We start from the raw sequence: 144,179 nt of genomic DNA on the forward strand, positions 1-144,179 counted from the left end.
GATTATGTCTACACCCTCAAAGTTAGGCCTTCTGGGTAGCAGAGGATGGGTGTGAGGGCCTATTCTAAGGACCTGTGCTAATTGCTCCAAGGTTATCTGGTCAGCTCACTATTAGGATTCCTAAGCAGAATTCCATTAGGATTCCTAATATTATATGGGCTTTTTTCATAACATATTGGGCTAAGAACAACTGCCTCTGGGGCACACAGCATTATTTCTCGACAGATTGCTTTAACTTTGTCCAGCCATGCATAGCACTAGACCTGTTAACCTGAGTGAGATTCAGTTAAGCAAGAGACAAGTAGTTTTGAGTCTTGAAGCAAGAAGAAAATAAATTCTAGTGTGTGTGGAGGAAATTTTGGCAAAGAAATTGGCTGGAAATTAAATATAAAGGGATACAAAATAAATAATATAATAAGCAGCAGTAGTGATATTTTGAAGCATTGGAATGAAAATAAGTATCCCAGAATGAGGAGAAAGAAGGCGGAGTAAATGAATGAGATACTTAATGAGTGGTTTAAGTAGTAGTACTTGTTAGAGGAGGTGACCAACAAGATGCATCATTTGCACCATTGGAAATATGCATACTTGGACTGCATTTCTACTTTATTTTGGGTAATGGAAAGTTTGTGGGCTGAATTTTCTTCAAACTACAAAACTTGCAGATACCAATCGATGTTTGAAAAATATTAATTTAAATCATATGTTACCTGAATGAATATAGACTGAATAGTTGGAAACCAGTGCCCTTTTAAGAACTGCACTGTTGCCAGAATATGAGATTCAGCCATCTGAGAGAAAAGAGCCAATTCTATTGGCCCTGGGTGATTTTGGAATTGCTTCACATCAACAAATCGAACTTGGCTATACATAAAAGGAAATCATTGAATCAGTTTTTATGTACTGATATGTCACAACTGTTACTAATCAATTACAGTTGAATTATATGGTTTATCATGCACATTAATTAAATTTGGAGCCTGGGGTGATCATACCATAAAAACAAATACTTGCTCTAACCCTTACCGGCCCAGACTCACCTGATGATCTGCTGTCAAGTGGAGAAGGACCCAGCAATTGGAAGCCATAAGCAACCAAGCCATAATTACCACAAATAAATTAGGGGAACACATGTTTTCCCAAAAATTGGATGGTCTTATCCTCTCCCTAATTATTTCAAATGACAATGGTATTATAAGTTTAGCTTTTATTACTGAGCATGACTCGTTTTACCACAGCATAATTATACGATACGTGGAAATGGTATAAGGATAATTTGTATGGTTATATAGAGTGTGAAGCCTTGATTTTGAATTCTCTTGTTTTGTTTCCCCATCATTGAGGTGCTTTTCATTCAAAATCCAATAAATTTTAGCATTCTCATTTCCTAAACTGAGTATTTTCCATCAATTCACTCCAATTTTTTCAAGTCCCAACAAAAGGAAGATGAATTCAGTAGTATTTTTTAGTTAGTTTTTATTGGAAGTGACCAACAGCTAAGATGATTTTTGCTATTAGGGATAGATAGGAAATGAAGGGTGGAGAGAAACCTGGTGTCAGCATTAGCCTACTCTTGTTGACAGGTACTGAGGGGTCTGCGGTTTAACTCCCCATCCAACGGATGTCATACTCACTCAAAGTGCTCTCCACAAATCACCTCAAGTAGGGATCGGGATACCACTGAAAAATATTTGTTGTCTCAAGGATTTGAACCCAGGCCCTCTTGTGGGAAGCCAGTATGTTAGCTACCACACCATCCCGATCCCCCAAGATGAATGCATTTGGCACTGCAGGAGATGGGATTGTTTACTAACAAGAGAAATCAAAGGGTGAAGGAAGATGGAGAGGAAGTAAAAAGGATCACTATGATAGATTGCATCAAGACTGAACAAAAATAGATGGATATAAGGAGCCTGATTGAAACTTGGATGAACAGAGGAACAGAACATGGACAGACCTGCCCAAGAGTGAGTAAAACTAACAATGATTAATGATGATAATGAGGAACTACATTTTCATTCCACAGAAAAAACTACAGTAACATGTTTTTTCTGAATATCAATTTCCAACAGTGATAACTTGGGAACATTTTCAGATACATACTTATGATAATAATCAACCAATTATTCTAAAGCAGTATTTTTATTTATCAATAAATTGGCTTTGAAATTTTAGCATGAATTTTTTGTTGGTGATTAGTTCAACATGTATACTTAATGTACTACTTTGAAAATTTTTGTACATTTAAAAACATAAAGGTACATCTGATCACGTATGCACAAAGTATTATACTATTGTTAACTGCAGGCTGCAACATGCTACATTTATTTTTTCCCATTAACTACAGCTTAGATGTCTCTTGAAAATCTTTTCCAATGTATCAGTATATTGCCAAGTTTTCTGTGTATGATTTGCATTTACCTACATGTTCAAGAACATAACCTATTGATCATCAAACATCTCATTGTTTTCAATGAAAACATGAATATTTATCTCTCAAATGTTCTCCTTACCAATGACGCAAAAGAACTGAGCTTAAAAATTGATAGTTCCAAATTCATCCGGACCATGAACAAAAATGGTGATCAATTACAGACTTTAAAACAAATACATGACTTTCAATGTCAGGGCAAAAACAAAAAAAATGTAAGTTAACTTGTCAGCATTCACATCATCAATGCGTTCAAATATTCATACAATGTATACCCCAACAAAATAATGATAATTATTATTTTATTGGTCAATAGGTAGGCATAAAATTGACCTTGTCAAACAGAAAATATTGAACATATGACACATCATCACATCAGATATTTAATACATAAGTGCATCGGGTGTAAAACACAAAACAGCACGTAAGACATAAAACACATCAGAAAATCATATCTGTTTTCCTATGAATAAGAATATCATTCACTGAGGACAAAGCATTAGAGGCTAGCCATGATTACAAGGTTTTTTTTTAAATTTGACAGTTATAATTTTTCCAGCAGTCTGTGGCATTTGATTAAATATTTATCATAATAAACACATTCATTTTAATACCATTATATATTTTTTATATTTATATTAGTACAAAAATTAGAATAGAAGGAATACCTGAAATACTGATGCCAAATGCTCAAAATCTGAGCTATACAAGGATGAGCTATGTTGAGGGATTTCTCTATTTGAGCTCTTCTACAAAGAAATGTTGGTCTCCAACGTTTAAACATTTCTGTAACCTCTCTTCTATGCTCGGAATCAAAAACCTGTTCAAAGTTTATTCCAATTATCCAAGAATTTTCTTAGCTAAGAAAAAAAGCCATGAAATATACATACAATGAAACCTGCTTAAAGTAGAATCAAAGGGACCAGGTAGAATTCATGGTATAATGAAGTTCTCCATCTCAGATAGTTCATTACAATGGAATGGACTTTTTCAAGCTAATAAAAATGCAAAAAAATTAACTCCATTGATATTCAAAAGATTTTTCTTTAAAAATCCGAGTCTATGAAGTGAAAAAAATATTTGCCAAGGGGAAGATATTGGCATTGTTATAAGCACTTTATCCCTGTGTCTTTCAGGTCTTACAAAGTGGCTTACTGGAGAAAAAGGTGACCAACATAAATTGAGATACTATTATTTCTGGCTTTGACAGGTTTCTGCATAATGCAGCAGATTCCATCTTTGAGAGGTTTCACTTCCTTGAAAAATGTGGTACAATCATTATAATGCATGAAGTAATTCCCTATTCCTCTTGTTAAGAGGAATGGTTGCAGTACAATAGTTAAGTAGGATGTAAATTGGATAGGTATTGAATCAATTTACAAATACATAGCATTCACCAGTCAAAAACCACAATCACAGTAAGCAAAAAGCAAAATTAACAAATATATGCATCAGTGACAAATGATCAAACAATGCTATAAGCCTTTTTTTAGCATATGAATGCATAAAAAATTTATACCAGAGTGCATATACTGAATATTTAAATAACTGAATACAAGTTGAAAAAACTATGGGAAATGCTGCAAAAGGAAAATTAGTGGAGCTATCCCCTGATTAACATATAAATGGGAGAACTTTTGAGGCAAAAATCATATCCTATGACCAGAGTGGATGCCTCCATCAAAAGTGGCATTTCCTGCAGTTACTTTGAATTTGTCTAATCGTGAGTCAAACATGTTTTGTGTTTAAACATCGTCTTTAACCTCTTGGATTTTGACAAAATGCACATGGCTATGAATACTTTTCGAAATTTAATGTTCCTTAATTTTTTTAAATACCCCAAACCCAGATTTCAGCAAAGGTCTTGCACCTGGGTTTCCACCAACATTCTCACCCCAGTTTTCTCGTGAATTTTCATCCTCCTTTCACACCATTCCTTAGGAGTAGGGAGGAAGTGGGTGGGGGGGACAGGGAAAAATGTTCACCCCACTCTCTCCCTACGGAGGAGAATGATGTGTAACATATTGAAATCAAGGTCATTCACTGGGTAACAAAGTGGCATTCATGAAAGGGTTGGGGAATTACATGAGAAGGTCCAGAAATACCCAACCTAACCTAGAGATGGTGGTAGTTGCCTGAAAAATATCACTGCATTACAAAGTATGCCATCTATAAAGCATATGTTTCAAGTTTGAAGACACCACGTTGTTTATTAACTCTTTGGCAGCCATCAACAATGAACGTTTTCACGTTCGCTCTTGATGGCTGCCATGGTTTGATTGGTCATCGTTATGTGATACAACACTTTTATTTTAAAGGCCTCAGCCTAACCAATATAAATGCTGAACTGGATTCTACTCTGGGTGAGTCTGCTCCTTCGTTTACAACAGTTAAATATTGGATAGCAGTGTTTAAGCGATAGCAGAGTATGAGCTGTCAAGACAAGCAACGCATTGGTTGACCATATGAGGTGATGACTCTAGAAACAGTGAAGAAAATCCACAAAGTGATACTGGATGATTGTCGACTGAAAGTGTGCGAGCTAGCAGACATAGTAGGCATTTCAAAAAGTGTGGTACATCGCATATTAACTAAAAAAATTTGGACAGCTTGGAGAAAGCTGTGTGCAAGATGGATGCCAGGTTTGCTCACACTTGAGCAAAACCAGGGTCATGAAGATGCTTCAATTGAGTGTTTAGGAAAGTTTCACAGCAACAAAGCAGAATTTTTGCACCATTTCATAACCATGAATTAAACATGGGCCCATTCCTTCACACCCGAGACAAAAGAACAATCAAAACAATGGATTCAAAAGGGAGAACCAGCTCTAACAAAGGCAAAGACTGTTTCATCTGCAGGCAAGGTCATGGCGTTGGTTTTTTGGGATGCACGTGGGATAATTTTCATTGACTCTCTTGAAAAATGAAAAACTATCAATGGTGAGTATTACGCAAACCCATTACAACGTTTTGAGTGAAGAAATCAAGCAAAAGTGGCTGCATTTAGGTAAGAAGAAAGTGTTGTTTCACCAAGACAATGCACCAGCTCTCAAATCCATTAATGCAATGGCCAAAATTCATGAATTAAAGTTTCACTTGCTACCTCATGCACCCTTACTTGCCAGATTTAAGCCCCTTGGGTTATTTTCTGTTCGCAAACTTGAAAAAACGGCTCGGTGTTCAGACACTTTCCAGATGTGAAGAAGTGATGTCAGCAGTTAATGGCTATTTTGAGGAGCAAGAGAGTTCTTATTATAAAAAGGGTATCAAACTTGTTGAACATCGCTGGGAAAAGTGTATAGAGCTGAAAGGAGATTATATGGAAAAATAAATAAATTTTTTTCCAAAATTTTTGTGTTTTCTTGGTTGGTCGGGTACTCCGATCCGATTAGCCTCTTATCATGTGGGAAGAGGAAAGTGGAAAAAGCTTCGGGTGTTTGGTACCAACTTTTTAATTTCACACTCTATAAACCATATCATTCCATTTTTACTTGAACTTAACTGCTCAATTGGGTTAGCCATGTGAAATTAAAAGTTGTAAGAATAGAAATTACCTCAATTTTAAGAAATGTACATTCCCATTTGCCTCATAATGACATGATAAGTCACAAATAAATAAGACCCCTGTTATCAATTGTCTCACTTGAAGAGAAATCCATATATTTGTTGATGTTATATTGAAGAACTTTTAGCCATTTTTCCACCTAAAGACATTCCTTAAACTCTGAAGCTTAATTCATCAGCTATTTTCTAAGATTTAATATCATTCTTTACTTTTATCATTTAAATTATTCTCATTTTAGAGAGTTCAAATATTAATTTAAATATTTTTGTTCACCTGTATATCTTTTCAATACAGACATAATAGTGTACATGGAATAAGTGGGGTGAGTTTATTACAGTCAATAAGGTTTTATTCTTATTCCACAACTTTCCATCGTGTAAGTCATTTTAAATAACCCATGACAATATTTCATATGTTGTAAAATAACCTTTTTGAAGTAAACTGCTGGAAGAAGTACAAAGTCTTCACTATACATAGGCACTTATTGGTACATTTGAAACTGAGCAGAAAGCTTCTGTTTATCATAGCCAGGAGAAACTCATGACATTAAAATAAATAATTGAAGTTACTAATTTTGTAACTGAAAATAAATGCTACCATGATTATTTTCCCACACAGGAGCTACATTCATTTTAAGCACTCATTTTTAATAAAAATGAGGATGCACACAAATTGTGATTTAAAAAACAATGCTTATTGACAAATAAATAGCCTATTTTTTAGAGTTCCCATACTGTTTAATCATGTTTCATTCATAGAAACGTATGGAATAAAATTTCTTTATGGTTAAGAAAAATGATAGCTTTTTGGAAATTCCCACATGCGAGTAATATTATCATACCTTCAGATTTGGAATACCCTTTGCTGGGTCCTGTAAAACAAAATCTACAACAGCTTTCTTTATAGCAATAAGAAAATCCTCTCGAATTTCATCAGTCAATTCATCCATTAGAGTTATCCAGCGAGTCTTCAGGTGCAATGGTACCAGTCCACATATATTCTTAAGCCATGAAATTTCTATTGGTGCTACATGTATTGTATCAATTCCATGATGGATATAATAATAATAGCGAAGAAGAAGACGTTCTTCTTCATTTGGAATTTGCTGATCACTTCCATCCTAGAAAAATTCATTTGGTATTTGGTAATAAATGTAGACACATGAACCATTTGGAAGAAATTTTCACAAATATTCAAAATCATACTTACTCCTGCTTTGTATAAGTCCAACTCATGCACATCACACTTTGTATCACCCTGCAAAATTATTTTGACTAATTTCTTGCGATAACTTTCTCTTTCCTTCCTTAAGAGAGCAAATGGTGAAAGTTTCTTCTGTAGAAAGATGCAAAAATTTTCATTTGTAGCATATTTTAAAATGTTGGCTATATTAGGACACATTGAAATATAATGCTAATGCAAGGAATGCCTGTGGACATGGAAGAGTAAAAGGTAGTTTTCCAGAACACCACCCCGGAAAATTAACATGACGTGGGATGACAATATGAAAAGAACACTTTCAAAAGAGATATGATGGTTGTTTTTAATTATAATATAATAATCTCTTCTTAGATCGTAGGCTTTCGCAGCTGTTGAGAGATGCAGAGTTAGTTCTCGGGCTGGACTGCGTGAGAGACATTTTTGGCTCAACGTTTCTCTCCCGTTGCAGGGAGCGTCTTCAGAAAGGACTGAGAACCAGGTATAAATACCGGCGGATCAGCTAGCATAAAATTACTTCACTCCTGAAGACGCTCCCTGCAACGGGAGAGAAACGTTGAGCCAAAAATGTCTCTCACGCAGTCCAGCCCGAGAACTACATCTGAATCTCTTCTATTGCTACCAATAACGTAATTGCTCAAGACTGGTAATACCAAAATAACATACAAGCTACTCAAGATTATCTTAAGTTAAAGAAATTAGTCATTATATCAGAGATGCAAATAAAAATATCCTGATAAACACATCAAATGAAAGGAGTGCAACAGCAAGCAGTATCTAGGACCCCTGGAAGTGTAATTTGAACGAATAGGAATCATACAAAGCAGGAGTAAGTATGTTTTTTTTTAATTATCTTAAAACTTTTTCCAACTTAGTTCATTTTTTTGCATGTATTTAAAAATATATATGAAAAATGTAAGAAAATTGGACGAGGATGACAAGATATACTACAAAGCCTTTGGCAATGTTGAAATGAACAGGGTGTTCAAATTCTCTGACACATGTGACAAAATCAATATATGCAACAACCAAGTTACTGCAATGCAAAGTAAAGATGGAAGAAAGCAGAAGCAAAAATAAATCATAGAATACAAAAAGTAACCATTCGAAAATTATTCAACAAAATCTTACAAAAGGAAGTATGTAAATGAAGCATATGAAGGTAATCGATTAGGGAAAAAGTAAAATGCTCCAATTCACAAATGACATAAAATTAAAACCATGATAAAATGAGCCAGGTTATTTCAAGGATATAATACCCAAATTAAAAATAAAATCCTAGCCTGGGGAAGAGGGAGGAGGAAGAGAGAAATTAAGACTGCAAGAGGAGAGAAATTTGAATGAACCAAATCTTTAAGGTTAAAAAGGGAAAAATTGCCTCAGGTAAGAGTGCATTCACCATAAACAGGCAAAAGATCAAATAAGACAATAACTAGACAAAGGCGTGCAAAATAAAAGTGCTTATTAGGAGTTTGACAATCTATGAATCAAAATTTTGAACCACTAGAAAGGCAGGCCAAAGGAAAAGGGAGGGCCTTCTAAACCAGGTATGAGATATGGATGCTGAAGATAGAATGAACAGATCAGGTAGAACAGAGAGTATGGCACTTTAAAGATCAGACACACAGAGAAATGGAAAAGTGTAAAAAGTTAAAAATATTGCGCTGGGAAGAGAAATGCTGAAGATTAATTGGACAGACAAATTGAGGAATGAGGAAGTATATATAAAAGCAGCAGTGGAAAGAACCACATGGAGAACTCTATGGTAGAGAAGAAAGATGGGTTGAATATACCTTGATACACAAAGAATTAGTTAGAAACATAATGGAAAGGAATATTGAAGGGGTGATTCTGTGAGGAAGATCAAGATACAAGTACATTGGCAAAATTAAGACAGGCATAAAACAGAGAAGCTAACTGAGAATAAGGGAATTAACAATGAATAAAGAAGAATGTAGAGATGCCATAAATCAATCTTAGGATTGAAATACTTATGATGATGTGGGAGTCATTTTTCCTTCAAGTAAAATAATGGTGATCATTGGAATTTTTGGAAAATGAGTGGGAATATTTTCTTACAAATCAGGCACAATTGAAAATGCATGGGCAGAGTACGGGAGTATCCCCAAGGGTTTAAAGTAAGGTATGCTGTAGGTCTGTAGTGGCGCTCTGCAGATAAACTTTACAGCTTTCTTCTGTTGAGAGTTCTTTTGAGGAGTAATTATCATTCACCTAAAAGATGATGAATAGAATGGTTTTTTCAGCGAGAGTTAATTTTGGCAAAGTAGACTAATTTGTGTGACAATGAAGAAAATGTTTGAGTAGAATGAAAATTTCAGGAGCCAGTTTCTTCATGATAAAGTGTTGGTTAGGCAAGGTTTTCATTTAAGAATAGGACTAGGGATTGATTAGTATGAAAATGTGTTATATTATTATCATTTATTTTATTAGGGGGGTGGAGATGGGAGGAAATTTCTTGGTGTGTGTGTGTGTGAAAGAATGTCTTTTTCATGCTTTAAAATTAGCAGTACACCAATGGAACAAGTTTTTCATTTCCATTAGTACATTTTGGTTATCTATCTAGATCACTTGGTCCCCACTGCCACAGTGTCATCTGCATAGAGTATGGGCTTGCTAGTGGAAATGTAGTCAGGGAGATCATAAATATAAATAATGAGTAATAAGGGACAAATAATTGAACCCTGAGGGTCATGTTGTATCACAAGTGATGCAGATTTGTCTTGGGCAAGGATATTCTCATTAATTTCAGCACAATTGACTGTGTTGCTCCAATTAATAAAGAAATAGATGATCCAGTGTAAGGAGTTACCATTAATACCAATATTTTTTTAGTTAAAAGAGAATTACTTCATTCTCAATGCTGTCAAAAGCCTTGGATAGATCACAGAACACATGCAATGGGATCATACTGTCATTTAACATTTGGTAAAAGCTGTTTAAAGATTCAAGCTGGTAATGTTGACCCAGCTTACCTGAATCTATGTTGAGCCATATTCAATTTTATTAGAGTCAAGTTTATAAGAGTCAAGAAAGTTCATGATCCACTCATAAAATAGTCTATCATATATTTTTGAGAATGCAAATAACAGTATCATTTGAATCCAATTATGAGGTTTTTTAGGAACTGGAGAAATAAATGCTGATTTCAGTTATCATGGAAAATTTCCTTCAGGATAAGTTAAGGCTAAGTTGGATCAACTTAAACGCTAATTTATAGGTCGACATTATGAAAGCCATTTTATGCCAGGACAATTTTGTCAATGGCAATTTATTCTTGTGGTTGTAATAACATTTTATATGTGCCCTGAAAACTGAGGTAATTTGTATTGCCAACTCACTCTTGCATTTAAGGAAATCATTGAAATATTCACTTAGCACTTTCATAGTCTATTTTTTGGCATATGGCAGTTTATCCTTTAGAATAATATATTATCATCTGTAACTTCTACATGCACACTAACAAAGGATATAGGATACCCCACTATGAATTCAGCAAAAAGTAATATTAAACATTTACCTTTCCATCCAATTTATTATTCAAAACTGGCTCACCAGGTCGAAATTGATGTCTTAGCTTTGGCTTTTTGCACAGGGTTAAATGCTTTGGTGGAGTGAATAAATCTGACGGCACAGAATCTACATCAGGAGAAAATTTATTCTCTGGAAAACTTGGTTTCTGTGGAACCTTCCTCCGATGTTTATCCATTGCAAATCTATTAATAGTTAGGCGTACAAAAAAAAGAAATTGGCATTTAAAAGCATTTAATCAGTACTGTAATAAGTAAAATAACTAAATGAACAAATGTTATGAGTTAGAATCATTGATTTTTAAAAAATGGGATTTAACCTGTTTCCATAATGCCATTCATTCTAGCTCCATAATTTAGAAAAATAGTTTTTGTATGCATGCCCATAGGGTTGCACGATATGGCATTGCTTGTAAGTGCTTGAAGTTGAAATTTTGATCAGAATACTCACAAAAATCAAAATAAATTAATTATTCAAACAATAGACCTCAATGCAACTATTTCAGAGTGTAAAAATCATTCGCCTTGACTAGGATTCGAACCCAGATCCCTCAATATCCGGTCGAGTGCCTTAGCCACTTAAGCTATCGAGGCGTCCTCTTAAACTATATGCATGCCACTGTCCCACACACAATATTAATTTGGAATCACCAGACTCAAAATCAAGATTAATATTCAATAATGATATTAAAAAATTTTTGCTTTTGTTATAACAACTAGTACCATTCAACATCCAACCATAGCACTTGATCTTACAGGAATGCTAAATGCAAATATTTGTACAAAAATAAACACTAATTGTAATATATGTTCCAAAAAGTATCTATTGTGAGAAGCATATCTTGACAAGTGCTAAGTAGCCTTAAGTGACAAAAAAGGAGCATTATGCAAGAGTAATAGTACTTTGTGACAGACATCGTTTAAGACATAGACAGCACATATTGTTTTAAATGAAGCAGTTCACATTTTTCCAAATGTGAGAACATCAGATGGATAACTTTGTGACATTCTACCAGCATTTAAAAAGTCAATTAGATTACTTCTGGTAGCCGAATTAAATGTCATACATAAATATCATATAACCATGACAATTAAAGTTGGAATTGTTAACTAATTTGGTCTAGTACCAAACTTATTCTAAAACCTTGATTTTCATTTTTTATCACTTAATTAAACAAATGAAGTTATTTTAAATCTCTTTATGCAGCCTATTAGTCTATCTATTAATCAATTATTATTATTATACAACCTCCCTAACCTGTTCCTTCCCTTTCCTCGTTTGCCTAACATTTTCCACTCAATTACAGTCTTCCACATCCTGCTGCCGGTCAGTACCCCTTCATCCACTTTTCCTACCTCCAAAGGATTTCTCCCAACAAACCCCTCTCTTCGCCCACCATACCAAGTACTTCCTCATTTGTTTTCTTCTCTGTCCATTTCACCTTCTCCATTCTTCTCCACACCCACATTTCAAAGGCCTCCAGTCTACGTCTATCCTCCTGCTTCAATGACCATGTTTCCGCGCCGTACATAGCTACGCTCCAAATTAAAGTTTTTACGAGTCTTTTCTTAACATCCTTGCTCAACGTCCCCGTCATTAACTCCCTCCTCCTTGTGAAAGCCTCTTTGCCTATCGCAATTCTTTGCCTTACGTCCCTACTACTTTGACCGTGTTGGTCCAAAACACTACCGAGATACGTAAACTGTTCTACCTGCTCTAGTTTTTGCCCTCCTATTTTAATGTTAAGCTTAGCCTTTTTCTTTCTAGAAAATCACATAACCTTTGTTTTATTAATATTGATTTTCATCCCATACCTGTCGCATTGAATTTCTAATTCACTCAGCAATGCTTGCAACCCCTTGGGTGACTGATAAACTAAAGCTTGGTCATTAGCAAACCTAACTGATTTTACGAATTCCCTGCCCCCTTTCATTCCTACTCCCAGTTCTTCCCATGCCTTTTTAATCATTTCCTCCACATACAGGTTGAACAGCAACGGTGAAAATGGGTAACCCTGCCTTACACCTCTTCCTAACACTGGGAATTTTTTGGGTGTACACTAAAAATTGTGAATACTATATCTGACTTGTCCTATATTTGTGTATGTATGAACTTGCAACAAACCTCCAGGCAAATAAATGCATTATTAATATTACTATGTCTACCATGGCAGACATGTAGGTCTTCATCAATTTTCATTAGAATTGAATGGGCCCTCAACTTTTTACCAAATTTCTTCTCTTCTAAACACCCTCTATTTTAAATTGTATTCTTTAACCTACATAATTATGCTACCACCCAATCCCAAGGGAATCAGGATAGATATGGCGTATGTTCTAAGCATTAGTGATAAAGTATCTTCACATATAAAACAATAATATTTTATATACTGGACCCTATGCATCCATCTCACCCTTGTGTCCCATTTGCATGAAACTTATGGAACATGGCATACCTTAACATGTAGGTCAGCAACTTTCAGCTCCTTTCAGAGAGATTTGATCAATAGTCAGTCATTACAATTATAAATCAAAAATCAACCGTTCTTAGTGATTTAATTTTCCAGCAAAAGGTTATTTCAATTACCAATTAATATATATCCATAAAGAAACCTTATTATAGTATCAGCAATACATTCACTTACAAATCTCCATCAAGGAGAATGAGAGCACTTAATTTTTCACATTCAGTACCAAGTGAGTTTTAACCATGTTCTTCAACAAATTCTGAATCTCCTGAAAGTAAACATATTTAAATAACACTGCCAGCTTGCCTTTTTAAATGTGCTTTTTCAACATATTTTTACCATCAATAAATTTTTCCAGAGCTTCAACATTGTACCATACTTTAATACTCCAAATCTGTGTAGCATAACCTTCTTCTAGTGCATGTCTGCATTTACTGCCATTGAAATGACCACCCTGTATTTTAATACTGTGAAATATAACTAGAATGCAATGTTCTGATCTGCACATAAGCTAATAGATCAAATAATGCAATCGCAGATGCAGTACCAGATTGACTATATCATTAGGGTGAAGTGGAATGTAGACCAGGCATTATTTAGCTATCTTTATTAACAGAAAGAGCCAAGATGCTATCTGTAATTCCTCCATCCTCTTACTCTAATTCACAAACAAAGGCATACACTATCTTTCTTGTCCAAGAAACCATAATATTTACTGACCTTGGCCTCTCCATAAACAAACTTGTCCTGGCCCAAGTCTATCACTATTGAATTTGATACAATACCCTTGAGCCTCCATGACAAACTAATGTAACATGATGTGTTGTGAAGTCACAAAACTACAATCCACATAATAATTGCAAGTGATAAGCACATTAAAAGCCGAGCTCTCCAATTGCTAATATATTTTTCAATTAGGTAAGTATATATTAATACATTGGCACCACTGTCCACATGCCAATGTCCATAAATGTTAGTGGAAAAGTAAGAACTGTTTGATTACTGCAATTTAACTCTATGGCAATCTTCAACATAACAAGACTTTTTTTGACTTTTTGTTACTCATTGATGAAAATTGGAACCATATAAAATCTAGTCAATCTGAATCAGCCAACTTTCAGCTGATCATAAAGTAGTAGTCTATTCTAAAGAATTCCCACATCTTCTACTGAAAATATTCTCTTCTTTACACAGGAGGCACTGTTTGGTGCCTACTACAATGTGCCATGGCAGTGTCTCAAGAGATTCTCTCGTTGTTTCAAATCAAAATAGCCCCCGACAATGTACATAATTAGTCGCTGCAGCAGTAGATTTTCCTCAGCATCCAATGTCTGTGAATGCCTTAACTATCACTAAAGAGCAAGGAGGGACTATCTAACATCAAAAGTATGATCTGTTATCAGTGCAGCATAGCACCTCCCTTACGCAGGGTAACAATTATATGCACCAATTGCTTCACCTCCCTAAGAATTCCCTGCAATACCTACAGCTGCACTTTGATACATAACCTCATACAAAATTGATGATGTCAATAGGATCATATTTCCCAATGCTGCCAAATCTTTCCCCTGCCATTCTGCATGATCAAACATCTTCCACTCGAAGATGTGTTGCCTTGATCTCACATGACAAGAGCAGCTCTTCTATTTAAGAATAATTCTTTACTATCATCATTTTGTGTTCAAGGATGCCCGAGGTTCAGCCACTGAGAATGGAATCTAACATAGAGATCACTGCTAAAAATCAGCCATTGCCGAGGAAGTCCTCACTCAGGCCCATTGGTTTCTCTTTCAAAACATTCAACTTATTAGCAGAGCAAATAGCTACAAGGAGTCTGACCAAGGAGGCATACAAGAAATCCATCTAGAGGGAAAATACTTCAACCGAGATACAATATATGCCATCAGCCAAGCTTGGAGGCCTGGGCTTCAGAAAATAAAGGCAGCATGAAGAAAAAGAGAGAACGTGAACAAAATCCTATCAGGAGTGGCCCGAGTCCAGGCAGAAGATATATGAAAATGGCAAAAATGATAACCAAGTATCAACACCCAGAGAACAATTCCAGAGTTAGTCATACATAATGTCTCCAGCATACATCCTGATCTGGTGAAAAACCCACGAAAACTTCACTGCAATTTCACATCAGGAAAACACTAAATCTTATAAAGGCTTTGAACTTCAATTTGGGCCAACATCAATTGAGGGGGACTACTCTTCTTAAACAGCTATAATTTTATTCACATCTTCTGTAGAACTAATAATGAGAATATTTATTGATGGGATAAGATGCAATAGGAATGTTGCATTGAATAGATAAATATTTTCTGTGGTCTGGAAAGAACATACAAATTTACATATTTCCATGAATAAGGGCAGTCGATATAATGTTTTAGTTTAAAAAGGAATATTATGCAATTCTCAGAGGAGCCATATTCTTAACTATAATGAAGATACATTGAGCATGCCTTATCAGTAAAAGCTACAACACAGTCTCTTTCTTATACAGGCACGCATTCTTAAAAATTTATTTTGAATTATTCTAAAGCCATAATGTGAAAATTTTAAATATGATATTCAAGCTTTGGTTTTACCATCTACCATGCGTATATGTTTACAAAAGCACTTTAACAGTTGTAATATCATGGAAACCTATTGATTTCCAGATAATAAAAGCCAAGATTATTAATCATTTACTGTAAATAGCATCAAAATGATTTTAAACTAATTTTTAACATTAACATTACACCTACGCCAAGGGTATAAGTTATGCGATTAATCTGTAAGAAATCATTATTCATAAAAGGATGTGTTTAGATCAGATTTCTAATTCACATAAAATAATTAATATTTGTTCAAAATGTGTTCCTTAAGATTACATCATGATAGAAAGTGTTAAAAATCGGACTGCAACTCAGAAGTAAATTACAAAGTTATTTCGCTACAAAATTTCAGTCTTAAGTAGAATGTTTTGCAAATAATTTTACATGACTTGAAATTGAAAGAAATGGATAAGAGTGAGTACCCTATATTACTTTGATTGCGTTATAAAGATAGTCTTGATTTTCACAATAATTTTTCACTATAATCTCATGATATAAGAATAAAATACAACAAATTTTGACGTTTCAAGCATGTGGTAGGCAACTCTTAATGAACAATTATGACAAAATACATCGTAGTGACAATGTACTCATCACTAATACATATTTATTTATAAATATTTATAATTATATTTTCACCCAATTACCATCATTATTTAATTTTTGAAAATCAACATTTACTTAGTAGCATTATGCATACATGTAAAATTGGTCAATTTCTACACATCAACTGACTATTAGGAGAAGCATAATAGTAAATAAAAATATTAGGTACATTTTTTAAACCCAATGGAATAATGATAACTATAGAATCTTTTAATTTTAGGCTTAAATTATTTCAAAGGTTGAATATATTTTAAAATTGTAAAACGAAAAATGTAATATACCTATCAACTGGGTCCAAAAAAAAACATTTCCATTTTTTTGGACAAATGTTTTCTGAATTTCTCTTTTGGATTCCATATTATGAAGAGCACATCACATGTAACCAGACTACTGCCTTTCTAACAGTGTAACATAATGTCAATCAAATGAAACAATCAAACAGCCAATTTTTTAAATTGAATTTTCCTTGCTTAAGAAACTCGAACATTGAAGTAAAACATTTACACAGGTAAACATTAACCAAATTTTTCCAGGACTGTAGCATATTTCTCTGCATATTACCTAAACATCTTTAGATAGAGCGGTAAACCGTATTGAAGGTTGTTGATTAGTCAGGGAAATGTTTTTGGTTGGTATGTGAATCTTGTGCCAAGCTCCAGATATTGCAGAACTTGATTACTTTGTTTGAGAAATCAAACGAGCTAAATTAATAAAAATTCAATTGATTACTCAAATCTGTGCGTGGATAAAACATCTTATGTCACAACTTTCGGGATAAAATCAGAATTTAGCAAAAACTTACATAAGTCTATTCAGTATGGGACTACAAATCTGACTTCACCGAAACGAATCCTAAGAGATCCAGTGGCAAGCAACATATAGAACCCTATTTATTTAATAGACGAGTACCAGAGTTGGTAAATTCTAAACGCATTGCAAACACTCACATCGCATATTTACTGCATACGAGGTTCAAATATGGCGTAAAGTTTTTAAATTATAACATTCAGAGCATTACATATCATCAAATTCTTAACTTCAACAACAATAGTCAATAACCTCTCAAGATTACAATTGCAAAAACCAAATAATTAAGCATTTAGCAATGCTTACTTGAGAAAATTGTCCATCAGACTACTCAGAAGTGACATTAAAGAATTATAAAAACTTTATTGCCGCGAAATCCAATGGCTTGTGCACCACAAAATATGCAAATAACGATTTCATGAAATTGTGGCAACATTTCACATTATCATAACATACGTTCTACATGAAATCCTAATTCTAGTCATATCCATTAATTCAAAGTTAAAATTTTGCCTCAATTATTAAACTCATTTATTTCAAATGCACCAACTTCTCAAGTCCATACAACTGAACTGATCGTTCGCCGGAAATATATAAAACGACTGCAATTAACCTAAACCTCCATATTCCATTTTCACTCCTGACCGCATCTCAAACATTTGGCCATTAGCAAAAAATAGTCTCATACGACGAATGCGTAATTAAGCCGCGCCTTCAGTACGTTTCAAGGATCGCTTTTCATAAAAACTTATACGAAGAGAAATGTGCGACGATGTTCTTATTTATATTTTACCTTGTGGCACAGGGGAAGTAAATTCATTGCTCAAAGTCTTATCACAGCTCGTTACTGTCCTTACTTTATTGTCAGTTGCCATGGTTTCCTATCGTATTGACTAGACAAATTAGTCTAGTCAATACGATAACTCGGCTCGCCCGATTGAGCCTTCCATTTTCCTCCTCTATTACCTGCCTTCAACATCCCAGAATGCAGACCTTTTTCACAATAAAGAAATATAAATGCTGAATAACAAGCATTGACAACTGGAATTCTGGCATCACAATACGTCAAATTTTTTGCTCATTAACGAGGCATTGTTTTATTTCGTAAACCTGTCAGGCTTGGCGAATTTATGACTAACCATTACATGGAATATTAAACAAAATGAGTAGAAAGGGGCGGTATCGACGTGGACTTAATAATGCACCAAACTACAACTGAGAGGCACACAAGAATACCAGAACTGATGAAGATCAACAGTCTACATGAAAGAAAACTTTAATTTCCTAGAGTGAACGTTAAATTTTATTCTTTGGCAGGGTAGGACCCTAACTTCTGGGCATTCCATCATTTCTATTATCGATCGATTCCTCAGCTAGCTTTTCACAAAGAATGCATCCTTCGCACTGTTGTTTATACTCAAATCACCCTCAGTCCATACTTACTCTTGAGCTAAACATAGCAGTCTAAAACAAATTTAAAGTTTAAATAAACGTTGACACTAAGCTAGGGAGAGGACAATGAAGATTTCGCGAACAACATCCACTGTGCTCATGAATTATCTCAAAGAGAAGGAATGAGATGCAAAATCTAGAACATTTATCTTCGAGGGTCCCGCGTCAGAAACCATCTTCCTTCCCAACTGGTAAACACAGCGATCGTGTCGCAATGGACCGGAAATAATTGGGATGGCGGAAATATAAGTACGCAACGTACACAACTATAAACATATTTCAAGGCTTTAAATATTCCAAGTATGCATAAACTATCTCAAAAATTGTAATTCAAAATCAATTTATATTTTTTCCATGATATTTGAATGAAATTAATCAAAAATTATTGTTTGAGGAATTTTAATATAGCTTTATTCTGACACAGGAGTTGTTTACATTTCCTGACTGGTACCGTCTGCTTTGAATTTTTGTGTTTTGCAATGTTCTCATATAGCACTCTGCTAAGTTGATGCGTGCTAGGAATAAAACCAGAGGAAATTCAGTGTGTTCATAATATAATTAAATTTTCTTACTGTCGTGTCATAGAAGATATTATTCCGTATCTTACCTAAAATAATGAATAACAATTATCAAATTTCAGGTGAGTAAACCATCTTTCTCCGTGCAAGGCAAGCCTGCAGGTACTGGGGACACAAACACTGATTGGGATTTTAAGGAAATAAACCCCTCTACTCCATCATTATCATCCTTTCGTCCTCTGCGAACTCCAAGAAGACTTAATCAAAGATCATACAGCACACACAGGTAATACTGTGGCGTTTATGTGACTTCCTGAAAAGGGACGATTCATGTTCTTTTTTATGTTTTTGCAGCACACCAACAGTCAACAATGACAAAATGGGTCCATTGGAAACAGTCTTCCTTAATACTACCGTCGAAGGAAAAATTCATGCCACAAGGCATCAAAAAGAAAAAGAAAGAAATCCTGACAGAATCAGCCTTGATAAGTAATATATTTTTGCTTTGGAATTTGAAATGAAAATTCACACTTAATATGAAACTATCTTGCAATATCCATTCTTTTAAAAAATATTTTGTATTAATCATAGGAGAGGTATCACTAGCTTCCCAACATTTTTAGGGGAAGGAAAGATTAAGCTCTTGTCGTTACAGCACAATCTTATAAATAAAGTTGAAGACGTTGTTGGTTTGAAGAGACTGGTATTTTTAGACCTATATAATAATCAATTAGAAACTGTTGAAGGACTTGGCAGTCTTCAAAATTTGCGAGTTCTACTCCTGGGGAAAAACAGGTGATTGACGAACATTCATAAAATTTTCTGATAAATACTTTCTGTATAAATAATTATTAATTTGATAATTGCAATCAATGTGGCGAATTGGCTCAGTGAGTATCTAACCTGCTAATTTTTCGTTATAGGATTCAGCAATTGGATGGTCTTGATCAATTAAAGAAATTAGAAGTATTGGATCTACATGGGAATCAAATATGTGAATTGGATGGCCTTGCCAATCTTCATGTTTTGAAAGTTCTGAATTTGGCCAGTAATCAAATAAGTTGCATTGAAAAGTCATGTTTGCACGGTTTACATTCTCTGAAGGAACTCAACTTGAGGCGAAATCGCATTAAGCAACTTTTTGGCTTTGAGGAAATTCCAGACTTACAAAAGCTTTATATCAGTAACAATGACATCACCAGGTTTGTACTCCCAATTTTGAAAATGAATGGTTCAGTGTGAAATTTTTCATTTAAGAGGTAAAAGCAAAGCCTTGAGATGTGGTATAACAAAGAGTTTTTGTTCGTTAACATAAAAATTAATGCATTGCATCATCTTAATAAGGTTTTATTCAATAATAAGATTAAATATACTGCTATAGATACCATCAAGTCAAAAGAAAAGAACAAGTTGTAAGATAAATAGAACATTTTTAAAATGACGCTTGAAAAGCCCATTTAAATATATTCTCTTTGAGTGTACAGGTTAGGACAGCAACCATTTATCAATCCTGCTGTGAAATCTAACGCTACTAGTCAGCACTGCTGCAAATGGGAGCATATAGTAAAATGTAATGGCAAGGTTGTCTGGGTGCTTTAACGATTTTGTCAGGCTACATTGGGTTGTCTTTAGTATTTTGTACCTGATGTGATAGTTATGTACAGCACCTTATATCTGTTTTTAATTAGATTTCACATGAATTAATAGAGTAGTTTCAGGCATAATATGGTGGCATTCAAAAATAACATAGCAAAGATAACTTATCCCTTGGAGAATTGTTTCTATCTTTTCCTTATTCACATGAGTTAATGAGCAGTCGATATGCAGGTTCAATAACATCGCTTTTAACTTGACAATAAGAGGGCAGCAATGTTTCCATGGGCTGGAATTGAGTAATTATGCACACAATTTCCTCTTGTATGATGGTCAAAGCTTTAGTTTCTGATATTCCCATAGCCTTATACCATAACTAATATGTCATCAAAAGAAAGCAAAGTATCCATGATTCAGGTACACTCAGTAACAATCTTTAAATCCTCTCACTAAATAAAAATATCTCGCGAGGTCTTTTGCTTAAAGCTGTTTTGTTACAGCTCCTAGTGAGTCCACAGTAAATGTGAAACCAAGTAGCTTGATAGAGTCGTCAATATTTACTGCAGTAAGGATATTCATAAGATTGAGTTTTTTTCACATTTCATTAAAACTTTTTCGGCTGAAAATCAGTAGCCTTTGACTTGGTTCTGCGTATCTTTTTAACTTGTTCAGCATATCTTCAGGTTTACTACACTTTTCCAGAATGTTTTTGTAGTTACAATATGAAATGTAATTAGCAGGTATACTCTGTGGTAGTTCATTGACCATAGCCAGAAATTTACACTTAAAAAAGTTCACTTCAAGTATTTATTTGTCATTCATTGCTTTGGATAGCATGACATTTAGATCAGGATGATGCTGCCCATAAAACTAGTTTTTGAAGGAGCAATATATTCAAAAGCAGAGGAATCAAAAAGTGAAAGCAGTAAGTATTGTGGGTCCTCAAAAGCACTTGCTTAATGATACTTCTGACAGCTTGCTCAATAGACTTTCCAGGACAAAAACCAAATTGTTAGAAACTAAGTAAGTTGTTACTTCTGTATGTAAATATTTGGGTGCTAGCCAGAGCATCAACAACTTCCCAATCACAGGAATTATTGAAATGAGGTAGTAATATTACGGTTCAATTTTATCACCCCTGTTGTGTATTAGTATCACTTACTTATGATTTAAAGCATTGTGTAAGCTTCCAGTCCAGAAGGAGGACTTGATGAGCCCTGAAAGAGGGTAGGACATTTGATTAATAACAATTTTAACAATATCATTTGAAAGACTAAAGACATCTCTGCTCTTTGAGTTTTTGATTGTATTAAATTCTTGTTCTGTATCAGATAGGGAAACCCTCTTCCTGGGTAAAGATTCACTTGATCCTAGATACCCCAATCAGGTAGCTTTTATAATGCAAATTAGAGCTGATTATGTTCATAGGTATGCCATCTATTTAACATTTGTTGTGTGATTAGCTAATGAATTGGTAATTTATTAACTATACACAACAAAATTTCTTTGAGAATTAGTGAAGAGGTTTTACTAGAACCATGTCCCTGTTTTGCATTTGTGAGTGTGAAAGTTCAAAGAAGGCTGAGTGTCATATGAATATTTTAGCATTTTTCCTAAGAATATTTATTCTGTGCTTCTGCAGTGACAAAGGGAGCATTAGGGGGAAGAGGTACAAAAGTATTTCCGTTTGAGCGTAAAAGATCTTCCGATGTATTGTTTCTTTTATAGAGAGTTTTTGGTCATTAAATTGTTAAATAGATAATTTTTTTAATGATGAGCTTTAAGTTTCCTGCTGTTTCAATCAAGACTGCACGCAATATAGAAAATCATCATGAGAGGATAATTTTCTCATGATCAATATTCATGTTACATATTGTTTCATTCTTTCAGCATCAGTGACATGCATGAAGTGGCCACTGCTCTTCATCTCCAAGAATTAACAATTGATGGAAATCCTGTGTCCCTGATTGGAGATTGTGTATACTTTCTTGTGGCCTACTTAGGAAATTTAAAATTACTCAATCAGATGGAAATTTCAGAGGACATGAAAAAGTCAGCCATTGATTGGAGGAAAAATAAAGCTCCCTTATGTGAAGAATTTACAAACTTAAAAATTTATGAATCAGCTGACATGAAGAAACAAGAGGTGATATCCAAGGCTAGGACACACTGGAAACTTTTGCGATCACAAGCAAAATTATTGGTAAAAAAAGAGAGTGATCTAGCTGAAAATATACTCCCTTATCCAGATTCATTAAAGGGTGAGAGTATGGGTGAACAATCAAAAACACTAATGGAAAGACCTTCTTCTGTTCCTAGCACCTTAATTTGTAATGACTCTGGATTAGAATCAGACCAATTTTCTATCCTAAAGTCTAAACCAAGAGAGTTAGTGAGGGGCCATGACAAGCACTCAAATGGTATTTCGAATACTCAACTTCAGCATCCCCATTCTTATAGAATTGCCAGTGCTGCTCAAAGGAAGAGATTGAATTTTTCCCAAAAAGCACTCTCCAATAGTTCTGAAAACCAAACAACAATTTCATCTTCAACCCAATCTTCATTAGGCCCCCTCAGATTGCCCCCAATATTGGTTCCATTTATGGATACATCTGAAACTTTATCCAGCGTGTCTGTTGATAAACCTCAATCAAATTCTATTGGGTTATCTAAAAACTGCCTACAGTTTTCTCTAAAGAGTTCTACAGATTCCTGTATTAGCAATTTTTTCCATCCCTTTACAAACTCTTCATTGCCTAGTCAAAATAATTTCCAATTGAATTCTGAACAAAATGTAGATAGCTCCTTAAGCTCTTTGCCGAGTGACAGTAGCAATGACTCTTCATCTGAAGAACCTGATAATGGAGGAGGAACCTCAATAAGTTGTATGGAAGAGGAGGATTCTGACCTTCCAACTGTGGGGAGTGCAAATGTGTTTGAAGATGGCAAGGGTAGCACAAGGAATTCCACCATCGTTAATGAAAAAGTAAAAAAATTGTCCCATCGATCACAGATACGGATAATCACTGGAAAAAACAAGCAGAAAATGTCTGTGCTTCCAAGTCGCACAAAGGAGCAAGGTAAGTAAACAGAACTTGGTGAATTAAGCAAGTCAATAGTTGACACACATCAGAGATATTTGTATGATGTCAAAGCTCTGAAGGAAAGAAGTGCTGTGAGGATAAACTGCAAATATGAATAAAGTAAAAAAAACTAGAAATATTTTGAAAAAAAGAATTTTTTGTAGGGTATAGAGGCCAAAATTAATTTTATTCTAATTTTGCGTAATTTATTGTGCAATAATTTAATGATATATTTTTATCTTTATGTATAATGTATGTTAGGCAAAAGTTTCATTGATTTGACTCTGGTAGTGCAGAAGTTGATGAAGGTAATAGGAAACTACCTCAGGTATTTATCCCATGCTACTATGATGGACCTAGATGTATGAGTCCTGGCAACTGTGGGAGTCAGCCCAATATGCTGTGTTCTACCCAGCAGTGGGAGAGGCTAGGCTTCTGTGGTCTTCATTTCACAAAATCCTTGTAAAGCTAAACCGACCGCTGCATCAGGGAAGAAGGCACGAGAATCAACCTGGTTAGAATAAAATCTGAATGTTTGTACCATATTGAGGACAGGGAAATCAGAAAATATAAAGCAGGAGATGGAGGGAGAAAATATGTACACATAGGTATTTTAGTGAGTGAGGCGAGAAGGAAAAACAATGGGGATTATTGGAAAGATAATTGTGGATTAATATACTGGAGGGGAAGAGGATCAGTAAGGAGAGGCCAAAGTAAGCATAGTGATTAGAAGTAAAAGTTGAACCAGCGGCCTTATTCAGGTCTACATACCAAGAGGTATCCATTTGGGGAAAGAAATAGACATGTTATATGATCAATTAGAGGAAATAATTGGGGATTGGAGTGTTTTAGTGGGTGAAGGGAGAAATTGGAGTGAAGTGGAGTGTATGTTATGGAACAAGGAATGACCATGGTGAGAAGGCAATAGAGTTCTATAGGAGGCAGGTTGTAGTCATGCCAAACACCTGGTTTAAACACAAGAGAAAATTTAGATATACATGGTAGATGCTTGGAGATTTGGTGATAGATCTTATAGACTACACTTATTCTATGGTTAAACAGATTTAGGAACTTCATAGTCAATTTGCACTATTTCCCAGGAGTGGATGCAGATTCAGATCATAATTTAGTACTGATGAAGTTTACCATCAGATTCTTGAGGATAAAACAGGAATGATAGCTGAGGAAATGGAATTTAGAAATCTTAACCAGGATGAAAAGAGAGGCATGCCAGGAGGGAGTCGGAAAATTGATGAGTACTTTAGAAGAAGCGAGGGAAAATGTTGAAACAGAATGTTGAAAGCTGCAAATGAAACTGTGATAACTTTAAATAAAAAACTGACAAGGAACTATGGATTACTAATGAAATGATTAAGAGGACTGGTTAAAGAAGGAAATGGAAGAATGTTAAAACAGAATTATGCAGAGGGAAGTACAAGGAAATAAATAATAAACAGATGGGAAACTGATAGGGCAAAAGAAGTATGATGGAGAATGCTGTTTAAGAACATTACAGAGGGTTAACAAAGTAAGGGTGTAATGGGTGCTTTGTACATAAAGGTAAAATATCTATCAGGAAGTAAGAAGGGAAAATCTATACAGATTATGAAAGATATGACAGGAAAATTACTAATTGAATCAAGAAAGATTCAAGATTGATAAAAAGTATGCATAAAGGATTTATTATTTTACATAATCTATCAATGATATTAAGCCAGCAAATTCAATCATTAAAAGATAATTTGACGAAGATGAGAATATTTTAGGACCAGGCATACGTACATAATTGCAAGATACCAGAAAGGGTATTAAGGGAATTGAAATCAAATAAGGCTGTAAGGATAGGGGTCATTCCTATGGAACTACTTGAGGGTTTAGGGAAATGTGAAAGGAAAATTTTTATGGGCTAATACATAGAGCAATTATGAGGGAGGATTTTTGCCAGAATATTTCGTTAGTTGGGTGATATTTTTCATCCTAGAATGGGAAAGGCAGCAGTATGTTAGGACTGTAGAACAAAATTTTGATTTTATACACTTCAAAAATAGTACTTAGGATCATCAATAAACGGATGGAGAGGAGGGCTAACGATTATTTGGGGGATAATCAGTTTAAGTTCAGGAAGGGTCGTCACATATGATGAATGCCATAGCAGGAAGGAGGTCACTAATAGAGGGGAACATGGAATATAATCAGGATGTATTATTTTACTTTATAGACTTGGAGAAAGCATTTGAGAAGAGTAAATTTGGTAAAATGAATGATTGTATTTCATAAAATAGGAGTAGATTGGGGGATCAAGATGGTGTGGTAGCCATCATACTGGCTTCCCACCCAGAATGCCCGGGTTCAAATCCTGGCAGTGTTGAATATTTTTATGGTATCTCGATCCCTACTTAAGGTGCTTTGTGGAGGGTACTACGAGTGACTACGCCATCCGTCAGATGGGACGTTTAACTGCAGACTCCTTGGCGCCTTTAGTAAAGAGCAGGCTAATGCTGACATGGGGTTTCTCTCCTCTCTTCATCCTTTCCTGTCCATCCCTTATGGCGAAAATTACCTCAGCTGTTGGTCACCTCCCCTAAATACTATTACTACTAGGAGTAGGTTGGAGGAATAGGGGACTTAACTGTAACCTGTACATGTATCAAACTGCTCAGGGGCATGTGGCAGATAGATGTATGGATAGTTTTGGGAAGAGGAGGAAGACAGGGATGTCTAGTATCACCCGTACTTTTTTAGCTATAGCTGGAGGAAATGGTAAAATAGGTATGGAAAGAACTGGAGATAGGTATGAAAATTGGTGAGCACGTTGTAAAATCAGGTGTGCATATAATCAAGGTTAAGTTTATTAGTTCACAGGGGGTTGCAAGCATTGCTGAGCACATTGGAAAGTCAGTGCAATAGGAAAGTGGAGAGAATCAGTGTAAATGAAACAAAAGTTATGAAATTTTCAAGAAAGGGGAAAGGTAAGTTGAACTTTAATCTAGGAGGGTAAAAAGTAGGGTAGGTGAGACAGTTCACGTATCTTGGAAGTATCCTAGACTACGATGGTCACAGTAGTAGGGAAAGAAGAAGAATTGCATTAGGCAAAGAGGCTTTCACAAGAAAGAGGGAATTCATGACAGGAGTTTAAGAAAAGGCCTGTGAAAACTTTGGAATGGAGCATGATTTAGTATGACTGAGAACTTAGTTGTTGAAGAAATATATTAGTCAAAGGTTGGAGACTTTTCTGTTATATGTGAGTGGACAAGGATGGAAAAGTTAGAATGGATGGATAAGAAATCAAACGAAGAATTACGTGGCCGCAGCTGATTAAATGCTGGCATCGAGTGAATGAAACTTATATATACATAATTACATCAGCCATATGCTTTGCAATTAAGCTACATCATAGCAAAATTAAATATTTGCACAGTAAATTATAAGAATAAAAATTTTATGATAATTTTTATCAAACAGCCCTCATAACTTAAACTTTTAAATATACCAAAAACACAGCCTTTAGTTTTTCATAAAAAGGGGCAATTCAATGTTAGATATGGATATAATATTGGATTGTGATATGCTGGAGATACCCAATGGTGATTGCATTATGATATATTAAGTGAATACTGAAATAGTATTCATTCCGCATGTGTATTTATAGCACAGTTCACTATGACTGTGCAATTAGGATTACCGTTATCTTGGATCATGTGCATGCAGTTAGTCCTCTTAGGTCCTGCATTGTTTGACTAACTGGCCTATTGTTTAGCATTGACTCCAATCCATGACAATTGGTCTTAATTTGGTCAGTCGCTCTATATCACCTAGAGAGGGAAGGACCTATTTGGCTTACCCTATTCACTGGCAGTCATCCTCTGCTATGCCCAACTCAAGCATTTTACGTATCGCTCATTTTTCTGGCATTGCAAGCAGATTCATCATTGTAAAATCTAGCTATTTACTCCAAAATAATTTGCACTTTTGTTAATGGTGTCTGACTACTGCTGTCATCATAGTTTCTCTTAGTGTTTATAAATGCCTGCTATTTCTGTTCTCTTATGTTCCAATAGCCTTCATAGGAATGATGAAGAATTCAGAGTCAAAGCTAAACTGTTTTTTGCTGTTTGGTATTTCTAATGGCCAGTGTGTGTTTGAGATAGTGGCTCTGGATATTTTATTTGATTTCCCTAGGATTGAATCAATAGATTTAAAATGTTTATTGGACCAAGATTGTTTAATCCTAGAATGTAAGAAGCATTATGAATGATAAGAAATTGATGGCTAGACAGTTTTAGAGTGATTCATTTACCTTCATCAGTATCAGCTCAATTTAAAATCATCACATATGTACATAACATAAACTAATTATCTTATCAGCCGCCATCTAAAACCCAAAGATTATGTATAAGAATAGAACTTGGTCCATCGTGTTCAGTCCTATCCTTGGGTAAATGAAGAACATGCATTCCAGGTAAAATCCTAGCTCCACCAGTAATTTCCTGTACTTGTATGACAGCCGTAAAGACAAATGCATGGGTTTTCCTGGTTGTCTCCCAGGTTTTCTCTGGGATTTGACCTCAACATATATTAAAAATTCAATTCACTGTGCACCATGATATTCTCAAACACATTGGTTATAACAATATTGGTTCCATTTATGACATATTAAATATTTTTATTCGTAACGTTCTCCTTCCTTTGCCATTCACAAACAGTCTAAAAATGTATAAAATCTAGACTAAGAAAATAAAGAAGTTACCTGATGGTGTATTATGTTTCACTGTTAGTAAAACTAATAACTCATAAAAACACTCACTAAAATGCATGAATGTTTATAATTTATCATATTCACTTGTTTATTTGTTAATTTTACAAAGTATTTAAATTTCTTGAATATGATTCAAATTATCATGCTTTACTAATGCAAATTCGCTAATTGAATGCTAGAAAATATTAACTTTTACATTTTCAATCATAAAGTCAAATTGTAACTGTAATGAATGATTTTTAAGTAAATATGATGATGCTTATGTGAGAGATGCTTGGGAATTACCTCAGAATTTTATTTTATACTCATTCATTTTAGGTGGTGACTACCTCATTGAAATAGAAGACAAATGCCTCAGTATTTATGGCCAAGGTGCACTACGTCATATTGACAAACCTTGGAACCCCTCAAAAGCCAGTGAAGTAGTCACTGTTAAATTTCATTACATTAGTTTCAACAGTGTTGCTCTTTTGTTTGGAAGAATAAAACAGTTGTTCCCAAATGTGGAGCATTTCAGTTTCCGGGAAACAAACATTTATTGTCTTGGTCAAATCAACGCTCTTGCTGAAGTCCAAGGCTTAACATCATTGCAAATTGATGATGAGGGCAACCCTGTTACCGCAAAGAACTGGAGGTCATACGCCGTATTTCGTCTTTATCATTGGGGCTTGAGGGTCATCAATGGAACTGAGGTATGCAATAATATGCATAGATTTTTAATAAATATATTTTATTAAATATTGATAAATAAATATGTGGTAGAGCCAGGGGGCATATTAGGTTATAAACCAATTTCTTTCTTTTTTTCCCCAATGCCCAAAATTTTACCCACACTGTTTAGTACTGATATTAATGTTATTCTTGGAGTATCCACTTTAATGCATAAAAAAACCACACTTATCAACCCAGAGGTTGCTTTGATAGATGAGGGTACGCCTCACATAGTGCTATGCCCAACGCCTTGTGAAATTCAGACATTGGGGTAGAAGAGGACCAGTTCTTTTTCAAAGTTTTTTCCCTGCACCTTGTCATGTTGGATAGAATGGAGGCAAAAAGGATGTTGAGCTGAAGAATGGATCATTGTATTGGAAGGTGTTAGCTATCTTGTTTCTTGTTGTGAGGAAAGGGAAATCCCTTTCCTTACAACAAGAAACATAGGGGTGTAGTGTTGGTTAATCTCAGTCTCCATTAGAAATAAACCAGTGGTTTGTTTCTGTCCATCAGAGACCTATCTTTAGTGGGTGACTATAAGTAATTTAATTTACATTAGTTAATAACATTTTTCATTCATTATATCAGTGTCCGTATTTATTCCATAAGATAAGTGTCTTGTAACAATATTGTAGCCATGATCTAACTCAAAATTCATTGAAAACAATGTGATCTTTTTTGTAGATTTTAGACAGTTTGTGAAAACTACTGTACTCCTATCAGTGCTAACAATTCAAACAAACTTTTATCATGTTTTTTTACCTTCCATCAATCTTTCATTTTTCATTCGTTTTTGTAATCCTCATTTCAAAATTTTGTGAGTGTCACTTAATTGAATATTGATAATATCTAAATTATAAGCTTTCCATGGTGTATAAATGTTTTTCTGGGAAAAATTTCTTCCTTGTAGATCCTGGATGAAGAGGTGACCGATTCCTCTGATGAATATCAAGGTCTTACTGATATTGTGCTTTGGTCCTTGCCTGATGCTCTACTGCTTCCATTATTGGGCAAATTACATGTTCAGGGTAACCGTTCCAATAGTGGCTCATCATGGACTCTTTCTCCTAAAGAATGGCTGTGGAAAGTAGCAGACCCAGCTTTAAGAGATGTTGTGGCCAAAGAAGCATTGCAGTGGCGTAGAGCCAACATCACACAGGTACCCACAGTTTTACTTGCTGCCAGAATTACAAATGTTATTGGAAAAAACATTATTTGAACAAAAAATGTAGGTTTTGATAATTGGACTAACATAAATAAAAAACATGCTTTGTGAGGATATCCCTTTTAGAATTCATCCATAGTTGAAGATGAAAGAAAGGTAATGCTTTGTAAATTTCTCTTCAAGAATCTGCATCACATGATTGGATTTAAACAAAATATGTCATCTTTAGGCTACCACAAACAATTTGGAATATTTACATTTGCCCTGTTGAAAGTGAGAGGGGGCATGTTGGGCCAAATTGAAATTTACCAGAACTAAAGCCAGAGGGATGAAAAGGAGGGAATGGTGAGGAGGAGGGTTTAGGATTATGTGAAACTTGTGAGTCACGCCAATGGTGTGTGGATCACAGGATAGTGAAAAGATCGTAGTATAGAGAGAGGAGGTGACCTAATGGTATACCATGTTTTACTCAAAAAGACCAAACATGTATATTATTCTTACTTTGCCCATTCAATTTTTATGCCCAGCCTATGTCATTTGGCATTAGTTGTAAATTCATGGTAAGGGTTTGAAGGAGATGGAAAATTATTGGGAGTAGTTTGGGTAGTAGTAGTTTTGAGGGGAGGCGACCGACAGCTAAGGTCATTTGCGCCATAGGGGAAGGACAGGAAAGGATGAAGGGTGGAGAGAAACCCGGCGTCGGCATTAGCCTACTCTTTACGAAAGGCGCCAAGGGGTCCGCGGCTTAACGTCCCATCCGACGGACGGCGTACTCACTCAAAGTGCCCTCCACAAAGCACCTCAAGTAGGGATCGAGATACCTCTGAAAAATATTCAACACCGCCGGGATTTGAACCCGCGCCCTCAGGGTGGGAAGCCAGTACGTTAGCCCCCGCACCATCTCGATCCCCGGAGTAGTTTGGAAGCACCTGTCCCTTGCTCATACATCTCTTTTTCATTGAGACTGGCTCTACTTGAAGGTTTTTGATGGCCTCAAATCTTTGTTCTATAATTTCAAAGTGTAGATTTATGAGAAAAATGTTACTCCAGTGATTGTTTTGAGATAGGTATTTTTAAACTAATTTCTTCCTCCTCCAAAAGACGTCCCATTCTCATTGGTACTATTGGCATGAAAAATTAAATTCTGACAGAAAAGCTAGGTTTATATATTTATTTAAGTTTGAACTCTATGCTTTGTAGTGTCAGATGGACCAGACAAAGTTTTGTCATACAAAATAAATCGTGCTGTGAATTTATTTTTTGGAAGTGGCTCAGGTGATAATTTTCAAGATGGTGTTCAGCAAATAGTGATTATTTTTCCCCATCTTATAGCCCCATTTCCTATGTGTTTTGCTGATATCATCCCACTTTACCTCCATTTCAATATGATGTCATGCTTATATGTGGCATCAGAGTTTGTTTTTCTGAAAATCCATAACTTATAAAAATACAAGATTTTTCCAAAAAGGAAATTTACCTTTCCCTTGGTAACCTCTCCAGAATCATTAAAAATTTTATTATTTATTAAAAATTTTACATGTATATATGTATATATATATATATATATATTTGTGTGTGTGTGTGTGTATATATATATATATATATATATATATATGTTTATAAAATATATATATCATACTGTATATATATGCACACACAAACACGGGGGTGCGGCGGTTATCTCCACACAATTGCAGTTTCCAATGCACCCTGTGTGTGTGTGTGTTTATATATATTTTTTTAAGGTAATCTACCGGTTAAGGTAGGTTTTTGGATGGACACAACTACCAAACAAACATTTTATTATTCCTAACAAAACAAAAAATCCATCATCCTACTCTATATCAGGTCCCCCTTCATCTCTGAGTACTTTCTTCCTCCCTTCATCCCATCCAACATCCCTATCCTGTTCCTTCCCTTTCCTCGTTTGCCCAACATTCTCCCCTCTATCACAGTCTTCAACATCCCGCTGCCGGTCAATACCCCCTTCAGCCACTTTTCCTGCCTCCATAGGATTGCTCCCAACAAACCCCTCTCTTCGCCCACTTCGCCTTCTCTGTCCATTTCACCTTCTCCATTCTTCTCCACACCCACATTTCAAAGGCCTCCAGTCTACGTCTATCCTCCTGCTTCAATGACCACGTTTCCGCGCCGTACATAGCTACGCTCCCAATTAAAGTTTTTATGAGTCTTTTCTTAACATCCTTGCTCAACGTCCCCATCATTAACTCCCTCCTCCTTGTGAAAGCCTCTTTGCCGAGCGCAATTCTTCGCCTTACGTCCCTACTACTTTGACCGTGTTGGTCCAAAACACTACCGAGATACGTAAACTGTTCTACCTGCTCTAGTTTTTGCCCTCCTACTTTAATGTTAAGCTTAGCCTTTTTCTTTCTAGAAAATCGCATAACCTTTGTTTTATTAATATTGATTCTCATCCCATACCTGTCGCACTGAATTTCCAATTCACTCAGCAATGCTTGCAGCCCCTTGGCTGACTGACAAACTAAAGCTTGGTCATCAGCAAACCTAACTGATTTTACGAATTCTCTGCCCACCTTCATTCCTACCTCCAGTTCATCCCATGCCGCTTTAATCATTTCCTCTGCATACGGGTTGAACAGCAACGGTGATAATCGGCAACCCTGTCTTACACCTCTTCCTAACACTGCCCAACCGGACTCCCTGATCCCCACTCGCACCTGAGCAGTCTGAGGCATGTACAGGTTGTGGATTAGCCTCCTTTCCCTCCAATCTATTCCTATTTTCTGCAGAATACTCGTTAGTTTTTCCCAATTCACTCTATCAAACGCTTTTTCGAAATCTACGAAACAGGCAAATATCTCCTGGTTGTGTTCTATATTCCTCTCGATTAATAATCTCATTACTGCAATGGCATCACGCATTCCTCTCCCCTTCCTAAACCCAAACTGATCATCCCCTAAGTAATCATTTGCCCTACTCTCTATCCTTTTCTTTATGATCCTAAGAACAACTTTAGCTGCGTGAGATATCAAACTTATTGTCCTATAGTCCTCACATAACATTGCCTTTAGCTTTTTTGGAATAGGAACTAAAACTGATCTCACAAAGTCTTCCGGCCAGATTCCCTCCTCATAAATACTACGGATCAGCCCATATAGCCTCTTCCTCCCACACTTTCCTAAGCATTTTAAAAGTTCCACGGGAATGTTATCCACCCCCACGGCCTTGTTTAGTTTCATCTCCCTTAATGCCCTTTCTATCTCATTGTCTAGTATGCCTGGACCTAAGCTGTCTTCCTCTACGTCATTTTCTTTTTCAATGTCTAACTTTGTTGGTCTAAGCTCCTTACTATACAGTTCTTCTATATACTCCTTCCATCTCTCTTGGATCTTTCCTGCGTCAACTATTGCCTTACCTGCCTTATCTCTAACTGTTAGCATAGCTCTTCCTTTCTTACTTCCCGATAACGATTTAACTTTGCTGTACAGCACACCGATTTCACCCTTCCTCTGGAGACTCTCCATATCCTCGCACTGCGTCTTCCACCAGGCTTCTTTTGCTTTATTTGTTGCCCGCCTCAATTTATTGTTTAATTCTTTGTACTTCATTTTGCCTAACTCTGTATTTACATTCTTCCATTTTCGCCACTCATCCATCTTTGTAATCATCTCATCCGTGATCCATGGTTTCCTAGTCCTTTTAGCGTTAACGGTTCCAATAGTGTCTTTTGCGGCTTTAGACAACCCTTTCTTGAAACTTTCCCATTTTTCTTCGATAGTACTAAGCCCTTTGCCATCCTCCATGATTTCCTCTACCGCCTGTTTGTATTCCTTCCTTTTCAAACCATTTAATGCTTCTACATTCCATTTTCTAACTCGCCGCCCCTGCCTTATCTTTTTGAAACAGACTCTAGATTTCATAACAACTAAATTGTGGTCTGAGTCCGCATCCGCTCCCGGGAAGCTGTGCGAATTTATCACACTGTTCCTAAACCTGTGTCTAACCAGGATATAATCTAGCTGATACCTTTCTGAGTCACCTGGCATTTTCCATGTATACCTGCGTCTTTTGTGGTGTCTAAACCAAGTGTTGGTGATGACTAGCCCCTGTCTCCTGCAGAACTCAACTGCTTTCTCCCCGCGGCCATTCCTCGTGCCTAAACCGTAGTTCCCGACCTCGTCACCATCTCTTTCTTCACCTACCGTCGCATTCCAATCCCCCATCACTATCAAATGTTTCCCTGCAGGAACACACGCAATTACGTCCTCTAACTGGTCAAATATCCTATCGACCTCTTCTTCTTTATGGTTTCTCGGTGGCATGTATACCTGAATAATAACTAAGTTCGTCGGTTCTGCTTTTATCTCTACTAGTAGTATTCTATCCGTTACCTGCTCTATGTTCACTACGCTTCTTCCTACCTCTTCATTTAATACTATGGCAACCCCTCGTTGGCTCTCGTCCCCGCCGCAGTATATTATTCCATACTTATCACTCCAGTAATCCCCGCTATCTTTCTATCTCACCTCGCATAAATAAACCTAAAATATCTATATTTCCCCTTTCCATCTCTCGCTTAACATTTTCCAATTTCCCTGTCCTCATCATTGTCCTAATATTCCACGTTCCTATTCTAACTAATGTGGTCTTCTTCTCCTGCGTCTTCTGTCCTGCTGCTGCTGGTTTTCCCTTGCAAGGGTTTCGTTGGATGACGACCGCGGAAGCCTTGCCTCCCCCGCTGCCGGGCACGACACACAGCCGATTGGGCCGAGCCCCGTAGTTGCCAGGACTCAGAATATCTGTATAGTCCATCATATTTTTCTTGGGAATGATAATTGAGGTGGTTTCCCGTTGCCTTCCTCAATAGTGTTTTTGATATGACACCATCACTTACTGGCCGCCCCACTGGGGTCAGACGCCATTGCAGCCGCCTCACCAAGGAACAGACGCTGTATGGACTACCTTTCGTCTGGCTCCTAACCTTCGACTTATCTGGCATTGGTGACCCTACCAGGAGCAATTATTATTACTCCCGCCAGCACAGCTCTAGGGAACGCACAAGCCCTTATAAGAGATAATATATATATATATATATATATATATATATATATATATATATATATATATATATATATATATATATATATATATATATATATATATAATATATGTAATATATATATATATATATATATATATATATATATATATATATACCGTGTAGGGCTTAGTACTGGGTGAACTCTACCATCACCTACTAAACCAACCGTCGGGTTGATTAGTGTGTTTATGGTTTTATATATAAAATATATATATTTCCAAATTTACTAATATAATAATATTTCAAAAATGGAAGTATACTATATTTCTCTTAATAGAGTTTCCATTCCTACATCCTTTCTCGTCTTAGAAGTATGCAAGGCAACCACAATACCAAATTCAAAATGAAATCAGATGGTTACTAGCTTATATTGACGTAAATCTAGAAGAGAACATATATATAGGAGATTTAGACTTCCATAAACATGGAAATAACACACCATCAGTAATATTCATTTTCCTTATCTCCCTTTAAGCTTGCAGATCAGAAAAATGAAAAACCCTTGGAAAAATTGTGAGAAAACAAACTTTGTTCCATAAATCTAAGATAATCCAAATGGTAAAGGACCCATCCCATGTATCCATTCCTGTATGCTGAAAATAATTAAAATGCATGAACAGAAGAAACTCAGATGGGAAGCTTAACCTCCCATATGATATTCCTTTCAGTCTCTTGACAAATTTGTAGTATTGTCCTTACTTTGTCCTATCATCCCTGTAGGCTGAGTATCTTCTTCATTCAAATGAATTACCTTGGCTCTAATCATTAGCAACCTCCATCCTAACTTATAATTTCTTTAATAAATCCAGACCTATAAGTCTGTCACATAATTGATAAAATTCACATTGTCTAATGTAAAAGAGTTGTTTTTATTGAGTTTCCTAATTTGAAAGATACTTTCTGGCAATTTAAGAGGTGAAGTTTATAGCATGTAGCTTGTAATACCATTGAAGCAGAGTGGTGAAGAGGTCTTCAGGAGGAGACAGTATGTTCTCTGAAGAGCATTACTGCTCTAACTATGTCTACTAGCAGTGATATGTTCTGAAGCTTGTCTTATAGTGTATCTTCAACCACTGCCATTTTGGCAGAAGTATTTCTCCTTTCTCTAGCCGAGCTGTTTCCTTATCACAGTATTTTACAATATTAATAGAGTATAAAAATGGTAAAAAGAAAATTAAGTGTTAAAGCCAAAGACTATTTCAGTTTCTCCATTTCATGGAGAAATACCTTGGACTTTTTTTATATCAGCACCCCAAATACATCATAAATCACCATGAAATTTTCCAATTTTTTATAACATTAACTTAACATGCCTGTGGAATTAATGAATGACTTTAAATTTATTTTAATTCTTGTTTATATGTATTTCCTATTGAAACACTGAATTATTTTTATCTGCAGGAGGATATATCTTGGAGGCATAAAGGCTATAATCATTTTGGTCATATGTTAGATATGGCCTGTGGATCGGTTGAAAAATTGAAACTTTTGGAGAAGGAGTGGCCATCAATATTAAATGAACTTATCAAGAACACATTAGTTGACTACTCTCAACTTGAATCTTACATGAAAAAGCGAATGCTGGAATTAAAGTTGTACTGATATCATGTACCAGTAATGTTTATTATGGTATTTATTATTCCATATGTATATGTATGTATATATTTATATATATATGTATATATCTTATATATATAGTGTCTTTAAAAAATTGCTAATTATGATCCTTCCTAATTGTTGTTGAGCATAAAGTATACTGACCAATAATGGGATTTACACTTGTTCATCAAGCTATTTAATACTTTTTCAAGCAATCATATTGTATATTCGCTGAATTAAATGTTATCTATATTTTTTTACCAAATTCATTTTGTATTTTTATGATGTTTGCCTTAGACACAGTACATATTATACATATATATTTTTGGGGAATCAATATGAAGCTATAAATTTATGTTTTCTCTTGCCATTAATGTTAAATGATCCAGCTGATAATCACTATTTGCCTCTTGCCATTACTATTGCTGGATCCCAATTGTAAACTCTTTCTTCCGACTCAACTTCCATCATAGCCAGTTTACAGTTTCAGCAATTATTTTTAAATTGGGGTGTTTGCTTTAATAAGGCTGAGTATCTAAATTAGTAAGAAGTGCTGAGAACTCTTAGATGTAACAATTTGAGATGCATTAAGGCTGTGCCACACCTTTTGAATTCTCCAATTTAATGGTCCCTTGATATAGTTCCATATGTGACCACTGCTTAGGAAGGGAAGGGGGATATTCATGTAAGGTATAGGCATTCGGCCCATTTTTGTAGTTGACCTCTTATAGTTTATGTTGTTGTCATGATAAACGATAATCAATGCCCATAAATATAATACAATAAATTGTATTTGTCCCAGGACTTTATAAAGTAAAATATAGGACAAGTCAGAGAACAAACAATCAGCTGTTTCAGTACTCCAAAGACTCCTTAAACTCTTCCACACTAAAATAGAATTTATCTATCAGACAATACTTGAGTTATTTCTTAAATATACCCTTAGAAAGAGCAGATTTCATGCCTGGAGGCAGATAGTTGAAAATTTTGATGCCCACATGAAAGGGACTCTTATTATGCATAGCAGGACAGTGGCAAAATAAATTTATGTCAACACTGTCAAGTATTATGCCCATGTACTTGAGCATTGGTGATTAGTTGTTTTATTTCATCCTTAACATACATAAGTAAACATACAAACAAGGTAAAGTTAGAATTTTCAATTCTTTAAAATGAGGTTTGCAAATTTGCCATAGGGGTATTTTTTTATATACCTAATATATCTTTTTTGCATGAAAAAACTCTACGGAAGCCAGGTGATGCTCCCCCGAAAATAATTCTGTTGTTCATAAGTGGCTAATGGTTGTCATGGTAAGCCGTTTTTGTATATTTAAATCTACATTGTTTGTAAGATATCGTAGAATAAATCCACTTTTTGCCAAAGTGGAACATAGGCCATTGGTATGGATCCCCCAGTTTAAGGACTCATCACCCTTTCTATGGGGCAGCCTTTTTGAGCAGAAGTCTAACTGAGTCACTTCTGTTGTTTTTTTTAAAAATTGAATATAATTTGAGTGAAAAAAGGAAACTTTGCACTTACCCATAAAGATTTAATATTTCACGACCATGGTTTCCATGCTGTGCATCATCATCAGGTGATCATGCCATCAAGTACAAAGTTTCTTTTTTTTTACCCTCATCATGAAGGAATCCCACAAAGTTAAACCTGAAACTGTTATGTTTAAATATAGTTTGTTTTTAGTGCAATTACTGACAGTTTGTTAACGTTAAACCATATTTCCAAGATCAGTAATGAGTTATCAAGCTTAGCTTGCAACAAGTTAGGGTCCTAGTGGCTCATTGCCAGAGTTGTATCATCTGTATACAGAACTATGTTGTTATTCTCAATATATCTAGGCAAATCATTGATATATAGTAGACGTAATAAAAGCCCAAGATTGGTGCCTTGTGGTACCGTGACACTTTTTGTTTCTATGGGTGATAAGTGATTTATCGTAACGTCAATCTCATCCCCTTTATATGAATAAGTTTTATCTTTGTTTTTTTAGGTAGCCTAAACACTCACCATTTGTAAAGGACTCATTTATTATAAATGGTAAGGGTTTGCTTACTACCTCAGAGCATTTTTTTATGATCAGAGTAGGGATATCGGCAAAACAGTGCATCAAAACTGTCATTACTCATTGTTACATTTTGTAAATTCAGAGGCACATTAGTTAGGTAATTAATTGCAGCTATTTTATTTTGGATCAGACAGACTGACCTCCTCCCCATTTTTTAATGTTAAAATTCTTTTCTTGTGTACCTTTCCCCTGGTTACATTATTAACTACTTGCTATAATGTTTTAGTGATATTCACAGATTGACAGATGACTTTGTTATAATATGACTACCTTACATGAAACAGTAAAGATTTTTAGCATTTTTGTAGCTCTGGAGGTAGTTAATGATACCTGGATAATCCTGCCCTTTTTTCAATGCGCATAATTCCCTAAATTCATTGCTGGCTGCTCTCACCTCATCTCTCACTCAGCACTTAGTTTTACTATAGCCTTTCACAGGAACTAGTCTTCTGGGAAAGCATTTTTCATAGATGAGTTTTACACTGCTTATGAAATAAACATACATATCTTTTGCACCCTTTAAATTGTACAATGTATCCCATTACATCTTACACAATTGCTCATGGAAAGAATTTACACTATTGCTTGAGTAATACCTTCCATAGTTCTTACACACCGCCTCATTTGACTTTGGGAAACATAGTATTTACGCATAATGGTCAGAAATGCCAAAGTTGACAACCTTTGAGTGATCATTTTCACTTAAGTGGAGATTAGTGACAACAAGGTCTATACTTCTAGAAGAGGTTGCAGTCCCTCTTTTTGGAGAGCTGATAAGTTAAGTCCATCTGTGCAGACACAGAATTTCACTAAGTGTAGTGGACAGATCGTTTTGGGATGATATATCAGTATTGAAATCACCATATATTAGACCCTTGCTTTTTCCCCAAGACTTCATAATAACCACTCAAATTTAACATAGAGCTCATTGATATCATCTTAAAGGGATCTGCATAAGGACACAATTGTTACATTTCCCATATTCTTCACGTTTCTTAACTCTATTGCTGCAATTTCTATCCATCTTTCTTTAGAAATCAATATTTTTAATAAAGAGGCCTTAATTGAACACTCTTTTCTCACAAAAATACACACACTTCCATTTTTGCATTTTGTGCAAATAAAGAAATCAGTGCAGTGTGGGATAAAACATTGCAACGGTCTGTCACAATTTGAAGCTGTCTCTCACAATTTTCACATGTCCGTCCCTCAGGTATTGATCATGCTTTTCTCTGGACCACACAATGGCTTAATCTTCTTCATGTATGTGGTCATACTTTTTCTCACTATCATTCCATAGCCAGGAAGCAAATGTGACCAGCGTGTTCTCCCCATACTGAAGCACATTTGACAAAGTACCTGAAATACCATAGTTTGAAGTATCACATGCTAAATCCACAGGCAAGTCAGCGATAGTACTTTGGGTACTTCTAAATGCCATGGAGTATTTTTTGAAAAGGTTATATGGAGGATTTTAGTCTTCTGCTACATTTGGTGATAATTGTTATAAAAGTTCACAAAGTCAGACAATACTTTCAATTTAGATACATTATTTGGCTTCGGACAGCTTAATAATGGCTGGACTCTTTTATTTGTTTTCTCTAATCATTAGTATCAATCACATGTCTGCAGTACTCAACTGACTCCACCACAAAAATTAATTTGTTTCTGTTTACAGCAAAGCCATTTTCTAATAATCTCTGGAAGAGTATATCTATATTAAAAGAGAATCAGACTTGTGCAAAATTACAAACTCTTTAAAATGTTCATCAAACAATTCGACGAAGTGAGGCCTAAAAGTGTAAAGTATATCTTGAAGAGTAACTTTAAGACTCCAATCTGAACTATTAACTGATATCATTTTGAAAGCATAAAATGTTTGGTTTTTCTGGTAAAATTTGGTCATACGTGTACATTGTGGCCAGATGGAAGGAGTAGATACTATTCAATGTATTCCGGTTTCAACCTTGCCATTAACTCATCTCTGAGGTACTCTTCTAAAGTTTCATTGAATTTTCAATATTTAGTTAATATCTTTCATGCACTCACTTATTTCATGATAAGTTCAATCTCCTGCTGCATTAATTGACTGATAAGCACTATAGCAGAGGAAATTGACAATGGTTCAGGTGCTTCTACACCTCACAACTGAAAACATAACTCATCAAAAGTTCTCATTCCAGAATCCACTGAATGCTAAACATTGATCAACAACTTCATTGAATCAAATTCTACGTGACCAAGGAATAAAACCACTTGATTCCCAAGTAGAACATTTTACTCATGATTTTCTCAGGCATGCCTCTCTGGGTACCCACAGCCTCACCTGAGCTGTTTAATTTTTTGGGTAACAGAACTTCCTGGGAAACCATAGTCAGCATGTAGAAAATATCTGCCTCCTCCCATACCTGATTCATGAATTTCACATGCTGGGTTTAGTATTGCGTGAAGTCTATTATCACCCACCTAACCGACCTTCAGGTTGTTAATTGTGTTAAGATTTTTTTATTGATACTTAAATACCATGGCATACAATTATATTGACCATGACACTTCAGATTTATCAACAGGCTTAAAATTGATAATTTTTAAATTGATCATACTGGATATAGGATTGCTTTCTTATTCATCTTCGCCTCCACTGATATGTTCAGGCATACTTTCATTTTCACTCAGAACATTCATGGCGTACCTCAATGACCTTTGGTTAGCTCAAGGAGGTTGTGTACTTCTTGAAATAGGTTAACACAGAGGCAATGTCCTTGGCCAGGTGAGAGATCAGATTTGGAGGTGGGGATAGAGGAATGAGGAGAGCAGACTTCGTGGGAGGTAGATAGATAGATAAGCGTCTATATTCGGGCAATTGAGGCCTTACGGTCCCTTCTTCCATTTAAGGGGAAGGGTAGAGTAGAAAAATATCGGAGAGAAGGGTTCAGTCAATGGAACAGGTTGTGTCCATTAGGTTTTTATGTTTCTGGTAATGAGTACTTAAAAATCGGAATCTGAAATAGTGTATTGATGATAATACCATACTGATGTACATACATACATATACACACAAACACATTCAAGTATGGTATATTGTACCATTCGATTCTACCGCATTTTCACCAAGATAATAGCGCCCGGCCACATTCAGTTTTGCGGTACATGTTGGAGAGATTGGACACTATAATTTCAAAAACATGTATAACAGATGACTTCATATGAGCGCAGCAAGTTAACCCCGCCAAAGGACCTAGCATAAGTTAAATTTGGAAAAAGAGTTGGATTACTGAAGAGAGAAAATAGTGTCAATTGTTGATTTCAATTATTTTATATTGAAATGCTACAATACCTACACTATTTTCAATAATTAAGGCGATAAGTACTTTCGAAATGAAGCCTGGAACAATGATGATTCGGTTCGCCCGCCGTGGATGCACAAATAGACCTTTTTTTCATATCGTAGTGATGGATGTGCGCTAATATGCCTTACTTAGGTGACACATTAGTTGTTTTGTATCGAAACATGTTTTTATGAACAGTACTTTGTATTTCGATTTGTAGGTACGGAAAGGTCAGCATGAAGAACCCATTGAACAAGTAGGCACGTACGACCCCCTGACTAATCAATACAATGAAAAACTTGCCTCATTTAATTTTGACAGAATACGTTATTGGGTGGGTAACGGTGCTCATTGTTCAACTCCTGTGGCAGAACTTTTAGGTAAGACAACAGAAAACTTCAATTTAAACATCAATTGAATATTTGTTTTACATTGTAATTATTTTGTTACAGGACTTGCAGGTTTTTTTCCCTTGCACCCTAGAACACTAATGACTGCTTGGAGAAATAGATTAAAAGAAAATAACTCCGAGGCGGAGTCAAAGGAATCCAAATAATATATAATTTGTTTAGTTGTTTCCCCACGCATCTGAGAGTTTTCATATTGCCAATAAAATGTGTATCGCCTGTTGCAGATGTTATTAGAATAGTTGACTTGTTCGATTACATCTCCTACGTAACTAGTGTATGTTTTCCAAGCTAAAGTATTTATTAATTAAAGGAAATGGCTTTCTATTGAGTATGTTTTCCAATTTTTATTATCTTGTCATCACCCATTTCTTTATTTAGTAATATGCAAGGCTGAGAGTTGTAATTAGTATATGTTTCTCTCGTCTGTTAGTCTATGTGCAAACTACTCCCAGGTATGAAAATGGAATGGGGGAAATTCAGGATAATAATCGTCTGATCTTAAATGATGTCTGTAGTGTTGGTTTGAACTGTGTTACGTTGCTAACTAACCTCTTAATCTTTGGTGTGTTAGCTATGTCGCTTGATGAAAAGCTTTCAATATTGATATTGATTGTACGATTGTTTTACAATCTACAGCTCAGGACCACTTACAGAAAGAGACCTTTTGTTTAGCCTTGATGAGTGAAGTTATGACTTTAATACCGATTATCCCTGGCTGGATGTTGGAAAACCTTTAAATACCTCCCTCCCACAGTAAAAATTAATTAAATCAAAACCAGATTTAAAAAAAAAACCATGGCCACCAGTCTTAATCCATCCTGTCCTACCGACAAATATTGAGCTCTCATGGAAATCGTGTGAGTTGGATTTATGCTAAGAATTGAATGTAATGACTTCACTCATTCCTTGGCTTACTGAGTTGATTCCATAGCGAATGGTCAATTTCAAAGACAATAATTTGTTAAACAATATATAATTTGGTGAACTTGTGAAACGATGCCAACATTTTCGTGCCGAAATTATTATAAATGGCAAATCAATTGTGAAAATATATTTTATGCAAATTAGTATATTTGGTATAGGTACCTTCAAGTTCTAAGTCAACAATGACGATGAATATTATAAAATAATTATTTTCACAAATAAATTTCTCATTAGGATGCGTGTCTATTGATCTAGAGAGTTAGTTTTCTTTAATGAAGAATTTTTAATATTTTCCTCAGTTCATTTTAATAAAGAATTTGATTTTAGCTTGGTATAAATAAGAGCTCATCAACAAATTAGGTTGAATTAATCAATAATTTGGAATTTTAATTCATTTACTTGTCATACCATTATCTCGGTACAAATGAATCACCATTGTAGGCCTAAAAGAGGCATAATGTGTTCACATTATGCCTCTAAATATTCTCTGAATAGTGAGGTCACGAATGAAAACCTACCATCATTATTCCATTCATATATAACTTCACACTCTTCCTTAGCACTCAGATATTACAACAGTAAACACAATATCCACCAATATGTTGATTCTTTATTCTAAAAAAATAATGCACGTGAAATATCGATGAATAACTTAAATTTGAATATTGGCAGGGTTAGCATCAGAAGTTTCAAAATATTTCTCATGCGTAACTCGAGTTAAATGCTAAACAACGTAGTTCCTCCTAGGCCACTATTTGGTCATTTCTACTCTAAATGACCCATTATTTAATCAAAGCGCTTACAGGACTCAATCTAAAAATATCGATGCGATATCCCCAAGCCACGATTCAAACATGCTCTACCACTAGTTCTTCATTCCATTAATCCTAGCCGAACAGTCTCATTACAGCAGTGTGCTTAATCGGCTTAATGTAACGGAATTCATTAACTGAAGCCAGGCAGCGAGCATTCATTATGGTTAACAAAAATTAACCCCCTCCTGCTCTAACTTCCAAGCCCTGACCAGAATGGACCTTTCGGAAACTCCTGAATTTCCAATATTATGGTTTACACATCCTCTGGTTCTTTACATGTTCAACTGCACTGGAAATTATTTTCATTACAAGTGTTTTTAAAATAAATTTAATTTATTTCTATGAAATTCTGTACAATTATTTACCACACATTGTCAGGCACATATTACACTGGAATGAGGACTCCGTAATAACATGTACAGCTTGTACTATAACATGGAACTAATAATTCGAAAATAACAAAATGGAGTGCCAATGGAACTTCATAAATTTTAATAATTTTCTAAATTCCGTTCTACCGTCCACACAATTAGTCAAAAACACTTTTTAGGGCAAGCTCAGGTTTATCGTAGCCCAGTTTTTCCGGCGTGTCTATGCCGAGTTCTTCCAGCGTCGGCGTGATTTCCTGGGGAAAAAAGGGGGGGAAAATGATATAATTTGGAATGGATACTCATCATTTCATATTCCTTTGCTGTGCCATTACACCTACCTGAATAACATACGGGTAAATTTCTTTCACTCGAGAGCCGCACTTATCTTTAACAGCTTCAATAAATCTCACTCCCAATGCATAGTCATTCACCCTGCGGCAAGCACATAAGGCAGCAATGATGATCTTTGGCTCTGGTACCAAGTCCATACCACATAAATCATTCATTGCCTTAAAGAATAAGCGAGATACCATTAATGAGAAACCGATATTAACTGCTACTTATAACATATGTTAACGTATGAGCAAGAAACTTACTTTTCGGACTTCCCATCCATCAATGTCCTGGCGGTTGAAGTACTTCACAAATCTTTCATCGAATTCCTCGTCGGACTCAGGAGCAGCATGAGACATAAGACGACTGTTCAACACTGAAACAAGACGGGAGTATTCCTAAATATAAAAATGTTTTCTGCTACTATCAAATCACCTGAAATACTTCCTTTGGCGAATAAGTTAACTAACACCCTAATTCCAACCGGTCTTAATAAATATGACCATTAGTTACCATACTAACGACAAATGTCATTCTAAATTAGTGAAAAACTTCTACGAATTCATCCTTACATGCAGGAAGTCGTGATGATGCTGGAATAAGAGCATCTTTTGTAAAAGAGGTAATCCTACAAGCCACAGTCCTAAACATTGTGCCAAAACTTTAACCAATTCCGTCTACCAGTATGGCCGATTGCAGGACAAGAAGGATTCACCAAGATTACCAAATGCACAATATTTGCTCGGTTAAGATTAACTCAAACTTCTCTAAGTCCAAAAATAAGCAAATATGTCGGAATTATTAAATAAATATATTTAAATATTATTGATTCCCTCAAAAAGTAATGCACATTAAGGTCAAGTAGTTGTAATAATTGAATACTATATTTAATATATTTCATGTTGGTATTGGTTACGTCATTCTTGAATATATTTTATATATGCTATTTTAGGCCATGTAGTATTATTTGATTGAACATGCTTGGAATAAATTTTATTAAGTGATTAAAAATTAAATGGCCCATTTTCAATAGTAATTCATTCATTTTCCCTGGAATTTACTAAATAAGCTCTTACTTTTGCAAATAACGACATTCAACTTTTTATCGGCCTTGTCCTGGCGAGAAGTATGATAAATATGCAGTGACTGAACTTTAGAATGTTAAATATAAGGCATTTTATGAAATTATAGCATCTCCCACGGCCGTTAAAATCACACCAGAAATGAGTAAGTGATATGCTCTATTTAGGTGCGATTATTAATGATTTTAACATTCGTCATGATGCAACCACTTTGCGATCGTAAACCTTAGTGAAATAGAGTTAATCAGCATTATTTCTAAATCACAACATTGCTCTTTGAACAGCCGAAGAAGAGGAAAATAATACTGAATGCACTCCAGCATCAGAGACCAAGCTTAATAGGAAGAATGAACCAGCGGACCCCCAAGACGACGAAGACAATTCCACATGCAATAATACCCAGGAGGAAAATGACTGGTTAGACATTCTTGGATCGGGACAACTTAAGAAAAAGGTTGGTGTACTTTTGCAGGGAAAGCTGCTCCGGGAACCTGATCACTTCCATAATTGTTTCGCCTTCACCTACAACGACACTTAACCAATGATGCCATTGGTTTAGTCTTAAACGTCAATACCCGAAAATTGTCAGTTTCTATTGCTTCCAGCACTTTAATTTCCCGCATTTCGCCGAAGAAAGTTGGTTTTCTTATGAATTTTGTTTTTCCGGCGCCATTTTCCTACTTACCCATGCCACTTTCTCTTTAAGTGACCTAAGTGTTTCTGGTAATAAACAATGGTATGTCGAAGTTAATGAGACTCAGTACGATGTTAATTGGATGATGTTGAATGGTTAAGACATTGGTTCAGTCATCCAGTCGAAGAAAGTCAGATGTTTCATTAAACAGTTTTTGTAAGTGTTGGGCCTAACATCCGTCAAAGATAGTCCCACGGCTGTAAAGAGAATGCTCTCGTTCAATTTTTTTTATCAAACTAGTCGTCATTATAACACCCTACACGCTTGAGTTTACGATTATAATGTAGATCACATGCCAGGCCATGTGTACAAAACAATGTTCCAGGTGTTATGTAATCAAGCTTGCCAAAGGTATTAGGCATTTACAAACTAAAGTATTGTTACAGCTGCAAAAGGTGCTTTTGCAGCTGTAATGATGCATGTGATGTTTTATACGGCCTATCACTGAACAATGTTAATAAATTGAGGGATCATGTTGTTGGGGTGGCTATTCTACCTACTTTCCACCCGGAGTGTCTGAATTCGTATGCTGGCCTTGGCAGTGGTATCGCAATCCTTACTTGGAGCGCTAGGTGGAGAGCCCTTTAAGTGAAATACATTGTCCATGTGTGCTCCTTTGCTTATTTTTGTTGAAGAGCAAGCTAATGTGAGCACTGGATTTTTCTCCAACCTTCCTCAAATTCCATGAATATCCTACCTCTCCCAAATCACCCACCTATCCTTGGTAACTACTACTATTTGATTAATAATTGACTAGCTGAACATTTCAATTTAATTTCTCATGACGTACGCTTGCATAGATTTGTGATTCGATGGCATTGTGAGTCAGAAAGTTTGGATTAACTTTTGGCATCCGTCTTCAAAGTTTTGAAAATAAAGTGCCTGAAAAGAGGAATATTCTCAAATCTTATTGACTTGGAAGAATCCAAGGTTGGGTATTATGGCATTCATTTTTGACTGATCTTGTAAAGTTAATGATCCTTAGTACTACCTCAGGCTGCGGAGCCATTAGCTCTCACATATTAATGCCTTTCATTTCTTCGAGATAGGAATATAACTTATTAAGGAAATCTTTGAGTTACCTTCCTCACCCAATGAATGTACAGGTAAATGTGGTCATACAAATATTTCCTTGTATGTTGAGAATTCTTCTTACTTGTCTATCTCCACAGCCTTGTTCCTTTTCTTTTCTTATAATGCTGTCTCTATTTCACTATCAATACTCATTTCAGAAACAAATGTGATTTTATTTAGTATGTAGTGGTCATATGCACTAACATATATCATCAATTGATGGTGACTCTTGAAAAACAAAGTAATGAGAAGTTTGACAACTTGTTAGAAAAAAATAATTTCTTCATTATAGGTTATTAAGCCCGGAGAAAAGGATAGTAGACCAGAACGATACCATGTTTGTGTTGTGAATATAGAAGGAACCTTGGACGATGGAACTGTAGTTGAAAAATATGAGAATTATAGATTCCAGTTAGGAGATGCCGAGGTATTGTAGTATATATATTGCTGAATTGTTGGATATTATTTCATTTCTTATTTGTGATTTTGATTTTTTGATTCATCTTTGATCTTCAGGTTATTCAAGGACTAGATTTAGCCATTCCTTTGATGGATGTTGGAGAAGAAGCAGATGTTTTGGTTGGGCCTCGTTTTGGCTATGGTTCTATTGGTAGACCACCTGACATTCCTCCAAATGCTGAAATAACATACAGAGTTCATTTACTTTCAACAGATTCTGAAACTCCTTTAGAAAACCTTTCTGCTTCGGAGAGAAAGAGGATTGGGTAATTATGATCTTCCTGGAAAATCTTTTGGTTTTTTTAAAGCATGAATGAGTTCCTATGATAACTTACCTATTTATAATTTTTTCTTGTATTCTTAAGAAAACCATTTAGTAGCCAATTATTATTGAGGAAAATGTATATACGTCTACATGATGCACTCTACTGATTTCTGCATCTGTTTTCTTGTGTTGGTTTAGTTTTCCATGCTTTTCCCATTGATATTTTTATAGAATTCACTAGCTTCAGCATAATTAAATCTACGAATGAACTTATTTTGGAACTTGTTAAAATTTCTTTCCAAAATGCTAAGCTGTGATGACTGTATTTGCGACCCACTAAATGACTTACACATTGACCTACTAAAAAGCAGTGGTCGTGTATCCTCTCTGCTACCTTACTCGCCACTTCCACCGTGTAATTGACCCCAGATTGCTTCATGGGAGTCCTGCATGATGGGAGAGTTGGTTCTAGGTCGATGAAGGAGGCTCTTATGTCCGAGCAGAGATTGCCAAAGTCTCTGATTTATGCCTTCCACTCAGCTCCAAACCAGAGACCCTCAATCCTCCCTCAGAACAATGCTGCCCTCTGTTAAACTCAGCTTTAAACCCTGGATGCCCTGAACGCACTTCACCTCTGAGCTCAGTTCCTTAAGGGAATGGATGGGCTCCTTGGATCCAGGGTCTGTGACGTCATTGGTGCACACGTGAGCCACGACCTGCAGCCGAGAGCACTTTGTGCCCCTGACCACAGCTTTGATCGCCTTACTTTCATCACCTTAGGAACTCCTTCGCCTGGTGTTACCAGGCGGTCACACGTTGGTTGATTCCCACGTGGTGCACCCTTTCTCTCAATGGGGCCATGACGCGGCTGACATTAGAACTACCTATCATAATAATTCCCCCCCTTCCCATCGACTGACGTCTTTCCCATGGCAGTGGCCTTGGAGTAGGGGTTGGGGGTACAGATACGCTGGTACTCTCACCCGACAGCATCTAGTACCTATTTGGACCTGTCACCTCTCTCTTCAAAGTAGGCAGAAAGTTGTATGCTAACATTTTTGGATGCCTGATGTTCAGCAGAAACCATTTCCCAGACTCATTTTCTATTTGATGTAGTAATAGAACCTTATTTTAACCTGCTGGCTGGCATGTGGCAGCATTGTACGCTGCTATTTTCATTGGTTCATTAGGTAGTACTTGTTGCTGCTCCGTATCAGTCTCAGTATTCCTTCAACAACTTGGTGTCCAAATTTTTTTCTCTTAGCAGTGAGTGTGTCACATTTTAGTGTTCATTGAGTCGACCTCCCCAGGTCAGCACTTCAGTGCCCACCTGCGCCTGCTCATGTGAGTAAGCTGATGTTTTTATCACTTGCCATTCTGTCTTATATTATTATTTCATCAAATGAAATACTCTTCACTTTACCATATATTTACGTTGTTTGTTTTTCAGTGAATCAAATATTATTCAATACAAAAAAACACATTAAATTACAAAAACACTTATATTTGGTTTGTGTACAATGGTATTGTTTTTCTTTCTTCAAGGACTTGAGAAGTACTCAAAGCTGGTAGGATCAGGCGCATCATAGAGGATTAGGATCAGGATGAAGAAGACAATTGACCGTTCTGTCATTAAAAATGAAAACAAAGAATGCATTGAAGAGAATTATTGTAATGCAACAATCAGTAACTCAATGCAACAATTTCAGAGTGTAAAAATCATTCGCCTTGACTGGGATCCCAGTCAAGGCGAATGATTTTTACACTGAAATTGTTGCATTGAAATGCACATTAGCGGATGACTCCGTTAAAAGTTACTGTTGCGGCATCTCCCGCAGTTTCTTTGGAATCAGTAACTGATGAAGAAATAGAAAAGAATTATTTTCGTATTGCATGTGATGACTTTCACCTTTATCTCAGAAAGGAAATTAAGACAATTTGGAGTTATTAACCTGCATGTACATCAGATGTGCCATGTAAGAATATTATGTTTTTTCTGGCCCGAAGCATATTTGCAGAGACATAATGAAATACTCTGCTGCTATAAATTGCTGAAATTTATTAGTCCTGACATTATTAAAAATATTTTCACATATGAAAATATTTTGATAGTCAATTAAATACCTCAAGGAAAAATGCCAGGGAAACATAGAATTACATCAAGGGCGGAAAATATGGATGGGTCTGATGGGGGGTTTAATTTTCGTAGCTGTCCAACTCCAAGGTCAACCAATTGGAAGCACCATGTTTCTGGATACTGTATTTTAAGTTTACCCTTTATTATCAAGTGATTCCTTCTTTTGTTTCACTCTAATAGTGTTGATAATGTGTCAGCCAGAATCTTTTGATTTTATTGACTCAGTAGCTGCAATCAGAAAAATTTGACCTAACTGCCAAAATAATTACAGTCTTGGAGATTTCAAGAAAGTCTAAAAGATTTTATTCCTGTTCCAAGGCTGATGTAGATTCATGCAATATATGCCCAATAAACCTCTGAATATGGAGGAAAACTATGTGCTTTTTGGCAGCAAGAGTGTAATTTTGGTATCTACTGAGGAAAGCAAAAACGAGTCATGGAAGACCTCGAATTTGTGATATGAGATATTTAAAAGACCCTGTCTTCTAGTGAACACTCGCATAGGAATGTTACCAGGGACAACTATTTTACTAGTTACATGAAGTCATGAAGGAATTCCACAAAGTTAAACCGGAAACTGAAACTAGTTACAATTGGTGAATACTACTATTGCTTGCCTATTGGAGAATGGTTTAACTCATTTTTGGATGGAAAAAATAGTGATTCCTGCTGAAGTTTTATCTCCATTTATGATGAAACTTAGTGTGTTTTCTTATCATCCACTATACATGTCCTGGAGATTACAAATGGACTTAGCAGCAAGATTATAAAAAATGCTTATAGTATAACCAAGTGTGGGGCTTATGTGACTGACAAAATTATTCTTCTTGTTCACCTGAACAAAATAGTAGAAAATGGACCATAATTTTTTCATTTTCTGGATATAGTCAGAATAAACTCTTTGACTGTTTTATGATAATAATCCTGAAAACTCAAATGTGATGCATTCATCTCAGTAATTTAACATTTGGACTTTTAGAGATGTACATGAATAAATGAGTTGAGATCTAAACCTTCCAGCAGATATTCAAGAGTTTTGTGTAAAATATAGTGTTCAGCTAAAAAGCATGCTCACAAGGAAGAATTAAATTACAGTGGGCCATTTCATACTACCTTGATCAAAAAGTTCCCGGAATTTATTCACAAAATTAAAAATACAAGTTTATTCATCTAAATCTATATTGTCCCCTTCAAAGTAATCCCCATCGACTGCAACACACTTGTGCCAGCGCTTGATCCAATCCTCGAAACATTTTTTATATTCGGTTCTCGGTATGTCCATCAGTGCTCCCTGCGATTTTTCCATTACTTCCTCTCGGCTGCTAAAACGCGTTCCCCGTAATGGTTTTTTAACTCGATTGAACAGAAAGAAGTCAAAGGGAGCCAAATCAGGTGAATTCGGTGGCTGTTGGATGGTATTTGTTGCATTTTTCGTCAAAAAATTATGAATAATGATAGCACTGTGCGACGGTGCGTTATCATGGTGCAAAATCCACGAGTTTTCTGCCCACATTTCTGGTCTCTTTCGGCGAATTGCTTCACGCAAACGTCTCATAACGCCCAAATAATACTCTTTGTTTACTGTCTGGCCTTCTGGCAAAAATTCATGATGCACTACACCGTTGTAATCCATGAAAACCGTCAGCATTGCCTTCTTTTTTGACTGAAAACGACGTGGTTTTTTTGGTCTCGGCTCATTTGGTGAACGCCATTCACTTGCCTGATGTCTGGATTGCGTGTCGTACTCATAAACCCACGTCTCGTCTCCAGTAATGATCCTTTTGATGAATGTGGGATCAGATTCAGCCTCGCAAATCATGTCTTTTGCGACGTCAACACGGTCTCTTTTTTGCATGAAATTGAGGTCTTTTGGCACCAACTTTGCTGCTACACGACGGAAACCCAAATCATTAACCACAATGTCTTGGGCGGATCCATAGGCAATGTTCAAGTCCTCCGCTATTTCTCTGATGGTTAATTTGCGGTTATTGACCAACATTTCTTTTACTTTATCAATTTTTTCACCGACTTTCGATGTCGATGGTCTGCCACTGTGTTCATCATCTTCGATTGACTCACGACCACTTCTGAACCGCTCGTGCCACTGGTAAACGACCGTTTTTTTTAGAGAATCATTGCCGAAACACTTTTCCAACATCCGTGCGCCACTAAATCCGTTTTTTACGCAAAATTTAATACAAGTTCGTTGTTGCAAATTTAAATCCATTTCTGAAATTGTAAAAAATCGCCAACACACACAGAGATAGATGTACTCTTGGCTACGTAACTTTTGCAAATGTCAAGTTATGACACTAAGATTTAAAGGGAATATCAACAACAGATGTACCAATTTAACAAAAAAAACAGAACTCAAATCGGAACGATGGGAGCGCCACACGGTGGTTATTCCGGGAACTTTTTGATCAAGGTAGTATATTAGGAAGAAGAAGTGCATTTGCATAACAGTCAAGTGTGTAACTTCCAAAACAACACTCCTCAAGAGCGGAAATGTGCAATGCCGAAACATTAGCAGAGGATTTTTCTGCCGCGAATGGTAATTTGTGAATCATTTTTGGAATATTTTTGTTTATTTGATGAATTTTTAATTTGAATATTTTTCTGAGTTTTAATGTGTATTTAGGTTTACTTCTATAAAAAGAGTGGAGTTACTATTTCTTGACTATTTAGGTTTGATTTTCTATATTTTGTTTGGTTCAGTTTACCCTCAAATGAAAATAAATTGTTATTAATATTGAAAAAGGTGTTCTAATCATTTGTATGTTTTTCCAAACCAAAATGTGATACCTGCACTTATAAGTGAATTTCTGCATTGCAGTATTAAATGCTACCCATGCCTGTCATGTTCCGTCAGAGTTTCTGGCCTCTCAAATCTACTATGACTTGTAAATAAGGGAATAATGGGTCCAGTGATTTAAACTAAGTTTGAAAGTTAACATTTGACTTGAATTTTTTTTTCTATTACTTGACACATTTTCTCATGAAAGAATGGCTAACAGATGTTAAATATGGGAAAATATTTTGAAGTAAGACTGGACATGTAAGTAAACTGCAATAAGTTCCTTTTCTTCCTATAGCTGTCATTCCAGTAAGTTAGCAGAATGAAAACATATATGCTCTGCGATCATCAACTTGGGAGGTGGGAAGCACAAATGGAAGATTCTCTATCGTGTACCATGAAAAATGCTAGGCATTATTTATAATTTTTTAGGAAAAAAGGACTTTGGCTAAAATATTTGCAGAAATTATTTTGAAATCCAATCAATTTTTGGCAGTGAAAATATAACTAATCATTAGGAGAGTGGAAAGCTTTGTTATTATCAAATTAGAAAATCAGTCAAAATGAATAATATTTTTCCAGATTTATTGATGGAAATTATGATTCAGGTGCAAATTTTCTTGCTTTCAGACTCTCTTTCAGAAAGTAGTTCTAATGTTAGTGATCTTGTTGTGTCTATGTTATCACAAAATACCAAATGTTGAAGATTGAGTTTTGAGTCAAAAAGGTCACATCTCTAGTTATCGCATGATCTTTTCCTACGATTGATAGAATAGATATAATGCATAAGTATCAACCTTAAAATCATGCATGTAATATTGTAAGTTAACCAAATATGAATAAGTGCTTTGGATTATATGTTTAAGATGAAGTATTTTGCTATATTTTGATGCCACACGATGAAATTGTCCCAGCATGAATGCATTTGTCTAACTAGATGAGTAGTATATGAAAAGAGTTATCATTTATCATACTACTGGTTCAACTATCTGATTGTCCAAATGCAATTGAAGACAACAGGAGATAGCATTTATTGATTAAATTAAAAATTATGTGTATAGGGACCAGGAAGACTAGAGCTATAAAATGGATTGCTGTCCCTGTCCTCATGATGACAATGCAGTTATCATCACATACATACAAGTATATATTCTAAATTTCTTTGAATAAAATATTCATTTTTCTTTTTGCCTAGGAACAAGAAAAGGGAGAGAGGAAATTGGTGGTATTCCCGTGATGAACACAACTTTGCCATACAGTGTTATCGCCGTGCCCTTGATTTTCTTGATGACATAGAAGGTGGCATACTTGTAGAGCCTGATAATGATGGAAGAAAGGTAATTGATGCAACAGATTATTGTTAAATGACTCTATGACTGAATTACTTTTAATTAAAACAAAAATTCATTTTTCTCAGCCTAATGAAGATGAGCTACAAGATTTGCTGGAGGATCGTTTGAAAGTTTATAATAACTTGGCTGCTGCTCAGTTAAAAATTAAAGCATATGACTCGGCTCTTGCATCTGTGCAAACTGTGCTTCGTTGTCAGCCTAAAAATGTCAAAGCACTCTTTAGGAAAGGCAAGGTAAGCAAGCATATGCACATGAATACATTTGGAATAATGTTTTCTGGCTGAGGTTATTTTAAATGTTTGAAAAACAGTATTTTGTAATTTTGTCCTAACATCGATAATATTTGGTTAGATACTGGCAGCCAAGGGTGACACTGAAGCAGCCATACCTGTTTTAAGACTTGCCAGTCATTTAGAGCCCGAGTCCAAAGTTATTCATCAGGAATTGTCTCAGTTAGTAAAGCAGAAGAAAAAAGATTCCGAACTGGAAAAAACTCTGTATAGGAAAATGCTTGGGCAAGATAAAGTTGATGAAAACGGCAAAATTGATACAACTTCAAAGGTAAAATCTGTTCATCAAAAATGTTATCATAGTGAAATGTGATATTTATTTCTTTGTTCTTGCAGAAATAAATAAAGATATGAAATTAATTGTTTCCACAGTTCAACAAGATTTCTTGGGGCCTCTTCCTCGGAAGCCTTGCTACAATGTGTGTAGGCATTGCAGCGTATCGTTACAAGTTTGTATGATTAGCAGTGGTATTATCTGGATGACAGAGTTTGAACAGTATAAGATGGTAATCTTCCTGTATTATGTTTTAAATGATTTTGTAATAAAGTGGCCTTCATGTTACCAAATTTGAGAATATGGATAATTTATCAGGTACTAATTGGAAATGGATCATTATATGTGGAAGTATATTATGGTAAAGTGTGTATCAGTAATTGAAATTAGTTTGTACTTACTGCAGGAAGAAACTCAGTTATCTTTGTTCGTTACTTTGTTGTGGCATTTATTTACTGGGAATTAAAAATTTATTTACTCACTTTTATAACAGTCATTTTCATTTCTTGCTCAAGTTTATTTTTTATTTCAGCTTGAGGAGTTTGAGGCATTTTGATAAATTAATGTTATGCATCATTTATTACCTTACTTTGTTTTATTGCACCTAAACTTTATAAGATGTATTTTTTTTAAATTATTTAGACGAGTACATAATGAGTAATGTGAATTTTTTTATAGTCATAGTTTGTATGCTTGATTTATAATGGACCAACTTGTTCTTACTCATGACTGCACAATACATTGAAATGCTCTCAATTGTTAGATTTGATGTTCCATCTTGTAAGAAACATTATTTTTATAGCTTTTAGAGTTGTTACAACAATACATAAAAATAGATTTATGAATAAAGGAGTATTTTCAGATGCAGGACTGCTCTTAATTAATGGCAATGTCAAAATATTGTGTTTGAATGTATATGAGTGATACGTGAAGTGATTTTTTTTAAAGGCAGAGTTTTTAATTCTTCGACTAGCTTGTTTTTGTCCTTCCAAGTAATTTTGAATATGCTCTCAAAAAATCTTGTTAATCATGGTGGCTTAAGTGGTGGAATGTATGGAATTTCTCAGTTTTCCTTAAAAATTCATGGATACTATGGAGAGTATCCTAATTTTTTTAACATTCATGTTATCCAAGTCAGTAACACTCTAAAGAATAGTTTTCTTCTTAATGTCAATTTTTGTATTTAGCATAGGCCATCACATATGAAATGCTAGAAATGATTAAAAATAAAATAGTACCACTGTAATATCATTGCAGTCATGGAGAAAAAAAATGAATGCTTCACATTGAGAACATATTAAATATATAATCAGGATGCAAAAACTGGACAGGGTGTGTGAATTTAATTTTATTGCAATTAAAGGGAACAATACATTTCGTCTGGGAAATAGCATAGTATCCAGTGGGTATTATAATGTTCCCAATGTTTGTCTGTCATCTATTATGGTTCACAATGCATTTCAGCTAAAAATAGCCCACATAACTGATATCTAGGTAGGCCTAGCCTATCCTGGCTATGCTAAACGAAAAATAAAATATTCTCTGGGTAAATAAAAAAAATCCAACATCTTAAAATCTCATCTTTGCTCTGCCCCAGTGGTTTTCTACATGTACTATATGTTCTGTGCCTTAGTAATTCATCATAAATGAGGCTTTTGAATGGATTTCATGAACCAGTGTGGATAGTTATGGATATCCTGTGGGCTGGCAACTATATTTTTTACCAAGATAGGAGTTACTAATTTAACTCCTTACTTAGTCTACCACCCATCCAGGTTAGGTATACCAAAAATTCTTAATTTTCAAATATTCAAAATTTTTACATTTTCCATGCTTAAAAATATTAGGCACTGTTAATGTTTTGGATATTGCTTCCATTTAATATTTCCCTTTGCCTTCTTTCTTCCTCGTATTGTTTATGGATTCTTTGTGCAATACTTACATTTGCTCAAGGGTATGGTATTTTTGTGAATATCAGGAAAGTTATTTGAATCTAGGAAATGAGAGACTACTCATGACTTCATATTTACAAAGGACATCCATGAAGTAAGTTCCAATGGAGTATTATGACTAAGAGATTGTACTTGTAAGCTATTTTATTGCTATTGGATGTTCACGCTTAGCACTACTTTCTGCCATAGTATCCACCATTCTTAAAAGGCATTTTTCCTTGTGAGATGCCAGGTTTTTCATTGTATAAAGATATTGCCACAACACAAACCATATGGCAAGGCATTATTTTACCTCTCTTGATGGATCAGGCTATTAGAAGATTATTCAAGATTAGGAAATACATTAAACTTGCTTGGTGTGAGATTTCCACTGTGGTGAGGAGCTGGTTGACTTACTCCCCGTCAATGGCCACAAGTAGATCTCGTATTGCAGGGCCAGAGGGGACATAACAGTCATGTGATGAGAGTGAAGAGTTTCCTACAATACAGCAAAAGGATCATTATGGTGAGGATAGCAATGAAAGCCACATGCTGAAGTGGGGCAAGGTTAATATGCCGACAATAGGCTAAAGTGATAACTAAATGGAGAATGATATTGCTGAAGTAATACACAATGTGAAAGGAGAAGAATCTCTTAATTATTCATGTAGATGGAAATGCAATCAGTGGAGAAGGCCAGGAATAAAAAACATGAAAATATGCTTCATGGAATTGAAATGCAAGAGGAGAAAGGCTTTTGGTAATCGGAGAACAATACAAATAAGTGTTGGCAAACATTGTCAGAACCACCCACAAAGATGAAGCATATGGCAGATCCCAGGAGATGCAAGAGGACACTAAATTGACTACATATTCATGAAGTAGAGATTTAAGAATCCTATAAAGGACTACCAAAGCTACCTGGGGACAGATATAGATATTGACAGCACCTCTACGTTAATGCTAATCAAGTGTCAATTGAAATTCTAGAAGTTGAAGAAGAAAAGGAAGTCTCAATGGAACTTACACAGATGGAAGGAAACTAAGGCATGTTTGGATTTCCTGCAAAAATTGGAAAAGGAAATGACGAAATTTAACCAAAATTGGTTGAATAAGAATATGATGATTTCTAGTATCCTTGAAAAAAATTATAGGTTGAAGGAAGACACAGATTACTGATAAAGTAGTAGTCCTATTTTGAGGAGATGAGAAAGTATTAAAAGGGTTGAGGAAGCACAGATAGACTACAGAAGGTTGACAAAAGCAGGTCTGCCCAAGGAAGACTGGATGAAGATGCTGTGAAGAAGTGTATTGTGGGCCTTAGGAAAAGTTAGAACGGATTACAGAACTATGAGATACCATTTAAATGAATGTACAGCAAATATCAATGCCATACGAGATAGCAATGGTGTAATTCTCATTTGTTTAAAGCATCGGAGTCAGCCATGAATGTGTTGGGCTAAAGTCATTGCCTGCCAATCCTGAGGTTACTGGGTCTTTTTCACATACAGGATATATATCCTGTATATTCCACCTTGGTTAGTACTTTCATGTTTCTGATCCAATGTAAAAGACCTAACATGGAATTTTGGAGAATTAATAAATAAAGAATGTCAATGGATTAAAAGAATAAATCATTGCTGTCAAAATGTTTAGTGAGGTCCGGTATGGTCCCTGACAACTGTTATGCATTTAATAAACCATCCATTTAATTGTCATATGAAAATTGATTTGGGTGCTTTCAATTTCAGTCTTTGGGATGTTATGGGCCCCCTCTATAGCTTGTGGGCTCTCAGATAACAATACTGCATGTTATCTACAATACTCGCCCAGGGGTGGGATAATATTGTTGGCATCACACCACTTGAAGTTTTATGCAGTATACTGATACACCAAAACACTGCAAGGACAAAGCACATATTTGCAAAGATTGGAGAGTTGTTTCCATTCTTCTCTACTCTGGCAATGCAGTATTGTCACCTGAGACCCCGCAAGCTCTACAGTGGGTCTATGACATCGCAAAGACAGAAATTGAGAATAATAAACACAAAACAATAGTAGTGATGTATGATATGGATACGTACATCGAGAGCATCTATGTAACTTCATCTTCAACCTTCCTTTCTATCCAATTAATTTTCTTCATACCAATATTTCATATGCCTCTAGGCTACCCTCATCCTCATGCTTCAGAAGTGAATCTCAGAAAAATCCAGCACAATGCTCCATATTAATATATTTAGTCACATACCCTTTCCATACTTATCTACTGAAGGAACCATCAATGCCCACCTATTCGCAAATTCATCATTTCTAAAATATTCTTCTTTGTAAGTCCCTTACCATTGTCCTAGAATTCTGTCCAAGTATGTGGACTGAGTCACGTCTTGATTCTTCTCCTTCTCAAATACAATGATATTATTACTAATTATTAGCGGTTGCCAGACAGTTAAAATAGCTTTTTGGTGGACACTAACTAACCAAAGCTCTACTTCTTAACACTAAACAAGGTTTATCAAAGTACCACCTTCTGCAACAATAAACTGCACTTCAACTTCCTCATACACTGTCTCCTTTTGCTCCAATATACTTATTCTTTTCCTTCCTCCATTTCACTCAACAAACAGTCTCATCTTCCGACTTTGAGGTGCCACTGGAAAGGACCTATCTAGCGCTTACATATTTTAGTCTCAAATAAATAGAGCAGCATTAATGATATCTAGTAAGGAAAATAGTACGATAAACCCACAAAGTGGAAATCTGTCAGGAAAATAACTGTCTTTAATGTGTGGTCACAGATTTATCTACATGATGACATGAAATATTTAAGTGAAAGATCTATCAAGAGATACTAGATAAAGCGTATTCCGTAGCATTGGGAAATGGCTATAATAACATTGCAAAGTAGTTTACCTAGAACTTGATATGAGATATTTTACTTATTTTTGAGGAAGTATAGAACGATTCAGCATAAAAATGAATAAACCAACTAAGTCGTCGGATAAAATTACACGCCAAAAATCACTTCAAGGAATGTCGATTGAATGAGACATGAAAATTTTATCCTTAAATTTTGCCCATATGAGCAAAAGAAAGGTGAAAATTATAAAAAACATTGTCCCTCACTGTGATCGCTATTTCATTTTATACATATAAGGCTGTGACCGAAGCAGAGGTATCGGCAACAGGTTCTTGAAGAACTCTCATTGCTTGTCCCAGTAGTCTCATTATCAACGTGATTCTATTGAACGGACTCATGGTGGTACAGGAGGCTTAATCAATTGAACATGTGAATCCTCAATGTAAAGCGGTGGTAAATAACTGCGAAGCAAGTGGTGCAAATAAGGTAAAAATGAGTTTCCCCCATGGAAAAAAGTAATGGCTTTATATTTAGCCATCTTGAGGCATTAAAGGCTGCGATTTTAATGTTGTCGTCCATGATACATGGAAGCAATCATACACTACGGAATATTTCTGTAACTTTCGGATTTTCGACCAATCGTATTCCAGAGCAAAATAACCTGTTTAATGGGAGACTAAGGAAGTTTCCTGATAATCTTTCCGTACATTCTTAAGGCAACCTGAAATCTGTTATCATGAAGTTCTAATTGTTTAGCATATATTTTGTTCCATGGCTTAGCAGAACTATAAATAATTTATGTAATTCAATAATATTGAGAAAATTTCAATCATCATGTTGCCACATGTGTGCTTAATATTGTTGTTTACCGTCGCATTAGTAATTCCATCATTAACGCCACCTACTCCATAACATATGACCGCATATGACGGGAAAAACAATGAGCCTGCATGCATGCGTTATTCCTTTGTTGATTATGTGACGTAAAAGTTTCACAGAGTCTGCGCGAACGACAGTACATCACGTGACCTGAGTCTTTTTGAGCGCATTTTCCAGGTACGAATCTTGTGAATGGGTTTCTTTTGATATTATGTTTTCTGAAGTCACTCTGAACTTAAAATAATCATTCATGGCTTCCTTGATTGTTCTTTCATACAACGAGATCCTGTAACATGCCGGGGGCTCTAACATTATCCTATAACAGGTCGCTAAATTTCGATGGTTGTCATAAGTTTAGCGTAACAAGGGGCTGAAATGGCGTCGTTCCCACATGGCCGAACCCGGCTTTGTTTCGATTTTCTTTGTACGTGATATAATTTTGGTGCGAATAACTTGAAGATTATGATAGTAAATTGTGGCTGGAATAATTTTGACGAAGAATGGGTGAATAATTATTAGTGGAAGCCTGTTTCTCGTGTGGTGAAGCTCGGTGTTATTTTATGGTTACAAGGTCGAAATGTTCCAATTACTGGATAAAATCCGTTTTGAGGAAAAGCCTGATAGGGAACGACGTTACTTATTACTTGCATATTTGATTTCATTCGCTCCTTTTATTTACTTAGTTTTTAATGTTGTGTAGAGGAAGGCTATTGTGCTGAATTGTTGGCTATATCGTTGTAAATGTTAGTTTTCGTAGTTTGATATTATGAGTATATTTTCATAATCCAAACATTCCGAGCTGCATAAATGTTACGAAGAATAATTGCGTTGACTGGATATCATTTATATATTCATGTTAAAAACAATGAATCATTAGTGTTTGTTGTTATTCATGAGTCGTAAATTTTGCGTTGCCCAATGCCATGTAAATGTTTTAAACTCCCACATTATTATTTGTTTCGTTACTCATAAATTCTAGGGTTTAGCATAATTTTGTTGAAATAAATTTTCTGTCAGTAGATTGCGTCATTAGTGCACCGTTGAGCCGTTCAGAGTTCGAAGTTAATTTTTGTTGAAGCAAACGTATTTTTACTTAATTTAATCACTTCTGTCATTTTTCAGAATCTAATTGTAAATAGTGAGTGTACATAGTGTTTGTAAAGATGAGTTCGGCAAGCCGGACCACCACTCGTGGTGGGAAGGGTGGGAAGCCCGAGAGCACTGCTGGTGGAAAATCACAGAAGTCAGACGCCAAGTCAGATTCTCCAAAAGCACTAGACCTCAATCCGAAAATTCAGGTAGTTAACCATCGAATAATTGATTATTTGTGATATTTCATAATAAAATATATAATCGAGTCCTGACTTAATTGTCATTTTTTCACAGCCAACTGCTGAACAAATGAGAATTGCACAAATTATTGACACACGTTCGGAGGATCCAGATTTGAAGGACAAGATAAAACAGGTGTGCTGTTTTTGTTTCTGTTGTCGGTTGAATAATCTTCCTGTGTGTTAACTGGTGACTAATTATCGCTTTTTTTGAAGGTGATGGATGCAACCAGGAAAACAGAGGATGAAGTTTGCACTGCTTTGCATGACTGTGATAACGATCCAGATAGAGCAGTCAACATGCTACTGGAGGGAATGGGAACGGTAAGTCAAATTTTATATCTTAGTAGTCGCCTGTGGTCGATACTAGCGGAATAAACGTAACATAGTGACATCTCAAGCAGAGTTGAATGCTTGCAAGACAGGGAAACATGAGATGCTTCTAACGTCGCAGATCAGCCGTCTGCTACGTCTTGAATTTCTCAGTCGATTAAATTTTACCTGGGAAAAATTTCTCTTGCTCAGTGAACGTATTATATGCTTTTGAAAACCAATGACTTTCAGTAGATATTTTCAGATGGCATTGCATTTTTCCCCGAGCCAAGATTTTGTTACCCTATCTGTCATCCTCTTAAAATTTAATTGCTGTTTATTGAAGAGATATGAGAGTAGTTCAGCGCTGTTATGTAGTACCTTCGTAATAGTTTTTTCACGACTAAATATTCCCATGGATAATTAAAGTGAGTGGCTTTTCTTTAATGGCTGATGGAAACGTTGGTTTATTTTTCTGTGGTGATAGGCATTCCTTTTACGTAGCAACAAGTGTGCTTGCTGTCTTCAGTAGTCTTACAAATTATGAGAAATGAAGTACCGATTACATTTGTATTTGGTATAAACTCAGTGACTTTATATTTGAGTTTTATTCTAATCTATATTACGGTTGTGCTATAATTCCATTTACAATAGAAATATGTTATAATGCGTGATGGAGTGGTGAGGACGTTTTTTTTGAAACAATAACTCTTGGTTATTCCATAATACCTGCAATGCTATGGTTCATTTGGCCAAACCTCATTCAACTTAGTTGCGAATGTTTGTATGCCATTAGATTTTGTGGGGACGCAGTTAAATCTCAATTTTTTTTAAATATTGATAATTAAGAAATGCCACGACTAATTTGTTAATGAAAAAATAATCTTTTTCCCTAATTTCAGGTTATTTAAGTTTGTGTGGGACTTAACCATGTAACGATTGGGTAACTTTCATTCATTTGTCATAAATTAGCATATTAAATCATGGTGATCTGAATATTCTTGGTTTAATCGTATGTAGATGAGTCCACTGTTTTGGTAGTGTAATTATTTCACTTCTTTGACTTGCCAAAATGCAAGTATCTCAGGAATATTAGGCTATTAGCCATGTTTTCTTTTGAGTCAAGTGTAAGATTATGGATAGCTTGTTGATTCAAAAGAGAATTGGCTTCGCAGAATGTCCATTAAGTTTACCAACTTTGTTCAAATATTTTGTCTAATATAGAATTGCATGCTTTGAAAGCAATTTTTATTCTTCTTTATTCCATAGTATTATAGTTCGCTTATTTGCACTATATATACATGTAAAACTATCATACCATTTCTAAGATGCTGACTCATTCTGAGATTTTGCTATCAGACAAACTCAGGTTAGTGTGTTGGCGATAATGACAGGTGGGGATAACTGAGTAAGTTTTTGTGATTAAAGAAGGCCAAACTGTTTCAAGTCTTTTTAATGCTGCTATTCACATACCGTGATTATATTAGCGATTTACGAATTCAACTTCTCAGATCAAACAAATATGAAGTAAATTATTGAGCACAGAAAGTTAATTTGATGTATTTACTAGGTAAATTTTCCTGATAATGATGGATTTTCCCCGGAATTCAAGAAACAATAGAATAAGGCTTGCTATATAGCCAAAATGAAGACGTATAGAGGGAATGTAAACATAATTTCTTTACCTTGATATTTTCATTTCATACGGTTACATTTTTTGTGGAAAATACTCATGGTTGTGATGCCAATACTTCTATAATTTTGTCACCCTTTCTACTGGAGTAGCTGCTGATGAGAAAAGTGTTGTAGCATTAATAATTTCAAGTAGTTCATAAGGGTTAATCAATTAACTTAGATTTCTGGAGACTTTTCTAGTGAGTAAACGTATACACATCGACAATAAAGTGTCTTAATCAATTTGTAATGAAAGTCTTAGGTCTTCCTTATATTTTTATGAACATATGTTGACGCCATTTTTAATATTGTTCATTGAAATTGAATTTGAATTGAAGTATTATTTGTCTTGGCATAATTGCAGTGCGTAGTACATATCATGATGTGCTGTCATAAAAAAGCTTTTTTCCATTTAATGGAAGTGCCAGAAGTACAAAAATATATTTGAACTCTGTATTTACTGATGTTCACTTTATGAGCTAGTTGTAAGTTTTTCGGAAAGGTTGATTGCTGTATACGATCCTCATCAAATCTGTGTTTTTGGATACTGGTAATCCATTGAAATTATTGATGTATCCAATTGTTTATTAGACACATAGGGTTAGTGTAGGCTTTGTCTCTCCTTCAATTTCTTAAAATCCTCATTTTCATTAAACTGTAGGTTTCAAACCATTTGCCATTGCCAATTTTATTAATAAGTTTCAAACAATTTTGATTTGTGTGGAGAAACAATAATAATATTGGTTATCAAAATTGCAATGGATATGTAAAATAAATTGAATGAGTATGAAATTTATGCATGTATGCAGTGGTAAATAAGTGCAATTTTTGCAATTTCTTACTTCCTGTCTATTTTGGGATAACAAAGGTGTTTGGGATTACTACCCTTCTTGAATTTTTAAAGTGTGCAGTCTGCTGTATAGAAAAATAAAAAAGCGTACTCCCTAAGTCTGGTGAAACACATTGGTCCTCTTTTTAATGTAATGGGTAATAGGTTAATAAAGATAGGCGAGTCCTAGCTATTCAGGGTCTTCTATCTAGTAAATCCAGGTTATATGTGGCCCATAACTATTATCATCTAAAAACTTCATGAACTTCCTCTTGTTTGATGTTCATTAATTCCATCTTTAGTTCTTTGTAACTTTTATCTACCTAATCCCTTCTAAAAAGCTTTTCTCTCTTCCTTCCTCTATGTTGCTTAGCTAACATCCTATCTTCTTTGTCTTCAATATCTCACTGCTTCTCAGAGTATTTCCTCCATGCCTGCCTTTCCTCCTTCCTGCCCATTTCATATTTTCCCTTGCAGCTTTCTCTTTATATCTGCCACATTTCAAACTTAGTCATGCCTTCCTTGCTCTTTAAGTTTCTTGCCCTTAGTTTGTATATGTTCACATCTCAAATGCCCCTATTCTAAGCTCCATATTGTCTTTGCAAGTCTTTAGCGTCATCATTTTTTGTGCTAGAAATTGAGAACTTGAGAGAAATCTTAGCTGTAGTCTACAAATATGGTGGAGTCTTGAAATTGTGAGGGGGATAGGATAGAGTTTGTTGGTATATTCCAGATGTCACTTCTTCCAAGGAAGTCTAAGGCAGCATGAAAGTATACTAGGCTATAATTGCACAATGCTACCATGTTTGCGTGGTGAGTTTATACAGTAATTTTGAAGGAAATAAGTTTCATGTAAATTGAGGTCACAATTGCAAAATTGAATCTCTATTAAAAATACTTTTTACAAATAATGTGTTAAATGAACAGCTGAATAAAACATGTTAGCCTCTATCCTGCTACATTATGGATCCAGATGGTATCTTTTTGTTGTTTGATCCTTGTAAATCAATTGGTGTGCTTTTTTAGTTATGGATTTGCCTTTTTGTGTAATTTTTTAAGTTTTTATCCATCCATCAGTTTTATTACTTAATATGATGTGAGACTGTTCATTATATTACCATGTTAATCTTGATCAATTGCTCTTGCTTAGGAATGGTGTTAATTTTGAGTTGGAAACTGTCTAATATATTTTGAGCTTTACAACTTTTTTGCTCTTAACAAATTGTTTTTTGCATGCGAACCTAGAATATTATGCACTCAAGAGTATTGCAGCTGAGTGGCATTGTCAACATCGGGTAAAAGCACACCAAAAATAGAGCACTATTACTTTTCCAAGTTAGCTACTGAGTGAATGGTATCATGCATGTGTGATCTAATGTTTACCCCTTTTCTTTGTTTCCTTCAGTCTAGTTGCTTATCCCATATTAGTCTCTATGAGCATTGGGGAAACAATCTCAGAGAAGTAATAATATTCAGGAAAATGAGAAAAAGATACTTTTTATGTCAGGAATTTGACCAGTAAATTTGGTTATTGTATGTAAAATTTAAATTCCCATTAGGAATCAATATTCCTTTTAGTTTTGTGGTCAGGTTGTTTATTCTATTCGTCATTGCACCTGCAGGGCCATGGCCAAAAACTAAACTAGAGTAGTACTGATTTCAGTGACATAAATAGTGTGGAAAGTGATGAGGCCCTCATTGGAATACCTAAACATTTCAAATGCTTGTCAGTGCTCTTTTTATGCTTACTCTGTAAGATTTCATGAGCTCGCATTGGTTGTCAGAGCAGAAAGTCTCTTTCAATTTGGAATGAATCTTTGGTTTTTGTTTGATGAAAAGTTAAAACAAAATCAATTTATAATAACCCATAAATGTTCATCTGGACTCAATTGTGTTAATTCTGAAGTGACCTTGGCTTAAATTTTCATTAGTTTCTCCAATACCCCCCTGTGACATGTACAAGGGACTGAAGGCTCTTCTGCTTTGCCCGTTACATTGTTATCTACAAAATGTAGCCATATTTTGGACAAACTTTTACTGTAGTTAAAACTAGCAGAACACATTCGTATGGTCTACATGTTATTGTTCTTGTAATTTGTTTATGTGGCACTGTCAGTCAAAAATGGTGAATTGATCTTGAATCCTGCATCTATTTTACCCAATTGCTTCATTCTGTGACACCTTGAATTTTTGTAAATAATTCGATTACAGGAAGAATAAAATGAAATGATGGGATTATGGAAGACTTGTGACATATGAAAGACTTTGAAATGCTTAATTAAGTAATCGCCAGAGAATTGATCTTTTCATTGATAATGTGACATATGAAAGACTTTGAAATGCTTAATTAAGTAATAGCCAGAGAATTGATCTTTTCATTGATAATTTTTTATTTTGATACTTGTTTTTGAGATTGATGATGTCAATATTTGGTTGTGTGTGTGCCAGACCTATAAATTCAAATTGCAGTAATAATAATACAAGTAATAACTTGAAAATGACCTACTGCTTGTGACAGGGTGAATGGGAAATGTCTGGAAAGAAAAAGAAAAATCGTCAACCTGGTACAAATACTAAGCCTGAAGGACCTGTAAACAACCGAGAAGACCCTGGTGGAGACTGGTGTCGGGAACGTGAAGGAGGAGGCGGTGGCGGAGGAGGTGGAGCTGAGAGGGAACGGTCTCGCACACGTGGGAGTGGACCACCTAGGATGCGTGGCAGGGGATCCCTCGACAGTAGGGGATGTGAGTATTCAGGTTATTGACTTTTGTCACATTAAGGTTTTTTCACATGAATCATCCCTTGAGTAATTATTTGGAAATTATTTTTTAGGGCGGGGTAGAGAAAACAAGGAGAATGAGAAGAACTTGGAAGACTCCCGTGGGGATATACCACGTAGAGGAGGGCGCATGATGAATGGTCCTGGTGGGCGCTCTGGTCGAGGTGGTCGTGGTGGTCGTTTAGGCCCTCGTACTTTCCAGAACCGGGAAAGAGGTGGTTTCCCCCGTTCTATTGATACATGGAATAATCCTCAGGTGGAAGACAGCTCTGCAGATCCGATTAAAATGGGTCAGTTGGGCGTCTCTATGACACCGAATTCTTTACTTGGTTAGTTACAGTACTTTAGAATTACTTATCTTCTGTAATCAAACTTCTTTTTCAAAACAGTAGTGTGATATCCCATCTCTTTTTCTAGAAGTTTGATATACTTTTTAAAAATGGTTCATCAGTGCATTCTTAAAACAGGATGGTATATATCCCAGGATTTGTGCATACATTTAAAAACTAAATACTAATGAAGTCAACAGGGTTTTTAATAGCTTTATTATGTAAGAAATAAAAAATGTCCGGATGTTTCCTAATGTATTGAACATTCATGACATGTGAAATTAGCATTGATGTAATTCCATTATGTTGTGCTGGAGTGTAATGGAATACTATAATTTTCAGAAAATTGGGCTGATGACTTCCCATCTCCAGAGGATTGGGATAATGAAGAATATACAGGATCTCTGGCTGATACCAAAGTGTTCACCCCAAGTAATTCAGTACAACCTACTAACCCTGAGCCTCTTCAAGATTCTACAAACCAAGATATAGCATCTCCTGTGCCTCAGACTCTTTCCAGCAGTTTATCTCCTAATTCTGACCAAATGTCTCAGAACTTGGATTTGGCATCTACTTTACAACAAAATAATCAAGCTCCAGCTGTTGTAAGTTGACATACTTTTAATATTTTTGTTATCTTCAAATGTTAAGTTTGATGCACTAATTTGTGGGTTATGAGCTCCTTAAATGATAGGTGTGCTAGTTATTTAGGTCAGCAATGATTTTGTTTTTAATAGATTTCTCTTCAATGTTTTATTTTTATAGCTGGAAGCAAAATTACTGAAGTCATTTTTCTATTTATTTTACAAGACGGGATCGAGATGGTGCGGGGGCTAACGTACTGGCTTCCCACCCTGAGGGCACGGGTTCAAATCCCGGCGGTGTTGAATATTTTTCAGAGGTATCTCGATCCCTACTTGAGGTGCTTTGTGGAGGGCACTTTGAGTGAGTACGGCGTCCGTCGGATGGGACGTTAAGCTGCGGACCCCTTGGCGCCTTTCGTAAAGAGTAGGCTAATGCCGACGCTGGGTTTCTCTCCACCCTTCATCCTTTCCTGTCCATCCCCTATGGCGCAAATGACCTAAGCTGTCGGTCGCCTCCCCTAAAAACTACTACTACTTTTACAAGACACTACACATTCATTTCTTTTGATCTTTCATTTATTCCTATTTATTGATTTCACTATTCTTCTGAGTTTAATGTTAAAGTGATTGCTCGCTTTTACATGTCAGGGTTAATATTTTTGCTCTTTTGAGTTGTCTGATTACTTAGCATTACTTTTTCTAAGGTTATTGTTAAATGGCATTAAAATTGACTTGTTTTTCACATTCTCTCATTATCAAAATCACAGAGAACAAAATTGCTGAGGATAATATGTAAAATATAGGTGGTCATCTTATATGCATAAACATTGGTCCACAAGTTTTGCCGTGCTTCTTTACTTAAATTTGCTGTTTTGTGACGAGTCCATATTTTTGCATTAATTATTGTGTTGAGTGAAATCTGTTAAGCAGTCGACTTATGCAGTTATTACTTCTTACATTTATTATATTTAAAGACTTTTTGATCTTCAATTAATGTTTGGAACCTTTGTGTTAATTTTATTTAATAAGTCACCATTGTCACCAATGTTCCACAGTATCATGGAAGGGGTATCTTTAAACACTTCTATCTGTCAGTGTTATAAAGGCTGAATATTATTAACAAGTTCTGACGTTTGACATAGTTCTAAAGTATCTTTTGTATAGGAAATGGGTTGACATGAATGTAGCATATTCAAATTAGTTGGAATATTATTTGTTATTCTGTTAAATGTGTATCAGTTGAATTGCAAATGCAGAATTTTGGCGTTTTTCAATCTTTCCTCATGATAGAAAATTTCCACCAGGTGAAGTTAAAAAAGAATGTCCTTGGTTATTGTTAGGATTATGTTCTTTTTTCTTTTAATTCGAAATGCTAATATTACTTTTCATAGTTAGTGACATAATATGAAACCATGTAACAAAAATGTGAAATTGGAATACTATTCTCGAGGTCAATCATCATATTTTATCTGAAATGATTTATGGGATGTTATTCCTTGCTGAAATAACTTGACTTAGATCAGTTAAGATTAGTATCTGAGCAACTTCTCCAGCAATATTAAAATTTGGTTAGCATTTCCATGATAACTAATTTGTTACTAAAACTAGAATCAGGAAGCATGTTTACCATGAATCTTTCAATATTTGTCATGTTTGAAATCAAAGGAAAAAATAGAACTTTCCTCATATGCAGTAGAACAGGAATTAATAAGTCCTTATGCAAGGTGTCCACTTATCTGAAATTTCGAGGAAAGACCAGGACATCAAGCTGCCTGGAATTTTCACTTGTTTTGCTCATTATTCAGAGGTAGCCAAGTAATGTGCCACTAACCTCATTTTCTTTAATGTCAATACTGGTTTTCAACCCGAAGGTCTATTGGGTAAGTGAGGGCAAAGCTCATCTAATACCAAGCCCATTGGTGTGTGAAATTCATACATCGGGGTAGGGGACCAGTTCCATTCTTTGTGCCACCTATGATTTCCCAGAAGGATCCAGTTCATGAAATATCATCCAGCTTGGGTGAAGCAATGGATGCCCAGAGTCATCCCTGGGAATTGAACCCAGGCTCGGTGGTTCTTAGTCTAATGCTCGACCTGTTGGGTCAGCATGTGTCCTCATGTTGCTGATAATAATGCAAGCCTCAGTGCAATTTAGAATGTATCCATATGCTCTCACTTCCCTTGGTGGAATATTGCATTATATCTATCCTCTTAAAACCTTTGTGCCATGCCCTTAAATGATAAATAAAGTTTGAAATTATCCAGAGATTTTATATTTATTTTGTGCAGTTTTAACCATATTACGTTATAAATGAGTGTTTAAAATCAGTTTTTATCCTAAGACTCCATAATGTTAATTTAAAGCTCTCGGCAATTGGAATTAATATATTCAGATTATGGGGCCAGTTTTTCTCCCTGTGTCCCTGTGATTTTTGTGACGTAATCCCGGTCCTGTTGTACAAAAAACTGTTTAAATAATTGGCTTAGCTGTGCGTGTCCAAAGGCATTGCCTGAATTGAAGCTTTGGCCCTCTGTTTAGTGGTTGACCCTACAGGGCTTCTTTACTATCAGTCTTGACTTCAGTAAGTAGGTAACAGGTATTTATGCTGAATTATGAGGACATTGTATTGATGCTCCTTGTCATCGCTACAGATTATTCGAATAACATAAGGAATATAAAAATTAAAATTCAGGAATCATTGGTAAATGCTGATAAAGCAATTTAGTGCCTATTTGGGTGAAATGTACCCCCTTCGATCTACTGTTTCACCATTTCATTACTTTATGTACAAATTTTGTCATTTAGTGTTGACTTCTTTCAGGGTTAGGTAGGCATCTTGTGTTTTGTTTAACAGTTACATTTGTTCTCCTTTGAAGGACTAATAAATGAATTGGAATACTGCTCAAGGTCATCATATTTTGTCAAATTATTTGTGGGAAGTTAATCAATTCTAAAATACTTACCTTTGAGCGGTTCATTAGTATGCCAGCAGCTTTTCCAAGAGTCATTAATTTTTATTAGTATTTTCCATGATAACTAATTTATTACTAAAATTTGAATCGGGATGCATGAATACTTGTTAACTATGAATCATTCAATGTCTATGAGCAGTGCCCAACCATCTGGAATTTCCAAGAAAGACACAGATCAGGCTGCCTGGAAATTTCACTTGTTATTCTCTAAGGTAGCAAGGTTCTGTAGAAAGGCTTTGGAATTAGACCAAAGTCTGAAATTTATCGATGAATGCCAAAGGAAGATTTCAAATTAAACTAAAATCTGTTAGCATCATATTTGTTTTCTCTTCACCTTTTCAAAAGATCAAAGAAAAGGATACTTTTGTTTTCATGTTGAGCTACTGTAAACGGAGTTGATATCTCTCTAAAGGCCACAACTTAATGCAGCATTCAGGGAAACCTTACCCTGATGTGTAAATTTCACATGCCATTTGACTTAGTATTGAGTGAGTTTTATTTTCATCTACCAAACTGACCTTCAGATTGATGAATGTTTTGGTATGGTATAGAGTTATATTTGCCAATGACTAAGCGTTTGATGTAGATTGTGATTATAATATTTCAAATAGTCTTCACACTTTTTGAGCTTTTACTGTCTAAAATATTTCTTTGAAGGTATCTTTTTAACTGTGTCATTGAAGTATTTTTAAGTACACATTGAAAACTAAGCATTTATGATTCTCATTCATTCTGTAGACACCAAATTCTGTTGGAGTAGGGGTCATGACTCCAGCCCAATCTCAGTACCTTAGCCAGCTGACTCAAGCAACTGAAAGTTTAAAGTCTGCTGTTGGACTTGGAAGCAACTCTACACCAGTAAGCAACTCAACACAATCATATGGACCAGTATCTTCTGCATCCACAAATAACTACCCTGTAACATCATCTGCAGCCTATCATACCCCTAGTCCTACAGCATTTACATCTACCACAGGTGAGAAGATAAAAATCATTAATCTAAATCTCATCAGTTTCTGGGAAAATGTGAATATTTACACCATCAATGAGCAGTTTTCATTATTGAAAATCAAATACAGGGAAAAATCAACTAGTGAAGATGGTGTGATTAGTTAAAGGGATAATAGTCCAGAGTGATGTCTTGTATTGTTGTAATTTGGTATATTGTTGAAAAAAATGCTGTATTTGCCTTACATCAGCTGATGTTTTGTCATATGTAATGAACATATTTTCACAGCATCATAAATTATAGCCCAAAAAATCTTAGTTTCAGTGTGTTATGAAGTGGGTTAGAATGAGGCGCAATTTTATTATTTTCTGTGAAAAGAAAAAAGTTTTGTTGGTGTAATGGTGTATTAACCATGATAATAGCATGTTGATGGATGATTATTTATTATAATCAGAAAGACAACATAAAATATGGTTATTCAGACAAGTTGATTAGTTGTCCAAGGCCAATCGGTAGCCTTCGCAAACCATCTGGCTAATCATATTTCTCCTTAGTCAACATCGGAGATCACCTTTCAAAATCACTTGAAATGTTAATTATGTAATGAGTTTTTTAAAAGTTTTAACTGACCAATGAATTGGAATGTCAATTTAAGCATCCCAACAGGTTAGGAATAAACCATGAAAACTTTATCTCAAGTGCACATCCCTTGAAACCAGTTAGAGAAACCATCTGAAATCCGGGAACAGGCGTAGCCAATTATCATAGTAGAAATGGCAAATTTTTGGTCGAGTTATATTAATTTCTACGAAAAACATTTTATTTCAAAACATGTTTTCAGCAGAATGTAATCATTTTCAGTAAGACTAAGGTTTTTTCCTTGTGATACAATCCAGCATATGTAAAAAATGTAATTGTGTTATCCATGGCGAATATCAAATAGAATTTTTTGATACTACCTTCAATCATAATCCATGCTTTGCCTTAAATTTATGGAAAAAAAAGCCTTACGGTCGCAATGGCTTATATAGTCTCCTTATGGCAAAATTCAAGAGGCTGAGTCAAAATATAAAGTGAAGATAATTCAGCCTGAGACTTATTTAATCAGGATGAGATGAGGTCTGCTGCTAATCATGTATTAAGGGTGTGCTATACTATTTGAAAAGTTAACTTTAGTTGGTACCAGCTGCTTATCAATGGGTGAACTTGTCATTTTTTTATGCCATGTTTTACCAGTTTGAATGTTTAATGTTTAAAAGTTTAAACATAAACAGCATCAGGAAAAAGGGGGATAAATATTAGAATATTCCTAAGGTAAGATATTTGCTAATTAAGCATAACTATGCCCAAAAAAGAAATTCTTCGGTGTTTGGTTAGAAATGCTTTTTCATTTCATCTGACTGGCATTGATTTATATATTTTTGTACGGTCGACAACCCATAGCTGTCCAAATGGAAGCTGGCCCCCAAAAGTTTGCCATATTTTAGAAGATTTTGTGTTGATGCTATCTGGGCCTGTATGAGCAGCCTACAGTGCATTTACACGAAGGTGAAGTGAGGTACAATGGAAATAATGAGAATAAAGTTCATTTTTCAAATTAATGTAATATTCCATATTCTCTTTCTATTTGGCACAATCAGTGAGTGTCTGCATATTTTTATTAAGTAATGTTGGTTGGGCTGTCCTACAGTGTTTTCAACGCTTCAAATAGCCTTTGACCACTTAATTCAAAAGCGAAAAGGCTCAGATCTTAGGAGTATGGCAGATACTGTGTGGTTTCATATTGCCACCTTGATTTTAACTCAGCAGCATTATTGCATTCCTTTTACACCTTGTCTTATGGCAGTCTGGTATGAGTGGCTGTCGATGATATTGAATACAAAATGGTCTATTATGAAAGTAATGCGCTGGATTTTGTTGTTAAGAGACTATCCATGGCAGCCTAGTAAAATGGTGGGGAAATATGTTGGGGCGGTCTGCCTTTACAATGTAATAGATTGCCAGTTTACTCAGAGCAGTCTGAGCGGAAAGACATGCCTTCACGAGAAGGGAGATATTTTGAATGCTCGCTTGAACAGCAATGTGTCATCAAGTTTTGCGTGCAGCTTGGAAAGAATGCAACCGAAACATTCCAGATGCTTCAGGAGGCCTTCCAAGGTTGCAGTCTGGGAGGTGGCATAAGGCATTTGAGTGCCTGGATTAACGACTGACGAATCCCATTCTGGAAGTCCTACAACGGCCAGTGTGGAGGAAAATGTGAATTCTGTTTGTGAAGTTTTGCGTTCTGACTGTCGATTGAGCATCCAAAAAATTACTGACAACCTAAACATGCCCACATTTGCGGGACATGGGGTAGTGACCAAGGATCTGGAAATTGAAAGTTCTGTGCAAAACTTGTGGTGAAAATGTTGCCATATGTCGTTCACTGTTCAACTTCCTGGCCGGGGGCACCACCCTGGTGGTCCCCTGGTCCCCTTATGGTCCCGGTTTGGCTCTGTGCAATTTTTTGTTTGGACAACTGAAGAGTGAGCTGAAAGGAAAGCATTGGGAGACAATGCAAAAATCCATGAGCATGTTCCTGAGAGACATTCCTGTCCAGGACTTTGAGGGTGCCTTCCAGGCATGGCAGACACCTTCCACAAGCGTATTGATGCAGGGGAGAGTATTTTGTATAATGTTAAGCATATCCATTAGAACGATCAGTATCCATCCCAGTTATATCTGTATTTTTACCCGAGACATAAATTAAATAGTGCACATTACTTTCATAATGTACCATGTAAATGACATTAAAGCATTATGGCAGGTACATGTAATGTTGACAATATTGAATGCTATTGCTTTGTGTCATCGTCCTCTCTTTCCACCTCAAAGTATTTCCACATCTGCATGTTATAATACCTGCAATTGATTCTCTAATTCCATCAAGTGTATCATGAGTGCCCTGCTGTTTCTAAAGCAGTTATAGTAGGAAGCTATTTGCAAAGATGTTCTCATATTTTCCATTAACCTCCGGTAGAAGAGGTAATCCTTCATGGGCTTGAGTCTGAAGCATATTTTTAGGCACTTGATTCTTTTCCATAGTGGTAATCACCATTGTGTAACGTAAATTTTATGAGCAGATGGGGTTAAAGTATTCATTAATTTGTGTATGTGTGAGCCATTTATTTAGTAACTTCGTATATAGTATTCTAGTTAAAAAGTTGGTGTTTATTGTAGTTGGGCCTTAGCATATTTTATGTCAAAATGAGAATAACAAACATTAATGGTTAAATAGTCTTGGTGATCATCATTTTGTAGGAAATATTTGCATTTACAATGTATTTCCTCTAAATGTTCTTTCATCATTGCGATGTTTTGAGTGTTTTATGTAACATCACCATTTTATTGGAATGCAAAATGAAGTCACCTGTTCGCTTTCAATCGCCTTGATCTCTTTTCCTAGCAAACCTTTTGGTTCTTGTAAATATATGACACTGTTATGTATGTCTATGAAATGTTCACAAACTTTTGTGGTAATTTGTGCTCAAGTGAATAATTGTTTTTTAAATAATTTTTTTAGTTGTGTAATGCAGTACTTTGATAAATGCTCTTGAATAATTTATAAATTTTTGTATTTATAATTCTTTAGATGCACTCTCAGCATCTTTCTCTACATCAAGTTTTGGAGGTTCCGCAGCTAGCTATAGCAGCCAAATGAAGGTTCAAGCAACTGGCCCTCCTGCAGCTTCTCAAAGTACTGTTACCCAGTCTCTGCCTGCTAGGACAAAAACACAAAGGCCACGTGTACCTCCACCATCTAAGGTAATTCACCTCATGTTAATTACTGTCATATCACAGCTCATAATGTGCAAATTACTCAATGTAAGCTCATCCTGGATTCCCTCAGGGGTCCCTCAAAGAGAGAACAGTGGACAAGCTAATTCTGCTCTGTTGTTGGATGTTGTTGCCACTTTTCAAAATCAGTCCTGCAGAGGATTAGTGTTAAAACATTTAACTAAATGTGTTAACACTCTTAATTACATAAATATTAAATTTCCAAGTACCGTATTTTCCCATGGATAATGTGCACCTTATGCATAACGTGCACCCAGAGCTTCATAGTTATCTTGAATGTGTATAGAAGCCACGCATCTGTATACACATGTATATGCACGTATAAGTTATATATATTGTGTGTAAAAATACGTCTATATCCATGCACTAATAGATGGTAAAAACCAATGAATAAATGACATCATAATTGCCTGTAGCTATATCTACTGTAGGTATACAGAAGATTAGAGGCAGGCGATTGAAATTAATTCCAAACCACAGAAGGATAAAAAATAAACAATATTTACAAGCCAACACAATATGCTGTCTTATTGCTTTTTGGATATGATTCGTACCTCGAAATGAGACATAGGTTTATATGCCCTTTTATTTGCTATGTATAGTAACTTTCAGCCAATCAAATATAAAAAAATTAAAGAATGAATGAAATAGAATTTTCTTTATTTTGCTTGCTTTACTTCGCCCAGTCAGTATCGGCTTTCAGTGGTTCTCGACACCCTCCAAGTTCTATGTAAGTGCCACCTACATGGCGGTTGTGTCAAACCTGAATTGAGATAAGCTTTCGTAATTTAGAATTTTCTCAAGAAAATTACTTGTGGAGAAGAAAATCGTATATAGCGATGATTAAGGTGGAAGTCACCAATTTCACAAAACAAAAATGTCAGGCTGCCAGGATTTATTCATTAAAAAAACCATAAGCACAGTAATCAACCCGAAGGTCGGTTTGGTAGGTGATAGCAGAGTTCACCCAGTACTAAGCCCGACGGCGTGTGAAATTCACACATCAGGGTAGGGGGACCAGTTGCTTTCCCTGTGTCGTTTGCGGTTTCCCAGGAAGACCTGGTACCCGAAAAATCACATAGCTTGGGTGGGGCTGCAGGTGCTCAGAGTGCCTTGTCCGGGAATCGAACCCGGGACCCTCCGGTCAGCAGTCCAACACTCTACCCCCTGGACTACTGCGATCCACGATTCATAAATCATGGGCCGCGGTAGAGAATGATTTATCCATTAATAATTCTTTTAAATCAAAGTTACGTTCTAGTTGGGGAAAGTGGATGATGTCTGGTATGAAAGACTTCACAGAATCATGAAGGATTAAAAGTGTGTCTTACATAGAAATAAGCCAGTGGATACTGGAAAGTTGGAGGGGTGTCAGAGAGACTTGTGTAAACAATGGATTTGAAAAACCTTTAGGCAATATTTCAACGCATGTGCTAGAAGATGAGGAAGAGTTAACTTCGGAGAGTGAATTCGGTGATGTGCGTAAAAAGATAATTAATGCACCTAATTCATATGATTGTGATTCAGGTGATCTACCTATCCTATCATATATTTTATATGTAGGTGTATATAATATGACGTACTCTACATATACGTGGAGTACTAAGAATTAGAATAAAGAAGTGCTACGTATTAGAGTAAATGAAGTGTTTAAATCATATGTTTCTTCTTTTTCTCATGGATTTGACTTTCATCTCATGGAGATGAAATAACTGTAGCAGTAGCAGATCTGTATAAAATAGAATGCAATTAGAAAGGCATGCTTCCAGACTAATTTTTAATGCAAGAATCTTCTTTAAATTATTGTGTACCTATGTATCGAAATGTTTGGATTTTTTCAATTTTCATGCATGCTCCATTTTAAAAGGTAAAAATGGATGATTACATCAAGGATTAATAACTTAGCTAAGGTAAATTATAAGTGCAAGGGCTGTTGTATTTATTTCAGTAGGTAAATATTTTGATGATATTAGCAATTAATTAATAGTGAAACTAATAGACATTTCAAAAAATTTAACATTTGATCTCTTATGTCTCCAGATTCCATCAACTGCTGTGGAAATGCCAGGTGATGCAATCAACAGTAGTATTAGTTTCTTGGACGTGCAATTTGGTGGGTTGGAGTTCGGGAGTGAAACAAGTTCCTTTGACTTTTCTTCGGATCAGTCAAAATTCTCTGGTGCTGCCACTGGTAATTCAATGGATTCAGTGTCAAATTCAGGGACATCTTCAGCAATGGATCTCAATGCAACCAGCACATCAAAAAGTCAGTCAGCAAACCTTGATGGTTATTCTGGTTCAAGTCAGCAATCAAGTAAAGAGCACACCCAAGCTGGGATTTCTCTTGGGCAAAATCAGAAGGTAAGATTTGTGTGATATGAAACCATTATAATGAACCTTAAGCAGTTTGATTATAACATTATTTTCCGATGTAAGCAGCTGTCAGGGCCAGAAAATATTCCATTTCCCTCAAACCAAAATGCTGAGCACAAGCCAAGTCAACCAGCATTTTCTCAACCAAGAGTTTCTGGCTCTGGATCTTCAAGTATGGATATTGGGAAAAGTGATGCAGGACTATCGTATTCAGCTTCCAGTACAGTGACATACCAGAATTCTTATCAGAATCAAAAACCTAGTGCTACAGTTTATCAGGCTCCATCAAGTTATTCAACATCATCAGGGTACACTTCCAGTCAGGTATAGTTAGGTTTTTTGTGCTATCGTAAAGTTGTTATGTATGATAAGCTGACAAAATTTTGTTTCCCCTTATCTCGGTGAGTTAAGGAGGCACTAGATTAATGGATTTACTATATGAAATACATTTTTTGGTGCAGGCTGATGGTTACTGGTGTTTCAGTTTTGGTCAATTGTCATGCAGCTGGTTTCCTGCAGAAATATGTGATTTCAAAAGATTTAGTATTAATATTTGGTGTTGTTAAAGAAGAAATGTTAGTAATGAGCATGTTAAATTATGAGTAAATGTTTGCCGACTGGTTGAAAGCATTTTTCTTTTGTTTGTGGTGGGTTAATTTCGTGACAGATTGTTCATGCATGGTGTCATACATTCTTTTTGTTATGCAACGAAATTGCTAGCTGTTGTCCTGATGAGCTTATACTTATTGAAAGTATGTCACTTTTCCTAATAGATTGGGGTTAAATATTGTTTCTGTATTTTTCATCTTTACAGGCACAGTCATCATCAACGCCTTATCAAAATTCACAGTCTCAAAACAGTTTTCCTCAAAGTCAGTCCAATTCTGGCTATGCCAGCCAGGCCACAAACTCATCATATTCCTCTAGCCAAGCTTCAAACTCTACCCCAAGTTACTCTAGTGCTCAGAGTGTTGTGGGTGGAAATGCTGTGAGTGGTAGTGCTGGGGTTTCCAGTTCGGGAAATAGCAGTGGGTCATACGCCTCAAGCCAACCATCGGTTTCGTCTTCATCTTCTTATCAGTCTTCAGGAAGTCAGTCTGTACCTGCACCTACTGTTTCTTCTTCATCTGTAGCCACTTCATCTGCATATCAGGTAAAAAAAATTGCTATCCATGTTGAGTGAGTGCATAACATAATGACACAAGGCCTTCATGGTGTCTTGACACTAATATATCACTCCTTGCAATGATTCAATGGATTAGATATATTTTACCTAAGTTTATGCCATTGTCTCTTCATGCATTATTTCAGTCATATTCCTCGGGTGTGCTAGATTAGCCCATAATACAATTCCTAGGGGTTTAAAAGGTGCTTTCAAAAATGTTTGGAATGATAATCTTAGGGAAGGTGATATTTATTAAACTCTCTGATTAAATATTGAGACTTCTGATTTTATGCTTTTTTATGGCTTTGGTAGTAATGTTTCCCTGGTAAAATATATAATAATTGCTTAGATAATTGAAGTGTCAGAAAATCAAATTTAAAATTCAATTCTCACCAGAAGCTTGTAATGAGTTGCAGATAAAATATGTTATCAGAACCTTGAAAATGAAATACTGCCTTAACTAGTATTGGCATGATAGGGTAGTTCATTGGTGAACAGGTCAACAGTGTAGGTACAGTGGCAGTACTTATTTAACACTTGAAAAAGGAACTGCATAGCTTGACCTCTTAATTTAGTAGGCAAATTCTTCCATATCATCTATATCACTGCTTGCATTTTGAGTATCAAAGATCATTATTGTTGTTAATGGTATTGTTGTTATTGTAACTGCTTTGTCAATTTCAACGAAATCACTTAAGTTTGTTTCTGTTCCCAGTTGCTGCCATTGTCTCCTTGTGTTAAGTTTTATGCTCCTCGTGCTCTTTTTCTTGTTTGTTGTGTGACCCTTGTGGAAAATCTAGCTTTTTTTAACAGTCTCAATGTGTTAATTTCATAGTATCCACCCAACACCTTGCTAAAAAACTTAGGACATCAAGTGAACCAAAAGTACATTTAAAAGTCTATCCAACCCTCTTAATTGTCAATGAGACTTGGGTCCCTTTATGACATGTGTATGGAAATAGTTTGCTTTAAAGACATGACTTATATTTAAATCAAACCTGTGGCTAGCTTGTGCTCTTAGGTGGAAGGAATGTTAATGTTCCTTAATTTTAAGTTACCTTAGTATGCTGTGCACCGAATTCATAATAAATCAAGTTATGTTTTGATCAACTGCCTGAAAGATGGGGCAGAAATGCAGAATTCTTTATTATATTATTTATTTTAAAATATAACGATGTAATCCTAACCTTAGTATTCACTGCATACTTAGTATACAAAGGCTGTTGTTTATGAAATATGGATTTAAAAAAAAGGGTTTGTGTCTATATTTAAGAAGACTGCTCACGACGATGAGCACAGCCATCAATATGATTATTTAAGCTGTGCGTTGAGAAACAGTCTCAGGATACAAACATTCATATTCACAACTGATGGTTTTATAGTCATTATTATAATTTGTAAAGTCTCTCCAGTCGTAATAGTAGTTATAGGGAAGGCCTTCGATGGTTAAGATCATTTGCACCATTAGGGATGGATGGGAAAGGAGCAAGGGTGGAGAGAAACCCAGCATCGGCATTGGCTTACTCCTAACGAAAGGTGTCCATGGTTCTGCAGTTTAATGTCCCATTGGATGGATGGCATACTTCATTCAAAATGCTTCACACAAAACACCTCAAGTATAGAGTGGGACTGAAAAATATCTGCAGTCTCCAGAATTTGGACCCATGTCCTCCCAGTGTTAATCCCATATGATATGTTTTAGAAAAAAATTCAATTTAGGAGTTCTCATGTGCATAAAATGAAATTCCACCATTCTCATTATCATCTTTCGGGTCAACCAGTCTTCTTCATAACCCGTTATATGTCTTACAAGGGTGTTAACATTAACGCTGATTAATCTTGGTCCAATTGATGAACACAATTCTTTGACTAGCCCGAAAAGCTGTCACCATCACCTTCCCAGGTGATAGAATCAGCTTCATGTTTTCGGAACAGGTTTATCCTTTGAAGTCCACTATTTTGGCTGTTCTTTCGTCTATGGAGTGTATTGGTGGATCCAAGTTTCATCTAAAATTTCGCATTGATGCAAAAAATCTGATGCATTGCTTAAATGACTCCCAATAGTTTCTTGGAAATGTTCACTCAAAAGAGTTTTTGGTCCAAAGTGAGGAAACTCAGCAACATACAGATAACTAATGCAAGCAAGCAAATATATTGACTTAACAAATGCAAGCTCATTTGTTAAGTCAATATATATTACAAGCATGTTTTTTTATGCACCCATAGCTTCTGCTATATCTTTAACCTTTTTTGAATTTGAACGTCCCCATATCATTTGGTGAACTTTTTCAATATTATCCGTGGGTGTCACAAATTTTGCCTCATGAACTCATTTCATCAGCCAAGCCGATATGTTTAAATTCAGCTACACAAAATTTCATGGTTGCAAATGATGCTACCGAGCCCCCATACACATTGTCAAACTTTTCTTTGATTTGTATAGGTGTATTAACTTAAAAAACAAATTTTAATGAAAGCTCAATCCTCAATATTTTGCTGTTTTCATAGTAGTCCTCACAATGACTCATTTAAGCAATTGTCAAATAAGTGAGTGTCCAAAGTGACTGAAATTTTGGTGAGTACATTTCAATGCATATGCAAGCATATTCCCTAACTTTTGTATGTTCTCAATTACATGTTGAGGTAGAAAATATCTCAGACAATCCTCCTAAATAACGTATGATCTCATCTGAGAATCCTTACTTTAGCTGCAGTAATCTTTGTATCAACCTTGCATTTACCGATTTCACTTCTATATTATACCGGGTATTTTTTATTCTCCTGATCACTCCTTTTGTAAAAACTCTTCTGGTGTATTCTTCATTCATTTCAAACTTTTCTTAGCATTTTTCATCCTTCTGTTTGTGTATTTTTCTCATTCTAGTTTTTGTCTGGTTTGAGTACTTCTCTGCAAGCCTAATATAAAATTGTACCCTCTCCAGCCTTTGATTCCCCGTTTATCCTCTTACCCTCATTTGTTTCTGCTCTAGAGACTTCTGGTGTCCAAAGCTCCTCTCTTTTCCCATTGGTCCACATTTAAGACTTATTCATAGTGGTCTGTTCCATTATCAGTATCTTCATCAGGCTTATCACCCAGGCAGTTATATTATCATAGAATTCCAGGGAACTTTTAAGTTCTTTTTTGATAACATGTTATTAGTAGTACTATTTTGATAAAAATTTTGATTAATATTTGGCTATCATATGGTAATTCAAAGCACTGGCTTATCTGGAAAGATAAGATAAATGGTCATTACTCAAAGGTGTTGCATTGTGGAATTACAAGAGGATGACACTTAAGAGATTTTATTTGGAATAAATAAGTTGTTTTGAAGAAGTTTACTAAATGACATGCTGTAAGAGTAGAGAATCAGTGTTTAAAAATATATATATATTTCTGAATTGAAATTATTTTATGAAAGATTGTCATATTATGACCATTTATCAGGATGCCAGGTTGTTAGCTAATGAAATTTTAATTCAAGAGGATAATGTATTAATATGACTTGCATGAAATTCAAATTACTTTCCTTCAAGAAATATAATTAGATGATTGAATTTCTAGATTAGAAATTTTTGGTTGCACACCTCATTATATTAGGAAATATAACTTTTGTATATGATTATATCTTAGAATGTTTATGACTTTTGAATTACTTGGAATTACCCAACAGTAGACCACAAACTTATTTGCTCCTTAAAATACTGATACATTTAGTGATGCTAGTTTATATTTTCAATGGTGAAATGAACAGTAATAAGTTACTAAGTCATAAATTATCACCATTAAGTTTTACTACCCACAGTACAACTTCAGCTTGCTGTTGTAGGTTATCCCTGGTTGGCTTATTTTACTGATAATTATGTTCAGAATTCCAGATTCCTTCAAAAACTCTCAAATTAGGTTCCCCTGTATTAAATTCACTCGGATAAAACCACCCGGGGAAATTTTGCATGGAAGCTCATTTAGCATTAAGTTATTTGGTGACTCCTGGTGTTGTCTTCCTAACAAAACTAGGGAAATCATGGGAAATGGTCACTGGAGTAAGTGGCTGTTTCACCCCTAACTTCATCCATCCCAGTTTGCAAACAGTCCCCAGTGAGAGCTCAGTTACATTTGAAGTGGATACCATGTACTCTCTTTGCTTTAGGTCATAATCGAATCCAATTTATATTTGAATATTAAAGGGAAGTATCTGCTTGATGTTCCATTATCTGACATAATTGTAGATTTTTTTTGGTGCCTACTTTAAACCCTAATACTCCATTTAGTCTTATGATTGCTATCTACCACCAACTGTCGACCAATACTTCTTGAGTAGGACCCTTGAACATTTGTTCCAAGTGCCAACATAAATTGTACAGTTATTAAAAATTATATTTTTACATTTAGTAATTTAGCTGTCTCTTGTTGCAACTCTAGATAGTGAATATGTCAGTGACAGCTGCAATGTACAAGACAGTTAGGCTGAAATGCACAGGTCATGGCAACTCAATAGCAAAATCAATTTTTAAGTACTGAATTCTGAATTCTTTTCCAAATTTATGAAAGGTGTGCGCATGTATATTTTTACACATAAACCTTTCATACACCATGCATATTTTTTTGTATATAACTTTTGAATTGTAATATAGCTTTCTTCAGTCCATGGCTCCTCAGGATTTGTCATTGATTATGAGGGTTGTCTACATTGAGTTTTCAATGACTCCATCATCGGCCCTACATCTTCCTTTAAACTGCCACACTTTTTCTGTTCTCTCTCCCTTTCTTATATCCTTCCATCATCTCTTTCCAAAATTCTAATAATAGGAAACTGACCAAGGAGTGGACAGGGGGTACTGGCGCTTGAAAAAACATTATGGGAAGGGTATTGAGGAAATACTAGAAGGTATTTGCATTTTCAAGGCCTTTTAACCTCGTTTTTTCACTAATGAGAAATTTTGCCCATTTGTTTGACCCTCGAATTGGAATAGACCCCAATGTTTTTTGTTTCCAATTGCTATATATTTTCTTTGCAATTTCTTAAAAAGTGCATATGAAAGTGCACTTTTCACTCTCTATGCCCTAAAAGATCTTTCCTGCTTGATGAAATCTGTTAAGCTTAATGGGGATGTTCAGTGTGAAAATAATCAATGTGTTTTTTGACACGGTATTGAGCGAGAGTACTAGAAAATCACAGCATTTTAAGGTTTTTTTGATCGTTTACTTCGAGGCACCACAAGATGTTCAATGGAATTAGAATGGGTACTATTACTTAAGCTTGTTCTTGGGTGGAGATAAAGCAATCTCTTATTGTTAATGCATGGAAAATGTTCAGAGAAATTTGATTTCCACTTAAAAGTATTTAATTAAACTGAGCTTCAAAGAATTAATTGCATAGTTCTCATGATCTGCAAATATGAAGTCTTGCACACTTGCCAGCTCTTTTCTTGATATCTTTTCCAAGCTCCCTTGTGCCTTGGCGCAATACTGATATTGATGAAGAAACTTAAAGAGAACTTCTTCATTTTGGAAGAACTGTTTAATAATCCAGTTTTCCCACAGAATGAATAGACAAACAAAGGCTTAGGCTGTGAAATTTATTCCATATGGTCATTCTACAGACATCACTTCATTGAGTGGTAGTTAAGGATGGTCCATACGTTATTATATGACATATAGTATGATAACATCTAGTTCAGTTGTGATATTGGACCAGCTGATTTATTAATGAAGACAGCAAATAAGTATTTCCTAATTTTAGTAATTATATAAATATACAGAAACGTTAACTGTGAATTCGTTGTTATTTATTCCAAATAATTATGTCAACGGATGAAGCAGCTGAGCTGGTGCATTATAATGTGCTTATTTAATTTTGTTCAACTATAATTCTTAAATTTTATATAAGGTTATAAGTTGCATATTTATTAATATTTGTTTTGCATTTGTAATAAGCTTCATATTCATGTATATCAAAGGCATTCTACTGTCATTCCTTGAGAATAGAATTTAAATTTGAACTAAGTATATAAACATTAAATTTTTTCCAAGAAATCCGTGTAAATATATAAACACTCCTTAATGAAGTTTTCTTGGATCTTCCACTGAATAGGGGCTTCCATGTTGGCCAACGTTTCAACACTTGACTCGAGTATTGTCCTCATCAGCCCCGAGGACGATGCCCAAGTCAAGTGTCGAAACGTTGGCCAACATAGAACCCATGACCTGGTGGAGGACCCGAAAAAACTTCATTCAGCAGATGTCCTGGGAAAGCACCAAATCTTACTTCATAAACACTCATATTTACATTAGTTATTCCCCATTCAAAATCATTACATAATCCATCTAAATTCTATTCTGTAATCTAATTAGTACAAATTTCATGGTGTAATGGATTAGAATTCCTTCCTGGTTCAAATTAAAATATTGCTTTTTCCCCAGTGCTCCAAATTTTTTCCCCAAAAAATGCAATTAAATCTGAAGAATTTCCTTTCCATGCTGTATAAGTGCTTAAATGTCAAATTCATTCCATTTGGCACCGTAAGTAAAACTAAAATTCAATAGGTTAATACTGGATTTCTTCAGACTTGTGTGAAACTATAATTTTAATTTATTTAATTGGCGTAGCTGGTATGTATTTATCTAAGTAAAAACTCACTACATGATAAGTAATGATGCAGTGCTTTCTAATTCTGGAATGCAAATGTGTAAGCTTAAAATTGTGTTATTCATCTAGTAATTACACACATGGATTTTACGCCTAATGTTACTTCCTTGGTTTCCCTTAACAAATTCAGAGTATGCATGTGCTAAACCAAACTAAATTCACGTCTAAATTTGTATTGGTTTGTGCTGTTGAATTTTTATATTTATTAACTGTCTCTATAAGTTACTGGTTGGCTGTATTATAACTGTGATATCAGCCTTTCTTGCCTCTTGCATTTTCAAGTTATCTGTCTCGACAAGGTTTAATTTTTTAGCAGTATAGTCATATTAATGGCAATGGAAACCTCACTCTGTTTGTGTCCTTGTTGTGTATCATTCTGTGAGTGCCTAAATAATTCTCTCCACTAGGTGGCTGGCAGTACAGCCTCTACACCGTCCGCCCCCCCTGGTCCACCTTCCTCTTTCCCATCTTCAATGAGTCAATCTGCCTCAGCTAATTCCTCATACCCCAGCCAGTCAACTTACCAGTCTTCTGGGCAGAGTGGTTATGCAAGCTCGAGTATGGGACAGTCGAGTGGTAGTTCAGGAGGCTACACATCAAGTGCGGGGCAATACCAGAATAGCTATGGCAGTTCGTCAGTTGCCACATCTCAAAGTCATTCAGCTTTGCATACGACGGGAACTGGTGGCTCCAAGATTGGTAGCTCACTAAATGCCTCGTCTAAGGAGCCCCAGGTAAATTCATAGGTGTATTGTGACTTAAGATGATTAATGTAATGTATCAATGTAGGATTCAAAGTTAGTGCGTACCCTTATGTTGTAAATTTCATTTTCTAATATCAAAAATGATTTCTCTTGTGTATATTATGGCCTCGCAGTCTGTAGGTTGAAATTTTGAGTTCTGTTTCTAATTATGATGGCAAAATATGAATACTAGCACTCGAATTCTGTTTTTTATCATTATTGCATGGACAACAAATACATAATATATTTTTATCTGAGTCTTATATCACATGTATTAGGATGAAGTCTGCAGATTTTATATCAAGCCACGTTTATAGTAATTTATATAATTTGTCAGCCTTGACCAAAGTCTTTGTCATTAGTGTGAGCGTGGAGACGTTATGTTTAGGGATCTATTATTAGGTCACCTAATTATTGCAAAAATATTCAATTTCTTGTGCTCTTTTTAAATAATTGGTAATTGATCACTGTTTAGTTGAAGTGTCTGCTATTTTCCACTTAATCTGTGCTTTTGGTTTTATCTAATGTGAGTGTGAAAGTTGAGATATCAACCAGATTAATTCTTAGATTGGCTATGAATTTTTCTTTCTCCATACATATGGCTTTCTTTAAAAAAATTTGACTTGAGATTTCAATGGAAATTCATGTTTTTAGGTCTTAAGGACATATTCTAATCATTTTTCTTAATAATATTTCATTTCTGTTTTTGTGGGCACAAAAACTATTTGTCATTACGACAAAATCGTTATACAATGTTGATAGTAAACAGCTTCTGGCCTGATTACATTTAGGCTGCATGCACGTACTGGAAGTGGCTTATCTATTTTCAATTTGTAACAATGGCTTAAAATGCAATTAGGCACGTGGCTTCCTCAAAATACCATTCAGATAGTGTAGAATATGAGAGAATTTTTTTTAATGTGTGACTTAAGCACTCAAAAATATTGCAGGATATTTGAGAACTATTTTTATTGAGACACTAATTTCCATGTAGTGCAATTTTATTTTTCTCACTGAAACATGATGGAATTAAGTGTGGAATATGAACATTTAAAAGGGATTAGAGTTGACTTTTGTTATAATTACAATTTATTTCATATCATCCAATAAATTTATGAAATCTCATTTATGTATGGATTACTTGGCCCTTCTGAATGTCGACTAAAGCTAGATAAGTGCTAAAGAAGGCAAATTTCGTACTCAATCCACCCCAAATGAAATAATATTTCTAAATTAAATGATCACATATTGAAGAATAAATGTGTTAGGAGATGATTTTGAATTTATGTTTTCATTTAATCTTGCCAAAGAAGAAAAAATACTAACAAGCCTTAGTAATGCAATAAGTTACCATCAATATAGCAGTCCTATTCACATCTTTAATCATACAAGTTTTTTCTCATTGGCTGGCCTTAATCATAGTTAACACTTGTCCTTGCCTGCTAACCCTTAGGTGATACGTAAGATTTTGAAATTCAACATAGGAACGTGTGGAGAAAGTAATGTTCTGGTCATATGAGATTAGTTTTCGTAAATTAAGAGGGCTCAATCATCTGAAAAATTATTTTGAAAGTAAACGATAAACAAGGGTAAATGTGATTGATAGTTTTTCAGATTTTTTTTAATATGAAAAGAAATACTTAAATTATCATTTTTATGCTCCTCAAGCATTGTACTCTCTGTTCTGGATTTAATTTAGTTTCATATAATACTCCACAAATGACTAATGATCTGTTTAGCTAATTCTCTTGTTTTGCTGACTTTGAATTAATATTCACGCATGTAATAAGAATATGCAATTCAACTTAAATTAAGGGGAATAGAATTCCATAGGCAGTGTGTTAAAATGTCACTTTGTTTCTTAGTTTTTTTTTTTCAAATCTTGCATAGGTACATGCCCATTGCATTCTGTTTTCCCAGATTTCCTATTTGTTTATGCATGTATTTCATTGTCTTGGCGTGGAACGTTTTTGGACCCTTCATGCTTTGACCTATGATTTGGGAATTTCCCCAAGTTCTTGTATTTTTTTCTGGTGTTTTTTATAATAACCATTTTGTTTTTAATTTGAAGCATATGTTTGGTGATCTGTAAATGTTTAGCAGAAAACCTTTTTAATACTTAATTTTTTTCTGCTAAACCTTTTTAATACTAAATGTCTGCGTTACTAAATCCACTGGTGCAATGAATTATAAAAATTTATTTTAATATATGTGTTAACTAAGATTTGGCTGTGCAGTTAAATGTTGTGTTATTTCTGAAACTGATACAATAATAATAATTCATTTAAGAAAGAAAAGTATATTTTCGGAAGGATCAGTGTGTAGTTATGGTAACGTAAGGTACTGTATCTAGTAATGCTCTTTCTTTTAAGAGATGTTATATGGATTTATTTTGTTTAATGCTGTCCTCATGACAACCTCCTTGTGCAATACTGTTCATTGGAAAAATCATATTTTAAATGTATTTACATATTAAAATTCATTCTGAATGTGGCCAGTTTACATAGCAATGTACTTCATGGAGCAACATTGTCTAATTTTGTTTTGCTAGTTATTTAAAGACAATGATAGTTAATGTAGGTAATTTATAGTATGAAATAATACTGGATGATTTTATTGAAACTGTTCTTCTGAAAGGACAATTTTTGAATCTAGGAAAAATATTTTATCCCAAAAGTCATCGGCATAGTAGTATAGTTTTTACTGGATGTCTTTAGTTTAAACTATGTTAAATTTAGCATATGTCAGGACTTAATGTAATATGATACCATTTCCTCTACTTATTTATAGTGTTTTATTTAATATAGGCAATGTAAAACTTTACCCAGTAAATATGGGGCAGTTTACTGTCCCTGTTACACACCTTGTACATATTTGTGATTATTTTTTAAAGCGCATTCTTGATTGCCAACAATGCAATATGATATGACTGCCAATGTATGTTTTAAATTACTTTTGTTATTGCTCAATCTGCCATGAAAATAATGGTGTAAATTTTTACTGGTCAAGTCAATGCATGATTACAATATGATTCTTTTTAATGCTTTGATTGGAAAACAAAGCTAAATGCCATTCTTAATATGATGACCAACACAAGTTGTGGGCATTCAGTGACTTGTCATTAGATTCAAAGGGAATTTCTAAATTAATAGTGAATGTAATTGGTTGAAGTCGATACCCTTTCTTACAAATCAATTATTTCCTAGCACTGGTCCTTCAGAGGTTTAAATTAATTTGATAATGAAAGTGTTACAAGGTATGTAGTTAAAAACTATTAACATTTAAGTGATGCATTTATTTCATTTTTATTCCAATTCCACAACCCATAAATGTTTGGAACTAACTAATGGTGCTAATTTTAGGTGACATGTGTCATATATTAGTTGCTTGATGTAAATTGTAATTTTAGCTTCAGCTTTGAGTTCATGTACAGTTCACTCTCATTTATCCAGACTTGGGAGTTATCTTTTTTCAGTTAGTAACCGGAAATACTCTTTTAATAGCTGAGCCTGTTTGAGGAAATCGAATCAGAATAGTAATATGCAGTATCTTTTAAGGCCTTAAGCGCTTTTGTTCATGGTGTAGTTCTCTGTGCGTGCCAATAATTTTCCATCTGAGAAATTGTGAAAATCTTGAAAAAATGTTAGTAGTCTATAGTCTATTTAGCATTTCGAATGAAATGTTATCTAATAGTGTTCTGGGGAAAACACATTTTACTAATTTTATTATCCTGCCTTAATTCTGAGAAGTCAAATTCTTGCAATTTTGAATCATTAATAATAATCAATTCCCCAAATAGTTGGCAATAAGTAATTGATAGTTGTTTTGCCTATCCCATATTTTCATATTTAAACATACCTCTTCCAGAATTGTAAGATATATCCTTTAGCAGCTTGTCTGGTTTACTATATTTTCATCAAAATTTGAGCTATCTGTGATTAGATAGATTGCACTTGATTAATTTTAATTAATGTTGAAACCTTAGCAAAACAATAAGACTTTAAGATTCTGGTCATTTTGGATTTGAGAAGTGTGAAGCATAGAAAACCAAGGATTGAAGAATGATTGTGGGAAGTAGTAGGCAAAACTGCAGCCTGGAGGATTTATTGTTGTGTAGGCTCATGAACTTGGGTGGAGAGAGAAGTGAAGGACTTGCTGATTTGACTATAGGTCAAATGTCATTGTTGAAAAGCGGAGGGTGTGCAAAAATTAAGTAGAAATAGAGAAAGGTCCTTCTGGTAGGCATAATAGCATCCTTAGTTCTCGACAGAAGGTTTTAGCAAGTCATGAGAAAGAGAGTGCTAAATCACATTACAAATGTTAGAACAACTATGATGATGAAATTCTTGTGAAAGTGGTGTTATGAGAGTGCTGACAGAGAATGGTAAATGCACTTAATCCCTTTGAACTGTTCACATGAGTTATTTCTGCTTTGAACAAACTGTAACACTTGGGGGATAAAATAATTGAACATCAATGACATTCAACAGAAACAATTACATTTCCTCTCTCAAGAATTATTTATGATACTTCTGATTATAGTTCATAGAAATGATGCTGGTCATGTATGAATTAACTGTGAAATAAGGCTCTTTTTATATAGCGATAGTCTACAGATGAATGAGAGTGAACTGTAAGTGGTTGGTCAATAGGGCATTGACCTGGTCATTAAAATAATGACCTTATGGCCAAATGCAGTAGTATATATTGTAATTTGTGCTGCAGTGTATATAATTTTAAAAATGATTAACTTTTACATTCCCATTTAGTTTGAAGCAACTACTACAACAAGCTCAAATTTAAGCAGCACAATTCCTGCCACAACCAGTAGTGCTCTTTCAACTAATGTAAACGTTTCACCTGCATTGGGCCTTCCAACTAGTAGTCAAACAGTAAATGCATCTAATTCATCGTCAACAAAAGTTTCCAGTTCTACAGGTAAGCTGATGTAATTGCAAAAAAACACTTGCACTTTGAACTGTAGTAGTGTATGTGAATACTGACATAGTTATAGTTTAATTGGGTAGTTTGTTAATGTTCGCCTGATTTTTGCTGCAGGTAAGGCAGGGGGTCTCCCTAATATTCCACCTGGTGTTCCTCCTATCATGGGGACTCAGTACATAATGAGCCAAACTGGTCTACCATACTTTGCTGGTGTCCAACAACCTGTGTTTAGTTATGAAGAGTTGCAGTTAATGCAGCAAAGGATTCCACACATGGTTGGTTATAATTTCTTATTGAGCAAAACTTATGAACAATTTAAGACAAAACAAATGGATTAAGTTTTTATTCTCTTTGTAGCAGGCTGGTTACTACGACTTAGGTTATCAAGCACCAACAAGCCTTGCAACTGGTCGTGAGGGTGGTCTTGCAAGTGTTGCTTATTCCGTTTCTGATGGTCGGTATGCCCGGACAGATAACAATTCATCACCAGTTCCATCAACTTTATCCCAGCAGGTAAATAGAAAATTTCCTGAGTAACCTAAAATTTACTTAGGTAATGCCAAGTCCACTCTGGATCAAAGAAAAGCATTTTTGTATCATGAACCTAAATGCATGTCCATGCAAAGTTATTATGAAATTCAACACAATGTGATGAGAAATTCCTTTTTTCCATTGAGATGAGAATGGCTATTTGCAAGATGTTGCAGTCGTGCTCTGTAATAAGTGTGTCTGCCATAGTCCTCCATGTATTCCTTGCAATCAATCAGGGCAATTGGTAAAATTTGAAGAAGCTGATATTTAAATTATAAACATTGTCAATATTAGAAAATAAATATTGAATAGCCTTACCAGCATATATAGAGCTTAATGCTTCATGGATGTTTTCCATGAAACCAGCAGAATGTCTACAACTGAATTGTTTGTTGTTCAGTTGTTTGAACCATTGAGAGTTGGCTTTATATGTAAAAATGGTTTTTGACAACATATTGCTGTGCTTTTGTTCAATTCAGTGTCTGCCTTGTCCTAAAAGACTAAGTTACTCGAGGGAGAGTAGAACTGAAGTTTTTTGGCACATTAATGGGGTAGTAAAAATGGATATTTTTTACATGCTAGGCTTCATCTCTTTTGGAACCCTTAGCCAAGGATTTCCTGAGTTCATTTGTAATTTTGACAACTTCCCAAATTTGTTCCCCCATGTCCTTGTGGTCCAACCAAAATTTTGTCTAACGTATTGTGTTAAATACAATAAAATGCAAGATAAACTTATAATTAAACTTTGATGAGAAAAATTCATCAATATATTTAAATAGTATCCAATAATGATAAATGAATAAGCACTTAGATTTTCTGTTTCCATCCTAGTGATGATGTCTCCCTCTACTGGCCAAAATTCACTCACATCATCTTAGATATATAATACGTGTGTGCTGTGTAATTACCGAGTGTATTTGTTTTACTTATGTATTGTATTGGGTTCATGTAAAATAGGCTTGGGTATTTTTTTCATCCTTAAGGAGTCAAAAATTGATGGTTGTCTTTTTTACAACATAGGAAAACCAATCCCAGAATGCAACTTAGTGTCATTGTGATGCACTACAACTACTTACTCCTTGTGATTGGTCTTTCAGACTTGATACTATCATGGTGACAAAAAACATAAGTTAACTGTGCCTGTGACTCTTAAGACATGTAAATTGAGTCAATGGGGAGTCACAGAATAAGAGCCCTAACCCTTATGGTAATGGCTATGGTGATTTTTTTGAGAGTTTTCGGGCACACAGCAGTAAATTTGTCAGATTTTTTTATATCAGCTTTTTAATCATCAAAACAAAATTGAGATGTCATTTGTCGAGCTCATGTCAGGTAGTGGATTTTAAATGTTTCTCTGTTTGTTTGGTAGGAAAAAAAAACTGTAATTATGAATTATGATCATTTTCACTTAATTTGATGTATGAAGAACTCATTACTCTCTATACAATTGAATAGTCATTTTAGAATTGCACACTTTCTTGTAATTTTGTTTTGGCATTTGTTTAATGTTTTTGATGTTTTGTTGTGTTTTCACTCTGGTAGCAGTGTCTCTCAATATTTCTCATTTTATTTACAATGCCTGGAGTAGTTGTTATTCATGCCTAACAAATTGTATTTATTCACATTCCGAGATTTAGCTAAATGCCAGATGAACTTCAAATCAAGTAAACCTCATAATTAAATGCACAAGGCTAGAGTAGAATAGAAGTGTATACGAGGTGTGTTCAAAAAGTAAGGTGACTTTTAAATTTTGCAGGCAGCATACATTCGATTTTCAATTTATTGTTTTATTGTGTTGGTACTCATGTCTTAAACATTTTTTTTACGGTTCCATTCCTATAGCATATTAAGTGTGTTATTGACAGGTACAAATGTTAGCCCTGTTTTGGTGTGCTCAGCAATTTTCTGCTATAAAAACATGGATCAAAGAATTTGCATCAACTGTTGTGTAAAATATTTTCGTATATCCATTTAACATTTTGCTCAAATGAACTTATTTTTTCTAATATTACGACGTGTATTTTGCTTTCCAAAGTAAACTGTAGGTGTTAGAGAATTCAATGTTAAATAGACAAGGTCTGTCCCATAAGTAGTAGGACTTAGTCAATTTATAAGAAATTTATTGCCAGAATTGATACATTCACTCAAATGTCTTCAAAGTAACACCCTTGTGCATCCACGCACACCACCAGTTTTCCATGCCTCATATGTCTTCTGGAAGGCAGTGCCTGGAATGCTGCGAAACTTCCTCGTCATGGCCTGTTATAATGCTTCCACTTAGCCATGGTGACGTCCTTTCATCAGGGACTTGAGGTTGGGGGAAGAGGAAGAAGTTTGGTGGGGTATTGTCTAAAAAATTTGGATCTTAACTGACATGGTTAAGCTCTTGGCAGATCCTGGTTCGAGTTTCCTTGTTCGTCCGATAGTACTCTCGGCACCAACTTTGCACCCACCTTTCTCATTCCCATGTTTTTGGTCATAAGTCAATGTACATCACTTTTAGGGATGCCAAGTTCATCAGAAACCATGAGAACACTTTATCTACGATCCCTATCCTACAAAGCCTTCACTCTTGCATGATTTTCATCACTTTTTGAGGTCAAAGGGAATCCTGAAAATTCGGCATCTTCAACATCTTAGCTACTCTCCTGAAACAACTTGTGACACTCCAAAATACCCGATCTACCAATGGCGCTATCACTGTAAGCAGCCTTGAGCATGTAATGAGTCTCTTTCCCAGTTTTGCCCAGTTTCTCATGACATTGGATGGCATAGCTCTGTTCTAATAACTGGTTCATAACAGAGCCTAACAAGGCCACGTTATAGAGGTATTGCGAAAGAACGATTCACTCTCCACAAAGCTGGGAGTCGACTGACATTGGCCTCAAGCTGTCCCTCCCTCAAACCCAGCCAAAGAAACTGCTCGTCTATCCAGGAAAAAATGTCCAACTACACCTGGGAAAGACCTTGTACTCAATTCACTGATCATCATAACTGAAATGTCATGAGGGAGAAATGTTGGGTAATCTGTTCTGGATTTCAGTGTCTCAACATGGTTATTTTGCCACATTTTACATCCCCTGTAGCATTCATAATTAGTACTAAAGCAATGCAAAGTTTGGTGTTGCCTGATTGAAGAATGGAACTTTTCTCCATCACATCTCTTTCTAATATTGTGGCAGCTGTAAATTTACTCCTGGAGTATTCCATGGTATTTATTTAAAACATGACTTGAGGCTCTTTTTTATGTGCAATGATAGAAGTTTGAAGAGCCAAGGTAATCTCCAAGCTAAGAACCATGAAGGAAATGCATTTTGTGAGAGTATTAATTTTTTATTCTTCATTTTTGTTGTTTAGAACCCATCCCAGGCCCATCAGCAGCCGATGATAAATCCCACTGCATTACCCCCAGGTTATGCTTACTTCTATGGTGGTGGAATGGTTCCTGCTGGTAGTTTTCAATATGGCACTCCTGCCATATATCCAGTGAGTATCATTTACCGGAATCTGTGATAGTTTTGGTGATATTTAAATCGCATTGTCTGTAATGTGTGCATCATTTAATTTGGTTGGATATGGGGCTTCTGTCCTACTAAGGTATTGTGATGTTCAAGTTCATTTTGAAGAAATCATTGTGGGCACAAGATTATCATTTCAGTGTCGGAAAAATTTACATTGAAGTAGTTCATTTTATTTTGACATGTTATCATGTGCCACTTTAAGGAAGATGAAGCGCAATATTTTTTTCTCTTGATTATTTCATATAACTGGCTCACATTGCAATGCCCATTGTTTTGTAGCTTTTGAAGCACCACCTTTTCTTTTATTGTGAGCCATTATTGAAGCAATGTAAATGCAATATTCAAAAATGCTTCCATAGTCCTTAATTAAACATGCTGTGAATCATAGTTGAGGTAAATGATTTCCCTCCCAAGTCTCCTTCAATCCCTTTTTGACCAAGGTAAGAGATTGGGGTTATTTGGCAAGATTGGACTTCGTTTTTTGTTATTGGATTTTGTTTGTCGATACTAATGTTGTTCTGCCAGATCTAGTGCCTCCTGATGGATAAATCTTTTTGTGCGTACTGATATTTCCATGTTTGTGTTATTTCATTTGCGGAAAAGAAATTTAAAATGCTGAATAGTTTTTTGTCCTGTGGCATAATTGGTAAATAATAGTCATGGTAAGAATTAATTCTAATGACATGTTGTAAGAATATTTAGTGAAATTAATTCAAGGAGCCTTCATAAAAGTTAACCATTTTCTGCATTTGATTAGGCTAATAACACATTTGAGTAGCCTGTAAATTTGAATCGGTGTAACAAATTCATGTTTGTTTGTTTTAATGTAATGTATCATCTTTGGCATAGGAATTCAGTATGATTTTGCATCTAACAATAAGACATGCTTTAAATGCTTTCTAGATTAATAATTGATCTATTGAGTTAACATAATTATTTTGCAGTATTTTAATAATCCTTGCTCTACTCCACATTAATGTGGGTATTAATTAAGTTAATCAGTTATGCTAAAGCTAATTGTTCTGAATATGAACCTTGCTTTTTGTCAGAATATGACATAAAAATAACTATGCCCTAAATGGAAACAATAAAGGAATAATAATGCATACAATTGAGGAAGGATAGAACATTTTCAATTTTCATAAATTTTGTCATAAGGGTTATTCAGTATAAAATTCTGTAAATCTGAAATATTCATCCTGGAGTATAGGAAACAAGAAATGTATCAGCCATACAAGTACAAAAACATTTCAAGCTATGAAGTTATCACTTTCAAGATAAGGAAATATATAATGCTAGAAAGTGTTGGTATGCCAGTTTTTATGAGGGATCTAATCGTCATATTTTGGTGATGTTGGCCTAAGTACTTGTCATTTCAATTGAGTTTCCTGACAACTTAATGTAATTAACTGAAGAGAAAGGTCAACCAATCCAAGTCCATCAATCCCAGTGAAACAAGATGCTGGATGAAAATACCAGAATAGTATATTTCAAGTCTCACAAACTGAGAAAAAGTTTCTCCAACTCAATGAACAATTTTTCGCATTGTATTAGAGATTAATACTTGAATAATTACTTCAGTAATATTATGTGATTCTAAATATATATTTGTATTGGAAAGTGACTTGTATCCTCCACCATTCCTAGAGCTGTAGTGGTAATTGGGCAAGTGCATTCATTGCCACAGTTTCAATATTGAGTATGATTCCTTCCTTAATCAAGTACAGTTTGCTAGAAAAAAATGTAGGAATAAATTTTTCTTGTGCACATTCCATGGATGGGCAGGAAACTGATCAATAAGCAGCAGAATTTTCCTGTTCCGAGGTCCTATTTTAGTACCCAAGGAATGAAGCGGTTCCTAAAATATTTCTGAGGTTATCCATTCTTTGGAATTAGCTGGTGGGCAACATTTTTACATGTTTGAAACACCTTGGACTCTTGATTGACCAATCACTAGTGGTTGAAACTTTTTACTTCCATCTTCATATGTTGTGTTCGTTTGCTAAGCACCCCTCTATGTCATTGTTCCTCTTGAAGCACAGTGTTTTTGCTAGCAGCTCATTAAAAGAATAACCCTGTCTTGTCTACATCAAAAACATCTTTTGGGCTATATGCTTCGAGAAGTTTAAAATTCTGAAACCTTCCACCAAGTTCATTAGCTCTTCACAAATTGTTCTGAAGCAACCAATTCTGAACAAAATCAGATCATGCATAATTATTTTCATGACCTTGATTGGGTTTTCAGCTCCTGTGGATACTGAATTCCATTACATCTGCAGTATAATGTGCAAATGTCTGTATTAATTGGCTTCCACCTAGGTCTTTAACATTCACTTAAACCATCATATATCTTCAGATTTTATTCGTCTGTTCTTGGCTCATAAACATTGTAATGTAATTTCTAACTAGGAGCAAACCAAGGATGAGTACAAAAAGATGAAACATAAACATTACTTGAAGGATAAATGAATGGCAAACTTTGCACTTTCAGCATCAATTTCATAAATCTCTTGCAAAGTCTGAAAGAAGGTGTGATATTTATGAATAAAATCTACTGAAGGATATTATTGAAAATTCAAACTTTGAAATAAATTGAATGCAGTCGTTTAGGAAAGGCTTGTGTTCATATTAGTTTGCCCAAAATATGCACTTAAACGTCAAGTGACATGATGCTTATAAGTGATAGGCAAATTTTATTTTATGCAGAAAATAAGAAATTCTTTAGAGCTAAAATTAGAAGTTTTTTGTAAAAGCTGTGGTAGCAGTGGTGCAATAGTAGTCGCCCAGGGTCTAAGGTGATCACTTTTTCTTCTTGAATGGTTCAAAACCAAAATTTAATTGAATCGGAATTCTTTCATTAAATTTCCACTCTTGAATCCCCCCTTTTTGCTTAAATTAATAATTTCATTTTATTTAGTGTTAAACCTAATCTAAGTTAACTCCTTTATAATATTTTAAATTTAGTAGTAGTTTTCATATATCTCTGATGGAAATTTACAATTAAAATAATTAACGTGATATCTATGTTTTTCAATCATAAATGCCTAGTAATAGTTTTGACCAATTTTCAGTTTAATTCACTGCATTTCTGCTAATATATTTCATGTAGTTCGATTATATGTACTCTTAAAGTGGGATACACTGTTGGCCTGCTTATGACTTTACATAGGGATATGCTTCTCAATCAGATGAATAATTATGTGCAATCCTAGTTAAAATTGTTAGATGTAAAAATACTCATCCATCTCGGCATATGCATCTTTTAACTGCTTATTTACTACAGCTAAATGATCTATGTATAAATTGTAATGACAAAGTACCCCTATGGTAAATTTATGCTGTATATCATGTGCGAATACCATGAGGTATCTAAATGTGTTAAATGTGATTAAGGCATGCAATGGTAAATTTTCATATTTATCAATATCACTGCCTTTATCTCTTTCAGTTATAAATTTGTAACTGGGGGGCATGTCCCTTCATGCATATTAAGGGCTTGTCTGATTTCTGTTTAATCGATTAAATGGGTTGACCATGTTCTTCTTTTGCAACACATTTTCACTACCTTGGGTGCTGTGAATATGTAATCTGCGGAACTGATATTGATGTTTTCGTTAAAAAATTCAGTTGGAATCTCGAATCTTGGAATTTGACAGAATGTGACCAAATCCTGACTCCATTCTTATCTAAAATGGTTACATAATATTGAATTCTGTATATATTGCTGTGTGTATTCATTCAAGTACTTACAATGAAAATTAAAAAGTTATGCTGAATGATGCATAACCAAATGTTAAAAGGTAGTAATTTTAGGTAAAAGCAGGCAAAGTAAGAGATTGAAGGGACGTTAGGGTAGTGAATTTTTGGAATTAGGAACAACAGTGAAAGGAAACCAAGTTTTCCGGGTAGAGTTAATTCCACAGTTGATCTACCTTACAACCTCACCCACTCTTCCCCATGCCCTTCCCAAGACCTCTTCAGTTGACCCCGTCCAATGTTATGGTATTAAGTGTTCACAATCCTTGAAAAAATTACCTTGTTAATGACACTAGTTGACAAAATCATGGTTGATTTTGAAAACATGTGAAAAATTTGATATTTCATTATCATGGATTAATATTTGCCTTAATTATTTCATTTTCTAAACATAACTCTGGGTTATTGATGATTATTTTAGGATTTCCATTATAATCATATAATTCTTGGGTGATGAAGATGAAAAGGAATTATCTGGTTATGGAACTAATTTTTTTTCCAGAAACAAGATTTGTAACAAGGCAAGGGGTACATTTATTCAGAACAATACGTTGCTTTTCAGTGCATTTTTCACGTAATTTTGTTCCATGTATAACAATTGGTGATATATATTTTGCTTTTTAACAGATGCCTACTGCTACAAATGCTCATGGAGCCACAAATAACACACAATATCCAAAGCCTGCAAGTTATGGGTCAGCTTATGGCTCTGGATATGATGGCATCTCACAGAACCAGGAGTATGGGAAAACAGGCTATGTATCAGGGAACCAGTCACAGAGTAAAGGTGGTGTTGGAGGTAATTCCGGAACAGCTGGGTCCTCAGCATCAGACCTTGGTGCTACTATGTATGGAAAATCCCACGTAGCTCTGGGAAAAGTTAATGTGAGTTGGAATTCGTAAGATATTGTTTGCATCTGTCGTCTGGCACACAAAATGAAGTGTTTGGGATTTTGCAGTTATTTTAGGGTTCATCACATAACAATTGTCTTCTCTCTCAAAGGAAATAGTGTTATATTATTTATAAATAAAAAGTTAATGCTAATTTCCACGATGAATATAATTGTGGTGAACATATTAGGTATGAAGGGAATGGCAAATGGAGTCCATCATAAACCAGTGACCCAGTGATATAGTGAACTGAATTGAGTGCTTAAGGATATTATTTGCAGCTAGAGTCATCATCTAAGTGACTGATGGTTGAGGCCGAGACTTTGTGGAAATCCATTGCGAACAGGAGTTTCAGAAATAACTTTGCAGCTTCCACATAAAATAACTTATTTATTTTCTACTAGTTTCGCTACACTGTAGCATCTTCAGTACGTTCCTGAAGATGCTACAGTGTAGCGAAACTAGTAGAAAATAAATAAGTTATTTTATGTGGAAGCTGCAAAGTTATTTCTGAAACTCCTGTTCATCATCTAAGCATTTTAAAGAGCTAGAGAATCGGTTAAACTATTAAGTAGAGGTGACAGTTGCATGAAGGGACTAAGAGGAGAGTGGGGAAGACTGGCATTTATGAAAATGCTAAGGATGTTGAAGGGAGAGGAAAGTTAGTTATCTTTCTATCCTCCCATGCTTGAAAGTGAATGTTTGAGGTAATTCATTTGGTAAATGAGATTCAAGTGAGTATTGCCAAGGGTAATAGCAAACAAAATCACCATTACCATTCAAGTTTTTTTCAAAACTGTACTTTTCTTACCTCCACCAAGAATAAAGGTGTAATTTGCTTTCTGATTACTTAGAAACAGGTCTCATTCTAGAGAATATGTGGAATAGATAAAATCTGTGAAATATCAATCAATCTATATTATTATTTGATAATACAGAGCAATCTCATGGTGTCATACAAAGAGTTGAAGAGTGAAGCTGTTGCTGTAATTTTAGGCGAATAAAATGTTGCATAAAATATTTTAATACCATAAAAACCAGATCATATTATATTTAGATAGTTATTTTCATCCAGATTTGTTTGGTTTGGCAATATGACGGTCCTTTTTTTAAGAATATGGGCAAAAAGAGTAGTGGAAGGGTGAACAACTTTTGAAACTAATTATTAATTTGATAAATTTACTTTCCTCGTTAGGGATACTTTTTTTGTCTTCTTAAAAAACACAGCAAAGCAGGTTCTGCTGGACAGTTAATGATGTTGAACCCTACCACCACAATTTGCTTTTTGAATCTCTAGGCAAAGAATTTTTCCCTGTGAATGTTATGCACAGGTACCTGTTATTAATAGTGAATTGTGTATCTTCATGACTCTTATAACTGAAATATTTTGTTGAGAGTAATTAGCTAATTTAACCAATTATTTTTGGATATATTATTAGTACTTTTAATTTAGGAGCAAATGTCATTTAAGTTTCATTAGGAAGTGGAAGCATTCAATGTTTAAGACCTGAAATATGTAACGTGGTAATTTTTAGTGACCAGCTTACATTTTTCACTTATCTGGATAATGGTGACTGGGCTTATTAATTAGGTAATAATATGAATAGCTTACATTTTTAACGTGATTTGCTAATCTTCTGGTGTTCTTTGTCTTTCCTCCAATCCTTCATCTTCCTCTCTTACTTATTTCTGTCTTGAACAGTATCTTCACCTCTGTATTTGATATAATTTGTACATGGCAACAGTGAAATAAACACTTGTGTGACATTTTAATAGTGTTCTTGTGTGTGTGATGATCTGCTGAGAAAAACATTGTTGGAGCAAAAACAGCAGACCTGAGGGAGGTGAAAGACTGTTTAAATTTAATAACTGATACAGGCCAACTGCATTTGTTGTTTTCTTTAAAAAAAACTATTTCCTTTGGCACTTCACTCCTCATGTGTCTGCTGTTTCTTTCTTACCCCATATGCACTAATTCTGTTGTGTTTATGTCACTAAGCTCTCATTCAGACTTTAAAGTCTCCAATGGTTGGCTGCAGTGAAGGGTATCTTATTTTGGGGTTTTATCATGTAGGATGTGGTGGTGTCTGGACTTTCTAAATGTTGAAAATTTTCTTTGCTGTCTCATGGGATAGACTTTCCATTATCATGTTTTGATGCTTAACTTCTTCATTGTGTGCCTCTGGGTACTTAATGGAGTGGCTGAACATCGAAGCATAGCCATTGCAAGGCCTACTTGAATTAGACTAGATTTAATAATCTAGTAATAATAAAGTAATCAGTGTTTCCTTTCCCACCAGCTATTGCAGTTGGCAGCTATTTTTTCATTTGGTTAGAACTCCAAATTTGACTTAAACCCATTTATGTATGTTTAAATCTTATGTCAGTGATTTATTTAAAGTTGAATTTCAATCCTGAATTCCTATATAAATTGGTTTTTATGGTTCTATAGAAATGGAGGATATAATTCTGTACATTGTCAATTTATAAGGGTTTTAACGCAATCTTGTTTTCATCTAATTACAGTCATATGATAAGCAGGGTTTCCATTCTGGCACTCCTCCCCCATTCAGTATGCCTGGGACTCAAACTACACCAATGGGAGCTCCAAGTGGTGCATACCCTCCTCACCTCTTCATTCCAACCATGGCCCCGCATCAACAGCATCACTCCACAACTTTGATGCATCAACCCCTCCATACGGTGAATAAATCGTTCTTGAGCTGAAGATTGTTTCTGAAATTTATTACAGCTTGTATTTAATATATAACTGAACATTCTGATATTTCCATTTACAGCCAAACCAAAGCTAATGCAGTTTATAATTTTTTTTCTCTTTATTTTGCACCTTATCCAAAATCAGTTCTGTTATGTATTATTTCTTTAACAAATTCTCAATCTGTTCTAAAACTCATATTAACGTAGTTAATTTGATTTATTATATTTTTTCTAATATGAATTGTATTGACTCTTTAAGAGTAGAGAAAATCTCAGTTGATTGTGCAATGGGGAAAGTACCTTATGTAAGATTACAGTGTATCTGTTAATTGAAAAACTTAGATTGAAGAATATTTGAATTTAGTGACATTGTAAATGTGACTTGATTGATTCTCTTGTGATGAATTCTGTTAAAAAAGTAAAATTGCATTGGATGAAGAACTTGTTCTATATTCACCATTTTTCCATGGGTATGAAATTACAGAGGGTTATTTAATTCGGGATAATTTATAATATTTTCTTTGTTCCAATACTTAATAATGTTTGTTTAACTGGTGCTTTATGTATCATATAATAATCAGCTGAAAAATTAAATAGGCTTGGGCATATTTATGTTGAGTTGTCAGTTCTCTTCATTATATTCACTGTATTTTATTCCTTGTTTGAAACTACCTTTTGTAGCTTGTATTAAGTTATTCCTTTCATTTTTAATTATCATAAAATTATTTTATCTGTGGGAACATAAATATTCAAATGGTTTTGAATGGTTTTGAATGGTTTTTGTACGTTATTTACTTTGAACTTTAAAGGAGGACAATTTTTTTTTATTTTTGCATGATATTATTATTGGTTTTTTTACCTGCCTTTATTTTCTTCTTTTTTCTTATTAGGAGAAGTGAAGGTTATTTGAGTGTTTGAATGTATTTTGAATGATTTTCATTTTTACTGGAAAAAAATATTGCTCAAATGTGTTACATGTTAACGAGAATGGGTTAGGGCCATACATTTTTCTTTGAATTTTTTTGCTGGTTCATAAGTATTTAAGAAATTTATTTGCATTATGTAAAGAGCTTTACTTTTGTGGCCCTAGTCAACTCATTTCTCATTTTTATTCGTAGATGGAGATGAGAAATCCAGGAAGACGTTCGGTAAGTTTTCAAGTGCCCTGTCTAAAGTGTTGAGCTCACTATCATGGAAGTAATTGGATGGATGTACACTTGTGTCATTTTAGGGGTTGAAGGAACTGTAGGAGCCACTGAATTGATGAAAAATGTTTTAATATGTGTTATGTGAAAGTCCAAATTCATGGCACTCAGTTATCAATCATACCAATTGGTATTGAATTTAGTCTGGTACTTGTGTAGACTTTTTTCTACTTATTGGTATTTAATTTCCAAATGTGGTGTTTGTAGCCAGAATCAGTGTGTTATTGACAGCATGGCTTCATTGGCATAATGAATGGGCCTATGCTTTGACATTGTGCAGATAACCTTAAACCAGATATTGTACACTTGTAAAAATGTTATTTTTTGTGCATGTGTTGGTATGATTGTGTTACTCCTGATCATTGTTTGCAACTAACATATCATCTTCCATTGTGACAGGTTTTCCGTGAAATTAAAAAAAAATTTAATGTGTGATTGGTGAAATGGTTAAAAATATAAAGGATGGGTTCAATAAAGCATGCTTCATCATAGTCATTATGCATTATTTAATTCTGGAAAATGAACTCAAGTAGTGTAAACTTGCTGGGAGCAATAGTTATTTAAAGGTGATGCCCTTTTCCTTCACTGATGGTCAAACCTGGTTGTATAGCATTTGCAGCACCATAATTCATTTAGGGGTATTGATTTAATTGGAAAATTTAAACTAAATTTTTGTGATGTTTCTTTAATCTATTCCTATTATTTCATTTAGCAACGTACATAAAATAGTAATGATGTCACTCACAAATTCAATGAAATGTCATTCATGTACTCATTTTAATGGACTATCATTACAACCATCCTTAGTAGCATATTTGCTATATTAGCATGTGCATTCCTTCGGGCCCTGGTCTCCATCAAAGTAAATAATTTTGATAAACACATTTTCTTTACATCTTGTGTACATCTCTCTCAAAGTCAAAAATAAAAATTTTTCCGTTAATTAGTGATCAACCCATAAACAAATCTATACAAAAGTTAGGTAAATTCGTAGTTTTTTGTATAGAGAGACCGAAATTACTAAGTTTATGTCATTGAGGTAAAAGAATTTTACAAACTCACTGTTCAAGTGTGTAATTGGAAAGGAGAAAATTGAGCTTTCTTGTTTTATTTTTCATGGTATTTTTTTAATTTTGCAAATTTGGTGGCCATGTTGTCAAAATGGGATGAGAACCAAGGTGAAACTTGTTGGAAAATACAAATGGCACTTCCCAAAAAGCGGACAAAAATCCTTAAATGAAGCATGTAGGCATAGTAAGAATAGAGTAGTCGGTCTCCTGGTCATTATAATATTTTAAATTTTTGTTTTATTTGTATTTTGATAAAAGCTCAGAACATGTGGTAAGTTCTGTTCTTGATCAGTATTCCAGTTAAACACCTCACGTGCCCTGCCAAGTGAATAGAACAATGTTTTTCAGGCATCTGTAGTTGTAGAGATTGTTCTAGTGATTTTGAAAACTAGAAGGTTTAAAAAAGTTTGTTTAATAATTCTTCTATTTACCTGACAGTTTTAATTACACATATATGTTTAACTGACAGAAATTAAGGGAGAAAAAAGGATATATATGTTGTTGGCTTAAAAATGAAATTATTGAAAAAAAAATGGAATTCATGTTTACAAATAACATGCTGCAAGATTATTAAGCACTGATTTATTAATATTAACTACAGATGTGAAGGAAGTACCTACTCTAGGAGGCATACATATTTTATGAAAGTTATGTTGTAGCTCATCATCAATGAAATATAATGTTAGTAAGTTTTTAAGTCATAAATAGCTTACCCTTAAGGGATGCTATTCTTGATAGCTGCAACTTGCCATGATAATTCTTTCCTGGCTGGTACGTTTCACTAGTTGCTATGCTCAGAATGCCATGTTCCTTCAATAATGAGCAAACAAGAGTGTACTGTAGTTAACTTCTAAATAAACAGAACCCTGTTCATGGGAATTACCCTAAGCTGTGTAACTAGATGATGTCACTACGACTTTGTCTATGGTCAACACAATAACATCATGTTTATCAACTGACATCCCTTATCTGAAAGCAAGTACCAACAGGATGGTGGCATATTGTTTTCCTTCGCATTGTAGTTCTTTTCATAGAGTTTTATCAGGTCTATAATGAAATATTCATTTTTCTTTGATAGAGTTCAATTAAAGAACATTTTGTAACGTCACAATTCTTCATATCCCAGTATAATTTTATTTCCAGTGATGTAGAGTAGCTGGCAAATAGGTGCAAGTTGAAATTGTAGCAAGGCCTATTTCCTGTGCATTAGTAATTTTTTAAAGTTAGTGGTTTTTTTTAAGTGTGTAATTGGATAGTAATAAGCTGTCCAAGTGCTTTGTCATCTTAGTAATTTTTTATCAGAGGAGACAAAACTTTTCTTTCCTCTAAGTTTCCTCTGTCCTCTCCTCCCTTCTAGTTTCCTTTGTCTACACAATTCAGTCTTATCTAATTGTTTCTAGTTAAATTGTTGGAATCACAGAAGTGGTATATTTTTAAATCAATTGAATATGAAATATCACACACTTTGTTTTTATGCTTAGTTTTTTTCATGCATTGATTGTTCTTGTATTTTTCAAAAATTAATATTTATACTGTCTTATTCAAGTAGTTACATTTTGAAGGATATGGAAGATTTCTCTTCACTCACTTTAGGTTAAATAAAGAAATATTATTTGTGATTAAGTTAAGCGCTAAGATTATTATTAGACCGCATTGGCAATTATTGGATCCTGAAACATGGTTTATACATCAATGAGAATTTTTGACTTTTCTTATGCATAATCTACATTCAACGGAAGTTAAAATAATTCCGTTAAAAACTCAATTTTGACATGAAAAATATATATGGTGCTTAATATTCCCATTAAATGCAATAATTACAAAATACACACTAGGTTCTCAACCTCGTAATCTCATTTCTGCATTATATTTATCTTTCTCATAATAATTTATTATTTAAATGTTTTCACCTGTGTGTCTGAGGACATTACTTTGGATTAACTCATAATTCGTAACTTTATCTGTATTTCTCAAATTTCTTGATGTTATTTCCCAATGGAAATAGGTATTTTTTATACAAGGTACCCTCATTTTGTGGGCATTTTATAATTATCAGCTTGATATTTATTCATAGTAATTTTATACCTGACTCAATCAACCTGTGGCTACCAAAGAGACTCATGTCTTTCACGGAAGATTTTTGTAAATCAAATTCCTGATGAAATAATCTGTGGAATAACCATAAATTGGTTCATAGTTTTTGTGAGCCAGGATTGCACATTGATCATCCAGAATCCCTTGACTTTGCTGTGTCGAAAAAACATCTTTTTTTTCAAGATCCAATCATGCATACATTACTGGCCGATAGGTGTCATTCATGGAATCAATGTTTAAAAATACCTACCCTGTGATAAAAGTTACTCTTTAACTGCCACCAGAGTGACACTATACGTTTGTGCTCTTAGCTTTTTTTTCACATTTGGAATCTCCCTACCACATTCAGTGTGGAGCTTAGGACTCTTTAATGGCCACAAAACTTAGTTTTAAACAAGTTCAAGGATGCTGATAGACCATGGTACACATTTGAAGGGCATTTTAGTCTAACGTAGGTGTAGCAGTATAAAGATGATCTTCTCAAAATATTTGTGCCAAGATTCTTTTAGGGATACTCCTTTGAAAGAGTTACGGATGAATTCAAGAGATTAATCTATCATTAATCAAGTGATTCTTTTTGAATATCCTTAACAAAGAACACGAAAGTGTTCCCGAATTGGAAACCCCACGTGAAATCTCATGTAATCAAATGCTGTGCATGCTAGTTTTTGTAACCCGAAGCTTTTTTTCTCATTTCCTTATCACAAAGGCGTAACAGGCTATGTTGTCATTTTTTCTAATTTTCTAGTGAACATGAGTGCATACATACATTGGGGGATGAAAGGTTCATTTCCTTTGACATTGTCTGTCATAGTTTCCTCCAAAGCATGTAAAAGTGAGTCATCTTAGGCAATGAGCTTTCAAATTTGTAAACGGACTTTTATGAGAGGCTTTTACTTCCTGGAAATTATTAGAAACGCTCCACGTTGCCTGAAATTTAGGATTGTGCAATAGATACCATAAAAATTAAACTTGTAGCATTGTAAGTAATGTGACCAATTAGGAGGAAAATTGTTTGATTAAATATCAGCTAATGGCATTATAAATCAGATTCAATTAAACACAATTTCCACAGCAGTTAATTTTATAGTCACATACACAAAATGTAAGAATTAATTGCAAAAATCATTTACCTAGTTCATGAGTTAAACCTAGTTGCAGCTGCTAGCAAGACATCCTCTTTAGGTGAATATCTAAGGGGCTTAAAGTAACAAGCTGCATTATTTAGTTAACATTGTGAACAAGGATAATTTTAGTCATTTAACAGTTTTTCTTGCATGCAAGTTTATTATTTAAAGTTATTAGTTACTAAATGGTCGTACTTTCAGATTAAAAACACCACATGTCAAGCAGTAGCTATTATTAGAGAGTAGGCGAAACCTCTTGGCAATCCAAATGCAAGTCTCTCTATTAGCATAGAGAGGCCCTACCTTTGCCGGTAAAGTGAACTACTGGAAGGTATTTGTCCTTCTCTAAAGCTACTCTTTTAACATCAAAATCTTCCAAATAGACTTTGCAAATCTCTAAAAATGAATTTCTGTTGAGAAGTGACATTATTGAGGATGTGGTTTTTTCAAGGTATTAAATTTGAGGGAAAATATTTTATTATCTCTGCTCTTAGGTATATTGCAATCAAAGAATAAAATAGCAAGGTGAATGAAATTTTTCCTCCAGAAGGTATGGTGCAATCATCATATTGATGTATTTGGAATCTTCTTATGAGTATATGAATTGATATGCAGTAATTCATCTCATTCACATTCAATGCGGGAGCAAATATTTTTGAAATCCATAACCGCACTGGTTAATCACCTAAAACTGCCTTGTAATGCTTTTTTTTTATTCTATACACCTATAATAATCTTCTTTACCTACACTTTTTTATACTTTGCATGCCTGTGCTTTTTTGTGTGTGCTCCCTTTGTTTGTAGTGTTGTTGTGTGCTAATGTATATTTGATATTTTGTTGAGTGTTTCAGCTTTTGTTGTTCTCTTCTGTCACTTACATGCTGTGACTTCAAAAGGAGAAAAAATAAATTTAAATGTCAAATGCAAGTCAGTAAACGGGAGTTAACAACTCACTTCTGACCTTAGAGATGTCGTGTGTTTAGATGGGTCTTCCTCATAATGCCTTCATGAAAATCTTTTGCCATCAAATTGTTTACGTAAGAATACAAATAAATACAAGACCATACAGCTCTATTAGGTAAATTAAAGAGTGGTTGAATGTGTTCTTCGACCATTGATATTTTAGGTTTGCATTATCATATCAGAAAGTGAAAGGTTTTTTTTTTGCTGTCTTGGAAAGTTGGTGCTATTAGAAAGTGCAGTATGGCCTGGAGTCATGAGAGGTTGTTAATGCCTCTGGAGAAAGTATAAAAGCTGTAAGAAAATGAATTGAATTTTTATGAACAAGGAGTACTTTCTTTAACCAACACTTTCTTTTGCATTAGAGTAAAAAACTAGTGTAGTTTTTCCAAATGTAGTACATAATTGCAGTTTTACCTGGGAACATTAATTACCATCTAAAAGAATTTCTCATGATTAGCCCTGATTTAATTTTGCTAGATAAAAACAAATATTGTGTTGAAGTTAATTCTCTACCATTTCAGTCAATAGGTTTCAGAGAGATATATAATATTTTATGGACTTCCATGGGCACTAGTTGAGTAATAATTCGTTTTTCCTTCAATATTTTTATTAGTACTACATCAAAAAGAGTATCACATACTCCTTTTGGATGTACTATTTCTAATTACAAATTTAATTGCTGGCTAACCATGCCTTTGATGTTACATTGTAAATTATGATTCTTCTGCAGCTGGCTATAGTTTCATTGATGCAGTTAATGATATGACACAGAAACTTGATGAAATCACTCAATCTGTTCTTATATTTAGCGATGATGTTTACCAAAAATTAAAAAATTATGTACATGTTGGATAAATGGATTTATTAACTTCATTCCTGAAATACATTAAATCTATTTGTGTGAATGTTTGAGTGAGAAGATTAAAGCAGATACCTCTCCGTGGATATGAAAGGTCCCAGTTTCAGATCCCCAATATATTGTATTTGTTTCGAGATAATTTACTAATCTCTTGTGTTGGTCCCTATATGTTTCTTTACCTGATTAACTTCACCCAATACCAGTTTGATGTGATGGAAAGTAAATTTTGAGAAAAGCAAGGAATTATCTTAATAAAATTGGAATGTTTATGAAACTAGGTTAAATATTGAAAAAACTATTGCTAGAATACAGGTTTTTAAAGGGATACACAAGTTACACTTTGGACCACAGCATCAGTAGATAATATAGATGTGTAAATAGAAAATGATTGTTACATGTTGAAATCAAAACTGCTTTGTGGATACACCCATGTTAATCTTGAGTTCTGGCGGTGTGTGCCTGCATTTTATGCCAGGGAAAATGAAAAAAAAAACTATCCCTGGTTAGGTGATTGTAATTGGAGGAGAGTGATCAGCTTTTTCTCTGTAATTGATTCTTAATGGCACTCATTTCATCTATGAAATCTCATTCGTGCAAAATGGAGTGATGAACTTTTATTCTCATTTATTTTGGAAAATGGATGTAGTTCATAATAAACAATTTCATAAACAGTGAGAGTTTAAACTCAGCAAGTTGTGGAGGATGTTGCTAACATTTATCTGGTAATTCAGTAATAATTGTCTGTTATTTCCTCTAGAGAATAATCCTTTTCTTCCTCCACCATGATTTCAAGGAAAATTGCCTATTAGAACACAAATCGGAGACTGCTTGTAAAATAATTTAAAATCAAATTTCTCACAAAATCAGACCAAGTATAATGTAGATACTACTGCGCCCACAATTTTGTGATCATCATCAAATTCTATGGTGGATGACTAGCGGGTATTACTTTCACAGACTTAACAAATTTCAGTTATTCTTATTTCTGCATAGTTATCCAGATTGAAGGTTAAGTGGTAACTACTTAGTAGAGTTAAATGCCCCAAGATCAAGACTACTGAGGCGATCTCTCAGTTGCATTTATTATATGATATAACAGGTGTAAGCATAGTGTTCATTGTTACATCTGTATTAATCAATAATCTGATACAAATATAAAGAACTTCAACATTTTTTTCAGAAATCACTGATGGGCAGTGTAACTTCATGCTTAGGATGAACTAGGATTACCCCTCCCCTGCTTTTCTAAGTCCTCTAACCTCCATTAGATTTCTTTTTTCAAATACCAAGTTTAGCATCATTGCAATGGATCGTATTCCTTGTTTTTATGCAAAAGGGTGCCTATAGTCTTTTCCTTTCTTTTTTTATGATAAGATGAAGTCTGGTGGGGCAATCTCAGGGCTGTAGAGTTGCCACATTGTACCAGGCCAGGTAGTCTGCTACTCAGAAGGCACCTGTGGCACCAACTTCGCACACACCTTTCTCATTTCATGTTTTCAGTCACAAGTCAATGCACATCACTTTTAGGGAATCGAAGTTAATCAGAAACCATGCGAACACTTAAACATGCTATCCCTGTCCCTTCACTCTAGCAAGATTTTCATCACGTTTTGAGGTTGAAGAGCGTCCTGAACATTCAGCATCATCAACATCTTCTCTATCCTCCGGAAACAATTTGACTATTATAAATAATGCTGCAACTGATAGTTATTCTTTACATTAAGTGATCCCAGCCACATTAATCACTGCTGCCACTCCTGTAGTTGTTTTGTTCCTTGATTCTAGCTCAAGTAAATAACCACTGTGTCTGTGATAACCTGCATTTCTGTGGTAATATTAAAAAAAATTGTAGTTGAAAGTTTTTAAACTTGTTGAAATTTGAGGATTAGAAAAACTCTTTGTCGTGTTTGACTGAAATGAGAAAATTGATAAATTTCACCTACCTCTAAGTGATATAGGTGTTAAGTTCTTCTTTGCTACTGATTATAAATGAATTTCAAGCAATAAGTTGCATGTCTCAAATTTTTTTGTATTCTCATAGGAACATTTACTATTTGAAGGTCCCTGTGATTCAGGTTTTTATGAAAGTTCAGGATTTCTTCCATTTTGAGGTGATAGAAAAGATTGATTGACCAGTTGTTTTGTATAATTTAATTAAGGTGATAGAGATTGCCATTAATTCATTAATGGAATGTGATGCCTAACGTTTGGTAGTTGTGACTTCTCCAATGATGCATGTTTTTATAATTTATTTTGATCAATAGTTAATGAATTTAAATTAGTACTCACCATCTTGCATTGGCCATGTTGTGGGCCAACTTCCATCAAAACTGATCTTTGCGTCAAATAATGCATAAAAAATCATTGCATTAGGGGAATTGGGGCAAATTATTGATCTTAACAATTATTTGGGTGGATTATGGACAGGTTCATGAACTTAAAACTTGGTCCTTGTATTGAGGTATTTGGACTCAGTTTGAAAAGTCACTATTGACAGTGGTAATTAGTATTCTCATTTCTACTGCCCACCAAAGATTTTACATGCTATAGAATCGGACAGCTACATACTGAATTTAACTGATTTGAATTGTTAGTTTCTGAAAGAACTTTTTAACTATTAATTTACTTTAAGCTATTTGCAAGGTATTATTCATAATCAACAAATGCTATGATAGAACCACTATTTATGATATCATGTTTCATTATTCTCTTTGCCCTCAAGTACTCGCAATGAAATTAGTTCTTAACTATTTTCAATGACATCTTTCCCTTTCCTTCGGAGAATAAAGTGATTAAATTGCAGTCCTGTATGTCAGATTGGAAGTGATTTATTTGATGCCATAGTGAAATATTATAGTTTTAGCCTTCTTAGCCTAGCCTAGCTTAGGCTAGAGATGATGATGTGCTGTGGTCTTTTGAGTTCCTGAGCCATACCCTTTTCTATATTGACTTGAATCTTGGACAACTTCCTGATTATTTTTTCACAAGTTCCTATTCCCCATCACTTTTGGAGGAATGCTTGTAAAATTCTGTTAATGTGGCCATTGCATTTATCTCATAAAATAATGGAGATAGTGAAATGACTTAAATTGGGGAAACTATTCTCTCTGCCTTTTAGTGGTTTTTTTATACCATAAAAATATTGACTGCTGTTCTAGTCTGGTATGAATTATTCTTTTGATTTAAGCATTATACTTAAGTTAATAGTTGAGTTAATCCTTCGTTTCCATATCCATTTTAATATTTTTAATGGTGAATTATGAAATAATAATAATAATGCTGCATTAAATATTAATGTTTAAGACCCAGTACCTGAAAGAATGTTGCTTTTTTTTCACATCTTATGCCTAGGTGTCAACATTCTTAAAGATAAATAAAAGGTTTTCATTCATTCCATCTAGATTGCTATGAAATTACGGTAAAAGTGCAGATTTAATTAATATATCAAATTCTGTAATTCATTCGGTATCTATAGAATTTAGCAGTAAGAATGGTATCAATCATTCATTAAGTAATTATTTTTGTTTGATTTTGTTCTTCTTAATAGTATGGCAGATGTATAAAGTTGTACAGACCTTTTTTGTGCCAGGAATCAGGTTACTCAAAAAATCATGATATTGATGAAACAGTGAAGCAATAGAATATTTACCTGAAAATTAATGTAATCTGCTTTAATTTTTTTGCAACAAAAATTAAAAGACACCCTGCAGTAAAGTCAATATAGAAATGTACTAATTTTTCTGGAGATATGCCGTCAACGTGTCATTTCATTTATCATTTTCGTCCTTGATTGAGAAACTTAGGAAAAAGCAGTTCTTGTGGGGACAGGGACAATTGGAGTAATAGTATCTTTGATGTTCAAGCACACCATTATGATCTCACATTTACTTGATGTTATTTAATCACTTTATCTCTTGTTTTTATTTAATTGCCCTTCAATTTTGTTTGTGTTGTAGTGTGTGTATCATGCTTGTAGCTGCTAATATGCTAGTAAAAAATGCATGTAAGGGTTGGAAAAAGCATTTTTAATGCAGTATAACTTGTAATAGGTATGAATTCAGCTGTGAAATCTTTGGTTTCATAAAGTTTGTGTAGTATGGTATAGAGTGGTAAGCCTTTTAATACCACTTTTAAATGACAGCATTTGACTGGAGTAAATAAAATTTTGTAGGGTCAGGATGAACATTGGTCTCAGTGGCAATGATGGGCATTGATCTCATTAAGCATGAGGAAACATATGTGAAGGTGTTAAAAATCATTAAATTGACTCATAATCATGCATTTTCCAGCTGTTTTTAAAATTAAAATGTCACTCTTTCTCCTTTTGCATTGTATTGTATAAGATCTAGTCTAGTTTTCCATACTTGTTTGATAGGTTCGTTGTGGTCCCTTACCTGGGGTGTTAGGCCACACAATGAAAATACACTCACAGGTTTGAGTCTCTTATGCTCACCCAACCCTCCAGCCATTTTGGCTCTCGTTCCAAAATGTCTGAGAACACAGCATTCTACAGGTGTAGCACTCTCCAGAGTTCAGTTATGAACTAATAATTTTTTTTTGCATTCTCTTTATAGCAGGCTGCAGATAATATTTAGATTCAATAAGTAGTGGTTACTGTTTCAAAGCTCTTGTTTAAATAATACTTAAGTAGACATGTAAAAAATGAATTATGCGCAGTGGAAATTTCAATTGTTATCAAGAAGCGAGTTTCAGAAATGAACATGGTAAAGCCAAAACACGCTTTTCATAGTTGTTGATATTAAAAAAAAGTATTTGCATGGTATTAAATAATCAGTGATTGAATAGGAATGGTCTTCCTTTAAACTGCTGGATATGCAAATTATTGCCAAAAGGAAATCCTGTGGTTTGGTTAGTTGGCTGATGATAGTAAAGCCTGGTACTCAGCCTGGGACATATATGGCTACATTTTATAACATCAGAAATGTTAAAAGAGACATTGTCCCAGCAATTTTTAGTAGAAGTGAGTATGGTGACTTGCTAAATTGGATCCATTATTTTTACGTTGTGATTGTATCTCATAAAGGTTGTCGATGGCATTGTTTCGGTTCATGAGTGGCCATTCATTCCCCCTGACATCCATGTGATATGAGCTTCCTGAATGTGGTTATTTGTTGTCTGATAATTGGGATACTAGTGCTAGCTTAGTAAGTGGAGCTTATGTAGCACATGTTTGTTATCTTCTCTGTTAGTTGTGATCAGCCATTTCTGTGTTTTTTTGTTCCTGAGGTACAGGTCATGACCCCTTTATCTGTAAATTAGTGAGAAATTTTTGATGTTGATGAATTCAAGTTTGTGTCCTTCCAAATGGTTTTAATAAGCCTTTAGTTAGCCAATATGATCTAATATTAGTATTTTGTTTATATTAAAGAATTGCAAATTTGACCTTTTTCATTCTCTTTTCTTTTAACAACAGTTACTCTCTATATTTAATAAGGGTTCACCTTGAGCATGTTCATTCTTTCGTCTTATTTGGACTTCTTGACTGAGATGGTGCAAGAATATATGCACCCTTATGAACAGATAAGGGTATTTGACCTGTAAGGATGATATGTATTGGGCACAAAAGACAGTTAAAACGGAGGTTCTGAAATTGAATTTTGAAAAGTTTATGTTTAATCCTATTGCAATGCCAATGATTATGCATATGTGGCCCCAATAATAATATTAGTATTTTTGCAAGTTCATTGATGGTTGATTAATGCACATGTATCGGAGTATTTCCCCATCTGAAGAAAATATTTTTATGATTATTTTGTATTCATTACCTCCATTTTAAGAAGTCATTTTATTTGTGTTGACTCCACTCAATAGCATTTGTTTCTGTTGCTCCTTAAGGTGTTCTATGTTGTCGTCATTTATTACTTGGCTTTATATCCAATCTAATTTATGTATTTTAATTTTCAGGAGTCCGGCAGTACCTCTGGACAGCGTTCACAATCCTCAAACCAACCAAATAAGTCTGGAGGGAAACAGGGTTACAGTGGCTCCTACTGGGCCAACAATTAAAGATGAACAGAAATGCTTTTTGGAAATGGTTATTCTTATGCGACTTAAAATCCATTTAAAATGAGATCTGATGGATATTTCATATGTATTCCATGTCACACTTCGGCAGTTATTTCTGTAGAATTGTATAAGCGTCATTATTGGTGCAGTGTGCATAGGTAAACACTTTTTATGTCAACCATTTTCTACAGCTCACAAATTGGTTAAGAATGTGTATGTAATATGGTATGTTGAAATTTACAGTTAGCTTCTGGAAATTGTGCTCAGATTTATGATTCATTTTTCTCGATAGATTTGTTTTTCTTACTTTAGGTGTTCCTTTGGGTTATCTTGTATAGTTGTGTAGTTGTACTTCCATTGTTAGAACAGCCCAGGGAACAGACAAATTCAAAACATTTTCATAAATGTAACTTGAATTATTCTTCCTGTAATCAAGCATTTGCAGGCATCAAAGTAATACATCTGAAATTCAGATGTATATAATTCAGTAAAGTATGTTAATAAAGGGATGTCATTAAAGAGAAAGTTTCCTTTATGATCCCATCTGCGTGTGCTAAGTCCATCTCTAAATATTTGTGGTATTCTGTGTCAGCTTGTCAGTAAAGTGTATAGGAAAATGCCATAGTTTCTTATGAAGGGAATAACAGTAAATTCCCATTCTTGTACAGATTTTTGATCATAAAACAATTAAAGGAGAATGAGAAACTAACTTTAAGTTTATTTGTGTTAAATACCCTGTGATATATATTTCTCTATGGTATATCAATCAGTATGCACCCTTATGGGTATAGGAATTAACTTTAAAGGAATAAGATGGCAGATTCAGCCCTTTGCTCCTAAGGGTGATCCTTAAGGCTGGCTGTATTTGTATTGGGGTTATTTTGTTAATTGTTTAATACAGGAAGCAGATTTTTGTATTCACATTTTGGCTTTTGGCACCATACTTGTATGTTAGTAGCAGAGTGAAATATTAGTGTGATACATAGTGTGGTATTATGATTTAGTAAATTTGGAAACTGTGTATTATATGTGTAGCCTAGTTTTTTGTACGTGCGATTGACAGTGAAAAATTTGGATGCCATGATATATTAAACTATGTGTTATTTCTTCTGTATTTTCTATTTACTTTAAGTAGTTAGGATCTTGCATTAATGCTGATATATAGGCAGAACAAATGTTCATCTCTTGATGGGATCTGGTGTATTTTAAAGGGCAAAGCTTTACCATTGTGATGCACTTCATTGTAAATGTGTGCGACTGTCTTTAACTTGTGAAAAATACACAGATAGTATATTTATAAAACTAAGGTTTAAGCTTTTAATTTATTTTCTGGTGAATGAAATGAAAAGTTTATATAATTAAAATGATTGTTTATGGGTGCTCACTTCTGTTAATGGTTTTACTTTGGCATAAACTTTGCCCTTTAACATCATGACTTAGGCATAATTGGCTTTGCAGGAGTGAAATGACCTAGATAATGACCAAAAATTTGGTTGAAGACTGAGGTTAGTGTTTCTATCCTGCTAGCCCTGTACTGTAATTTTTATTGTAACTGTACAGTAACAGTTCACCCAGAAATAAAGACTAAAATTAGAGCATTTTATAGGAGTCTATTGGGCTGATACCAAAAACTAGCCTAACCAGTCAACTTGATTTTTTGTGTGAAGAAGGTCTATCAAATGCAACTTTTCTGATGGAACTCAAAAAGACTCTATTCATTTAGTATGAATTAAGGAGTGCTATATTCAGTAGATTTTTTTATATTCATGTTTCCATAGAGGCATAACTGCACATTTCAATCTAGGTTTTGTTTTGTACCTTTTCAATGACTATTGAGTGTAGTTGTTCTTACTTAATTTTTTCATATGCCAAATAAAATCTAAGTACATGTACTTTTTATCTTACTATATTGTTTGAATGGAAACCTTGTGAGTTTCACTTGGACCACTATATTTGTTCTTAGCCATGTTGCAATATTCTGAATGATGCAAAGTTACACTCACATTTTGTCTTCCTTAGATGTTCTGAACTTATTTCTTTATTGTTTCATGGAGTTTATATAATTTATATTCTGAATGAAAGAAGTATGTTTTGAAATATTAATAAAGGTGGCTTAGAACTAACTTGAAGCTGCAGGCAACATCTTTTCATCCAAAATTGACGCTTGTGGCAGATGATATGGCTAAAGGTGTCCCCTGCATCAAATTTCAATTTAAAGTGTTTCGGCCAAGAATTCAAAGCAACTTATTCCATTCTATGTTAGTGATAAATTTTATTCTGTATTTAATGGCACTATAAGTGGCATTGTTTACATGGTATTAATACCATGAACTCTTAATTCTGGCATTAATTAATTTGGATTTGCAGATATATGTCAATGATCAGGATAATCAGAATGTGAGACTGGAAATTAGTATCTACTATCAGACTTAACACCAAAGTTAACATTCCAGCTCCTAAATGTGCTTGATAGTTAATGAATGGTTAGGAAATGCTGGAATTCAAAATCTTTGAAATCAACTGAAGCCTTTGTTTTCTTACAGAAATATTTCCAAATTGAGTTTTTGAAGTTGAATAGCTCTTCATTGAAATATTAATTTGTAATTCTTGCTAGAAACAAGCCACTTGGAATTACAATGCAACAATTTCAGAGTAAAAATCATTGGCCTTGACTGGGATGATTTTACACTGAAATTGTTGCATTGAAATGCATACGAGTGGATGACTCCATTGAAAGTTACTGTTGCGGCATCTCCCGTGGTTTCTTGGAATTGGTTTGAACAGTCCATTGGATATTATAAATAAAACTGTATTCCCCATCTTTAACTGTGCACCTGGTAGTGCCATTTTGATGGGTATTTGTGAAATATAACCAATAACGGTAGGTAACTCTATGGCGGCATAGAACCACAAAGTTTTTATGGAAAAAGGGGAAGTTACTTTCGAAGCTGGGGTTTTAAAAAGTGAGCTAATAAACAAAATGGAATTCAGGTCAGACATTTTTTTAATTTTGAGTACCTGAGGGAATGTTTGCTTAGAGTAACAGAAAATCCTCTTGTGGTGATTCATCAATAAATAAGGGATCTGCTAATATCTTGATGAATGGTCAATTGATTTCATGGGTGCATACGATCCCAAAAAGTTAAGTGGTGTAAGGAAAGACCATAGTTTGCCATGGGAATCAACAATTTTCATATTTCACAGGAAATTCTGTTTGTGGGTAAGGCCCCTATGAATAGTTTGGTTTATCCCGTCTTAATTGGAGCCGATTTGTATTCACAAGGAGAAATTTTCTGCATCCATACCAGAACTAAACTAGCTCAAGAATTGCCACTTAAATACGAAAGAAAGGCTATGTAATTCCTAGGTGAAAATATCCGTGTACATGATTTGAGCAGCGGTGATGACGAATTTCTGGAATTCTACGATGACTAAGCGTTAATATAGTTGCTATTTTTTTAATTTAACGACTCTTACTATAAAATGTTCACATTTAAATACTTTCTGGTCTTATACAAGAATTTTTCGTTAATCCTAACCTGGTCTTACGGACCGAGAAATATGGCAACCCCTGCCATACGCTCTAGCGGTGGCTTTCAGGGTACTTCGGAGAACAAATTTGAAAACTTCATTGGTGTGGTTTCTATGCTCATCACTAATTCGGGAAAACTTCGACAGTATTGGTATCCCCCAATCAACCTATCCTTCCACCCAAACAGCCTTAAAGTTGCCTATCTAAACTATTTCTATTGTGTACAATGGTGAGATTGTACGCAAATTCCTTGCTAAGGAAGTTCTTTGACTCATTATAGCCGGAAAGTTTGGGGATCAATATAAGGTTTGCGCAATTCAAAGTTAACTTCAAAACCATTTTGGTGGGCTTTAAACTTAAAAAAGTAGTTTAATTTTATTTTTAACTTTCCTATCCCAGTCGTTAGTTTGCTGAATAAACATTTAGAGTCAAATCTTCTGCACAAGTTTTGGGGTTAGTCTTCTATAATGTATCGGTTCCTTGAGTGATGATATTCGGGAATCCCCGACTGCCATAGTGTTACTATTTGTTGGTACATTTGGAGTGCAGTCCATATATCATTTAAATTTTTTTAAATTATATTTCCCGCCACTTGCATCATTTCACTGCTGTTGACTAGCTGGCATTCTTATTTTATGCTCCTAGAAATAGATTTTGATATCGCCTAAATCCAAATTCCAGTAGAGAAATATTTTACTTTAAGCCTGCACTAGCATGTGGGTTGGAATTTTTAATTATGGGTTGGAAGCTTTAATGGATAAATAGTTTTATCTAGATGGGAACCTTTTGATTGGTACTCAATAAGGCTCAGTGGCTTTTTCTTTTCAGTGCATTTTTACGAGCATATATGCATTATTTTTTAAATGCATGTGCAACTCTCTCTGGTTGCATGTTATTCATATAATTAAAGACATATAGTTATCTTTAAAGCTTACTTTCAACTTAACTCAATTGAATATTAATTCGGGTTAATGTAAATTTTCAATCTGGCTTCCACAATTGTGGTGCCCAAGTTAATAAGATTTTTAAATTGAATAATTTCCGAGGATACGATATTTGGGGGGGGGGGTTGAAAATATAAATAGAATAATAATGAAAAGAATGGATCTTAATTATTCTGTTTAATTTTGTTTCACTTCTTTTATATTCCCCACTTCCCATATGTATAGTCGAGACAACCTGCCCCTTAAACCACTGTTTTCTATGAATTAAAATACATTGAGATGTTTTATGGCCAACTTATAATCTGAACGGTGGATGGTGGATACCAGCAGCAGGTCAAACAACGGAACGTGAAAGTCCTCTAAAATTCCTGGGATATGGTGCTCGCATGAGGCGAATTCCTCCTATTTAAACAAGGGTATTCCCCTACCTTTCGGGGATCGCGAAATAATTGGTTACGTATTATTACAAAAATTTTGCATGCTCATCCGCCTCGCGGAGAATCAGAATTACTAAAGAACTATATTCGATGAGAGGCATCATTTTCGTGTATGTTCAGTAATGTACGAGTATAGTACTATCTGCAATAATGGTTAATGTTTAAAAGTAAATAGTACTAATAATTTCATTGCCACGCCAGCGGTCATTTGAAAAGCCTAATACCTAGGAAATATTACCACCGCTTCTTCGATTGGTCAGAAATTTGTCAAACCCTTTTTAGTTTTGTTGAAACCATATTGGTTGGTTGAACCGGAGAGGGGGGTCGGGATTTGCGGTGGCTAACGTACAGGCTTCCCACCGAGAGGGTCTGGGTTCATATCCTGGAGACAACAAATATTTTTCAGGGATATCCCGATCCCCACTTGAGGTGCTTTGTGGAGAGAACTTTGAGTGAGTACGACGTCCGTCGGATGGGACGTTAAACCGCGGACCCCTTGGCACCTATCGACAAGAGTAGGCTAATGCTGACGCCAGGTTTCTCTCCGCCCTTCATTTCTTGTCCATCCCTAATAGCACAAATCATCTTAGATGTCGGTCACCTCCAATAAAAGCTAATACTACCAACTACTAAGCAGGGAGAGTTAAGGTGGGTAAATGAGGGAAAATGGCAAGCATGCGGGAGGGAGAAGGGTGTGAGAGAGGATTCGGGAAAGAAGAGAAGTGGAAATGAAGGAAGCGAGGCGGGGGAGCGTGGGAATAGCGCGACGAACGCGGCGGCGTTCGAGACCCAGTTCCCATTATTCATACGAAACGAAAAAGCGACCCCGCACATACGGTTCTCCGTTTTCCCCTTCAATTTTTTCCGAAGACTGTTTCCTCAGGTCTTTCCGCTTGTTTCGCCTGAGCCTTTTTTCTCATCATTTCTGCGTCGATGACACCCCCCCCCCCCCCGATATCTTATAATATCATTCTGCGTGTTTCATGGTCAGTTGTGGAATTATGTTGTGGGTTGGACTGGATTGGTGATAAAATCCGTTGACTGCAACCCGTACAGTATTCATGCTATGGAAACAAAAAAAATCTATCCGCCTAAATGTAGTGCCCCTTTTCAAAGGATCGATGGTGAGGGGACAAGTGGTTCGCTTCCATTCCTCTAGACCGGGTCGAATTCGCCTGATGCATAGAGTAGGCAGAGTGGCACATTCTCAGACAAAAAGGCACCGCATAGTAGGTAATACGCTTTTTTTCTTAATTTTCATGTTCATTTTAGTAAAATGTCTATAGTATGAATCTTATAGATTCGAAATACCCCCCTTTTTTCTCCAAATCTAGAAATTAAAAATATCTTCATAACAAGGAGACATCTGCAGTTTGCAACTTTTTAATTAAACGTTAAAATTGTGAAACCTACCCGCAACTGGAATATGTTCTCACAAAACGCCCAAATTATTGTCAAACCACGACTTGCAATACAGCAGTCAACAGCCATGGCATCGCCAAGTGTGGAAGCACGGAGATGTGAGGTAATTCTTCGGAAGGAATAAAGCAAAAGCAGGCGAAAGGAATAAACTCTTTCTTATGCCCCTTGAACGAAAATAAAACCGGGATAAAACATCCATTTGCATTTTCCTTCACTGTAGCTAATCGTATACCTTTTGTGCAGTTTTCTAAATTCTCTAAAATAATTAAACTGTTGAAAAAATTTCTAAATTGTGCCCCGAAGCATACTCCCCGTCGGAGGTGTGAAAATTTCAAAATTCTAGCAAAAAAGTAAGCCTTGCACATTTATAAAAAGTTAGTGTTACCTGCGGACCTAAGGATAGAGTAGAGAAAATATTTCATAATTTGAATTGCGTATTTTGGTATTTTTCTACTCTTTTTGAAGGCCACCAGCCGAATTTCTACCTTTTTGCTAAAGTTCCTTGAACTTTGCGAAAAACGGGCGGATAGTCGGAAATCAACGCGAGATCTTTCTCCGAGAATGGTTAAGTACCAGCAGATAAACATATGTGAACCTTAATTTACGTAAATATTATTCAGTAGTTTGCAGTCATTAATTCGGAGCATTAATAAAGAAAAGTTGGTACAATAATGAGCAAATAAATAGAAAAAATCAATAACAATGGTAAAATATGGATAGTTGAGTAGGTATGATCAGCACATTGAGGAAATAATAGTTTGCGATAATCGGACTGAAAACTACTATAGTGTTGCAACATAAGATGTGGCCTTTCTCAATTGTAATACCCTCATCATAGACGCGTATATTAACGCATTAAAACAGAAATTAGGATCGACATATAATTCCTTATTATTCGAAAAGTCAGCTTTAATAAAGAACATGACTCCCAAATAGGTTTCCTGTCACTCCTTGTCTACAAGTTGACCCGTCCCCCGGATTGGATAATTTCAACTATCGGCTGTTGTTTTCTGAACTTTCAGGAGGAGAAAGCTGTATGAAATATGACCAAAAACACAAGGATTTTACAATTATTATAAAATCATTTTATTCTCCTAAAAAGTACGAACACCACTCATAAATTAAAAGTAGAGTTAGTAAAAACACCTCACCTGAGTTCACATTTAAACATTGCAGCCTGCGATGTTCAACTTTGAACCTTGAGTTGTAGTGTCAAATGAATATGCAATATTATCAATATCTCAATAAAATATGTAATATCGCAATTACGTTTATTGAACATATGAGATTGGGAACTGCTCTTCCTCAATTGCCGTTCCTTTTGGACGATATGAAAGCATTATATTGACGATAAAGGTGTTTTCAATCGACCGGAAATATTCCTTCATTTAGGAGGATTTTTGTTTTTGTAAAGAGAGGAATCATGAAACGTTCAGTTGTTAGGACCCGAGAAGACCTCAATACCACCATGATTACGCATGTAGGTACTTGGATTTTATTTCCTACTAGAGATTAATTGATCAGGGAGAGTATGAGTTTTTTAGAAAATAATATGGAGCACCGTACAAATTGTTGCTGTGATTAGTTATGGTTATATATTTATTATTGACCCAAAGGTTCACCCTGGTCCCTAAAATATAGGCATTGTTGATACTCCTACTCCAAATATTATGACTATTCACAGGTACGTGTGAATGGATAGGTATTGATTTACATGTGGAAAAATAATAATTAACTTAATATCCGACTTATTTATTTTACCACGGAGGAAGAATAGTTACAACATACAATATATGTGTAGTTTGGATATTAATTTTTCTCCTACCACGAGCGAAAGTGAATTTGACGTCTGATTCGTTTTACTGTATCATTCATGTGGAAAAAATAGTTTTAATCTTTTATCTCTACTAACAGGAGCCGTTAGACAATATTATTAACTAAGCAAAACTTAAAAATGTTACTATGATTACTTAATGAACGAGACGAGCAAAGGTGCCTTTCAAATGGAGTCCTATGCCAAATAATGAGCTCAGTATCCTTCGCAGCATCTCTCACGATATAGCTAAAGCATAAGCTCACGATATGTGTGGCATCTGAAATTTTCGCATAAGGTGCACCAGAATTCTTGATCCCTGAATTAGGGAGTCCCGAGATTAATCAGGAATGCTCTCGAGGAAATGATTCTCCCTTAAATTTGGTACATTATATTTTGAAACAAATCTACTTGCATCGTGCTTTAATCATTTTGAAGACAAATGAATATAGAATTTACGTTATGGACTTTTAAATGCTCATTAAGAGGCTTCTTATTATTTTGAAAATGTTCATGGGGCGTATTCCTTTTTAGGCACAGTCGAGATGGGATGAGCGGATGAGAAATGCTTTCTAGCTTTCCAGCTTTTTTATTGGGTAGGCGGAAGGCTCTCATGGCCCTGTAAGAAGTTGGGCCCTTCACAGTTGGGCCTTCAAGTTGGGCCCTTCAGACACATGTCAGGGCCCTGGATCTAAGGGTACTTTGAACTGCATCCTCAGGAAGGTATTTCATATCTTTTATTTGGATTTCATGTGATAGTAAGGATACGAATCCATAAACTTTCCGAGACGTCGTCCGCTTAAAAGTTTATTCTTTGACGCTAATATTTTTCTCAGGGGGCTTATTTTGCCTAATAAATCATGCCTGGAATTTTATTCATGATGAATAGATAAGTCGAATGACAATGGTTTTCAGGTCGAAGCAAACGTTTTTTATCACCTCGCGTGATCGGATACGCGTGCCTCTCTCTGCAGAAAATTTCAACTCCCTAGCCATCATTGTTACATTCGTTCCGAACGGCGGCGGTGTGAGTGACCGCTTAACAACATATGACAATCGTTTCCGCGCCGAAAAGTTTCTGGGGGAGTAGGAAGGTGGCGCGGTTGGTTGTGGAGAGGAGGAGGGGGAGTGCAAGAGGAACAGGGAGGGAGAGGAAGGGGTAAAGGGGGCCAAAGGAGGGTCAGGGCGGATGGGTGGCTTCGTTGTGCCATTCTCTTTTTTTCGACGGCGGGACCTCTCCTCTCATTTGGTAAAAACAATGGCGTCCTTCCTTATTTCCCCACGCGACTGCCCTCGGCGTCCTTCTGCCATCTCTTATCTTATCTTCCCACGGATATCCTTCACCCCTTAACCCACTCCACTCCCAACCCCGAGTTCGAGGTGCACCTCTGAAAATGAGACGAAAGCATGCGGCAAAGAGTATAACAAAGGAAGGAAAGGGCTCGGGTCCGTTGCTTCGACGATTTCTTCGATCGTTAGATTGAGTGGGACGCCAAAATTAATATTTCCTCGCCAGAGGTGGTATCCACTAACTGGCTGCTACCCCAATATTGACTCCGGTCTGTTTGCAAGGAGAAGAAATAAAATGATGTCGCCAGTGGAAAAGACAGATCTGTTGCCCCACTATACGACGGCATAATTTTCTCATGAATTTCCGAGCTCTAGGTAGGGAGTGCTGAGGAAGAAGAAAGTGGCGAGAACAAAGGAATAGTTCATTATGCCGCAGCAACGAAACCTAGGTCGGGCGTCGGCGTGCATGCTCCTATGAAATCCATCTAAGTTCCGGTGAACTTTAGCAGGTTAGAGAGAGGGGGGGGAAGGACCGAACGACAGCGACCAATTGAATGAATTAACAACCCAACGCTATCACCATACTCCGAACGCGCCAGTTTGCAGCGTTTTTATCCAATATGGCTAGTTGATTGATCACCGTTACAGCAATTGGACACGTGATGTTTGTGTTCAAATAACTATCCAATTTCTTTGCCTCTCTTTCGCGCATATACTTTTAAAATATCGGAATCCCCTCTTGGTTCTTATATTAATAATTTTAATGAAGTTACGGTGCTTGCTAGTTAATATACTGCAATTCATCGTGGGTCATGGTGTCCTGGGTACAAGGATGTAAGGATGTCTCCTCGGGACTATCCAAACAGCCATTTTCTTGGCAAAAAACATTCTGAGAAATTGAATTTGGCACAGGATGTGTGAATCAAACATTGCCTACGGATTAGTATCGACAATTCAAGAAATTGCTGCTCTTCTTTAGGGGAAGTGATTTAAAATTATATTTACTTGATATTATATCCGTGCCATTTTATGAATCATTATTTGGATAATATTTACGGCTACGTACGTATATATATATATATATATATATATATATATATATATATAAACTTAACCGATTAATGAGCTAAATGTTTAGATTTCATAGGTTTTGCCTGCCTGATACTCTGCCCGGCCTGCATTCTGCCACTGAAAGCATTCAATTATGCGCAAGACTTGCCAAGTTGATTACTGGATAAAATTCAATTCACAAAATTTCCGCCTAGCAATCAATGACTGAACGACAATAAGTGTTTCTTATTATTCTACTTTATATTAGATATATAGACTAACGAAAAAGAAAAACTATAGCAATGATTATATTTATGCTAAAATGAGTGCAGTCCTTTGCCTGGATGTGCCTATTTGTGCATTCATTTTAATTCTTTTTAACTAAATAACCAAATTTCATTACTGGCAGGTATTTGTTCATATTAAAAGTTAATGGATGTTGAAGCTACCGTCAGCATCTAGGAACAATTGCGAGTGTGTGAATATTAAAGTAGTCTGGTGTGGTAGCGATTGATTTGCTATCATAGATGAGAATAGATACCTCCTACGGAAAATTCCTATTCTGCATAAAGATCAAGGAAATGAGGTCCTATAATGAAATAATATGAACAAAGCACCAGGTATGCTTGGTGGTTGCTGTACAAAAGGGTTAACCTCAACTTTCCGTGTTCGAATCCTGCGTTTATAGGAAGTCCATCTCGTACTTAAACAATGCAGAATAACCTCAGATAATTAATAATCCTAATGATGATGGGCAATGTGGCGAACATGGTCAGTCATATCAGACAAGTGTGGGATCTCATCTTCTTGTTAATTGGAATTTTCAATTCGCCTAAACAAGGTATGGGTCTACGCAATCAAGACTAAGTTCATTCTTTATCTTTTCGGTCAAAAATCATCCAAACAAGTTATACTAATAATCACCATCGTCGAGTTGGTCGATTCGTCGTCATAGCCGGTGTTCATATCCCATGTTATCATTTCATCGATTGCATCTCGCATCTGTGACCTTTCCTCATCAATCTCCCGCAAATTCTCGCGCTCGTCTCTTAATTATTATCCGCCCCGAGCTGCTCAAACCTCCCCCTTGGATGTCCGCCCCGCCCACCCTCCCCTCGCCTGCTCTCCTCGCCACACCTCGTCCGCCTTCCCCCTCGCCAGCTTTCCCTCCGCGTTTACCGCTCTCAGTCTATGTCGAGACTTCGGCCGCGCATCGTACGCGTTCCCTTGCTCTTCCCGCGAGAGACCCTTTCCGAAGTTTGAGAACCTCCACGGTCTGAACCTTTAGCCCGTCTCTCCTGGAGTCCATACGTCAAGCCAGAGAATTAGTAACCCCTGTCGAGGAGATCGCCCAACTTTGCTAGAGAACCTTCAGTATCCAGCCGAAGGGGATTTTTTTCCTGTCATCCCGACCCAGCGCAACCCTTCAAAGCATTGGTGCAGTGAAAGGCAGCAGTCGACACCGCTTGCTTCGTTTCTCTCGGCCGGAAGACACTCGTTGCCGGAGGACGTGATCGAATAAGAGGTAGGGATCTGCCCAGGCGTGCACCGTGGACGAGATCATGGATTTTGTCCGCGCTCTAAATTTTCTCGTTGAGTGTTTTTTTTTCTGTCGTTTGTTCATCTATTGACTTTCCTGTGTCCGGGAAAAATGGTCGTGGGTTTTAGGTTGTGGGAACATCCGTTCAAGTGGAGATTTCAATGACTGCAAGAGAAGATGCAGACCGAACAGTGCGCTAAAAAATATATTTAATGCATTCCTGCTATGTTCAGAGGTTAATGAAAAGTGTTTCTATTGATGTGCTACATGGAAGTTATATTATCGGTTCAAGTTAAATGTAGTTATTAAGTTACTAGTTAATTGTTAGTTTTCATTTGTAGAGGATATATCACGTTGCAACATGTTCATTCGAAAATTGCTACCTTTCAATTTAACCTATTTTGATGACCTGAAAAAATATTTTATTCGTGATTATTTCCCTAGCAAATTAATAAATTAGGGGATACATAAGTCTAGTCGAAACTATTCTATTGAAGTCATCAATTGCTTGCGTTTACTCATTATCTGCTGATTAAATTGAATAGAGTTATTTGGAGAAAGTTATCCATACAGTAAATTCCCCGACAATGAGAGCTTGAAGTCCTTGAGATCGGTGTTATTTATGATCAGTTGGAAGAGAAATAATAAAAAATGCAAGGTCAAACTAAGATCATCAGTATTTACGGACCTACTCAAATTATGTAAATGTCAAATATCTTCCTCGAAATATGAAAGCTGCCAGTCCAGGTGCATCATCGCTATAGCTAATGTTAAGGTATTATGTATGATTTAATTAATGTTATTAACGGCCAATTGTTTGTCAGTTTATTGAAGAATTGCGAAATTCTTATTTATAAGCGTTAATAACTTGTTATTGAACAACCAGGAAAATATGTAGCTGATAAATGCAGATTCTTTTTTAATTAGATAATTTCACCATCGTATCAAGCAAAAACGAACCCATACTTCTCCACACGCACTTATGTTTATTAGGCTCACCGGTTAATACACCGACGTTTTTTAAACGCACCGCACACCAAAATCGTTTCAACATACAGTTATACACCATTCCGTGTTCTATGGAAGTAATTTATCAGTTTTATTTGAGCAATACATTGAGTCGCATTTTGTAGTAAGAAACAAACGATGTTTCGACAAAAAGTAAAGTGAGCCGACTATTCATTTAAAATCTATCCTAAGAAATATGTCTCCGCAATGTGATGATACAAAGGAATGCTGTTTTTTTCAATTTAACCGTTAAATGTCTTATAGGGTGCAGTTTTAGCATCGCCTTAGCATACATCCTTTGTGTGAGCATGTGTAACAATGCATGACATTGGTATTGCGTAAGTAGGTTTAAGATCTGCGCCCATTTGATACAGCGGTAACCAATCTGTGCACGTTGTCATTGGGATATGTCTTATTTCATTTGGATCAAGGACGAAGGTCTTCTATTATTTTCATGCTACATCGGTTGTCGTCAAAGGAACGAAAGTAGTAGGCAAAGGTCCAGCCCCTTGATTTTAGTGCTTTATCAAACGCATTGAGCTGGAATGTAGATTGTTTTTTTAGATATTTTAAAATATTTTATTATCTTTCTATGCATCTGTTTTCACATAAATCTCTGGCAGTCGCTATCTTTACCCATTTTCAGCCGAAAAAGATGATCCCAAAATTGTATTTCGGTGATTTTGGCTTTAATGTTTAAAAATATATAATACAGTAGATTAGTCCTTTTTTCGTCTGTTTATTTATTTCAAATTAATCTGAAAACAGCACTTTTTCCTCTGCATCGAACTTTTAACAATGATATAGCAATAGAAGCAATTGCAAACACCCAATCCCAAGTTGTAAAAAAAACCATCTAGGCGGGAATCGAACCAAAAGAAAACCGAACCTAGCGTGGGCTAGCTGATGATCACGTTACTCCAACGCAATCTGGGGTGAAAATGCCTTTACAGAAAAATATAGCTTCTCGTTCTTTCTTTATAGCCTTGCACTGTCTTTCCAACTTAAAACTCCATGTATGGGAGAATATTTTCGTATCTATTAGCGTATTAAGAGTCTGAATAGGAACCGTCCTTCATAATATTTGACATGTGTATCAATATGTACCCTGAAAAATATGAATTATAAAATCGGTGAAGTACTTATGGGAAATAGATGGGTAGGCGGAATTAACGCACGTAATTTTCAAACAATAATAAGCAAGGGAAGACAACTTACCAGGGAATAACTTATTTTTCAAACGTTTAAGGAAATTAAGGAAAAGCATGTCCAAGGTAATGTTCGAAAGTTTATATAGCATAGGTAGCTGGAATTCATAGTACGAAGAAAGGTTTGACTATGTTGAAAAATAAAATAGGTATCATAGATATTAAGCACCTAAAATCTAGGCACATATTCTGAAGATATATTCCGACAGACTACCGTGGAAGAATTTCGTCAGAGAACCAAAGGACGAGGAATACCACGAATGGAAACAATATAAGTATATCAATGTGAAACCATTCATGGTTGTTTAAAATATCCGGAGTGAAATAAGACAGAGGCGTGCGGAGTACGTGACTTGGTCATCAACGCTCGAGCAAAAAATATTTTAACAACATATACAGGTGAAGAAAACATGGTGAACTATTCCCAGTATGTTATGCGCCTTGATTGAGCAGCAAGTGAGTCCGATGCCGACCGAGGCCCATCATTCGTCACGCAATTCACTTTCCCTCTCCTCATTCTTCTTTTTGCTCCTCTGGCCTATGTAGCAGCACCTCAACCGGATGGGTCGACTGCAGAACATAATCCACTGTAAGACTTAAGTCAAGTACTGCAATGTTTCTGAGGTACTCCCTCACTTATGTGAGTATTCATGTCGTGAAGCCATGCCCCACGTTGGCGATTCATGGAATCATTCGGCAACGTTGGGACCTTATGTGGATGCTTTCTCTCTTCCCTGTTCATCTAAATGCCTTTCATCCGGCCTGTAATCTGTGTAAATACGCGGAACACGAAACCATCACAATGAGATGGATATCCGGATGTAAGAACTTAACCACACTTGCATGACAATGGAAAATTCTGTCTCTAAAATACCTATTTCGCCTTAAATGCATATCATGCGGCTTTCTTAAAACATAAGTTATACATTATTTGTCGTCTGGCTTGACGGAGACGTCAGGTGAATCTGCTGAAAAAATATTTTCGGAAATGTCCCCCTTTAATTGCATCCGCTCCTCTTTTGGAAAACTAGAGAAAGTAAGGCAGGCACATGCTTGGTGATGGGCACGGATATTTTCTACAATCACGCACAAGTGAGCAAAGTGGCAAATGATTTGAACGAATTAGCTTGATAATGCTGTTGTGAGATATTCATGGAGCTAGTAGAGTAATAGGTACTTAAAGTTTGCTTTATAATAAGGACATGCATTTTATCAGAAAAATTTGACGCTATTTAAGTTTTGATAAATTACATGTGATTAAAGGGGAACAAATTCTAGATGGTGTTTAGGCATTAATATAATAATCTTAGCCACCTTTATTTAGTTATCTTATGGGCTGATTATAGCTAAACGAGGTAAAGTGTTGTTGTATAGATGCTTGACCACATTTGATGCTAATGCGGAAAGATTACGAGATATTACGGGAAATTATTTAGCATGTACTACGGCTTGGAATGTTATGTTCTAATTCGTAGATTTGCAGTGACACTTGAATACTTAGCAGTGACTTACAATGAAATATCGATTTCATATTCAACCCATCCCTTGAAATCAAGTTTACCTGAGGTATTAATTAAATCCACTATCTTCATATTAGCCGGCTTTTCCCACCGGAGTCAATTTATCTTTTGATTTCTTTAATGCGGTGTTTTTGGAACATAATGCAACCGCCTGGAAAACCTGCGTCTTACAAGCGCAATACTTTAATATAGCCGTGATAGTAATCAATTATCTCTGCATGTCGAGAGAAACGGTCGGAGATAGCACCAAAAAATTAGCATCTCGTTGGAAGGAGAAAACTACTCTCGAGCTTCAAGTAAAACTCTCCACTCACTTTCTTTTTTAATCTCATAATTATTGCACAATCAGTTGAGAAAACGAATGTTTTGCTTGTCTAATCTATTATTACTCCTCCATCGTTATGGGGATTTTCTAATGCTTTGATATGACCTTTTGTGTGTGATTTCGAGCGATTAAGATTGCAATGAAAAAATAATGTGTACGATTATTCCTCATTGAATTTACGCACCAGTAAAATTATAAAAACCTGAATCCGAAATCACTCTTAAAATATCCAAAAAAAACTCGGACACATGGATCGTTAATGGCGTTCTAGTCCCTTTTGTTCAGGATGAAATTTCCAATTTTAAATAAAAGGTAATCGGCGATACTGGTATTAATTTCAGAATTAATTCAGTTTTCTGGGCATAAGTGGGACAGTATATTCCAGATAAAGTATGCTTCCAAGGAGAACCAAAAAATGAGAAATTACAAAAATAATGAATTAAAACCATAAGAAGCAATTAAAGTTTTTATCGCCATCATTTGGTTAAGTAACAATGATGACTTGAAGAATCTTTTCTTTAACACGCAACAACAACTTTAAGCCATCAAAATACTGCCTTTGGTGCCATTTTAATTTAAGGGAAAACTATTATTAACAAAAGAAGTATCGACAAAATATTTATAACTGAATACATATCAACAAGTTTTTACCATATCAAAAGCGGTTCGTAGTTAAACAATATAAAAAGAAGAAGAGTTAGCTCTTTTGGGACATCGTAGTTCAATTATATGAAAATCGACAGCCGGAGTAATTGCATCATTGCAAAACCTGCTCAAAAGCCGCGTAAGTAAAATTTCCTAGCCGGAAAATATAGTCTTTATAGAATCCACCCAGGTTTAAAGGCTGGTATTGCATTCTCGAGACTTCTCCGTCGTCTGCTCCGGTTGGCCTGCTTGCTGTTACGCGTATTTCCGTTGGAAGTCTTAGGCTCTCTTAGTCGCCGCTCGAGGTCTCGTTCCATTCTTCAGTCCATTCGTCAAATCGGCGAGGAATTCAGGCGCGCGTGCGAGGGAGGCTGGGAGGTCTGTGGGTGGACACCACTCCCGAAGTGGAGGCAGAGGGCTTTGGAACGGGGCGATGGGAATGGGAGGAGAGAGGGAAAAGGGGACAGATCGTTACAGTAAAGGGACATTCCGAGCCCATAAACGAACACACCTTTTGGGGGGGAAGGGAGGCGAATCGCCAGGAGGACCTATGTTTTTTTCTTTTTGTGACACAAATCAGCTCGGGTGGAGGGAAAGAAAAAATGGCAAGGCGACTTTGCTTTCTCCCACTCCTAAGGGGGTGGGGGAGGGAGGGCGGGATCGCTTTTCCGAGAGGGGAAAGTGCGTTTGTTTCTTTGCTGGAATGGGGCCTCAACCTGGACTCGCATGCAAATGCATTCTCGGAGCATTCCGAAAGAAGGGTGTTCCAGAAGTTGGTGGTAGGTGTGGGGAGGGGGAGAGAGGAACCTTGGATCAAGTTCACAACTACCCCGCGCGCCGGCGCCACGATAGCCGAGGATAAATCTGCGTTATCGCGTGTCGAGAGGGTGGCGCAGGAAGGGGTTGTGGGCATTGGCGTGTTATTACCGCCCCCAGTACAGCCTCTGCCTCCTCTTCTGCTCTTTTGCAGGCATCCCCAGGGCTAATTGTCCATCACGGAACAAGTTCTTGCCTGGAGTACAACGGACGGAATAGTTTCACAGAGTCGTGATCGCGAGTGATGGCCGCATGCCGAAAAAGAAGAGTTCGTTTCGGAAGACTGCGGCCGTAAACGGTACGAAAAATAACTAGGCATGGACTTGCAGGAATCACTGTCAATTCAAATTGCCTTGCAAACTCATTTTTATTAGATGAACTTAGGGAATCTGAAAGAACCACGGGGAGTCAGTGATGATGGCCGGTGATTTTGCACTTACGAGGGTATTTTCTTCATTTTGTGGGCTTAATTAAATAAACTTAATTAAAGCGGTTAAGATCTCATTACTAGAAAATTGTGTGTTGTTTGAATTTTGTTTTATTTTTATCCTAATGTGAGTCACCGAGATTCATAAACGTGCGAAATTTAAGCTCCGCCGCACTCTGAAACAACATACTAAAAACACCAATTTTATTTCTAAAGCTAAACTACTGATCAAATTTATATGTATCTGTTAGAAAGCTTTGAAGATTTGAGAATATTAAAAAATACAACCGAGAATCGCTCAAGCTATTTATGGGTTTCAAATTTTAACATCATCATAATAGTGGGAAATCACACTAAAAGTCTCTGGTCCGATTATAATTTTCTTCAAGCATAAGGCTCCAGAAGATACGACGCGTTAATTGGTGCCTTAGCAAGAATTTAATGCCATTTGTATAATCATAATTTAGAACAAAGCTTTTATCGTTTTTTACTCCCAATTCCCCCATTTAAACACACATAATAGACCGGGGTTAACTTCCAAATTTTTAGTTTCATTTTTATATTTGAATTAACTTTCTGGTCTTGAATATTTTCGAGTGTTCAGAAACATGTATTATATTTAACACTAGATTATGTTGATTGCTCTTTGTAGCTTCTCCGTAAATAAAACGAGGCCTGGTCAAAACTTTTCTTTATCGTTTAGGAGAAATTATGGAGCCTGTGTGAACCCAACCCTACGGAAAATATGCTGATACAGCGCTTTCACATTCTATTTTTTTTCAGCGGATCTATTAATTCAAAGACGAGTCCAGATATAACGGATTCCTAGCGACGCAGTATAAACGCGACGATACAAGTCTCATTGGCTTTCTCCTCGACTTCCAATCTAGTTCGTTTATAGAAGCACGATTCAAACTAACTTATATTGTAAGGCGTCGTACCCGTTGAAATTACAAATGAAGCCAAAAAGTGGATATTACCTTAATGATTAATAATTTTAGCAATTTTTTTAAATAATTTTAGAAATTTTCCGTACTTGTTCACTTACAAGTTAGATTTTTTTACTCGTATAATTGCATTAATTGAGGATGTAAAACTTTCAACGAGGATTTTTAACTATTTCCGATTGTCTCAATTGATTTAACGCTGAAATTTACCAATAACCTCAGCGAAAGGTAATGTTTTCGGTAAAAAGTTTTGCTTCCAATTTTAAAAATGTGTTTAGAATTTTCCTTTTCATTGTGTTTTGTTACTTTTTTTCTTCGAATTTTTCCATAGGTTTGGCTTACATCTTCCAAAGTATGGAGCAGGCAATGGTCTGTGTTTTTATCTGACAGTTTTAGTCACTAAACTGGTTTTTCTTTATGGTATGCGGGAGAAAGGTTTAGGCTACGGTTGAATACGTTTAGGGTTCATAGGTTATTGAATTATATTGTCGAATATTTCGACTTCCTGAGCGATTAAAACCATCCTTTCTAAGTCTTACGTCTACGTCTAAGATTACTAAGGCATTGGTAGAGAGATAACTCAACTGTTTCAGCGAATGGCTATTCTCTGGAGGATTCCATTCCAGGGTGAGTGGAGAAGCAAATATAAAATCCAAGCAATACGATTTTCTGAATACCAGATATTCTGGTTTCTAGGAAATCATAATGGTAGCACGGAGGAATGAACTATCCACCCTATCCTGAATGTGAAATTTTCACACGCCTTACGTGTGGAATTTTCCTTGGATTTCTATTAAATAACTACATGTATTAACCCCACCCTTCGAATTATCACAGGAATATTGATTCTTGAGATGTGATGTTGATAAACCCTTCGTAGTAAGGGTACAATACAATGAGTACCCTAAATTCTTAACTCGAAATTTGAATGCCTTTAAAAAATCGTCATCTCACATACGCATACCCTTTCGCATCCTCTACCATGTGACTGAGTATCCGAAGTGTTTCCTATAATTAAAAAAAATGTAGTGCCTGTACTTAATACAGAAATGCGCCTTTTCCTTTGAAAACCCGAAAGGTGAGTCTTAAATTCAGAAATCTTTACCTTAAAGCAAAAGACCTCGGAATTCGAACTGAAAATAGTTTATACTAGCATATTTCTTGTTCTGGGGATATTTCATATTTTCATTAAATGATTGAGTTACCTATTAAATTATTTACACCTTGCAAATTGGACCTATTAGCACCTTTCCCTAGGTTGCGAACGCGGTAGAACTGCATTTTCCCATCGATAACGCGCACCTTATGTTTAACGCGCGTCTAGAAATTAGTAGTCATCATGAATTTGTATACTATAGATACTGCGCGCCCTTTTTCTCATGGAATTTTGAGATGAAATAACTGTAACAGTAGCAGAGCTGTATCAAATAGAATGCAAATAGAAAGGTATGCTTACAGACTAATTTATTTCTGCGAGACTCTTCTTTAAATTATTATGTACATTGGTATGCAAATGTTTGGATTTTTTCAATTTCATTGCATAACGCGCATCTTCATTTTTTTCGATCATATGAACATTTTTGCATAGATGACGCGCGCGTTATCAATGGGAAAATACGGTATTTAGGGCAAAACAAGCTATCAGCACTTAAGTTCAAGTTAAGAGGGCAGGAATTTAATTAATGGACACATCGGATAATGATTCTAAGTTCCAGGTAGTGACGGTATAGTACAAAGTATTTATCGGCATCTAGTATAGCAACCGGCACCAAAACCTACTCTTTGCAATGTCCTTACTACTAATGTCTTTAAGCATTTATATTGACCTTGTGTAGAGTGTGTCAATGCAAAAACTACCTTAACAGGTAGAATTACAACAATAATAACTAGAAATAACATGCCGGTAGTGCCTTTTTACTAATTCTATTCAGTCCAGCCTTAATTTACTCAATTCATTCAATGATACTCAGCGTAGATGAATTATTTAAATATGAGCAAATCTTTTTGTAAATATGTGACCACATTTGTCAAACATTATCGTTGTAATGTACTTTTTGATGTGATATCATTCTTTTTTATGAATTCTATCTAGTGAACATGGGCATTAGGTTCGGAAAATTGTTGAAATAACCGTTGATTTCAAGCGAAAGAACCTATCCTGTAATATTGATTGAGATAAATGTCACATTTCTGAGAAGCGTTTGAGTCATAATCGCAAGGTGAGTTAAAGTGTAGCCAAAGAATATTCTTACGGTAGTCCTGTGGTTCGGACCGAAAAGAATAACTAGAGTTGCTTAAGAGATATACTTATCGACTTATTCTCAGTTAAAGAGGGAACTGATTACAAGTAATTTTATATTAACATTCCCTAGCATAACTTGATTAATAATTAAGCTAAGGTGCAATTGGTGTGTACGTTATCAAGAGCCAAATGAATGCCATGCGTGGAAGAAGGATTGATCGGTAGTTACGGGAACAAATAATGTAGATCCGCTTTAGATGTATTGCGGAAGTTTACTCGCAAGTTGAGAGGCACGTAAACATGGAAACTGGTTCCCCTACTTCCTCCATGATTTTAATCAGCGAAGCGGTGAAAGTGATGTCGCTATGTGTTTTGTACACTGAATCTATTTCCAATTTTAAAATTTGTTTTAGAATGCTAGAAGTGTACTTACTGCCTTTACTACATGGTTTCGTACACCCCCTTGGACTTGACATTGTAGTAAATTTAAATGCCTAATTAAACTCTGGAAATTAACTAACACTGTATTCAATATTTAGGTTAGGTAGTTATTTCGCGCTATAATGAATCTTGAGATAAAAAAATAAATTGCAATAACCCAACGTGAAGCCTAGGCTCTGACGGGGGCTGCAACTCCTGATCTCTCGTATCTTTTTCATATGCATTAATGTCGTCGATATTCTGGTGGTAAGCTAAATTTACCCTCTATGGTAAAGATCGTGTGTGAAAAACACTCTGTTGAAAAATTTAGAGTTTGATGCTTTGTTAGCGATACGGAATGTAGAGCGCTGGTTAGAGTGATTTTTGATATTGCATATAGCCAACTATGTACTAAATCTTGATATATTGCAGCCATTATGATTAATGTCATTCATAATTTTTCAGCAATGGTATATTCTTAAAGAAATAGGGCGTGAATACTAGTTTTGATTCAATGGAGGATTATGATCCACGATTGATATGGGTTCGGCAAAATTTTAATGGAGAATTCTAGTTTCATATAAGAAATACCGTCGGTGAAATTTCTCCTGTCCAGGTTACGCGCCACTGAGGTCAGTTTCAATTGCTCAGAGAATATTTTGGATTTCAATAAAACACGTAGTTCTAACTTGAAGGGCGGCGAAATAACTAGCGAGAATCATAGAAGAGCATAACTTAGGAGAAATTCATTAAACATTGAAGACCTTGCTTTTGAGGCCATGAGTAAGTAGTAACACTCAGAAGTTAACATTTTAACCCCATTAAGTTGTGGGTTCTTTCGCTCCTTTACCGAGATTGAGGCCTACGCTCAAATATTTTAGGCTCAATTTACTTAATGGCCCTGGCACCGACGGGACCTTGTGAAACCATAGCGATGTCATTGTCACCTGCCTTATTATACCCTTCTCGTCGTCCCCCCCCCCCCCCCGCCGCCACCTGCTTTCCTCCGTATCACGCGCTTGGGCCATTGTGAGAGAAGCAGGAGGGAGAAAGTTGAATAGAGCACGGAAGGCGAACAGAAACGGTCAATGACGAAGAAAAGGAGGTTTGTGGTTTGGAGCGTGCGTGGACAGAAGATCCCTTAAGACGGAGATGATATAAATTCCACTCGAGCATATGCTTGAGGTACAGGGACGAACCTGAGTTAGCTTTGATGGCCATAATTGGGGACGCATGGGCAGATATTATTTCTTTTCATTTATGAAGATGGTGAAGCTTATTCTTCGTCCGTCTTGAAAACATGTTGTGGGCACTAAAGGAAATCTTGATTCGTCATAGTTCAATCACTGGCTTAATTTGATGAACATTTGATTAGTTCATTTGTAAAAAACGCTTCCTACGCCAGGTGGCACATGATTTTGTTGGATATGATGGCGAATATAATGACAAGTAATTTAGAATTGAAGAAAAATCATCCAATTAAAATAGAAGGTGTTTCACATTTGGGTATGTTTGAATACAGTTCCAAGTTTGAATATAGTTCCAAGTTTAAAAAATAGCCCAATATCCATCATTATACGTCAAAATAATTTTATGTCATAAATAAAAAGACTTTTCACCGTTTGTAGGAAATAAATTGTTTTGAATACGAAAACGTGTGGTTGATGGAATAGTTGGAAAATGATAGTGTAAATGTTCTTTTTGGTTCAACTTAGCAAAAGCTATACATTTTTCGAAAATAGTTGCAAATATGACAAATTCTTTAATTAATATAATAGGATAGGAATGTTACCCGAAAAAGAATGATGCATTATTTTGCTAAAGACATTTTCGTCTTTAGTAAAGTTATGTTTCCAATGCGACAGTAAATTTATCGGAAGACGCAAAATGTTAATCGGTAGTGAACTGAAAGTTGAGAGCCACCAAAATGCAATTAAACATCATTGTGAGATATCACAATGATGTTTGAAAACTCTGAATAAGTTTATAGATACACAGTGTATTAAACATATAGAATTCCTAAATTTAATTGATTTCCCTCACCATAAGTATCAAAATACAATGGTCATCTTCCAAGTGCTGCATTTAAATTAATTTCAAATTATTACCTGAACATTCCACAGACCTAACTTCTTCGAACCTCCTGGAAATTGTAATCACTAATGTACAAAAACATTTAGTTGCACGAGTACAGTCAATCTTACATGTCTTCACTCATCACTCTGGGCTAAAGAAGAGTTCCTCGCTAATTATTATGATAAATTTGATACTGGTTGGGTCAATGAGGAGGGAAATATCAATTTGACCAGGCAACTTATGCAAAGCAGGTGAACGAATAATGTTCGCACGGCCTTTCTGAAGGTCTTCGTGTGGTCAGAGAGTATGTCGCGCTTGGAAGGTGATGTCGATGGACTGTGGCCGTGGAAATACGAGTAGGGAGGTAATTTCAATGCTTTCGAACTTACTTTATGACGCCGAGAAGAGGGAAAGAGAGGATGGCCGAGGAGCGAATGCGACAGAATGTTGTGGTATCAACGCGTTGACCATGTATCAACTAAATTGAAAAGTAACCTATTTTTGCTCGATAGAAAATAAATCCAGTTATGTTTTTCTAAGCTTTACATACACCACCTTATAGTCACATGCATTATTATTTTTTTCTTATGGATGTTTGGTAAAGTTTAGTGCTGAATTTTGTAAGTTTATTTCCGAAGGTTATTTTTTTTCAGCATCACATCTAAACAATCTCGAAAACTAAAGCCGTTAAATTATGACTTCTACAATAGGGTCAAAAGTTGCCTTAGGCGGTATTTATGAATGTGCTGTAAAGGGAAAAAATTGTGCTCTATTCTCATTGCCATTTAAATGTTTAGTAAGGGTAGGTACAATGGACTAAGCGGTTTAAGTATCTGGGGCTCTTGCTGAAGGCTCTCCCAGACTAGCAAGCAATTCAAAAGGAGAAAAAATGCACCATGGTGGGGCACGCTTGGATATCGAATGGGCCAATTAACTCACCCCGAAGCCATGCTTAAAATCAACGGAATAGATATTGAAAACTAGAAAAGGTTCTTTGGACTTTGCGATAACTTGACGAGTGACGAATTACGGATCAATCGAGACTCCAAGCAGGCTCGGGGTCGGCACCTGTCTCGTGCCCGTACACGCAGCTTAAGAGTGAGAGGGATGGAAACATGCCCCCGCCTCCTTTCTCCCATCTCCCTTTCCCGGACTTCCTCGGCGTCCTTGGACGGCATCCCTCCGCCTGAGCAGCCAATAAACAGAATATCCCGTTACCTCCCGTCATCCTCGCTCCTCACCGTTCTTCTAAGAAGTTCTCACCTTCTTCCCTGCCCTCCTCATTAGAAGACATCTTCCACGCCATCTGCATCACTACTCAAGCATGGCTGCCTTCGCGAAATATAAGCGGGTAGAGTCAATTTTGGATCGTAAACCATTAAGGAACCCAAGTGAATCATTTTGGGTGTTATTGAGCATATTTGGACCCTTTTGGGCAGTTTTGTCCTTGTCTTCCGTCCTAGATTTGAGGTGCATATTCCTGGTTTGGTGTTCCTCGGATTCTTTTGGCAAGTTCCTAATTTGGCCCTATTCTTAAACACACTAAAGATCGTTGTTAATTGAATCATTGGTTCAAGAAACAAGACCAATTTATGCAATGTTGGGTCATGATTACGCGATCTTTTGAATTTAAATAAACCAGTTGTAAAGAGCTTTCGGCCGTATATAAAATGCAAATACAATTGAAGCCCCCAATGGCACATCGTATGTACCTCAAATTCATTCGCTTATTAACCCAGTGGCCCAATAGAAGGTTTTAGAATTTCATATGAAGATAATCTAGCAGCACAATAAAACAATATTCTACAACTATAAAAGAATAACTGTTTCTTCGCGTTTGAAGTTATATGAAGATGCGCAAGGAATTCTAATTTTCATTGAAAACCTTTTGGCAGCGAAATTCTTCAATGCCGACGTGAATGCATTTCCCAGAGAAGTTTCCCCAACGACCGGGGAGATCCAAATTTTCCCAAAACCGTTAAAAGATATTCTCCTCAAAACGTGAGCAGTGGTTGCCGTGGAATTCAAGCACATGAGGTGTATGGAAGTCTCGAAAGGTTTCCAGTGAAACTGAGAGTTTACGACCCTGGGTGTTTGTGTACGCCTGCCCCACTTCACGCAACTTCCTTCGTCAGTGTGTCCATCCACTGTCAGCCACACCATCCCGGTTGTCGTGGATCGACCTTTGACTCGGTATACCAGCTTTTTCCAATCCGTATGCTCCTTCCCTCACGTTCCCCCGTCCTTTCCATGCTTCTTCGTGAAGTGCCTCCCTTTCTCTCTGGGAGGCGAACGACGGCGGCGTGAGGGGAGGCGCGCTCCGCGAAAGAGAAAGTGAATGCCGCCACCTCATCATCAACGAAAACAAGAGGCATTTGCCCAAGGAATTTTCAAAGACTCAAAATTGGAAGGCGGAACACCCTTCAGTGCCTCTTCCTCCGACACATCCACTTAACGTTGCGACACAAATGCAATGTCGACGAGGCAATCAGAATGTTCACTTGGTGAAGTAAGTGAATGGAGGGAAACAAATGAGACTGGCTCTTTGTGAATGTCGCGATGTCTCCACACCAAGGCTTGAGTTTTAACTCAGAATCGGCAGTGGTAGTACGCTCACTGCAGTCAGTCGATCTAAAAAGCATCGGACCGTGGATCGATTCGCGTTGCAGCGTGGCAGGCGTTGAAGTCACTAGTCCCGGGGTCGTTTCTTACGCAAGTGAT

The 144,179-nt window shown here is 35.5% G+C and overlaps 6 protein-coding genes across 12 annotated transcripts; 4 read left to right on the plus strand and 2 right to left on the minus strand.

The window, feature by feature from the left end:
- Positions 1-2,748: 2,748 nt before the first annotated feature.
- LOC139696702 (dynein axonemal heavy chain 7-like) lies at positions 2,749-10,940 on the minus strand. Its single transcript, XM_071595541.1, has 5 exons — positions 10,787-10,940; positions 10,082-10,212; positions 7,227-7,330; positions 6,837-7,107; positions 2,749-3,251 (listed from the first exon to the last, which is right to left on the minus strand). Exons 1-5 carry the CDS (start codon positions 10,938-10,940, stop codon positions 3,048-3,050), a joined length of 864 nt encoding a protein of 287 aa, XP_071451642.1. The 3' UTR covers positions 2,749-3,047.
- Positions 10,941-19,124: 8,184 nt separating this feature from the next.
- LOC139688356 (leucine-rich repeat-containing protein 49) lies at positions 19,125-37,420 on the plus strand. Its single transcript, XM_071585889.1, has 9 exons — positions 19,125-19,235; positions 19,335-19,498; positions 19,567-19,701; positions 19,804-20,007; positions 20,136-20,414; positions 22,696-23,885; positions 28,963-29,336; positions 30,266-30,514; positions 37,005-37,420. Exons 1-9 carry the CDS (start codon positions 19,203-19,205, stop codon positions 37,203-37,205), a joined length of 2,829 nt encoding a protein of 942 aa, XP_071441990.1. The 5' UTR covers positions 19,125-19,202; the 3' UTR covers positions 37,206-37,420.
- Positions 37,421-42,487: 5,067 nt separating this feature from the next.
- mRpS16 (mitochondrial ribosomal protein S16) lies at positions 42,488-43,358 on the plus strand. Its single transcript, XM_071598640.1, has 3 exons — positions 42,488-42,745; positions 42,836-42,995; positions 43,068-43,358. The coding sequence occupies exons 1-3, from the start codon at positions 42,665-42,667 to the stop codon at positions 43,169-43,171; spliced, it is 345 nt and encodes a 114-aa protein (XP_071454741.1). The 5' UTR covers positions 42,488-42,664; the 3' UTR covers positions 43,172-43,358.
- Positions 43,359-45,076: 1,718 nt separating this feature from the next.
- Positions 45,077-46,185, minus strand: COX5A (Cytochrome c oxidase subunit 5A). The gene is made up of 4 exons (XM_071585913.1): positions 46,041-46,185; positions 45,732-45,844; positions 45,474-45,644; positions 45,077-45,389 (listed from the first exon to the last, which is right to left on the minus strand). Exons 1-4 carry the CDS (start codon positions 46,117-46,119, stop codon positions 45,294-45,296), a joined length of 459 nt encoding a protein of 152 aa, XP_071442014.1. The 5' UTR covers positions 46,120-46,185; the 3' UTR covers positions 45,077-45,293.
- A 374-nt stretch (positions 46,186-46,559) lies between these two features.
- zda (peptidyl-prolyl cis-trans isomerase zonda) lies at positions 46,560-56,423 on the plus strand. Its single transcript, XM_071585901.1, has 8 exons — positions 46,560-46,695; positions 46,835-47,004; positions 48,611-48,745; positions 48,835-49,043; positions 55,172-55,313; positions 55,394-55,561; positions 55,680-55,889; positions 55,991-56,423. The coding sequence occupies exons 1-8, from the start codon at positions 46,692-46,694 to the stop codon at positions 56,075-56,077; spliced, it is 1,125 nt and encodes a 374-aa protein (XP_071442002.1). The 5' UTR covers positions 46,560-46,691; the 3' UTR covers positions 56,078-56,423.
- Positions 56,424-61,711: 5,288 nt separating this feature from the next.
- Positions 61,712-119,700, plus strand: lig (ubiquitin-associated protein-like lingerer). 7 transcript variants are annotated; one of them, XM_071585927.1, is made up of 21 exons: positions 61,712-61,739; positions 62,685-62,860; positions 62,949-63,029; positions 63,110-63,217; positions 68,227-68,452; positions 68,541-68,816; positions 69,189-69,421; positions 73,112-73,349; positions 76,954-77,126; positions 79,200-79,520; positions 79,599-79,856; positions 80,347-80,685; positions 87,755-88,081; positions 92,860-93,028; positions 93,149-93,309; positions 93,392-93,547; positions 96,923-97,051; positions 101,470-101,727; positions 104,260-104,436; positions 105,570-105,599; positions 117,695-119,700. In XM_071585927.1, exons 2-21 carry the CDS (start codon positions 62,726-62,728, stop codon positions 117,794-117,796), a joined length of 3,897 nt encoding a protein of 1,298 aa, XP_071442028.1. In that variant the 5' UTR covers positions 61,712-61,739; positions 62,685-62,725; the 3' UTR covers positions 117,797-119,700. The 7 variants fall into 7 exon arrangements, with proteins under 7 accessions (XP_071442028.1, XP_071442037.1, XP_071442044.1 ...); XM_071585936.1 differs by having other exon boundaries at positions 93,395-93,547; XM_071585943.1 differs by having other exon boundaries at positions 68,541-68,777; positions 69,159-69,421.
- The last annotated feature ends 24,479 nt before the right edge of the window (positions 119,701-144,179 follow it).

This window comes from Hetaerina americana, unplaced genomic scaffold, assembly GCF_022747635.1.
Source record: "Hetaerina americana unplaced genomic scaffold, ioHetAmer1.1.p SCAF_1, whole genome shotgun sequence".
Taxonomy (NCBI): domain Eukaryota; kingdom Metazoa; phylum Arthropoda; class Insecta; order Odonata; family Calopterygidae; genus Hetaerina; species Hetaerina americana.

What these genes read in the sequence shown, in the direction of transcription:
- LOC139696702 (XM_071595541.1), bottom strand. Translation starts at nt 10,940, where the DNA reads ATGGATAAACATCGGAGGAAGGTTCCACAGAAACCAAGTTTTCCAGAG. An exon ending in TTGACAGCATTGAGAATGAA is followed by an intron (nt 7,331 to 10,081) that starts GTAATTCTCTTT and finishes ATCTTTCTACAG; the next exon opens with AAGAAACTTTCACCATTTGC. An exon ending in ACAAAGTGTGATGTGCATGA is followed by an intron (nt 7,108 to 7,226) that starts GTTGGACTTATA and finishes CTAGGATGGAAG; the next exon opens with TGATCAGCAAATTCCAAATG.
- LOC139688356 (XM_071585889.1), top strand. Translation starts at nt 19,203, where the DNA reads ATGCGTGCTAGGAATAAAACCAGAGGAAATTCA. An exon ending in ATAAAACCAGAGGAAATTCA is followed by an intron (nt 19,236 to 19,334) that starts GTGTGTTCATAA and finishes ATCAAATTTCAG; the next exon opens with GTGAGTAAACCATCTTTCTC. An exon ending in GTAGAGCCAACATCACACAG is followed by an intron (nt 30,515 to 37,004) that starts GTACCCACAGTT and finishes TTTTATCTGCAG; the next exon opens with GAGGATATATCTTGGAGGCA.
- mRpS16 (XM_071598640.1), top strand. Translation starts at nt 42,665, where the DNA reads ATGAAGCCTGGAACAATGATGATTCGGTTCGCCCGCCGTGGATGCACA. An exon ending in TTCATATCGTAGTGATGGAT is followed by an intron (nt 42,746 to 42,835) that starts GTGCGCTAATAT and finishes TTCGATTTGTAG; the next exon opens with GTACGGAAAGGTCAGCATGA. An exon ending in TCCTGTGGCAGAACTTTTAG is followed by an intron (nt 42,996 to 43,067) that starts GTAAGACAACAG and finishes ATTTTGTTACAG; the next exon opens with GACTTGCAGGTTTTTTTCCC.
- COX5A (XM_071585913.1), bottom strand. Translation starts at nt 46,119, where the DNA reads ATGTTTAGGACTGTGGCTTGTAGGATTACCTCTTTTACAAAAGATGCT. An exon ending in ATCATCACGACTTCCTGCAT is followed by an intron (nt 45,845 to 46,040) that starts GTAAGGATGAAT and finishes GTCTTGTTTCAG; the next exon opens with TGTTGAACAGTCGTCTTATG. An exon ending in TTTACCCGTATGTTATTCAG is followed by an intron (nt 45,390 to 45,473) that starts GTAGGTGTAATG and finishes TTTTTTCCCCAG; the next exon opens with GAAATCACGCCGACGCTGGA.
- zda (XM_071585901.1), top strand. An exon ending in CGGGACAACTTAAGAAAAAG is followed by an intron (nt 47,005 to 48,610) that starts GTTGGTGTACTT and finishes TCTTCATTATAG; the next exon opens with GTTATTAAGCCCGGAGAAAA. An exon ending in TCCAGTTAGGAGATGCCGAG is followed by an intron (nt 48,746 to 48,834) that starts GTATTGTAGTAT and finishes TTTGATCTTCAG; the next exon opens with GTTATTCAAGGACTAGATTT.
- lig (XM_071585927.1), top strand. Translation starts at nt 62,726, where the DNA reads ATGAGTTCGGCAAGCCGGACCACCACTCGTGGTGGGAAGGGTGGGAAG. An exon ending in ACCTCAATCCGAAAATTCAG is followed by an intron (nt 62,861 to 62,948) that starts GTAGTTAACCAT and finishes ATTTTTTCACAG; the next exon opens with CCAACTGCTGAACAAATGAG. An exon ending in TGAAGGACAAGATAAAACAG is followed by an intron (nt 63,030 to 63,109) that starts GTGTGCTGTTTT and finishes CTTTTTTTGAAG; the next exon opens with GTGATGGATGCAACCAGGAA.